The sequence below is a fragment of the Puntigrus tetrazona genome, chromosome 11 (assembly GCF_018831695.1).
Source record: "Puntigrus tetrazona isolate hp1 chromosome 11, ASM1883169v1, whole genome shotgun sequence".
Taxonomy (NCBI): Eukaryota; Metazoa; Chordata; class Actinopteri; order Cypriniformes; family Cyprinidae; genus Puntigrus; species Puntigrus tetrazona.
In genome coordinates, this window is record NC_056709.1 from 9,083,678 (window position 1) to 9,227,856 (window position 144,179).

General features: G+C 38.1%; 2 protein-coding genes across 3 annotated transcripts; one reads left to right on the top strand and one right to left on the bottom strand.

Moving 5' to 3' along the window:
* The first annotated feature begins 963 nt into the window (after positions 1 to 963).
* On the top strand, positions 964 to 58,252 carry sema3fb (sema domain, immunoglobulin domain (Ig), short basic domain, secreted, (semaphorin) 3Fb). 2 transcript variants are annotated; one of them, XM_043252459.1, is made up of 19 exons: positions 964 to 1,295; positions 3,778 to 3,932; positions 33,725 to 33,885; positions 34,622 to 34,684; positions 36,291 to 36,410; positions 38,574 to 38,663; positions 41,611 to 41,704; positions 43,751 to 43,870; positions 44,375 to 44,514; positions 47,035 to 47,149; positions 49,513 to 49,582; positions 49,776 to 49,920; positions 50,156 to 50,378; positions 52,082 to 52,170; positions 52,785 to 52,826; positions 53,385 to 53,542; positions 55,167 to 55,246; positions 55,651 to 55,784; positions 56,106 to 58,252. In XM_043252459.1, exons 2-19 carry the CDS (start codon positions 3,821 to 3,823, stop codon positions 56,523 to 56,525), a joined length of 2,376 nt encoding a protein of 791 aa, XP_043108394.1. In that variant the 5' UTR covers positions 964 to 1,295; positions 3,778 to 3,820; the 3' UTR covers positions 56,526 to 58,252. The 2 variants fall into 2 exon arrangements, with proteins under 2 accessions (XP_043108394.1, XP_043108395.1); XM_043252460.1 differs by having other exon boundaries at positions 55,179 to 55,246.
* Positions 58,253 to 61,406: 3,154 nt separating this feature from the next.
* camkvb (CaM kinase-like vesicle-associated b) lies at positions 61,407 to 104,617 on the bottom strand. Its single transcript, XM_043252610.1, has 11 exons — positions 104,380 to 104,617; positions 75,484 to 75,591; positions 74,887 to 75,018; positions 72,606 to 72,680; positions 70,446 to 70,584; positions 68,552 to 68,672; positions 68,257 to 68,332; positions 67,734 to 67,870; positions 67,567 to 67,645; positions 67,131 to 67,218; positions 61,407 to 64,938 (listed from the first exon to the last, which is right to left on the bottom strand). The coding sequence occupies exons 2-11, from the start codon at positions 75,576 to 75,578 to the stop codon at positions 64,591 to 64,593; spliced, it is 1,290 nt and encodes a 429-aa protein (XP_043108545.1). The 5' UTR covers positions 75,579 to 75,591; positions 104,380 to 104,617; the 3' UTR covers positions 61,407 to 64,590.
* Positions 104,618 to 144,179: the final 39,562 nt, after the last annotated feature.

Below are 144,179 nucleotides of genomic sequence, written 5' to 3' on the forward strand. Positions count from 1 at the left end.
CTGCCCTTGAAGGGAAATCACTGGAGTTAAAAATCTAAATTGCACAATGCTCTCATGTTCTGACCTGTAGACAAATAAAAATAGATTGATATACAATTGAATAGATATACAGTATGCTGCAATGAATATGCTTATATAGAAAGAGGTTATTTCTCTGAATTTATTTTTGATAGTTCCGTACTGACGCATACACTAACGTTTTGGCTTCAAAAGGCTATTGTATACTTTCACCAGTATTTTTTTATATTATATTAAGTTTTCACAAAAAAAAAAAAAAAAAAAAAAAAAAAAAAAAAAGTGGCCTAATATTTTTCTTAACATTTTAAAGAAAAAGTAAAAATAACAACAACATAAATATATAAAATAAAATAATGGAACAGCAAAAATATTAAAGACAAATAAAATATTTTTTGGCCAGAAAATATTGTGATAAAAGAAATAGATAATAGACCTATACATACACGTACACACACAAACCATGATAACTTGCCCCCAGCTTATTTCTATATATTCCTGTCTTTAGGAGAAAATTCAGCCTTTAGTTAAATCTGGTTTAGGTGTTTGATAGCGTGGTTTTATTGGGTTGCTCATTGTTTTTTACATCTAAGTGGGTTGTGAACTAGATATGTGCACCGTAGCTTACGCGATTACACTATATTGTAAAAAGAAAACGAAAAAACTGCACAAATATTGCGTTCCACATGGTGATTGCACGCATGTAAGTTCAAGTGAATGCCTACTGAGTTTACTCCACCTAATGCAACACGAATGTAATCGCATTCGCACTGTTCCCCAGAGGTCCGCTTGGCCGCAAACTACAGCGAGTTGAAGATAATCACAGCAGCTCGCGCGGGAGGGGGCGGAGCTGGAAGGTAAACTCCCCACCCAGTGGGCGTGTCTTATGCAAATGAGCGAAAACGCATCCACCTGCCAAGCTATTTGGAAAGCATTTGAGGCGAGCGAATGAGAGTGGGCAGAAGTGCGCTTGTGTTTGGAGATATTCAGACGGACAGCCACGGCGCTGAAGCAGTTCGCGGAGTTGTCAGGTGGCTTTACGTTTCTTTAGCGCTTCTTAGCTCGATATCAAACGGGATTTTACAACAGCCGTACCAGATGAACACTGTAACAGAAGAGAAGCAGTACACCGCGCTCAGGTGTTCAGAGAGATAAAGACTGCACCTCACTATACCTGCAGGACCTGGGACATACGAACATAAAGCAGAACTCACAGATATTTACTGGATTCATTCACTCTTTGAGTTGAGCTCAAAGTTCCTCCTGGACAGTTTAGACAGGTAAACACTGCGTGCTTTTCCATGCGTTAACACTTATTAAAATAATACTACGCATTTTATTAGTAGTAGTATTGTTTTATTGCTACTGATATTGTTGTTGTTTTTATAATGAGGCCAGGTTTAAACTTATTGCTATTTTCTGATTTATCAATTCAGTTGGCTTTGCAATGAATCCTTTCAGCTCCTCTAATAAATATTTCACTATATACTATATTCAGTGTTGGCAGCAATCTTTGTCTCTCCATTCTTAAAATGTAATTTCTTGAATTTATAGATGTAATTGTTGTTTGCTGTATATATGGGTAGTTGGCAACATGTCAAGCTTTTAGTTTAATATGTGCGTGTAGGTATGATTAACCACAAGTGAATGGTTATATAGGTCAGAATGATTTTTTTTTTTAAGGTACAAATATTCCACATGAGTGTAATATGGTCCTAAACACTGTATGGAATAAGTTTAGCAGTAAAGTCACACCACATGACTCAAAAAATTGCCTAAGATTTGATGCTAATGTTGTTTAGATTAAAAGCAACAAATTATCTGCACTTGCGTTACCCACAACAGTTCTATTATGACTATTCCCAGTATGCACGCTAAATAATTATTTGCATTATAGCTTATTTTTACCGCGAGACGAAGTTGCTTTACGTTTCTTTCTCTTTCCCAGGGTTTTTTTTGTCATAAGTTAACTATACACCGTGCAATCCGAGTGCTCCTGTATATATAACAGCACAATAGGCAGTTAAGAGAGTCAAAGTAGTTTATTTTGGTTGCTCTGCTGGGTGGCAGGAAAAAGAAACAAAATACAATGTCTCCTGTGGCCAGAGTGCATGTCTTTACAAAACAAACACTGCAACAATTTCACGAACTAACAATAAATAAACACAATAAATACAGGCATGGGCTGTACATATCGATGCTGTAGTGCCAAACAGGGTAGGAACTGCGTAAAAAAAAAAATAATTGAGAAGAGTCAACCTGTTGATCTGTCAGAAGACATTATGAATGTTGACAACCTGCACTTCCAGTAAGAAAATGGAATTGACGAGCCAAATTCGATTTTGTTGAGTTATGATTCACTGAACAGCCCATTCTATTCATTTGCTTTATTAAATGGAAAGCTGTTATTTTTAATTAATCATTTTGGAATTTATTTAATAAAAGTCAATGTGTTAATGTAGTAGATTTAGAAGTAGAATTATTTCACTACCCTTAGAAGTCTTTAAAAGTCGATAGGGTCCCTTAAGCAGGAGTTCTCTTTAAAACATGAATAAAAGAATGAGGTTTGAATGTTTCTTGCTATCCCACAGTTTTTCACATAATATTTTGACTGTTCTCATAAAAATGTCCTAAAAGCCATCAGTTTTATGTATTGATCCATTCTTTCAGTGTTTTTGTGAGGCTGTATCCGTAATTGCTTGCCTCCGACTGTGTCTGTGTGCACTTGTGTTCATATAATTGTTGTTTAATTTCACTGGCTTGCGTGAGGTAAAGAGGCAGAGAATTTAGATAAACAGCCGGACAGTTAACAAATTGCCTGCAAATAGCTGAGGTTTAAACAGCTGCTTCCACTCATAAACGCTCTGTGTCCAGGCAGCGTTTTTTTTTGTTTTTTTTTTTTGGACTGATCGTCCTCCCCTAGCACTACTTTTCTGTTTTTTGATATTGTTTGTTCCTACTTGAAAATGTACCGTCCATACATTTGTGAGCCGTGTCAAAAGCATGTGGCTTTGGGAGTGGTAATCGTTGATTGAGATATATCTGCACATATTCACTTTTTTAGGATTACGTGTCATGCCACCGCTGAGCAGCACGAGTGCAGCCCCTCTATGGGTGGCAGCCTTGTTCCTGTCCGTCTGAAAGAGATGGACTATATGGCAGCAGTGGGGTTTGTCAACATACTCCCATGGGGAATATCCTTTTGCTGTATGTTTCAAACAAATGTAACCAAACCCTTATTTTTTGGTGAAATGTTTACTGCGGAGGGCCTCCTAGCTTCTCTTGTTAAAGCAGGGAGCCCAGAGGTAAAACATATGGAACTTTAAAGTATCTGGTATACATGTGGGTGAACAACATTTCAGATACGACACTGGCGTTTGCTTAGATGTTAAGAGGATGCACTTAGCATTCCTTTTTTCTGCTATTGGTCTTTGTTTAATGGTATTGCAATAAAAAATGTACTATTAAAAATAGCGTGCCATTATAGGTCAAGGTTAGCAGCGGTGACTTTTGTGAAAAGGGTGCGAACAATAACGAACCTAATTTGCATAGAAAGTAGGCGTGTTTATGCTTTGAAGAATGATAGAACTTATTTTGAATACAATATACGTCTTCAACATATATTTTTTGTGCTGAAATATGCATAGGTGTTTGCTAAAATGTCGCGTTCACCCTGTAATGAGTAGCCCAAAGAAACAAACTTTTAAAAAGCAGTAAGTGACGTGATATTATTTACAATTTTTTTTTTTTTTTTTTTCCCAGTGACCCTCTGCAGTTGTGTCTTTCTGACTTCGACGGATGCACCATGCTGTTGGACAGTCGATGGTCTGTCCAGGTTCTCCTGGCTATATCAGTCCTGATATTGGGTTTGGACAGCGAACCTCAGAATGCCCCTCGGGTCTTCTTGTCTTTCAAAGGTAATAGAACATTTCTGATTGGCTTTCTGTTGATGCAATTCTGGTTTTCTTTCCATTTGTGTGGCCTGTGGTTTGGGGAACCGTGTGAGCATTCTGGAATCTACTTTTCTCAAGTGCTACCTTCTGGTTTTCATGACTGAATTTGATGAGTTGATAAATGTTATTCGGCGGGAAATTCACTGCGTAGACGGATTCTCTGGTCTAACCGCACGCCGAATGAGTGAAAACCGTCCGTGCGTTTCTAATGGCTTTCCCGTCAAACTTCTTAGATTTGTCTCAGCCAGCTGCGTCTACTTTCATTCAGTGTCAGAGTAATTAAAAACACAAACAAGAGTTGAAGAAACAATCATTTCGAAACTTCAACACAGTTCAGAGACATTTACAGAAAGCCGAACATGTCTTTTCAATTATTTCAGTAGTGTGTTTTTAAGCACATTTCTGAAATAATCGATAGCAGATGCAAAACAGGGGATGTGAGATGTAAGTGATGAAATAATGGCAGATGAGTCTACTGTTTTAGCACAGTGCCTGAACTCTTTTATTCCTTCAAATAAAAGAATTTATAGTCTCATTAAATGAGAGAACGGGAATTTGAGTCGATCAGTTCCATTCTGTTTTGAAAAACAAATAATGTACACACTTAAAAAATAAAGGTTCTTTACTAGCATCTTAACTCCACGGTGAACCTTTAACATCCACAAAAGCTTTTCATTCAGAAAAGGTTCATTACAGTGAAAAAGGGTTCTTTAAAGAACTGTTAACTGAGACACCTTTTTGGAATCCTTTTACTTGAAAAGGTTCAAAGAGTGAAGCTTGTACACAGAAAATAATTATTGCTGAACCTAATTTGCTTTTAAAAAAACCTTTATTTTAAGACTTCAATTGGCCAGGTTGCACCTGGGGGTGTAAAAAGCATGGAGTTTAATTGTCAAGATCAGCTATGCACATCAATGTCCTCCAGGTCCACACAGCCGGAGATCCGTCCTGCGATTTGCTCTTTGATAGAAGGGACCAAACAATTCCCCTGTTTGCCAAACGCCAGACCAGAACTGCACTGGTAGACTTAATTACAAAAGCAGGGCGGCACAGTTCGCTATTCAAGGCTTTTTTCCGCTTTAATCAAGATGGATTTAACACTCCACCGAGCGTGTTTGTAGGTCCTGTCGTTTCTGAAAGAATTTCAAATATTGCTTTCTCGGGAATCGCTTTACTTCATAAAGCGGTGCGATGCTAGAACCCCATCCCTTTACATGACCCACATTCTTTGATTAGCTCAGTGATGTCTAAATTGTTCATTTAATATACTGGGACCAGCAGGATGCAATGTGGTTATGGTTGAAAAGGTCATGAATTTGCCATTTTGTTCATTCTTCTAGGAAAAAGCTGAATCTTTGCTTACTGGCTTGCCCTTTCAAGCAGGGCGCAGCAGTATTTGGATTCTGCAGTTGCAGAGCTCTCGAGCCAAACTCGCATTTAGCGCTTTTAATTGGTTTTGGAGAGGGACTGCAAACCTCATCATAAGACAGCACCTGCCGTCCACCCCAAACTGCAGGCCTACTGTTTTCAGGCCCACAACGCCTCACAGCATGCACAGGAATTTGCTAATTATTGTCAAACCCATGCCCATTTTAAGACTTATAAACCTCCATTCTTATTTGAGTTCGGTTTGTGTGCGTTATATGATCACTGAAGCGTTTCTCTAAAACTTTCCTCGAATAGTTCTCAAAGCTTTGAAGATCTAAAACCCAACCCTTTGTGTTTAAGTTAGCTGTGTCAATACGTCAACCACTCTGAGATATGTTATCAGTTTTCTATTTTACAGTGCAATTATTTTTGGGTGCTTCCTGGCAGAAGTATACCAAGCCAAACTGAACAAGTTGAGGCTCATAAACTTAAACGTCCGTCTGTCTAAGATGCCTTTAAAATTGATTTGCTCTGTCAAGCCACTTTCGAAAGTCAGGAGTTGCGACCCACCCCCCCCTCGCACGAGAGCAGCTCACTTTTCTAGTAAAGCCGTTCCACCCCACTTGGAGAGTAAATCAGAAACATCTTAATTGTTCCTTGAGCTTTGCAACTTCCTTCCCTTTTGTGATGAACTTCCCCTTGGGAAAGTCTCCCATGATGCCAACAGTGAGGGTTCTTTAACAAGTGGCAGATGTGGTACCTTTTCCATATCAGTTTTAGGAGAAACCCAATCTTGTTTGGTCTGGTGTAGAAATGGATTGTCTTGGTAAATGGAGTGACACTGATTCAGTGATGATCAATCAAACCGTTGACCGCATCCAGACGTCATATTGTATGCATTTAAACCTGCGAGGTGTTATCGACCACAATCACAGCTCATTTAATGCAAATCGATGCTGTTTGAATGTGATTTAATTCTACGACTCGTCCCCACCGTTGAAAGGTGACCCAGCATGCACAATTGATTTAGAGCCGTAGGAGTCTGTGTCGCCAGCCTCCCTCCAGGGGGTTCTGACCCCCTTTGACTACACACACATATGGACACACACACCCCACTGGGTGTTTAGACTAGCGTTGGCTTAACTTGTCCCTCTCATGCTGAATTGATGTCAGGATTGCTGAATTTCTAAAAATGTCCGGCGCTAATAAGATGACTGTAAGTTAATGTGGCTCTGAATAAGCGTGAACGGATGACATACCTGCAAGTTTTGCTTGGAGGAGAATTCATAGGCGGCACCTTTGAGCTCGTTGCTGTTGTGATGCAATACTAGAGCTCAAAGTTGACTTCAAAGATTTTAATGACATGCACGTGAAATATGCCGTTTGTTCCGGTTTGGCTCAGGGTACTGTTATTGTCACCCTCTTTGGATCTGTTTATGCCATGCATCATACTAATTAGTTTTAAAGCAGCCAGTTTTAAGCCAGTTAGTAACTGGGTGGCACGGAGCTACTTAACACATACAGGAGAACAATTTGACCATTGTTTTTTATGTCCTGTTTTACTTGAATCATCAAACAAACAGTTGACATCAAGCAAACAGTTCTAAAATATTCCGCTGGATTTTTGTTTATGAGGGGAATAGTTTACTATAATATCCATACTTTTATACATTTAACATGCAAAGTGACACATTCAGAAGTTAGTTTGAAAAGTATTTTTTTGTGAATCGAACCTTGGAAACTGAATAAAACCATGGAGCCCCATACCAATCTCAGCTTATTTTTACTTATGTGGTTAACTGTATGCCAAACTTGTGGCATTCATAGTTGCCCGCAGATATCATTTTTAATTTCGTAAAATAACTACTGTTGGTTTTAAGGTGTCGGTTTTGGCCAGAGCGGTGGTGAGCATTACACGTCTCATTGACTATTACACCCAATACAGCAATAACAAATACAGCTATAATACACTATAATTAATGTGCTAAGGCCATTACGACAGTGGCTGCCAGCACTTATGCGATGAGAACACAACCGCAAATGGACAGGTTATGGGCAAGTGAAAATGGTAATGGGTTGGCAGCACACCCATATATCCTAGTAGCCTACATACAATTATTTTAGGTCTTTTTCTAGCTAATGCACATGAATATGCTCCAGTATTTTTTCTGTGTTCTAGCTCTTTAAATTAAAAGATGGCACTTCATTTCTGCAACTGCCTTATTGAGTATTCATTTTTATTTGAGTGGACCATGATCTCCTTCTTATAATGTCTCTGATGTCATCCAATCTCTATAAACAGTTCTGTGCTGTCATGTAAAATCAGGTCATTTAAAATGAAGTCAGTCGAGAGTGATTTGTTCTCCAGGCCTCTTAAGTATCCGCTTTTATAGGAGGAACACTGGACGTATTGTGTTAGAGCGGGTAATGATCATTCAAACCTGGCATTGCGACCACATGAGGATCTCAAGAGGAGATCTGATAAGGATGAATAGACAGATGGATGATAAGGGGAAAAGAGCCATTTGGAAGAGTCTCTCTTTCTTATTCTCTAGCTCCTTTTTCTTTCTTTCCATCTAAGCCATTTCCTCAGAGGCTGTTCGGATTTCAGGAAAACACTCTCTTGCGACACTGGAGGCTCCAATTCACTTCGAGGTCCTTTGGCATTCGAGACTGTGAGACCGTTAACCCTGTGAGGGTGTTCCTGCCCTCCATGCACAAAATGAGCCAGGTCATAGTCCTGTATTAAAATAGCTGCTCTGGGTAAAGATAAGTAGTGTGAACTTGATGGCCTCTAAACAGGAATTGTTTTAATCGCACAAAGGGCTCAACACTTCAAGTTTATCTAATTAATGATTTTTATTTATTTATTTTTTGCTTCAGAACTGGCTGGCTGATATGTGCTATGTTGTTTATGCACTTAATTTTAAGGATGGTAAGTTTCCTAATTCACACTTGTCTTGCAGTTTGTACATATTAAAATGTTTCAATTTAATTTTTAGAAAAACGATAGTAAAAATGACTTTAGAGAACTATAAATATAATAAAATATAACCTACTCAAAACTACTATCTGAATTAAACTGAACAATTGCTTTGAGCATAGATCAGATCTGTGCAGGTCAGAATCTACTCTAAAACTGTGAATATGACTAGCAATTTTGGTCGTTTGACACCATTGACCCACATTCATCCACCTTATCAGTGTATTTGAGTGCACAGGCAATGATATGATGATGTCTTTTGTACTCAGCATTCCCAACCACTGCTATAATCTGTGCAGCTGCATCGAAATGCGGCCCGTTTGCATCTCATCAGGACATAAGCAGCAGCTGGACCTAAAAAAAAAAAAAAAAAAAAAGCCCTCACAAACCGGAGCATGCACTGCGAGTGCTCAGAGTGAGGTCAGCGGATTATCGCGCCCTTTCACACCAGTTTCAGGTCAGCCGGTTCAGCATGAGTGTGTGGATAGAGGGAGTAGCTTCTGAGTGCTGTGATATGATGAATTTCTCTGCCAAAGGCATGACATCTCTAATAACATTTATATAGTTCTATAATTTATATGGGTTGGAAATATCATGGGGTGAGTAAATGATAATAGAATTTTTATTTTGGGAGGACTGTTCTTATGATTCAAGCACAAGCGACTTTAAACCCAACGGCCTGTGAAAGCACTGTAATTTAAACTCCAACAACGTGGAAAAAAATGGTCCACAATCTGATTCTATTCTATTTAAAAAGTATAAAAGAGGGTAATCCAAAGCACGTGAGGGAAAAGCACAAAGGGACCGAAGGTCAGTGAACTATTACTGTGAGAGAGATACTTCCTGTTTATTGATACCGAATGTTTCTGGTCATGTTATAAAGTCAGATGTAAAACTTCCAGAATGCTGGAGATTTAAATCGGAAGTCACATGGGTGGCCCTCGTTTCTCATTTTGGGACATGGATTCTGTGTGGGTCTGTTTGTGTGTTCCACGGGATTTACTGCTGGTCTGTCCGCAGATGCTGGAGATTGATGTTTATGTGGACACCTGGTGAAGATGAAGTGTCTCTTGCAGTTACGCTCACATGGACAACTCCATGTGGATTATCACTTGATGAAGTGTTTATTCATTTGAGAGGTCAGCAATGTTAGATGACTGTATGTTCACTATGTCAAACACGGCTCTTTGCAATATTTGATTTTGATTGGTCATTCGTGGCTTTCTGAGGTAAAACATTTTTGTAAATTGTCTCAGGCAACTAGTTCCTACACAGCTGTGCTAGGTTAAATGTCTTGTTTTGTTCTCACGTTATAAAATACTTGAAACTCGAACCAATATTTTGCATTTGGTTAGTATTTGATATTTCAGTCAGTTTGGTTTATTTGGTTAGTAGAAATAAGAGGGATTCTAGTCAACTGGTCATTAGCATAAAATAAACCCCTTCAGCGTGATACAAGTCATGTTTATTTGGCGATAATGACCATCTTACTTTACATTAGCTATGTATGTTTCTCTCACATTCTGGCTTGGTTTGCTCCTTTTGTCTGTTACTTTCTTTTTTCCCCATTCCCTTTTCTTTTCTCTTCTCTCCTCTGATCTGTCGACACGGGGGAATCTCAGTGAGGCCGAATACTCTGAATTCTTGGGGTGGCAGCAGTGTACACTTTTAGCTCTCACAGGAAGAGTGATGTTAGGTTTACCGTGGCCTCCCTTCTGGACTCTCACCTGTGCGCTACTGGGGGTTTTGGGTTTCGCCGTCTGTCAGAGCTCAGCTGTGATTAAAACTGGGATCTTTCCTCAGCAGGAACACTCAGAGATGACACCCCACGCTTCTTTATTTCATTCCATCTGTTGTATTTGCCACTCTTGAGAGTGACACAGGAAATCTCATTCATGTTTTACTTGTCCTAGTAGCTGATTGGATTATTTTTATTCATTTTAACCATGATATTATCTTGGGAATATCTGTAGGTTTCTGTCAAACAAAATCTTTAAAATTAATTTAAGATTTTGCAAGTACAATTAAACACCCCATTTCTCCATTTTGCAATGGGAGAAATTGATTGAAATTGAAAGTGATTGTAGTATTTATTGTATTGCATTAATGCAGAAAAAATAACAACTTTTTTAAATTTACTACAAATATATTAAAGTGCATTTTTTATATATATATATATATATATATATATATATATATATATGTATGTATATAATGTAGTACATAACATTTGTTAACATTAATGTATTAATTGGCATAAATGAACAATGAACACCACATTTAGTACACTCTTTAGTAATCTTTGTTAGATTGTTAGTTCACAGTGCATTAACTAATGTTAGCTTGTGATTTTAATAATGCATTTGTAATGTTAAATTAACATTAACTTAGATGAATAAATGTTGTAGAAGGATTGTTCATTCTTAGTTCATGTTAACTAATGAATGTTATTGCAAAGTGCTATATATATATATATATATATATATATATATATATATATATACACACACACACACACACACACACACACACACACACACACACACACACACACACACACACACACACACACACACACACACAGGCTGAAAAATGTTTTGTAGATTCATCTACAGATGCTTTCAAATGGGAAGTCCACAAAACCTCCACTGTCCACCAACGATAGCAAATTGCCAAATATTGAAAGTGTGAACTCGGTGACCTAGAAAACTTGACTCAAGCTTGTCTTTATGTACTGTGCCTCTAGCTCTGAATTCAGCCATAGATTTAAATGGGGTATATTTAGATCTAATGCTACCATTCTCAGATTAAAGTGTCAGATAGAATGATGGTCTAGTGGGATTAAGAGTGTGTGATTATTACTGACACGTGTTTGTTGCATGGTGAGTGGAATAGCAGTGGAAAATAAGACGAGACTGCACTGTGGGGGGTGAGAGGTGATTTTAGCAAGCCTTAATTAGGTCTTGACCAGGGGATTGTCTCTCATATCCAGTCTTAGCCAGAATTTGACCAGTGTCAGTGAGTTTGAGCGACTATGCTCTCATTGCCCAAAATAAAGTGTTCAATTGTGATTAACCAATGTAAACACAATTAGTCATTCATAGTGTAAGTTTTAGAGAACTTTTAAAGATTTTTATTAATTCATAAATCAATGAAGTCATTTTAGTGCACACATGGATTTTTATGAATGTCGCAAGATACAACATGTGCTGATATATCGTCTACAGTTCAGTATCATTCAGAGTTTGGTATACAGAATGTCTTTCTTTTGAAGTTTTACAGAAGCTCTGACCCCACTGTGGGATGGGGTCAAGGGCACGCTGTATTTAATGAGCTTGATGTCATTAATCAGCACACTGTCAGTCATTCACTAGATCTGCCCATCTCAAATACCTTCGAAATCAAGATTTAGATTCTAGAGATGATCTAGATTCACTTCAGTTTGCTCATTTGTAGTGTGAATGACTAAAATTAAGTCATTTTCATCTCACAGGATTAAACCATAAAAAAACTTGTTGACCATGTACGTCTTCAATGACCTTAGTGAAATAATTGGGTCAATAATAAAATTGAATAAGTTCTATAGAATATAGGTTATTTATTAAATGTCAACTCTTAAAACTTCTTCTGATTTTGCTCATATTTTCAGAAAAAAGATGTTTTCTACACCGTCCTGTTTTCTTTAATCTTCTCCTTCATCAGTCCTCCACCATTTCAACCAATAGTGAAGAGGACACAAAATTTGTGAAGTGTTGATCTCAGCGTCCGCCCCTGCATCAGGAGCCTTTGATGCCTTCATTGAGATGCTGATTCGCGTTCTTCAGTCACCCGACACTGCGTGCTTTTCGAGTGGGTGGCAATTGTCATGGAAGAAGATGAGCTCTCATCTCCTCTCATTGAAGCCATGCCAGGCCCTCCCTCTCCACCGTTGACCCTCCACCCACGATCCACCCCTCTTCCTGGTGGGAATTGTGTGGAGGCATGGCTTTGTGAGAAGATCAACTTTAAGTTCCCTGTGGATCACAGAATTGGCCAGGAGTTGTGGGCGTATTGCAGTCCTAAGAGGGATGGAATGAAAATGGGGTGGGGCATCATACATCCCTTGTTGTTGTTGATGTTTTTGTTGTTTCGTCTCGCCCCCGCATTCATCTATAAGAAGGGCGAGCAGGCGGGCGGGCGTGAGTGGTGAGAGGGCATTTGTGTGGGTTCATCGTTCCATTCACAGCAGTTCATTCACATTCTGGGAGATCTGGGGGTGGGCTTGTGACTGGCACTGGGCCTTTATTTTCCATCAATGAGTGCCTTGCACACTGTGCCACAGAGCAACACACACACTCACACTCACTCACTTACTCACACACACACACACACACACACACACACACACACACACTCACTATTCTAACTTATGAACTTTTTGATATATAGAAGGGCAACTGAATTTGTGTTAAAGAAAAACTTTGACATTAATGTTTGAACTACCATCAAGATCTTTGGGAAATAATTTATATTTAATTGATAATTATTTTATTCCTACAATGGCCACACTTTGTTAATATATGCTCTTTTTATTGATTTAATTAAGATGGTTGCTTCAACTCCAGATGTACTATATAACCAAAGAAGAGGAGAGCTTTCCAGGTTTTCTTTACAGTTTTGAAGTCATTTTTCCTCTAAACGCAGAAACTTCTTTATAACATAAAGCGTATTGCTATTGGCTTAGAGCAGAGTCCCTCAAAATGCAACACGATGGGCCTTTTCTCTTGTGTTTGTGTTTACCCACTCCTCTGACATCAAAGCGACGCCACTCAGTAGGTAAACGCACTTTATCCCGAATCCCATTCACACGAGCCCGTTTCCCTCCGGGCAAGGTGCACTGCTCCGCGAGACTCGTCAAAGGAGCTCTTTTGTTTTGTAAATATATAAGCCCAGGGGAGGTTTCACTGCATAAAGTCCCTGTTTAACTTCTTAACTTGACCACTTGTTGCCCGCTTAGCGTCTGAATGGTTGTTAATGAATACTTTATTGCCACTTTGCCGCATGCATCACGGCGACTTTGTTTAATTTCTCCATCCAGGCGCCCTGTGGCGTTTCCCAGAGAAGTGGGGAAACGGCACATTTGCATTTCCTTTCTCTGGAAAACACAAACGTGGGATGAGTACAAGTGAGGAAAAGACAGCAGTAGTCTTGCACACACAAAGGCAAGAGTAGAAAGAGACGGTGTGCACGGATGGAGGCCGGAGTTGAATTTGTTTTGGTGTTTGTGTGGTTGTCCGGGATGGGGATACAGTAGGATTCAGGTTTCCCCTCAGACCCTAAGGATGATGCCTCAGCGATCTTCCTGCCTCGCTGGTCCTGTTTGGACATGTTTAGAATTTATCTTCCGTGCGCACACATGTTAATATGAGCGTTGAGTAACAGTCTATATTCTGGCTGTTGAGTAAATGTGTGCTGGTGACTCTTGGGTGTCGTGAAGCAAGTGTATAATCAGGCTGCACTCCAGATGTGTGTGGAAGCCATCATTTTTACTCTCGCTGCCATTAAGAACATATCCTGACTCGGAGGGATTGCATTTGTGTGAACGCATAAGTGTGTGACCACTGCTGCGGGATTATGATTGTCATCACCCACTTCTCCTGGTTTATTTTCTGTAAGAAATGACTAATAACTCCATCAATTAGTTAGCAGAACAGCTGCGGTGATGATAGTGGACTATTTAAATATCCCAATGCATTTGCAAATTATGTTTTTTGGAAAGCTATTTTAATATTGCATCATATTTCTAACTTCGGACACCCATTGCAAACCAACTCGCCCAATAGTAATGACATAAAAAGATTGACATAGAACATTTGTGGCTTGATGCTTTTTCATGTTGCATCTTGTTAAAATGCAATGTTAGTGATTAGTTCAACACTAATGCTTTAATAATCTTCATCATACACAGAAGCAAAAAGAGCAGCGCTCGTCCCAGTGACGCAGAATTGAGCAACTTTAATTGATTGGAACTAATTAGCAGTGTAGAGATAACAAAGATGTGCTGAGATTCAGCAGCTTCTAATGACACTCCAGGGCAAAATAAATGTCAGAGGATCTCTTTAAAAGGCCAAGCAAAACGTACTCTCATGTGGGTTTTGGTTTACATCCCATTATCTGTTAAGGCCAAGTTCATAAAGTACTAGTATTTATAGGTTTCAGTAATAATTTAACATTGTTTTATTCAGTAAAAATAATATTAATAAATTAATAAGAAATAAACAGTAGTTGAATGTATAAACAAGTAACATTTAATATTATTGAAATATTTAGCTCATTAATAATAATAATAATAATAATAATAATAATAATAATAATAATAATAATAATAATTATTATTATTATTATTATTATTATTATTATTATTATTATTATTATTCAAAAGAGTGGGATAATTGTGTAAGAAACTCAACAAATGGATCATGTCATCAATTTGATTTATTGGAACCAGTTATTTAGTTACAGTTTAGTTGAAAAGTTTACATATCTGTTTGGAATACAGGTCAACGCAATTATGGGGGCATTTGTTTAGCTTGAACACGATGTAGTGTCAATATGATTATGTTAAAGTACAAAATGCGCTCCACCAGTGTTCTCTAAATGCTCTATATCAGGACACATTTGACCAGCGTCACTCCCTCGTGAGGTTTTGTGCCAGCTCGCAATGCTAAAGTGGTCCCAGTTCAGACTTGGAAAAAACTAACAAGTTAAAGTGCTGGCATCAGCCGACAATGTAAAAGAACCATGAGGCGATTTTTAACAGCCTTCATCTGTTTTGATTTATGGCATTTCATTAGAATGCGGGAATAAGCACTGATCTTGTGGCTGCTCCGCTGTAGCCAAGGTCTTCACCGCTCTTTACTCTGTGTGACAGAATTAATTGCTGGAAACTTCAAGTGCAGCTAGATGGACGACCTCTTCTATGATTCGCTTCTTAGTTTTGACAAGCCACGGTTAAGAGGGCACACAAGTCCAGTACTGTTTAATGGTCATCACATCACGAATGACTGTCAAACCAGCAGTCACGGAAACCGCTGGAAAATATGATGTGTTTAAAACTTGTCATCTTAGGCTCATACACTTCTCAACATAGACTTCGATTTGTTTCTCTCGCTACGTCTCTCTGTAGGTGATTGTATTATTTCCAGTTGTGCTTATAATGGCTGGGATCTTTGCAGAAATGGACGGTTGGTTTTGGACTAGAGATCTGTTCCCAGGTGGAGTCCAACTTGATCTAGAGTTCACACATTTATTATTTTGGTTTGAACAAGACCGTTTTCTCACATAGACAGTGTGAAGTCTCTGAATAGATGAGATTCATTTTCACTGCAAATATAACCAATAACCAAATAAGATAATGTGGGCTCATGAGAAGATGCTACAAAGGTTAAGAATATAGATACAGTATCTCACAGTTATTATTTTCCTAACATAACTATGAATGCAAAATGCAATTCATTGCTTGAATTAGTTTATTTTTTTAATTACTTGATTAGTAGCTATCAGGTTTTAATTGCATCTCCTCCTACAGCTCATTTAATTGGATTGAACTCTCCAATATTATTGTTTTGTTATAACGCTGTTTTATGTTAATTCATTATAGAAGCCATTGAAGCCATGGTAACATTTAGGCTAGAAATAATCGTCTGAAAAGTTATTGCATTTTGAGACTAATTAAGCACATTAAGACATGTAAATGATCACTTAATTTTTCATTCATGTTGTCTTAAAGAAAAGCTAGGAAAATATACATATCTTAAGTGTTTCATATTGTATGTAAGCTCAAGGAGAACTTGCTTCAGGGATGTACGATCCATAAGTCCGAGCTTGTAGTGAATCCATGGAGGATTGAATTACGACTTAATCCCTTTAATGAAATGCTTTGTGCTGTAATCTGCCGAACAAGATGTTAGAGACTGATACCATTCCCCTCACTCTAATGTACCACCCAGATTGTGTGTGTGTTTCTCGGATTTAACACGCATGCAAAGAGCACCAGTGCATGCAGCAGCTGGGATATCTTCATTAGCTGTTTGGTGGACGTCTCTGGACAGACGTTTATAAGCAGAAACATTACCGTTTAATATTTGAGCTCTTCTAGAGTAGCTGAACCTCTAGAAACTCTGTATTTAATGATGTTTTTCAATGATTGGCTGAATAGATTCAATTAAACTTTAGGTTCTTAAATTCATATGCTTGAATACACAAACACTGTAGGGTTACACGCATTTATACATGTTGTTTTTTTTTGTGAAAAACAACACACACTTTATCTGGTTTCTTTTAATTTCTTTATTTCTTGTATCTCTTAGAAAACTAAACACCACCTCCTCTCGCTGTCTGCTCGTTCCATTGAGGAACAGTATTGCCCGAGGAGGCAGATTAACGTCTTGCTGTGGGAATTTTCAGGCATGCTCGGTTTTTGACTCGTCTTGCTTAATTGCTAAAGCAATTAAAATGTTTTCTGCTAAACATCATGGGGTGGCACCTCGACGGTCTCTCTCGTTTACTCAATTTTAGCGTGCTGTTATCTCTGGATAAGCTGCAGAAGAAAAGCCTAGCGAAACACAACAAACAAGTAGGAAAACATCATTGGCTCTTTCCCAAATCAGATTAGCATATTACCCAGAGAAAGAGAAGCTTCCACTTTGAGCTCTGCTATCTTGACTGAAGGATGTAGCCGAGATGTTAACATGAAAAGAGTAAGATAGATTACATGCCAATGCTGCAGGTAGATTTGCTTGAGAGATTTGGGGTTTCATGTGCAAAAAGCGACTTCACAAACTGCGAATTTCAATTAAAATTTGGTTAGCTTTCAGTTGAAATAGATGGCCATTATTAGAAATGTATAAAAAATTGGATGTAGCTGAGATATTACGTTTTAAAAGAGCAAGACTACATGCCAACGCTGCAGGTAGCTTTGCTGATATTGCGATAGAAAATTACTTGGGAGATTTGGGGTTTTGCACGGTAAACATTAGTCCACAACTTGCTAATTTCAAGTCAGATTTGGTTAGCTTTCAGTTGCAGTAGATGGCCGTTATTAGAAACGTATTCAAATTTAGTCTAAAGGTAATCAGTTTGACAGTAATCAGAGAAATTACCTCGACGTGGCCTCTCGATATTGCCGTTGTGATGGAAATTTATGAGCTTTTATGAGGGTTTCGCCATTTTGTGGTAAAAATGAAGCCAACAATAACAAGCCATATTAATGGCTAACTCAGTGACGCTAGGTATTTGTTCGCTTTGGCACTGTGTGGGAATTTCATTAATCTCGTTCGCTGGACAAGGGGGCATTCTCAATGGAGCCGGTTACGCTGATTTTATGCTTAATTCGCAAAAACTTGGAGCCACAAAGGAGTGTGAGAAAAAGGGAGGTTCTTCTTCACTTGATCTTGCTCAACCGTGACCAGAGACCCAGATAGAGAGATCTTTGCCTCAAAGATTTAGGAACAACGCTCATTTTCCCCTTCACTGGAACTCAATGGGCTTTGGAGATTCTTAGCCATAGGTACTTCATTATATAGCAGAGTTCAGTTTTATTACAAAACCTCTGATTTGTTGTTTTTATTTTACCACATACTGACCTGTTTGTGATGGTGTTCCTTTTAAGACTCTCATCTAGGTGTAAAGTTGGCTTTGCTACTTAAAGGATGAAGCTAAGACCCTGAAGATGGTTAGCTTGATGGTTAGCTTTATGTTTATTTGTTAACCGAGACTGGAATATGTGAGGGAAAGACAGCAGTATCCCATGTCTTCATCTTACTGCTGTCTAGCAACCTGACTGCTAGAGGTGAGAGGTCAACCGTAAGGTCGTGGTTTAGGATGTCCTGCCTGCCAGTCAAGTGTGATTGGGTGTTTCATCTGTCAATCATATGTAACTGGAATGAGCCCTGACAGGTTGGAGACTTTGTGAGGGTTGAAGTGGCTGGTAGGGGAGAGATGGTAAAGATAAATGAGCTTCTTAGATGGCTGTTAATTTATTGGACTGTCACTCTTTCCCCTCGCTGTTTATCTTTCATCCCAAATGTGTGAGACCTGAGCCTCAGGGGCTGGAAGTTTATGAGTTGGGGGAGATATTTTGGGCTCGATATCTGACAGTCCCAGCTGTGGTTGGATTTTTCTGGAGGCAGAAAGTTAAATACAGTTGTTAAAATTTTTAAATATAGTTAAAATAAAATACGAATTAATTAATGAATGGTGTGAGTTTTATGAAATTAAAGAATGCAATTTATTAATGATACAGTTTAAATTGTTGGTTATTGGTCTGATTTGGCTAATATTAAGGTGATATTTAGATGTTTCTAATATTATAATGTTAGCACATAACATTCAGGCTTATATTTACCAGTTTAAACATTTGCTAAAAATTAAAAATGTATTCAAATGTATACAAATTAAACAAAGTTGATTTGATTTCTGTATGTTCGTGACACTGAAGACTAGAATAATCATGCAGAAAATTGCAGAAAATGAAATTACATTTTAATATACATTAAGTAAAAAAAAAAAAAACAGTTATTAAATATTGTAATATTATTCACAATGGTCACTCAAACAAATGCAGCGTTTGTCAACTTTTGATGCTCTTTAAAACATCTTACCAACTGTTTGGAGGTGCATAACCTATTTATTGGCTATATACTAATAATAATGTTTAGAGGTAATCTTTAAAAATGAATGTTGAATTGCTGTCATCTTCATTTGAGCTTGCACCATAGGCTTCCAGTATTGTGTTCCTGTAATGAGTCCAGGAAACTATTATTTCTATGCGGATACAATGTCCTCCTACGTGTTTCTTTCTGTCCTGTTTTTCATACAGTAACTACCATTCTATTCCCTTTGCACCTTGGGTGATAGATTAGATCTGCATGAAACTGCTTGTCTGTGCATGCACTTTAAGAAGGTGGTGTTGACTTATTCTTTTGTTATTAATTGGAAGTGTGAGGTCAACCCAAGGCTACTCCTAATGACTGATACGGAGAATGGATGGTTGGGATTCGGATGATAAAAGGCAGGGAGGGAAGGTTTACACCACTGTTCGACACTGGGAAGTTATGAGGCCTGGTTAATCCAGGCAAACCTCTGATGATGGATGAGAGCTCTCTCTTCTCAGCTTCCCTCTCCTGAGAACAGACCTGTAAGTGCACTTCTGTGGGAGGAATGGGGCTTGTTAGGTATCCAAATCTCACTGGAGCGTAAAAAAGACTATCATGTAAGACACAGAAATCTAGTGTAGAACAAAGTTGTTGTTTTTTTCCTTACATGGATGTGAAGAAACCATGAAGATAATTCTAGGTCAAATTTCGTTCTTCAGACATAAGAAATTCTTTTTACTGAATTTGTTATATAATGTTATTTATTTATCATTGCCATGTTTGCATAAATAAATAAAAATAATGGTAGTATTTTTCATAAAAATGTCCTATGTGTAAATTCATGTGGTTTATACTTTTATATATATGCTTCTGCAATTCTGACATTATTTTCAAGGGATTTTCTTTAGGCCAAATATATCTTGTTTAGATTTTGTGGTTAAATAGCCTGGACTTGTTTTGTGAGGTTCATCCAATGAGCTGCAGCAATTGTGGTTAAACTTCCTGAGAAAGCCTGAAATCCTCATTAAAAATTAAAATTAAATGAAAAAAACACATGCTATAATGTCGAGCCTTGAATTTTTTATGTATTTGGAGCATGTACTTTACATATCCAAACTTTTCTGGAAAACCACAAGATCTAAAAAATGTGAGAGGCGTACACGCAGAGAGATCAGGTTTTATGCTGGGATAATTTTTAGTCCAAGAAACAGGTCTTTGTTTTTTAGTTTAAAGATATAGTAAGCTAGATATGCTACCTAGCCAGAAGAGGTACCAGAAATGCTACCTCACAATTAAGAGCGTGTTTTTTTGCATTCACATTTTTTTGCATTTAATTTTAAGTGTGTGTGGTTTTTATATTTATTTATTTATTTATTCATTCATTTATTTTTACAATTGCATTTCAGCTTCAATATTGTTGACTCCAAGCTCCTATTTTAAAATATTAATATACTGAATGTGGCTAAGTTTGGGTTGCTGTCAAAATACAATCCTCAGCAAACAACAGCAATCCACTTATGTTTACTGGCCTGTGGAAATCAAGAGTATTGCCTTTTGCATTGCGTTTCTCTTTAGAAAATCAATAGCAACTGGCAAATCCTCTTTTGCATCAGACAGCTCATGCGAGAGTCCATTATGCCAATAGCAAAGTGTGTCAGAGATGAATTTGGTCAGTTTGGGGGGGGCCACCGAGGGCAACATAATACAATTTTAACATTGTGGTCTCATTGTAGTCCTCTCATTTTTCTCAGGCTTTGTTTGGCACTTGCATTGATAGCAGCACAGTTCATTCTGGCTGATGCAGTGTTATCTAGAGCTTAAGTTAAAGACGGAGCCTGTTTATCTGCGGCAGACAGTGGTGCTCGGTGATGAGTTTTAAGTGTGGGGTGTGCTATCACTGGACAAGGTTGGACAGCCTGTGACCCTGCCTTTCTACTGGATGTATGAATGCATTGCTATGATAACCCCATGACCTCCCTCCTGCTGGAAGCTAATCGGGATGCTTTGTGTATCTAAAGCACAACGAGAGACTTGCATGGAGTGTGTCGTTGCAGGAATTCATTTGAAGACTCTGTCTATTAGGACAAACATTTGTTCCCACGGCATTAACCTTGGTTAGCAAGATTAACCAGAAAGACTGTTGTGGTTAACTAACATTTTTAGCCATGGTCTACCTGATGGACCAGCATAAACCAGCATGGAAATTCATGTGGGTATTTTTAGCTGAAAAAGTATGCAGCATTGTGAAAAGTTTCCTAACCTCCACCATAGCTGGTACATTTACGACTTACCTGGCTGATTATAAGCGAGCTAAAGCTCTTATATTGATCATTTATATAAAAAAAAAGAAAAAAGAAAACATGGGTCCCCTAATTGATGGAATAGCACCATGATAGATCAATAACAATTCAGGGTTTCTAGGCGAGAACATAAAACAAGTTCAACAAGTCCAGTTTAAGCTCTGGGGAATTGATCGATAAATCAAAAATTGTCATGGACTTGTTCCTTACACATCATTGATCAAACCAGCTTTTAAAAACCTGGAATGACTCTTAAGCCACCCAGCTGGATTTAAAACAGGAAAGCTCCGTAATGACTTTCTGCAAATGCAGTTTGGCTGTTATTTAAACAAAGACAAATGAGTGTTCACCTTTTTGTGAATGAATCACCTGGATCGTTACGCCGTACAGCTGCTTACTGACATTACGTTCACTCAGCGACTTTTTATGAGTTTCAAATATTGTTTTATTTAAGTTTATAAACGTTAAATTGCTCATTACTCATTCCACCCTACATCGTGTACATTAGGAAATGATGGTAACCAGAAGATCTTTTCAAGATGTCATGCACTCGCTTTCCTTCAAACTCTAGATGAGCCAGCAAGCTCTCTTCCTGAGGGTGGAGCAACACATCATTTCTTATGCGAAGAAGTATTTGTTCAACATTGTGTCTTGAAGTTGGCAAGGCTTGGGTTGTAAATCATCTGACAGTTACCTTCCAAGCCAGGTCTGATTGCATGGTTACCTCATTCGCCTGCAGTACTGTAAACTATTCATAGGGCTGAATTTTTCCATACCTGTAATTTAACTGGTTCTCTTTTCGTTTCTTTCAGACTCTGGTCTGCTCTCCGTCAAAAAAAAAAACTGTGTTTAACGCAGGCTTGCTAATTATAATTGGGTTTTGGAGTTGGAAGGGGTTCAGCCGTCTTCTCTTGAGTGAGAGTGACAACCACTTGAACCACTTTGTGGAAGTATGTTTTATTTTCAATAATTCTGCACTTTTTGCTGTTTGAATTCCGTTCTGGGATGGATCTTGGGATCTTTTTTTTTTTTTGCCAATGTCATGGTTATGTTGTTGGTAATCTCTCTTTCAGCCGATTACAAGCAACCACAGAGTCTCTAAATCAGCTCAGCGAAACCCTTTAACCCCCTGATCTCAGGCTCCTTTTACTATCTGTTTTATCTTGCCCTGCTTCCTTCCTTTCAGTTTCTCCAGTCCAGTTCTCTTTTCAAAGTGGACAGGATCCTGGCATACATCCAGGTGTCAGAATATGCCAACATTTGAACATGTATAAGTAAATTAGCAATAAGTGCATTACATTTAGGTAAAAGAATGACAGTTAAAGACATGAAACTAAGTTATTAAAATTGAATGAGTTTGACAATATGCAAGTGCAGTGCATTCAGGATAACAGGATAACTTTCCCAGGCAGCTCATTCATTTTTTTTTTTTTTTTTTTTCATTATTTGAATATTTTTTTTACTCATTCGTTTTATTGAAATGTATTTATTATTTTATTTTAATGTTTATTTATTCATTAATTTTAATGCATTTATTTTTATTTTTGCTTTGTTTTGTAATTTTTTTAGCATCTTTTTCTATCAATTATTTTCACTAATACATTTTATAGTATGTAGTATAGAATGTAGAATATTTTAGCTTTTTTTTTTTACATTTACATTAACATTTTTTTTTTTTTTTTTTAGGTGAGCTAGGTATAATAGTATGACTATAAAAGATATGTATAGCATAAGCATGACCAATAAACATTTTTTTGATAATGCATCAGTCTGGCCCTTTTTTGAAGCAAGTCATTGACAATTCTTCGAGTATTTGAGCTGGTCATTTTACAAGGCTCATCAGCAGGAACCCCTCCGTGACACCTGTGCATCCAACTCTTCCTCAGAATAAGGTCCTTCCTGTGGTGACATAACCTGTCCTGAAAGGGTTAACCATCTGCCATTTTATTCCCACGGGAGAGTGCATGTAGGGTGCCGGGTGAGCGTGTGGCGTACCAAGCCTCAATGCTGTTTGTCTGCAGCTAATCGCCTCCCTCTCAGATGAGCGCTTGCGTAAACTGAGAAGAAGAGCTACTGGGTGAAATAGATGAACGTGTTGACTCAATCCTAATCCCGCTTCCTTCCTGTCTGGCCTGGGAAACGGAACATATGCAGCGCAGATCGCTTCCAAAGCGTCTGCCAAATTTAACACCGATGCTGGCTTTCTCTCATGCATTGGCTCTTATAGGATGCACGGTGTGAAAAGACTCACTTCTATATGTAATCTTTTCCATTTACAAAAGCGACAGTCATATAGACCCTTCAGGTCCCATAGGTTGGAGTGACAAGCACTGAGGCAGCGCTATAGAGACCCCACAGCGGGCGGTAAACCCAAGGATAGAGATCATTTACAATGGCTTCTGTCACTTTTAGCATTCCTTTCCGTCTGCCTCAGAGGAAACGGAGGAACAATTCCACGCCAAACCGTGACCTCTTCACCTCTGTTGGGATAGCCCAGCTTTCCGACGCTCTCACCAGGGTGTACGTAGGCTACTTCCCATCACCTCCAGAGCCACCAGAGATCACCTTCCTGGATGTCCGTGACTGTAAATTAGCGACGACATGTCACAGGATGCAGACAGGAACTCTTGGGGAAAACCTGCGAGTCTCAGTCATTCAGCGCTTTAAAAGTCCTTCTCTGTCGCTGACGAAGCGCTTCTCCTCCGTTCCCATTTCCCCAGGTCAGTTTTAGCTCTTCTGTTTATTTAAGGAGGGCATTGTTTTCGTTTTAAAGGATGATGTAGCAATTCTGCCTGTGGCGGCCGTTTTAGTACGGGACTGTGGTGCTGACATCTGTTCTTCTCACAAGTGCAAAACTTCCCTGGACTCTAATGCCACATTCAAAACTATATTAGTATGTCACGTTGGACACCTGAATGGAAAAAGTACGTCAAATGAAATCGAACCCTTTCCGCACGTTTTTGTTTTGAAAGCTTATTGGGACTCAACCCTTCCAGCGCCGTCTTCAAAACGCTGTTCTTTAATAATAACAAGCTTCAGCGAAGTGGAACATTTTCGCTGAATTTGAACTTTCTTCTGGTCCAGGCCAAGTCAAACATCTTCTTACTGATACGATGAAAGCCTATATGGGTTTTGGCAGTGCGTAAACGAAATAAGGGTGGCCTGTAGTCTCAGAAGACCAAAAAAAGGCAATTGAACTACTATGTTCATCGTGATTTGTTTCAAAGTAAGTCCATTTGCAGCCAGAATCTCAAATTGTCATCAGTTAAGAATATTATTTACTTAACTATTAGGCAAAGATGTAAAACAGCTGCTGAATTTGAAATAATGAATATTCTGTAAAAAAAAAAAACTAAGCGTGTATGTCTTTACATATTTGATTATATGGTCCACTACTGTTAAAAAGTTTGCGGTTAAAGATTTTTTGTTGTATGTAATGTTGTCAAAAGTAGCTTTTAATGCTCAACAAAATGTGATCTAAAATAAAGTGAAATATTATTGCTATTTTTTATTTTAATATATTTAAAAAAGTCATTTATTCGTGTGATGGTAAAGCTGGATTTTCAGCGTCATTTCTCCAGTCTTCAATGTTACATTTATTATAAGAATTTTCATTATCAATGTTTTTAAGCAAAAGAAAGTTTCAAAGAATTGCTTTTTATAAATACAAATGTTTTATAATATTAAATGTCTTTTTTTTTTTTCTTCTGAATACCAGGTTTTCTTTAAAAAGTCTTACTGACCCTTGCTGACCTCTAAATCTTACTGTATTTGAATGATGTAGTGTACTTTCCCTTTTTCGATTTCATTTTTCTCTTTGATTCCCATTGGGATTCCTTGCAGTAATGCCACTTTGTTTCTGCAATCCCTCCTTCCTGATTCTGCTCAGGTCGAGGCCAGTGACTCTGACCCCGGGGCTAATCCTGGATTAATCTAGAGCTCAAGCAGTCTTTGCTGCTGCCGCCTCACGACTTAAGCCCTGGCGCTGTGAGCCTGATGTATTTACATTGGCGGGAATGAGTATTTCTCTATGATTGAGAAAGACAGGAGAGTTCAACAGCTGTTCGGTTTCTTTCTGATTCACCCTTCTCAGACGAAATATCAAATGCCGCCCAATATTTCGAAAATCCAGCGATCCGTTCAGTCTGTTATGTGCAATATTGTGTCAATCATGAAAAAGTTCTCTTTCTAACATACGCTTGATCCCTGGACGGTCGAGGCGGCCCACCCTCCTGAGGTTAGGGCACTCGAGGGCAACGCGTGTGAGAGGCAGACGCCCCAGATTGATCGCTGTTGAGAGAACGCTTGTTAATAAAACATGTCTGTGGTGATAGAGAGCTGTGTTTTCACAGATGTGGCTAATTCAAAGCAAGCTGTCTCTCTTCCTCACAATTCAGGCTTCCTAACAGATACCGTGCGACGAGACATGAAACTATCTGTGGTTTATTGACATTCAGGCTCTTCCTGTAGGAAATGGATTTTCCATCAGATGTGTGGTTTTAAACACCAGTGATGCTTTTATTGATTTCACCTGTCATTCATTTCATCTTTAATATCAAACAGGAGGAGGAAGTGGTATAAATTTGGGTTATTATGCTTATGTTTTTGATATGCTTGTTTACAAATGCTTCTAGCCATGTAAGCTCAATTTCATGTGTTTTTGTATTGTATTATGAGTTTTGTTCGTGCTGTTGCCACATGGGATGGTGTAGTAGGTTTTAGATTGCTTTCCCTAGTCCGTTTATCGTTCAGGTCTAATACTCTGCAATATTTTGAAGGAAAGTTGGATAAAGACTGGCAATGAATTGCACACGTATTACCAGTAATGACATAATATTATAGTTTATTAATCATTTAAAATATTTTTTGTTTTTCATTTAAAATTTGTATTAAAATTTTGGTAATTTACTTTTTTTTTTTTACTGTTTTAGGTTTTTTAGTTTTTCTTATCTACATATGTTTTTCAGTTTTAGTTATTTTAAATTAATTCAAATGAAAAATGTCATAGAAACTGGCAAAAAAATTGTTATATTTTAAGTTAATATTTATTTATTTATTTACGCATTCCGCATATTTGCAAATCAAATATTTTTGATGTTTTAAAATATTTTTAATGTTTTTCTTTTAAGACAAATGGGTGCCTTTTTATTTGTTGCTCACACAGATGCCCACAGTCACAGGGCAATAATTATATCTTTGAGAATAGAAAAATGCAGATTCACGATGTTTGGGTTCGGATGTGGTTGCATGATGATTTTTAAATAGTCCTGGGTCGAAAGGCATCAGCAGATATGGTTTATTAGATGTGCTCATTACAGATGAAATCACCAGCGAAGAAACAGAGTGTACCTGAAAACACCTCAAAACATATGTGCACTTTAAAGTGAAAAAGAATTGCACACCTCCTAAATGCTGCAGATTTATAAGGTCACACAGATGTAAACTGGGGCTGTTTAGCCATAAAACCTCCATTATGACTGTGGCTGAATTATTTTATTTTATTTTAAAGTCTTACCTTTTTCTTTTTAAAGAGATTTAATTATTTAATTATTTGGTAACACTTTAGAATAGGTACGTTTCGATATTGGTTAGGAATAGGGATGTAGAATAAGGCATTAATATATGCTTAATTAGCACAAAAAAATCTATGCATGCTAATAAGCAACTAAGGTGTAACCGTAAAATAGTGTTACCAGTTATTATCTATATAGAGAGAAATGTTTAAACTAGAATGTTCTGCAACTTTCTCACATTCTTTGTTTAAACATTTCTGTTTTATTCCACTCCACACTTGTGTTCTATAATGGCCTTTCTGTTGCACTCAGCTGTGATTAAAACAGGTCCAAACTAAACAGCAAGAGTATGCTGGACCTGCTTTCCAGTAGTTTTAGAAGCATTCCTTCGCCGTTGTATCATCTTTTGATCACGGGGGCCAAGAAAAACTGCGTGTGTATGTGTGCGTGTGTGAACAAATGTGTATTAATTTATGACACAAAAAGATGGTGTCTTTTAACAGCATGAGTCACAGCGTCAAGATTAATGAAACTGTACTGTGAGCTGATAAAGATGCTGCTTACCTCATACACAGCCAGGCTTACAGAACTTTAGATATGAATCAGGTGCAACATCCGGCTGGAACATATTAGGGATAAATACAGCTTTCTGTCTTTGCTCTCTGTGAGCTCTTATCTGAGTCTTACAGGAAATCAGCATGTGTGAGCTGTCAGAACAATAACACAAGTGCAGTGCGGCATGCAGTGGGTTGGACTGCTTCCATCTGTGTGTGTGTGTGTGTGTGTGTGTGTGTGTGTGTGAGTGCTGCTCTGCCCACTTTACCACACGCAGACACAAGGCAAGCTGTTCTACATGGACAGGCATCGATGAGGGTCACATGATGATACAGTATACAGACTTTAAAGGCCTTGAAGGGATGGTCTAATGGAAAAAAGGGAAATTCAAGCATTGAATACTTTAGTCATATCATTCCAAATCTGAAGGACTGACTTCCTTTCTTCTCTGGAATGAAAAAGAAGATAATGGGAAGAATGTTAACATGCAAACAGTTTCGGTTCCTGTGAAGAAAACAGGAACCAAAACTGTTTAGTTAATAACATTTATAAAAATATAGTTTTATACAGGTTTGGAATGTGTGAGTGAGAATGATGACAAAATAGTGTCATTACTATTGTAATGTAAAAAACAAACAAATATATGTGTGTGTGTGTGTGTGTGTGTGTATGCTTCATCAGTTTTTTTTTCCAGTAGATTTTCTTTTTGGTGGGAAGTTGGGAAATGCTACCCTTACTTTCAAATAGCCTTGCTCCACGGACTTTCTCAAATAACCCTTATTTTATGCTCATAATTTACTAATTAGGCTCATGTTACACAATTTAAGTAGATATACAGTGTATATATATAGCAGGTGTTTGGTGGTTGTCAGGCTGTAGCAAAGAAAGCACAAGTTCACACCATAAATTTCAGAGCAAAGTGACATTTTGGGCAAAGCAAAGACGTTATTCAAAAAAAAAAAAAAAAAAAATGAATGTGTTAAAACTTACGAATTTTAATGGCTGCTAAGCAAGACTCTTAAACACAGCTGTCTACTCAGTGTACGAGCCAGTCCTATTAAAAAAAAAAAACAGTGACATTACTGCCAGACTTCTTGATTCATCTTTTACAAATGTAGCTGTTAGTCTTGGCTACCTTGCTGGTATTTTTTACACTTGCATAGGACAAGCTCACCCAAATACCACTTTAATTATTTTTTATACAGTCTTTAAGGTTGGTTATAGTTCAGTTAAGGGTATACGATGTCCTGGAAGATGTATATAGGTGGAAACTGTTACTTATATGGGAGTGCTTTCTGTGTGTCACCTGCACCTCTTAAACTGTAATTATCACTTCATGAGTCTAGTATGTCACTTCTGCTTGTGCGTGCGAGCGAGCAAGTATTACCCAGTCATACAGCATACGCTGCGGAGAGCAATGATGTGGGTTCTGGCTTTGTCCGCGGACCGCCTGCATACATGGTGACACGCTAATCCCAAACCGCCCTCATCTCTCTCTTCCTCCTCTCCTCAGGGCCAGGCCGAATTTCGTACAGCTTGGCAGCGGCTCTTTGACTTAACCAAATTTGAAACTGGAGAAATCTGCCCCAGGATGGATTGTCGGTTCGTGCTGTATAAAGACAATGGCAGTGCTAGCATGCTGGACTCCCAAATAGTGATGTTGTTGAATGATTGTTACTATTAAAGCAAATGTTTCCACTCTAACGTGTTTTTGACCTGAAGGAAAGTCAAAATGAAATCAAAATTCATCCTGTTACACGAGACCTGAGACACATTGATTGACATCTCTATATTTTCTTTTATGTCTCTCTTTTCTAGATGGCTATAATTTATCTTTATACATAATTTATACAAAATTCTATAACTTTTTGCAGTCATTTTTGATGTATTATATTATAGTTTTTTTGCCATTTTTTTCTAACCTTTTTGAAATGCACAGTATTATTAGTCATAGTTATAGTAATAGTAATGTTGTTTTTATAATAATAATAATAATAATAATATTTTTAATTTGAATAATTATTACTATAATTAATAATAATAATAATAATAATAACCATTTTATTTTTATTAATTTAATTAATTTATTAATTATTAATAATAGTTTTATTTTTACTTTTGCCATTTGTGCCTCCAAATGCAGATACTATTCTGGAGTTAATGACCCAGTGTATGTGTACATAGGCGTATATCAAAACATTCAAACTACGCAATGCTGGTCTATGTAGCACAAAATAACTCACAAATGCCCCTACGGAAAAAGCGTTAAGAATAATACAGGAAGACATTTTATGTAAAGTTTGAATTCCGAGATAAGTGTTCCTCTGACTTACGGTGGCGTCAACAAAAAACGATGAGACCTTTCGTAATATCTGCTCTTGCAGCCAAAATCAAGCATACTTGGCGGTGCAAAGTGAAGAGCTGACCAACAGATAAAGAAATGAGTCACTTACATGTTAATGTCGTTCACCAGCTGTTTTGTATTTCTAATACAAAAAAGCTTTAATCTTTGATTGTGAACTTTGGATGTCTCTTAGCTGTGGAAAGTGTGTTGGAAAACTAGTTTTCTTGATGGAGAATGAAGTTTAGCCATTGTTACAACAATATTGTATTTAGTTTTTCCCCCTTTCAAAGCCAAGGACACTTTCTGAAAGCAACTTATCCAGATGTACAATATTTGGACAGTCTTGGTAGCCCTATATTTAATACAGTGACCACTGCATTATAGGGGCCGCTGACTAAATTGTACTAAATGCAGCTAATGCTATGAGAAGTGTCTTTATACAGCAGCTTATGATCGTAAAGCTATGGGAACATGTACCTTTTGTGAGTTTTGAAGCCGAGTTGAGCCAACATGCATTGTTTTTGACCAACAACTAGAAAAGCCAGTCAGGAAAGAATGAGGTCAGGTCTGGAAATCTCGGTACCATCATGTATAGCAAGCATGGATTAGAGCTGATCTCACATACCCACAAAACCCCCACCAGGTCGCGTTACCTACCTTAGGGTTTACCAGAGCATACGGCGTGAAGGAAGCGAGAAGGTTTTCAGTTGATTGGAGAAACTCCGAGCATGTGAGAAGGTAGAAGAAGAGAAGGAGCAGAACACAGCAGCTGTATTTGGGAACGGATATCCCGCTCTCTTTTTGCTACACTGCTCATGCAAAGAAACTTAGTGGGCATGTATCCGTGAGAGTGGGAATTGTAAAAAAGGCTAAAAAGTGCAAGTAAGGGTCAGGTTACTTACTCGTTAGCAACACCAAGTTCTAGTTTTCCTCCAACAAGCCATTTCATGCTACAGAGGCGAAGCAGAGAGGGGCCTTTCTCCAGACAGAGTCTCCAGTGTGCGTGTAAAACAGACCCCCCAGTAGTCACCAACTAAGTTCCTCAAGGGCTTATCTGGTTCGACTTGACTGGATTTTCTCAGGTCTTTCACCTGAAGATTGAAAATCGATCTATCAAAGAATGCTGTGGTTTTGGTAGACGTTGGCCTTGCAGATCTAATTAAAACCAGTTTTGCGGTTAGTTTTGCAATATTTCAGCACCTTTATTGTTTTATTAGTCTGTCTGACCTGTCTTCAGCCAAATCAGACACCAGAGTAGTAGCTCAGTTACAAAACCTACTGTAGGCTGTGTCCAAAATCGCATACTCTTGGGGTAGGCAATTATTTTCAATACAATATGAATGTGCACGAATAATGTGGAAGTAGAGTTAGTTAGTGCATTGCTTCTTTCATTTACAAATTGTGAACTGAGGGCTAATGGGATATCAAAGTGACTATTGGAGGCACACTTTAGAACCTTGACAAAAGTTATTCAGGTGCTTTTTTAATGAATAATGTGAAATTGCACAAACAGTATCACTCGGTACAAATGAAGTTTACTGTATAGCGTGAAATGTCATCAATCAAAAAGTGATATAAATTGGTGTCTGTGAATATTGTTTTGCAAAAAGAAAAAAACCCAATATGAATTATGCATACATGTCTCTGTGAATAAAACTATATTTGAGGGAAAAAAAATATTTCATAGAGCCTTAAAATGTTTCATTTTTCATTTAATATAGTATAACAGCTTACAAAATTTAACATCAATATATTATTATAATAAATTGCATAAGTGTTATGATTTCCATTAAGTAGACATGCTTTTTGATTAATACTTTTAACTTAATTATTAAAAAAAAAAAAGATCTGCATCAAATACACAATAAAAAAAGAGTTTGGGGGGAAAAAACATATTTTCATAGGGTCAAGATGGCTATCATTTAAAGTTGAAGGAATTGTTGAACAGATATGTCATTTAGATTTAAAAGCTATAAAAAATGTATCTCATTACAGATGCACTCTTTTTCAACACTGTATTTGTGTGGACTATGTAAATGTTCCACTTGTCAGAGTATCATACTGTTAGCATTGCATTTTGGCGCTGCCTTTTATTGCTTCTAGGTAGAGTCGAGTCTGATATTGTCTAAAGGAAGCTGTTGGCTCATGTGTCCGGATGGATCCAAGATAGACGTGGAGCTGTTGGTATTGGAGTACATGGATCTTTAGACAGTTGGTCTTGTTTCCACAGGTGGCCCTCTGTCTTCTGAGAGAGAAAGAGATGGAATGAGAGAGTTTGGGGGTTGAAAGTCAAGGGAGAGAACGAGAGAAGAGCGAGATAAGGGTAACATTTAGTTTTTGGCATGCACAGTCTCCGCTCAGTATTTACTCTGGTTTCGTCAGACCCGACCATATGCCAAGCCTGAGAGCTGAAGCGAGCTTTGTGCATTCAGAGACACAGTGCATACTTGAATTCCTACAATAGTAAACTTACATTTCCCCTCCCAGTAAAACATTCCGGTCTTTAAACACCAGTGTTTTCTTTGAGGGCTTCAGGAGCTGGATTTGCTGCATCGCTCTGCAAAATGATTGAATACACGTGGAGAATGTCCTGTCAAAGTGTTATATTTAGGTTATGTGGTGGACAGAATGACTGTGCTCCCTTGATTTATTAGAGATGCTCGTTTGGGCAAAGATTTGAACCCACCGCTGGTCTTTCAGATAGATATCAATATTTAATGTCGCTCCATTTATTTGATGGTGATGTAGTGTGAGATTGAGTGAAGGCTTCACCTGTGTCTTAAGTGGAAACACACACGCTGGTGTGACCGAGGTCTGAGCCAGCAGATGGTCAGTCAGAAGGGCTGCTAAAACAAACAGATGTTTAGGAGATGCTGACAGATGTGCTGAAAAGGAGCTGGAATCTACTTTTCTTGCTTTCACTTCTTCACTCTTATTTTGTTTTTCTTAATCTTTTGCTCTTGATTTCTGTTCTTCATTCTTCCTTTTAATTCTGTCTTGCTTTATCCTTGGCTTAGACTTGTTCCTTCACTCTTTTCTGGTTCCTTTCTTTCTTGCTTTCTGTTCATGTCTGTCCACACATAGATTAAATGATGGATTCATTGTTCCGCCCTGAGCTGAAACACAAATAATCTCACAGACTGAGACACACACACACACACTCCGTTGTGACAGCTGTCAATCAAAGCCTTGATCTCAAAACACAACCTTCGCTCGTGGATATATTAAATGAAACTATGCAAACAGAGCAATGGTAATGTGATTAATCTGAGTGTTGTGCTTGTGAAGTCAGGGCCTGTGTTAGGCAGATAAACCGGTAATTCTTCATTGGATTTGTTTTGATAAATTACTAAGATTAGAATTTATTTTTAATTGTTATCTCTACTGGGTGAATCCTGACTTGTTGATTGACATCTGAGGAGTTGGTGTGTGTGTGTGTGTGTGTGTGTGTGTGTTCTTTGTCCTCTGTGACCTGTGTGCAACACTAGGTTAACTGCTGTCTGTTAACTGCTTTAAGCCCTCCATAAAGTTTCATATCCTAAAATTTATAATATTTACACAAAAATGATCATTTTTTTTAAACACCTTCTTTCATATTTTTTAAAAGAAAGGTGGAACTGTTTATAGTAGAAATCCAAGTGTATATATATTATTTTGTTTAATTTATTGATAACTTCCTTTTGCTTTGGAAATTCCCTCGCTTTCTCTCTCTCTTTCTTAGACCTCACTATGTCTCTAAGATAAGATTGGAAAAATCTGAGGACATAATTGCAGATTCGGTTGCCATGCTTTGTGCCTGTAATAACAAACCGTCTATTACCTCATAAGGTGAAATAGATTGAGTATTTTTTGTTGTGAACTGTGGCCAAAATTATTATGTTATTGTCAAGTTGCCATGTTTTTATAAAATGTATTTAAACAATTATGGAAATAGAATGAAACTGGGAGTGGATCACTCTTTCTGTCTGTGTAAATCTTTCTAAAACAAACAATGCCTGCAATAAATGGCTTGTCCGATTTTGCTGATTGACCTGAATTTTTTTTCCTCTCTTTCTGCAGATCTGAGGTCTACAGGTACAGCCCATCACTTCTCCTTCCTGTTGAACACATCAGACTATCGCATCTTGCGCATGGATGAGGATCACGACCGCATGTATGTGGGCAGCAAAGACTACATACTGTCCCTGGACCTCCACGACATCAACAGAGAACCCCTCATAGTAAGAACCAGCACTAATCACTCAGTCTGCCAAACAGGTGGATTGATACAAATGTTCAATTTAGTATTTCACATTTGTATTTGTTTAATTTGACACTTGACCACAAAATTTACTGAAGTATATTTGTAGCAATAGCCGAAAATAAATGATTTGGGTCAAAATTATAGTTTTTTTTTTAATGTCAAAAATCATTTTTTTTAGATCTTGTTAGATTAGATTTAGATTTTGTTTTTAGGCACCCTCAGGTTTCTCTGAGCCAAATATTGTCATATCCTAACAAATTATACATAAATGGAAAGCTTTTTTTTAAATTGTAAAACAAAAAAATTATTTTATTTTATTTTATTTTATTTTATTTTATTTTATTTTATTTTATTTTATTTTATTTTATTTTATTTTATTAAGCAAGATGTTTTGGGTTCACTTCCTGGACAAGCTACAAGACATAACCTAAATCACAGTAGGTTCCAAGGGTCACTCCTCTATCACTGTTACTTTTACTGATTAGCTCACAGCAGTGCAGGAAACTGACTATTAAATTCTATAAAACTAAAACCTGGATATGTGGGGAACCCTGGGGCCTTATAAAAATTCAGGGTGGACATTCCCTGGCTAGTTCAGCTCATTACAGAGAAAGGTTGTTGAGTTAAAGGGGATCGTTTCAGAGATAGTGTGTCATTGTTGTGACAAATGGGATTGACCTTTCTCTCTTTCTCTCTTATACGCTCTCTTTCAGATACACTGGCCTGTTTCCCCGCAGAGGAAGACGGAGTGTGTTTTAAGTGGCAAAGACACAAACGTGAGTGCCGTCTTTGCTTCTACTCGCGCACTCTGATCTAGAAGGCCATGAAAAACTGAGAACAGCATTCCTTAAAATCGCTCAGCAGATCAAATTAGAGAACTGGAGCTACATCTTATCTAATTCCTTCAAGAATGATTCCAGACAGTGTTATAACAATATACACAACCCATTTTTCAGTATACAGCATTCGCTCTCAAGATATCTTTGTTTAGACATCTCAACTCATCTCGATAATTCCAGCCAGCTCTCACTTATGAAACACAACAGTACGTCTATGTGACATCTGTTTGTGCTTTGGATTCTGAGCTGTAAATGTCATTTACAAATACACAATATATATAAAACCGCTTGGTCGGGGTCTACAGCCCTTTAAGCTAAAAAAAAATATGCTGATATAAATGAAGTGAAAGTGAGATATTCATGTTTAGGAGCAGCGCTGAGGTCAAATATATGTGTTACAAACCACACACAAAAACATATGCACTTGTAGATATTCAGAGAAGGAAAACAGATGCTAGATCCAGCGTGAGACCAACTCGAAACGGTCGAAATTCCTAGATTTGCGGACATATGGAATTGGATGTGGTTTAGTGGTCTGGTAAAGAAACTGTGTGCATCACCTGATCATCTGCACATCTGTGAGGTCCGTTTGGTTTGGGGTGTTTTGTTGTGCTCTGGTATGGTACTTAGTGTCAGTTTGGGGGTGGGATGTGATGGGCCTTAACCACAACTCATGAATTATTAATAATGCTGAATGCACTTGCTGTGAAATGAATCCTCATGTAGTTTCTTATGGGTACATGTCTGATTTGACTATTGAGCTATTGAACATTAAAGTTGCTCAAATAAATGCCAGTAAAAAAACTGTAAATAATTGAATGTTCATTTTCATGTGATTTCTCCTTTGTTATACTTTTTTTTTTTAAATGGGTGATTAGTTTTTAGTTTTTATTACAGCTAGACAAAAGCATGACTAACTGCCTATTGATACTCTATGAATACATGTTGTTGATGAAATCCTAAATTTCAGGGCAAGAAACTGATACTTATATTTAGCAAGGAATGGGTTAAATGATCAATAAATACATTTATACCTATAATGTAAAAGCATTATCATAAACTATCACAGCACACAGTCTTCTACAGCCACTTTTTTCTTTTGAGGTCAACTACAGCGAAAGTGGAGCAACAAAGTTTAAGTTTGAAATGATTTAAAATGCTGACATGTTTATAGCTAGCTACCCGTATACCTGATTGCATTGGTCAAACATTAGCATCTGTGTTTGCATACTAGCAAAGTACATTTCTGGCATTGTTACAGTTCTTGTTTTTGCATAAACAGTCTCTGAAAACTGCCATCAAAGTTTTGGTTTGTTTTCTCAGAAGTGTAGGACTAATTTTCAAATGTTTATTTTCTTAGCGTTTAGCGGTAGCATGTACCACATAATGCCAACACAACCTAAAATCTAACAGACTATAACTAAAAGCCGCGATTTCACCGTTTTTATTTTTAATGTCTGGTCTAATGGCTCTTTTGTTCAGTCTGCCACACACACACACACACGTGTGAAAATAATTACCGTGATTGTTTCTCCTCTCTCAGGGCGAGTGCGGTAATTTCATCCGTCTGATCGAGCCGTGGAACAGGACACACTTGTACGTGTGTGGGACGGGCGCCTACAACCCAGTGTGCACTTATGTCAACAGAGGACGCAAGCCTATGGTAAGAGTGGGGTAACAGGGCATGAGAGGTGTGTCTTACACACAGCGGGTACACCTGGATACCTGTGAGGCACAGGTGTTCTTACTGTATTTATAGATATTCTTTTTCCAGATTTCTCAACAAATCTATCCATTACTGACTTACAGTTCATCAAGTGTGATTTTTTTTTTTCACTCACCGTCCCCCGTGTCACCTCCTCCCCCGTTAAAAACCCTCCAGGTGTTGGCTGGCGTTCACCCTCACAGCTGCCTTCCCCAGCGCGCTATAACTCTCTCTCCTGTTTAGTCTTACTCTTTAATTGAAGAGCTTGAGTTTCTTCGCTCTAGCCAGGCATCACACTGTGGACCCTCTTTGCCTTTTTAGGACCCTTGCTTGTGCAGCTAGCACTTTCGTCTCTCCAAATACAACATTTGTTCTCTAATGACGGCCCAGGGACATTTAAAATGGAATTAATAGAAATCTGAAGTTGGGAAAAAATTTTTTTACAAACACACACACACACTTACTCACACTTAAACTAATGCTACTATTATTTTACCCAGATGGTTCACCCAGAAATTAAAATGTCATTTGTCTGCTATTGTTAATGCAAATGTATCATTCAAAACATTTAGCCAAGTACAGCTAAAAGTAAAACCATTAACCATTTTCAGGTAAAAACAATTTTCATAACTTCAGATAAAATTAACAAAAACTTGCTTTATTGGCTAGTTGTCAATGTAGCATTTTCAAAACGCAACAAAACGGAAATTTTAACTAATAAATTGAAAGTAAAACTAGAAAATATATATAAAACACATTATACTAAATAATACTTACAATAATAAATTATCCACGTAGTAGTGGTAGTAGTAGTAATTTGTAGTATTATTATAAACTATTATGACTATTATATTACATTAATATTATATTAATGACATGGTAAGTGGGTAAAAAGACTTGCATCAAATGCTGCCTAGAAAGTTGGGTTTAGAATAACACAAGTAAATTACAGAATTATTCCTGTATTTTCCTAGTTTTAAGTCCGTATTAGGGTGTTATTCTATGGGAGCTCTCATTATAGCCTCTCAGTATGGCTCTGGTGGTCTATAGCTCTCCATAATAATGAATTTCCTCAAATTTTCCCAGGACTGGCACACATCCTTTTTATGCCCTCCCCTTTTGAATGTTTCTATAAGAGCTGAGAGGTGATATCATACCCCCTTAACACCTAGCTCTTTTTAGACAGGAAACCTGGGTCACAGTCTGCATCCACAAAGCCCTCCAGTCAGGCAAACATCTTACCGTCTGTCCCAGTGAGCACGACACACATCACGTCTAACACATACGGACACACGTTAATCCAAAGACATCCAGATGTGGCCAACTGCAGCAGGTCTTTGGCGTGCTAACCCAGACTTTGCATTCAGACTCTACCCAAGACAGCATGTTGAAAGAAACACATGTGGCTGCAGCAGACGTGCTGACTCTCAATGTTGATTTTTGGGGTTTTCCGAGAGCCGTCTGTGCAACTCATCATGGTCAAACCATTCGACAGCATCTGCTACGATAAGCATCTGCCTGAACACATGACACCACAGTCCCAGACGAGTTTTGCTTTATACTTCAGCAGTATATCTGTAGGGCCAACACATTCTCAATCCCCCCGCTTGGACAGGACCCTTTGGTATCATTTTTGATGCACAAGGTACCCCTTTTAGCACCATTTTTTGACGTGTAGTTCCTCCGTGACTTTTAAGCAAGAAACCCTTGCCGTTAATATTCTGGCAAAAGATACTGGGAATTTTATCATCATGAGCAAATTATATATCGGTTAATGATATTGCCATTATTGCATATGTTGGGGCATGATTTTTAATTGTAAACAGTCATTCTAGGATTCTGGGATTGCCTGCGTTCACTGTGATGGATACTTGCAGTGATGCCTTTCATTTTTATTTCTTTCTTGCTTGTTTTTTTTTTTTTTAGGTTTTGGAAAAGAGCTGCTATTTGACTTGCAAAACATTCATAAAAACACATGCACGTAATAAATGTAATTTTTACCCGAGTGTTAAAGGTCACCTCAGTGCCTAGTTAAACTTGTTTTCTTTTATTTGTTGAAAGGGGCAACCGCGCTTGGTAAGTGAGTAACATCACAGACCATGTGACTATGTTTTGTTGTAGACCGCTATGCATCTCCAGATGCCCCAGACCAGAGGAAGAGCTAGTCGCGCAGCTGAACCTGAAACAGTGTTTGATGAGACAGGACTACAGGTGGGAAACGGATCTGGACGTCTGCAGAGAGCCTGTTGGCTCTCTTTGCGTCTAAACATGCATAACTCGCATGCCCTGTGGTACTCTGTGTTTTTCTTTTTCCACCTCATCTGTAGTTGATGTCTGAATGTTTTTTGTTAACTTTGTTTGTCTCGTCTTTCTAACATGTTTTCTTTTCAAGCTTTGTTCTGTCTCTCACATCTTGTTTTTTTATGTGTGTGTTTAAGTCTTCACCTTCAGTTAGTTTGAATACATGTCTTAACCTCTGTTGGCTGATATATGTGAAAGTTCTGTTCTTCTGTAATGTCTTAACATGTTGAATGTTTCTCTCTTTGTACAGTAGTTCAAAATGCTAAACTACCTTCTGAGTATAGTTAATTGTTAATTTGAAAGATTACTGCAGTTTCTTTATATATAACTAACTTGCAATACATAACATTCTTGGTATTATTTTGATCACCTACAACGATGTTTCAGCCCTGAAAGGAGTGAATGCTAAACTTTTAACCGGTTGATCCAGAGTAAACACAAGTCGGCTCTACCAAACACAAAGAAGCAGAGGAAATAATAGACCTACACAGCTAAACATTACTCAAATACTTCAGTCATCCTACATTTCACATCACAGGAAGAAGCGCTTCACCTTCTCATGACCTCGGCTCCCTCCAAATACAATACTGTTGCTTTGAGCATCAGAATGTAAAGACTAAAACCTTACAGTTCACCTTAGTTGACTAAACAATCTAACTGCATGATCACTGCCAAACAGTGTGTTTTATTTTTAGGTTTCAGCACCAGTTCTAAAACTTACTGATAGTAAAAAATTACAATATATACTTTTTATTTAAAAATTATTTTATATATAAATTTACATTAGCAGACGCCTTTATCGAAAGCAACTTACAATTGATGAATACAGCAAGAGTTTAAGCATAAAGAGGCAAATAAACGCATTAAGTACTGGTAATACAACATTTCAGGCATTCCTCAGACTAGTACAAGCTGGATGTAGGTAATAAGAAAAGACAAAGCAAAGTTTTTTGGGGTTTTTTCATGTTTATCATGAAGTGGAATGGTGACTATTGCTTAAATTGTCAGTGATTCAGCATTCCAGATGATGATGGAAAATCCTCTGTGCCTCTCTGTGATTGTATCACAAGGTGTTGCTCACTTATAGATTGCAGATTTCTAGAGGGGGATATAGATTCATAAGAGTGAGTAGAAGTAGTGGTGAGCCTGTGGCTCTTTCAGCTGATAGCCAGTGCTGGATGATGAAGATGTAAAGTGGAAGACCAGTTGTGCTGCTGCATCCTAAATCATTTGTAGAAGTTTGATTGTGTGTGATGGACGTTCAGTCAAAAGAGCATTGCTGTAGTCCAGGCTAGAAGTGACAAGGGCCTGGACAAACATTTGTTTTCATCTTTCTGATGTTATGCAGTGCAAACCTGCAAGATGGAGCACTTTTTGCAACGTGGTCTTAGAAAGTCAGCTGGTCATCAAAGATTACACCAAGATTTCTAAGTAAAATTTTCTTGATGAACCTAACTAGATGGTGAAATCATTCTGTAGGGGGAATGGAAGACAAGAAGCTCAGTCTTTGCAAGGTTGAGCTGCAGGTCACAGATACCATGTGTCTGTCCCAGTGTGTAGTGTAGTGCTTATGGAGAAGAGGAGGAGTCCAAGAACTTATCCCTGAGGAACACCAGTGACCAGCTGATTTTTTTGGATACCTTCCCTCCCCATACACTGAAAGACCTGTCTGCAAGATAAGATTCAAACCAGCGACGTAGAATCCTTGTGATATCCAGTGATGAGAGGGCAAACGGGAGTATTTGATGATTCACAGTGTCAAAAGCAACAGATACGTTCAGCAGGATAAGAACTGTTGATATGGAAACAACTTTTGCAATCCACAAGTCTTCAGCGACTGACAGTAGCACAGTCTCAGTCACAGTCTGAAACTTTAATGCTTAGTGTCCAGTTGTTTATTAGAAATGCAAATAACCACAAATAAATATTTATTTTTATATTTGAAAATAATTTTTTAAATCAGTTTATACAATTCCCTTATTAATAAAAATACTTGTATAAATACAACATAATGGTGGAGAGAAAAAAAAAAGTCTTTGGACAAACAGGCGCAACAAAATTTGCCATGAATTGATAGCAAGCCCAAACTTGCAAAAATGAGAAAAAGAAACTATCCATAATATCCACTCAATACCGCATGTCTACTTGTGTCAAACAAGAATATAGGGTGCCTGTTGCAAATTTTAAGTTTCTAATTTAAGGCAACCCCGTATGAGCTGCCAGTGTCGGTTTGTTTCTGCAGTGTTGATTTTAATAACGGGTGAAAGGGAATCTGTTCATGCTGGACAACTCTGAATATTTTGACAGTCGTTCTGCTCTCTTTTAAATGAATGTTGATAGATAAGATTAGAAATGTCCTGCACTCCTCCGTTTCCTCGTGTGTCTGTAGAGGAAAATTTCGGGTTAGAAAACTGTGGATCTGGCTCATGGCGAGTCTTCGGGGCATGTCAGTACACGCTCATGGCAGTTCCTAAATCGCACATCCAAATACCTGTCAGTCAGTGTTTCTACATCATGCCCGAGGGACTCTGGGATGGGCTGGTGTCAGTAAGCCATTCCGCCACGCTCATGATGCAGGATTAGACAGGTGTTAGCAGGCTACAGATGAGCAGAAAAGTTTGGATAGTGAAACTTTCTATCTGCACATTGTATTCAGAGGTCTGTCTTTGAGATTAATTTTGTTCTATTGCTTTTCTCTTTTCACCTGTGCATCATAGTCTTTGATGTCACGCCTAACATTGTTAACTATATCTGTGTCATGTTTTATAGGAGTTTGAGGACACATGCAAAGGGTTTCTACAGAATTATTGACTGTAGGACAAAGAGAGATAATCTTTCATTTCAATTTTTCTTTCAGGAATACGTGTTCCATCTGGAGCCCGGCAAGGAGGATTCTGGGAAGGGAAAGTGCCCATATGATCCAAAACTGAACAGCGTCTCTGCTTTGATTAGTAAGTCCTTTTAGCAATTCAATTTAAAACTGTGGAAACATATTTACACTTAGGTGAACCTGTTTTACCACCAAAAAATGCTTATCCACTTTAATGTCTTTAAAATGTTTTGCACAGTTATCGCCAAAAATAGCAACTGGCTTTTCATGCATGCCATAGAAACAACTTTTTTTTATGGGATGGTGAATTTTATTAAATTGAATTAAATGGAGAAATCACTGCATTATTTGCTGTGTGTATTGAAAAAAAAAGTCCAAACCATGAGTTATGAGGAATTCATAATGGAGAACTCAGATGGCAGTAAATGCCTTTTATATTGAAACATGCGAATCAACCAAGCATACATGTTTTAACAAGTGTTTTAGCAAGTCCTCTAATGATGCTCCTCACTGCGAGTCTTCATGCACCAGCAAACTCGAAGGTTTATACATCATTGGTAACGGGTCATTTCAGAACAGTGTTTGAGGCAAAAAAAAAATCTTTTTGCATTTAGAGAAGTCAACAATGTTAGCATTTTAGTTTTGCAACTGTGCTGTAAAATAGAATTGTTCAATTACATTTTTTTAATAAAATATTTTACAGTATTAATCTAGAAATACTTATATTGCTAACATTTAATAATAATAATAATTATTTTTATTTTTATTAAAATTCTTAAACGCGCCTGATTCAGCTCATCATCTCATTAGTAGAGATTCCAAGAGTGCAGTGTTGGGGGCCTCCAGGAACCGCTGCTCTAGACCGTTTTAAAACCATACTTTTGTTAGGATTTTTAAATCGACAGTATTTTACGACTGATTTGTTGTAAATGTGTTGTAGCTTTTTCCTGACTAAACAGTCCCCAAACTAGCATGTCATCGGCCGCGAGTCCAAAGAACAACACAAAGCCCCAATTTAGCAGGGCTTACACAGCAGGTAATTCAGCAAAACCCTTGACTAGGAAAACAACCGGCTGAACCATCTAATCAGCACAGCTTAGCACAGCCCACAACTAGCAAAACCACTTAGCTAAGCCAGTAAAACAATTTATCACAGTCTTACACGAAGTGCGACCTTAAAAGCCACAAACAAACACGACAAGGAAGCTTTTGCAAACGATTTGGCATGCTATTCGTCGAAAGAACGCTTTAGTGCTTGCCTGTCTGGTTGTATTTAACTACCACCTCATATATTAGAGCTGTTTGGTTGAATTTACAAGGCGTTCTGACAGGTTGGCACCTAGACTTCCCCTAAGAATCAACAGTTTTGATATGCCATCGGAAAAACCGCCGCCGGGCAGAACAAATAGACTGTCAACAAACTCATTCTACAGCATGTTTCCTCTGCAAACTCCTCTGATTGAACTCGTATCTACCACTGTACACAGAAGCAAGTGTGGGCAAAAACGGGCAGGCCCTGTGTTCTGGATTCCTCTGAGAGGGAATTAATCTTGAGAGCCGCTCATGACAGCGCTCCGCCTGGCCCTGGTTCTGCGGCCCCTCCTTAACAGCCGTGGCCTCTGCCAACTACATGCTGAGACACCTGCTCAAATGGCCTGCAACTGGGTTCTGCGCGCGCGCACACACACACACACACACTTGACCTCCACACTACTTAACAAGGAACAAATTCCTCCAGAGGCAATAATAACCCTTCACATGCACATGCATAATGACCAGCGCATATGGGACCCAGTGGGCATCAATCTTGTGCAGTGTGTAATGCAAGTTGGCAGTTGCCGCCAAACTTTATATCATTGTACACTGTTAGTGTCAGATTCTAAACTTATGCATAATTAAAGAATTATTGTTAAAAATAATTAGAATTTTTAATCAAATAAAAAACTAAATTAAATTAAATATACTCACAAAAAAACCTCTTAGTAATCTGATCGGTTAAACGTTCTTTTTATGTAGCTTGAGGATCTCCTCACAATAATTCATCGTCATGGCTGTTGTTTCATTTTGAAATAAAAAAGTTTAGGAATTGAATGTTTCATTCTTTCATATTTACAGATATTTACATTCTACCCTTCTCTTTGTATCTTTCTGTTTTTGTTACTCTTAGATGGAGAACTGTACGCAGGGGTGTATATTGACTTCATGGGAACAGACTCTGCTATTTTCCGAACTTTGGGGAAAAATGCAGTCATGCGCACTGACCAATACAACTCAAGATGGCTAAATGGTAAATACGTGCATATGGTGGTTAATTTTATTTTATTTAGTTTTAGTTTAGTTTATTTTTTGTTTGTTTTGTTTAGTTTGGGTTTCAAAATATTGGTTTTTGTGTATGTGTATATATATATATATATATATATATATATATATATATATATATATATATATATATATATATATATATATATATATATATATATATATATATATATATATATATATATATATATATATATATTAGTAACGTATAGTTGTACAGTAAGTAAATTAAGTGGTAAATTAAGTTACACTTTTGTACACATTTACAGATTGTCTAATGCTAATCAAAAGATACATTTATCTTTATTCAGTTCTGTGCATAGGGGAAGTTTTTTTAATTTTTCCATTTTCACCTTTATTCAGATCACTTAAATACTTAAAATATTTATTATAGTAATTATTAGTTTAATGGTTGTATAGTAATTATCCAAAATGAGCATTTTCTCTCCCTCTTTCCCTTTTTTTTCCTTAGACCCCTCATTTGTCCATGTGCACCTCATCCCTGACAGCAACGAAAAAAATGATGACAAACTCTACTTTTTCTTCCGCGAGAAGTCTTCTGAGATGGGCCAGAGCCCCAAATCGCAGTCACGCATCGGCCGAATCTGCCTGGTGAGCTAAAATCTCTGACCTGAAATACGAAGTGATAAATATGAACCAAAGTTTGAGACATTCCGTACCGTTCAGCATTTCTGAAAGAGATTCCAGCTACAGCCGAGAGCGAGCGAGTCGTGGTTTGCGGATACTTGACTGTGCCATTACTGTTTGCTTGCCGCTGACGTGCCGAAATCCACACATATTTGACCTCCCTGCTTACAATACGTCTCTCTATCCATGTGACCCCTGAACCTGTGACCTTTTGACCTGTCAGGTCAGCCATTCTGGGTATGACAGTGTTTCTTCACCAGAGCATGCAGTGGAAAGGATGGCTTATTCACTAGCACCGCAGCGATTTGTCCCGAGCGCAGAGCTTAACCACAAGTTCTTAATGAAAATAGTGCCAGACCACAACTGCAAATTGAGCAGGGTAATGAAAACAAACATGGAACGGCAGGCTTGAGCCACAGGGGTAAACTCCACAGGGTTTGTGGTGCATCTTCTTGGGCTCAGTGTTAGCTTGTGGGTGTGTTTGTGTTTAGCTGTACTTGGAGGGATCAATTCTGAAAAGTTCCATACTAACGTAGTCGAGCCATACAAAACCCACATAAATGGATAAAATCTTTTGTTAAAATTTTTTTCTAAAATGTAGCATGTATTTGTTTTGTTTTAAAGATATTTAATTTAATTTTCTTTTTCAATGTGAAGTTTCGAAATGGGCAGAAAACCATCATGGTTGGTCCATATTGTCCAATATTCTTCTTATTATTGTATTTTAAGTGATTGGTTTGAATTTAAATATATATTAATGACAAAGTAGAATTTCCAGCAGCCATTATCAGTATTAGTCAATATTTTTGCGAAAGCCATGCTGCATATTTTCAGTTTCTTTGATGAAGAGAAAAACAAAATAACAATTTTCAAAAAAAAAAAAAAAAAAAAAAAATGTGTGTGTGTGTTTTAATTTAATGCATTCTTACACATTAAAATAATTTTATTTAGAATATTACTATAAATATATATATTGCCCAAAAGCTATGTGTGTGCCTTCTTAAATGGGTTTGTGCTCGTGTATTTTTTGTAACATGCGTGTGTTCATTGAGCTGTTTCATATGTGGAACCACATGGTGGTTTCTGACGTTGCATGTGTGTTTGTGTGGGTGGCTGGTTTTTTGTGTTTATCCGCTTTCTGTTTTGTGTTTACGGGTGTGTTTATACGAGTGCGTGGTCTCTGTCGTGCAGCCCCCCCAGGTCTTTGTTTATGAGCCGGGGTCATATAGTGACCTGTCACGCAAACACACCCCTCAGCTCAGGGCTTTATGGATCACCCTCAGGAGAACCAGCCGTTCTGAATCTCACATCTGAACCCATCTGGTCACCATCCACCCTCTCTCACAAAGATATTTAGCTTCTATTAATAACAATGAGTCATGCGATCAAAGATGAAACGCGCTGAGAGAGCCTGGGGTATGATCATTCATATCATGTATACAGTTTGTCATATATTACTTATTTAGCTGCATCTGTTAAAGAGGTAATTCACCCGAAAATAGAATATTTCTTCATTTACTTCATGTCATTACCCAAAAAGTATGGCTTGCTTTCTTCTGGGGAGCACAAAGGGTGATTTTGAATTATTATCAGTCAGAGGACTGGGAATGTCAAGTTCCAAAATGGCATAAAGCATCAAATGAATTGTGGATTTTCCTTTATTTTTTCAATTATACTGCAAGTCTGCTGAAGTCATCAAAATGTAAGATGACAATGAATGTTAGTCCTAGCTCTGCTTTGCGTGGCCATGTGAAAGGCTAATCTAGTGTATGAATTAATTAATTTGTTTTAATCCAGCTCACAAAAATTGCTGTTCTTGTTTTCTATCTTAAAAGGAAATTGAGAATATTTTTATTCTTAAAGATAAAGCATAAAAGTTTAAATGGCAAAAAAATTGTTGTAAAAACCCCAAAAATAAGACGCCTTTATGTTTAGTTTAGTGTTCATTGATCAAGTATTATTTGTAATTGAATTTTTATTTATTTTTTATTTTTTTTACCTTTAGAAAGGATTCAATGATCCAGGTCAAAGCAGTTTTTATTTCCTTTTTTGAACTTTAAAAGCTCCACTTCCAATTTACTGTGTTACAGTATTACACTATATTTGTGTTCTATGGAAAAAAAGAAGCGAAGCCAGTTTGGAACAATAAAATGAAGAATAAGTAATTGCAGCTTTTTTTTTATTTTTGGGTGAACTTTCCCTTCATCCCTCCAAACGAGTAGGTTGTGATTGAAGTCAGATGATAAATCAGGATTCCTCAACCACCTCTCCCCGAAATTTGGCCGGCCATCAGACCAGACGAGTGTGTTTTGTGAATCAGATGAGACACTATTTGCCATCTTGTCTTCTCACAGCTAACTTTTCCTGACTGTTTGTTCCTCTCTCTCCCGCTGCGGAGGGGCTTGCCATGAATTAAATGCAGCTATTTCACCTCTCTTTGATTTCGACTCAAACCGACGGCTCTCGACGTGTGTGTGTTTACAGAACGATGACGGCGGTCACTGCTGCTTGGTCAACAAGTGGAGCACCTTCCTGAAAGCCCGTCTCATCTGCTCAGTCCCAGGAGCCGACGGAATTGAAACGCATTTCGACGAGCTCAGTAAGTCTTCGTTTCTGCCTCACTCTGTTCATCTCCAACAGATAAAGTCGTCAGTTGAAAGGCCCCATCTCGGCTCTTAAAGTGGTTTGCTTTGGCCCGAGGCCAGTCAGGGATCACTTTAGCTGTGTGTGAACGAGAAAGATCCTCTCCTGGTTAGTCAGGTTTCAGTGGTCCTGTCCAATGTCGCCCACACCCTACTACAAAACCACATGCAAACCCTCCGTCCACCCACAACATCCTGGATCCCTTAACGAGGGCCTCCAGGTCTGCATTTCCACCGGGCCAGGTGACGTACCTCGCCCTCCCTGCCATATGGCACAAGATTCCCTCCCTACGTCCATATGCTGAGATGTAGCCGTGTTACAGAAATACACCTACTTTTTCCGAACAAAAGGCTCTTTTGAGAAAGCTGAAGGTGCCACGGACCGTGGAGAGACTTGAAGGGAGTTCGGATGCCGTCCAGAGAGAAGGCCATGCCCTGTGGACAGATCAGGTGGCCCCGTAAGGAACGTCGGGTCCACTAAGGGTCTCTCTCTCTCTCTCGCACTTACAGTCATTTCTAGACTAATTGGCCCCAGTGATGTACAGTAGGGAAACGACAGACTTTGGTCAATCTGGAATTTATTGCTGTTGCTCGTATTAAAAAAACAGATTTGGGCTCCCTAGCACAGTCGCTCAAGACTTATAAATACGTTTGGCTCTTTATAAGTGGAGAGGATGTTTACACAGGCTCATGGAGGGGTGAGGTTGTAGTTGTGTGTGTTGAACGAGGGATGTCCAGGCATTTTTAATATGGCACTAAAGCTGTAGTCCGTTGTGGCGAGATACTAATGAACAGGATTAAGCTTTTAATATAATACAGATGGGAATTTAAGTACACTGTTTCACAGTAGTAGTCAGAATGATCATGATTACATATTTACATTATTTGGAAATTAGATCTCTCGATTTCAAAGTTTGGGATCAGTAAAAAGTCTTTTGAAGATAAAAACTGTAATATTGTGAAATATTGTTACAATTTAAAATAAAAACTGTTTAGGATAAATACCTTTACTGTCACTTTTGATCAACTTAATGCATCCCTGCTGTTTAAAAAAAAATTAAAAATTAGTAGTTTACTTTCTGAATAAATGATTCTTGTCAAATGATTCGTGAGCACACAATCGATATTATCCTAATTTCCACCACAATTGATTTTCTCTATTTTCTCTATATGTGTGGGGAAAAATATAATTAGTAGTTTTAGCTATCCATTGATGCATAACAATTCAAAAGCCTTTCTGTTGTAGATTGTTGCACTTTGAAGTAGTTCACATTAAGTTGTTAATTAATGCCGTTTTATATTTTTAATGAACTTTTCTGTCTTTTCTGCTCAGTGAAGAATGATTTTAACATAGATTCTATACAGCTGCTGTGCTCATGTGACTCTGGCTATGCATTTACGGGGATTCAGACAGTTGGAAAATGTTAAGAATTTGGCAAATTCATCCCAGATGGCCAAATGTTTGTTAAAAAAAAATGCTGTAAAGATGTGTCATTTTAAAAGTATGTGCGTTCATCCTTGTTGAAGATCCTTAGATATACATCATTAACTGCAGTTCTCTGGTTGTGAAGAAGAAAGGGGGAGGAAATTTGCCTCAGGTTGGCAAATGCGAGGCAAAATAGTCCTTAGTGTTATTAGTGCAGTTGAAAGCATAAGAAAAATAAGGGGAATTTGAACCTGCATCTGTTGCATTTTTCATTTACTGTATAAGATCATGACTTTCTAGCACTCTGAATGAGTTATGAATGAATTTGTCTTATAAGCCCATGTCTTTGATCCATAAAAACATGATGAGGCAATAGGAACCATATGCTTTGCCATCCTCATTCTTATTATCCTATGAATTCTCCCTAAGGAGCACTTCAGCCGCCTTTTAAACACACTCACTTATTCCCTTACACACACACAAACACTCATATTCACACACAAGTGTTTATGCAAGCCAGCTCAGCAAGTTTTATAAAAGTGATGACATGCAATGTCTTTTCACTGAACACTGACTGTCTCCTTCACATTATTTGCCGTCCAGTTTATTTCATTCTTATTTACCCAAGCATAATGTTTTTTTTTTTAAATGTTAAAAGCAGTTTGTGTGTTGTAGATTGCATCGTTGCTCAGTGATGCTTTTGTATATATAAACATAATTGTCTAAAAATTCTCATTGCTTCAGAGATGGTGAGAGAAATGCACTGAGAAACTCTGAGTCACAGGAAGTTCGTCCCAACATTCATTAAATGCGCTTGATTTATGCACCGTAAATATTAGCAAAGTGTTCTCTGGCTTTGTCACTGCAATGCTTCTCTGTGTTTGCGTCTTTTAGGGGATGTGTACATACAGCCCACGCAGGACACTAAAAATCCCGTCATCTATGGGGTCTTCTCTGTGTCTGGGTGAGTTTGAATGTACCAGACAAGGTCTTTCTCCTTCTGGAAGCTGTAGTAAACACTGCAAGTGCTTGTTTAGCATGGGCAGTTGTCCGCTGCGTTTGCATCCGCTTTTTTCCATGTGCACGTTTAAACATTTTATGTATTAATAGTTCTATATATGAGCTTTATAACAAAAACTGTCACATTTTCCCCCCAGCTCTGTATTTAAAGGCTCAGCGGTCTGCGTCTACTCCATGGCGGACATTCGAATGGTGTTCAATGGACCTTTTGCCCACAAAGAAGGTCCCAATTATCAGTGGGTGGCCTACACTGGAAAAATCCCCTACCCTCGTCCAGGAACAGTGAGTTTCATCTTATGCACAAGACTACCGATAAAAAGATGATTTATTGGCACACTGATACAGAAATATTAATCTAAACCTGCTGTTGAAGGTTAAAGAAACAGGCTTGAACTTAAGCAAGCCTCAAACCAAACTGAAAGTACAAATTATCAATTGGGTTTAGCGTTTAGAAGTTAGGCTTAATGCTAGGAGAATACACAGAGATAAGGTTGGTCCCCTGTGTCCTTTTTGCTAGTGTCCTGGTGGGACATTCACCCCTAACATGAAATCCACGAAAGACTACCCTGACGAGGTCATCAACTTCATGAGGAACCATCCCACCATGTACAACGCTGTGTATCCGGTGCACAAGCGCCCCCTGGTGGTCCGGACCAACGTGGACTATGAGTTCACCACCATCACCGTGGACCAGGTGACCGCAGCTGATGGCAACTATGAAGTGCTCTTCCTGGGCACAGGTGAGTTTGGAAACTAGACTGATTTTTACACATTTAAGTTTATCTTAACTCATGTTATAGGCAATTATATATGCATGTAAGTTTTTTTTTTTTATTTACATGTTTTTCAGTTTGGCATTTCAGTTTAATTTATTTATAGTTATATAAAAATAAATATTCAGATTTATTGTCAGGTTTAATTTTAGGTTTAGTATTTTTAAGGCTACTAGATTTAATAGAGCAATAACTGATGTAATTAAAAAATGTTGTTAATAACAGCATTAAATATCTCTGCCTAAAATGAAAAACAGGCCCCACTTTACATTAGGTGGTTTATAGTACTATGCACTTGCATTTAATTGAATCATTTAATACAGTGCACTTAATGTGTACATACAAAAAATGCATGTAATTACATCTGTAATTAATTTATATAGTTTATATAGTTACACTGCTGACCCATCCATTACACCTTAAACCAACCCATACCACCAAATCTGTGTCTAACCTTACCCGTATCCCTCCTCAATACCAGCAAAAGTGTTTCGGGTTGCACTTTATTTTAAGGTGTCTTTGTTACAATGTATTTATACATTTAAAGACTGAGTAATATATTAACTACACATACTTACTATATGGTTAGGGTTTGGCTTAGGGTTACATGTATGTTATATTCATATATATATTCATATTGTTATTATGTAATAGTATAAGGTGGGATAGATCATTTTTTTGTTATTTTTCTTTATAAATGCAACACTGGCATAGAAGTATATGTAAGGTTTTTTAGGTACAGTAACTGTTGTCTTACCTTGTCTTTAAACCTTTGTCAAAACACTGAAACCGCTGCAGGATACAGGAAAATAGTTTCGTTCTCAGTGTACCGTACATTTATCAGAAGAGGTTAAAGTATCTGACTCTACTTAGATGTTAAACACCAACAAAAGGTTTTATGTTTCCATCTTTCTATTCTTCACATAAAAGTGAATGCAGCACCTTAAGGATGTACCTTATAAGACTACATCAGCTGCCCAACTTTCCCAACTTTCTTTTAACCTTAAAGCGTGAAAATGGTCTCGTCATGCTATAGGTTATCCCTTTATGTCTTTTCTTGCTTTGTGAGTCTGAGAGTCTAATGGGCTTTTAAATCAACTCTGCGCGGCCCATTGCACCTACAAGCACTCACAGAAACGTTCCCTGGCTTTCAGCTGCCGGCACTCTCCTGCATTCAGAGCTCAGGTTAGATGTATTGCTCCGGTTGCAATAAATCTCCAGTGACGTGCACGGAGGAATGCGATGGCACAATTAAATCAAACAAGCATTTCGCTAGGACGCAGCCACTGAAATACCACAGCTTTCCAGTAGAGACGGAGCCTGACAGGGTACAGCCGAGATGAAAGATGAGTATGCCGTGAACAGCAAGGGAAAACAAAAGACAAAAGAGGGATTTTTAAAGAAAGGGATGGTGTGTGGAAAATGTGAAGGGTCCGCACGGTAGATGGCACGGAGAGAAAGAGTTCCTCAAGTGTTTCTGTACTCCGCGAAAGATAATAATCATGATTTTATCAGGGCATAAGCTGCAAAAAGAAAAAAGGCTTGGAAAATGGAAAAGATACAAAGTTGCCGGAGGAATATCATGGTGCTTTGAATTTTTGGGAACTTGTTGTAAGATGGAAGTGCACTTAGAGGCGGTTTAGTCTGACTGTCTCTCTTCTGGCCTGCAGACAGAGGTACAGTGCAGAAGGTGATTGTCCTGCCCAGAGATGACCTGCAGACAGAGGAACTGGTGCTGGAGGAAGTGGAGGTTTTTAAGGTGAGAGATGCACCCTGTTGTATACAAACTCATTAACGTTACACAGCTCTTTGAAATTCTTGATTCTGATTGGTCTCATCAGCTCATCAAGGCTGCATTTATTTGATTTAAAATACAGTAAAAACAGTGATATTAAGCATTATATATAATTGCAAAAGCTGTTTTCTATTTTAATATATATAAGAGTGTAATTTATTCCTGTGATGGTAAAACTGAATTTTCAGCATCATTACTCCAGTGTCCCATGATCCTTCAGAAATAATTCTAATATGCTCATTTACTGCTCAAAAAGTTTTATTATTATTAATAATATTATTAGTGTTGAAATCAGTGTTGTGCAGTTTAATATTTTTGTAAAGAAAACATTTGATAGAAAATAGAAAAAATAAAAATGGAGAGTTCAAAAGGATATCATTGAGTTTATTACAACATTATAAACATTGTTACTGTTACTTTCAATAAATTCAATGCATTTTTGCTAAATTAATTACTTTCAAAACAAATCTTAGGAAACTTTTGTGTGTGTGTGTGTGTGTGTGTGTGTGTGTGTGTGTGTGTGTGTGTGTGTGTGAGTATAAAGGCATGCACAATAAATGTACATCTTTCACTTTCAGGTCCCTACTTCTATCACAACTATGAAGATTTCTTCAAAGCGGGTAAGAATTTGCTGTACATTAAACCTGATGATGTGGTTCACAAACAGTGATGCTTTATATAAATACTGGAAGAATTGCTGAACCCATGAAGAGGACAACAATAAACCCACTTAAGCTAGACGTGCAGCTGCTATCTGTCTCTGTAATCCGTAAGCCGCTTTCATGTGAGGATAACAATTTTACAGATGCATGGAGATAAAATGTTAAATTTAATTTGTGTTTTATTCTTTCATCATGATTGGTATTGTTGGCAGATGTGGCATGACATCATTACTAGGCTGCAATTTCAACCCTAGTCCTCCCAGAAAAGCTGATTTAAAACAGCTGATCCTAAAAACAGAAATGTCAAGTGTCTAAATTCTGGAGGAAAAAAGCTCCATTATCCGAGCAGTCTTAAATTTGCGGTTCGAAAACCTGCACAAACCTGCACGGTCACGTTTGGTCTTCTTCTTCCCAAAGAGTTTTGAAAGTAGCAAATGATGTACCTTGAAGTTTTAGGATCAAATGATACACCCAAAAGCAGAGAGAAAAAGACGATATGTTTTCGTTTTGTTGCAGCAACAACTGTATGTGGCGTCTGAGGTTGGAGTGACTCATTTGGCCCTGCACAGGTGCGACGTCTACGGCGAGGCCTGCGCTGACTGCTGTTTGGCCCGGGACCCTTATTGTGCCTGGGACGGCAAGTCCTGCTCTCGGTACTCTGCCTCACAGAAGAGGTAAATACGCTAAAGCACTTCAAAATAAAAGACATTTACAAACAGTGATAGTCAGCACCTCTGGGTATTTACGGCTAACACAGTGAGAGCGTTTGGTTTTGAAAGAACAATAGCCCAGTGGTAAGTCAGTTAGACACACACACAGATTTTATTATTAAAGGCTTAGTTCACCCAAAAAGGAAAATTAGCATGTGTTTTACTTGCCCTCCTAGGTGTATCTGACTTTTTCTTTCAGGCGAATCCAGTTGGAGTAATATTAAAAATCATTCTGGCATTTCTTTTACATTGCAGTGGGTGGGTCGTTCACTTTAACAGCCCAAAACACGTTAAATTAAGTGCTCACAAATGTAATTAAAGATCCCTTACAGCTCCAGGTGGAGAATAAAGGCCTCCTGTAGGGAATCCATGCATTTTTGTCAGATAAACATCTATATTTTAAACGTAGCACACACTTTTTCTCTCACTTAGGAAATATAGGAGCAAAGGAAACAACGTTTTCTTACTTTAGCAAAAGAGAATTGGCTAAATATATCGCAATCCCTTTTTTCTTTTGTTTTATGCTTCTGATTCATGACCTGATTTTTCTAATTTTCACGTACCTGTGGAAAATAGTCTGGATGCTGCGGCCATGGTATAGCAGCAAACCTCCTTGATTATTACGCCGGAATAAGAGCATAGTTCCTTGTCATATCAGCCTAGAAAATTGCAGCTTTCATTTTAAGCTGGCCTTAGTACACAATATATCTACAGAAGAGTCAAGTTGTAAACAGGATATATATATAATTTTTGAATGCGATGCTACTGGTCTAATTGGATTCAATGATCTATGCTAAGATATGCTAAAAATGCCATAGCCAGACCAGGAGCTCGGTTGAATGGATTCAAAAACGGTAAAAACTCAGCTTATTAATTCTTGGGGAGTTGGAGAACGAGCTTATTTCTTTTTTAAGGGAAACAACACTACAATAATATAGCTCAGAAATTCAACTTAGATTGGATTGGTTTGAAAGAAGAAATGCTTGTACAATCAGGATGGCTTGAGGGTGAGCAAAACAGAATCATTTAGATTTTAGGGTGAACTCTTAAACATTGAGAGGAAATAATGAAGCACACGTCAATAAGGGCCACAACGTCACTAAACTAAAATAATTCCAAAAAGTCTCATTCATCAAAGATCATATTCCGTTCATGTGCGTTCATTTACAGTCACAGCCTGATAATTTCTGGAAATTTAGTTCATTAGATGTTGCAACTAAAGATGTTTTGCATTAGTCATATCGGGCAATTTCATGGGAAATTACAGTTCTCATTCAAAAGCGTCTGCTAAACACACATTTTAATTCATTTGATATAAACCGGTTTCCGTATGGAAGTTATTTAGTGAAGGGCGAGTATGGTTATTGTGAAACAGGATGGGACTCTCCCTAAAAATTGCAAAAAGATGAAATCCCAGAGAGACAGATTGATCTAGTCGTTCTCCACTGAACTTTACGCTTGCTCAAGCATTCATCCCTGCTGACCGTTATATCTTTAGCATGTTGAAACGGAGAATCTGTGTAATCTAATCAGATGTGCCGTCTACTGAATTTGAAGTAGTCAATAAATTTCTTATTTTGTCATATTGGCTTCCTTTCAGACGCAGTCGGCGACAGGATGTGAAATACGGGAATCCCATACGGCAGTGCAGAGGATACAATTCCAACCGTAAGCTAACTGTACTACATATTAGTAAATATATACACGATCTAAATACATGCATCTGATAAATATTTAGTTCGCACAGCTAATTCAGCGATAAATCATTCACGGCTCATTTGTTTTCATTGCATGACGCGTTTATTGGCATCATGAATTCAGTTTTATTAATTTTCACTGGTTTTGTAAAATTAGTTTATATAAATGTAGCATACGTGTAAAATACAGCCATGCCGCTAACAGAAAACATGCCTGTGCTCTGATCTGAACTGTTTATTTACATTACTGTATTTGACTGACACGACCCTTACGTTCTGCTGGCTCTGCTCTAGTAGTTTCGTGGCCAGCTCTCGTTCTCGCTCCAGTGCTGTGCTGATGTCTATGAGAAATGACATGTTGTTCTTGTTGTCCAGCCAATAAGAACACTCTGGAGACAGTGCAGTATGGGGTGGAGGGCAGCAGCACGTTTTTGGAGTGCCAGGCCAGATCGCCCCACGCCGCTATCAAGTGGCACCTCCACCGAGACAACAGCGACAGGAGGAGAGAGGTGAGGACGCTCTTTTGCATGCGTGTGGAAAGCTAATGGTATAAAAAAAACTAAAGTTCAAATATTTGTATGATTAAATTGTTTTACGTATAGCATAATTGACAGTTTACATTTAATATAGTATAATAGTATGTCATCAATGTTATCAATACATTCAGCACATTTTCTTTTAATCCACTTCTAGGTAAAAAGAATATAATAAAATATACAAATAATACCATAAAAATGATTGCTTAATGGTATCAAGCAACTATCATTTCTATATGCAACATTAATACACATTGCTTTATTCCTCACATCTGTTTTTGTGTGCTTCTTCAGGTCCGTACAGACGGGCGAGTGATGAAGACCGATCAAGGCTTGCTATTACGTTCCCTCCAGTCCTCCGACTCTGGCATCTACGTCTGCACAGCCACAGAGAAGAACTTCAAGCACACGCTAGTCAAACTCCAGCTGGTGGTCTTGACCAACCAAGCCGTCAACAACATCCTGGTGGAATCGGGCCGTCCGGCGACGTCTTCGCTCCAGTCCAGCCCCTGGACCCCGAGCGCCGGACAATACAAAGACCTTCTGACCATCCTCAGCCAGCCTGAGATGGGCCTCATAAACCAGTACTGCCAGGACTATTGGCAATATGGAGACCCGCTGACGGGGGTCATCAAGGCCAAAGACCTCAAAGAGCTGAAGGAACAGAAGAAACCGCGGAATCGCAGACATCACGGGGGCGAGGAGGAGACATGAGGGGTGTTTCTGTCACCCCCGGGCCTTATGGGAAAGACTTCTAAAAGAGGAAAACCTGGAGAAAAAAGAAAAAAAAAACAGAAAAACTTCCATCAAATGAAAGCGACAACGGAATTCCCTTTTAACTCCTAAAGATGATATCATACACAGTATTTATTGTAGGTTGTATATAGTACCATTCTGTGGATTTCTTTGTACTTAAATAGAAAAATGAATGCTCTTTGTGTATAAGTACCTAACGGGCAAATATTATTGTTATATTATTTTTATTGTCACAACTACAAAACGAAAGAAAAGAAATCTCCCATTTCCATCTTCCGGGCATTGACGACTCGTACATATTGACAAAAACTCATAGACTATGAACTATGTTGAACTTGAGATGGGTATGGAAAGAGCGAGCGGGGATGGATCTTTTCCCTTGGACTCTTCACACGGAAAGACATTCGGAAAAAAAGGCGGGGGCAGGAGACGCTGACATCATAATGCACCTCACCACTAGTCCCACCCCTAAGTGCATTCTGGTCCCTCATTGGTTACAATGATACACCAGCTCATATTGTCTTCCTAATGTCGCTCTGTATGCACAACGCATCTGTTTTCATTGCACAAATGTTTAAGGTGATCAAGTTCCATGGCACAATTTTTTTGTGACTGTTTTAACTAACGTAAAACAGCTGCTGAGGGCTCTTAGTAAGCTTTTATTGTTTTTTTATGCCACTTTTGAAAAGACTAAAAGCACAAACCAACTAGCAACGCGATGATGTCACGAATGCATCAATGCAAAAGCACGCCCAGGTCATATTTCACCCATTTAAAAAAAAATTGAATTAAGCCATTCTTTTCATTTTAAATCATTATTTTCATATGAGCAGATTTCCCAACTTTATGCTTTATTTGACTTTATTTTAAAATGTAATTGTTAGACAAAAATACACTGATTCTCTCATTATAGTGAAAATGCTATTTTTTTTAATGATGTTATAATAATTCGATTTGAAGAGGGAAATGTCACGATGCAAAACTTGTTGCAGGGGACTTATTTTTAAGCAGCAATTATATAAAATGTTTCTTTTAATTTTGGGGTGAAATATGATCCGGTACTGTTTTGTGAGATTAAGCTAATTATGCTAAATATGACTTTAAATAAACCGGTGAAGGCTACAATACTTATTAACTTCACATCCTGATATATGACAAAACCTACATTCATTTTCAAAATGTGTTCACACTGTATAGAGCGTTTTGTCACAGTTTTAAACTACTCGAGGTCTTGGGAAGCTGGCTTTTCATTGTGCATGATTTTATGTAGTGGTATTGTAGTTACAAAATTAAAGATAGCTACGTTGCAGTTCTTTCTGTTCATATATTTTTATGGTCAGGTCAGTGTTGGTTCTTTACTGTGCGGCTTATACAGGCAAAAACACAGGGCAACTATTAAAACGTTGACTAACTGTTTCCTCAACAGTTGATGGTATTGTTACTGTTCCTGCGAAGCACCACACAGTCCCAAATCCAGTATGAAGCGGCGTCTTACAGCGAGAGAGAATGGTTGTACAATTTCTTGGTATTTTTAAGATGTGTCTTTAGAAATGTTTGTGTTTTTATTTTGTCATCCGTTTGAGACTACATGCACAGGTGATGTTACTGTGATAATTGTGTAAATGATTTTCTTTTCCCTCTTGCCGTTGCTAACTAATAAATTAAAGCTCTATATTTTATAGTAATTCAGCCGTTCATTTTTTTTTTTTTGTCATGCTTTCATAAAGCACTATCATAGCTTTTGCATGCTGACACAGTGGTGGTATTTCTACAGCAAATCAGATTCATTAAGCAGCTTTATCCAAAAACATTAATAATAATAATAATAATACCATGAGGTAATTACTCTTAGCTAATTCCAAACCTATATGACTTTTCTTTTCTTAAATGCAAAATAAAAAATACATAAAAAAAATGAAGCATATACAGTGCCTTGTGAAAGTATTCATACCCCTTAATTTTTTTTTTTCACATTTTCTGATGATGCTGCCTTATGTTATACTGCTTTAAATTACTTTTTCCACACCAGTCTACACTCCATACACCATAATAGAAAGCAAAAAAAATCTTTGACTCCATTGCATAAGTATTCATACCCTTATCTTGTAGGGTTAAAATTTAGCTTAGGAGCGTACAAGTTGCTTGTAGATGTTGCTACACTTTGAGTGAAGTTAATCTATGGCAAATTCAGTTGAATGGGTTTGATTAGGAAAGGCACGTGAGTCTTAATAAAAGGTCTCATACAACATCTCATAATGCACATCAGATAATAAACCAAGACCTTCTGTTTCCCTTGCCCTGATAAACTCCTTGACCGAGCTGTGTGTTTTGGGTCATTGTCCATTATTTGTTAAATTATCAGTAAAGATGAGAGACTGCACGCCACCTCCACCACGCTTTACAGATGAGGTTGTATGCATTGGATCGCAGTTCCTTTTTACCTTCAGACAATTTGATAAAGGTTCATCTTAGTCTTATCAGACCTCTGACGGGGTACTTTCTGGGGTAACGGTGGTGGACTGCGACTTGGAAGAGAAGAATCGTTGAATCAAGTGATTTCTGTTTTTTTGCGCACAAAAAGCAGTTTCGTAAGCAGTAAAAAGTAGCTTCATAAAATCACTATTTTAACATCTGGGTCTGTGGATATTGTTACACTGTGCTCTGTTGATGTCAGGAAGCTCTCGGATTTGATTAAAAATATCTTAATTTGTGTTCTGAAGATGAAACAACACGAGACGGAATTAATGACAGAATTGTCATTTTTGAGTAAACTGTCCCTTTAACGGGTACAATATATGTGATGAATCGCCAGGGAATTGGTTTGGTTTTCTCAGCAGCTTTACTTTTGCCTGCAGTTGTTAAACACCATTTCCAGTGAAGACACACAGCAGCGCTTCTGCCTGCCACTGCATTGTCATTGCTTTCTGGGCACAGCGGGCATCATCACTAGCCTCTTTTGTCCCATTTGTGTCCCCCAACAGACAAACCTCTGTCTCTGCCTTATCTGATGGCTCCCATCATTCCCTGCGTCTGGTGTCTCAGTGCCAGCGGTGGGCACATTCGTAGCGCTGACTGGCTGTTCTCACCCACCGGGGTGATGGATGATTATCGGAGTGAATAGCTGAACACATTGAGGATAGAACGTCTCAGAAACCCACACGCTTATCTCCCCGAGCCATCTCGGAGGGGGGAAGGGGTGCCATCCTTTCAACATGCCATCATAAGCTGTCGTTATTATGGAAGAGGCCTCTATTCATGCTTTCAAAGTCTTTTGTTCGCTGTTTCAAAACCTCTTTATCGGTCTGACACGAAAGCTTCAGAATAACTTTTATCGATTATGTTTTGCCCAAGCAGATGTTTTCAGAAGCGTAGCGCTCTGGAAAGAAACGAATGCACGGAATAATACTTTTTAAGTAACCTGATCGGTCTTGATGGACATTAGGAGAGATGTTTGCTGGTATTATCAGGGTGTGAGATCAGGGACACAGACGAACGATTCCTGGCAATGCACTCACAGTGTACAGGACAAGACATTAGAAGAACAGCACGGACTCACTCACTCCGGTGTCATTAGAAACATCCTTTAAAGTGGTTTAGATGCTGCTGATAAATGTGGATTCATTCTTAGGCTTTGAGGTTAAGCGATGCATTGGGTAGAGGATAAAATGTTCTCACGTCTTATTAGAGAGAGAAGCCTTTGTGCTTGTTTTCTGGGAATGTTTACTAAATGATGTAATTGTATACGATGTATTAAATGATGTGAACCAGCAGAGGGCAAGCTTTACTAAGCCTCTAGGACGCCTGCTTTCCGATGCACTGCAAAGGAGTAGACCACTGCTATTATCAGGCTCTATGTTTTTTTGGGGGGGGGGTTTCTGGAGAGTGTATTTTTAGAATAAAAGCAGGGGGAATATTCATCTAAAATTCATTATTCCGTCGCCTTAGAATTATAAGATTCTATCTGCATTCTGAGCAGGTTTTGAGATACTGAGCTTCAAAGTTTTTGCAAAGACTAAATAAGATGTAGAATAAGAATGCGTGAATAACTCCATTTTAACAAAACCTTGTATTTCCAAGGCGATTATTAGACTGTATGATGAGTGAATGATGAAGTGTGTAATAAATGGCCATTTAAATTTGTGTCTGCTTCTTACAAACCCGTTACACTCAAGGCACTGAATATTCATATGAATTTTATTATTTTGTCCTTCAGCCTTGTGTTTTTCCCTCGGTTCTGTTCACTATCTTCTGAATAGTATCAAAATCCATCTATCTATTTATCTATCTATGACATACGTATCTATATAGACTATTTCAACAACGTGTTAACTGTCATATCAAATACATTTATTTAAATAGAAAAAAATTTAATTTAATTATCATTGAATACAGTTGTTTTAATCGGTTTCATTTTAACATTTTTTTAAATTATTGTCACACTTAAGAAGCAGACTCGCACAGTTTGGCACCGGTGCTTGCAATATATGGAACTGATTAATATTTTGCCATATTTCCGTTCTCCAACTCCAAGTCTAATGATATTTGTTCACTTCTTTTCACCTTCTCCCCCTCTTATACATCGCCCCCTCATAGGACATATACAGACATGGCCAATATTAACAGACGCTGATGTTGAGAAGAACATGAGGGTACATTCCTCCCATGCCAAATAATCTCTCTAAAAGCCCCGCGCAGATGCTGTTCCAAGACTGCTAACGCAAAAGCTTTTTAAAATAAGACATGCTCTTCTTTCAGATTTCTGACAACGTTTAATTCTCGATGTCTCACATTAAAATGATCAATGGAGCATGCGGCACACAAACGTATCACTACTAATGGTTGATCATTCAGGATGTGTTTATTTCGAAAGCATGAAAGTCAGTTGAAGAATACAGAGGTTAAAGTGGAGAGAGGCCAGTCCTCAGTGTATTCACAGGTTCACAGTCAACCACACTGAGAAGAACATCAGAGAGAATGAGGAAATCAACAGACATCCAACACCAAAGGCAATAGTGAAGCACTGTTAAAAAAAATTGCTTTGAATTGTGTAACACAGTATCTAGCTGCGGTTTCAGTACACACGAATGCTATAAAAATCGTTTTATTTTTTTTTTGTCTTGAAGACCCCGCGTGAAACATTACTTACCACTCTTTTTATTTTAGGTCTTAACGGTTTGAGCTTTCAGTATTTTTATACGAAATCAAAGACGAAGAAACGACACCTCAAAGTCTCTGAGTAGATAGAACGAATAAAGGTATGGGACAGATTTAAGAATATTTTAGAAGATAAAAGAAGTGAGAGTTACAAGACGACAGTGACACGTGTATCAAAGCTGACTTCGGTAGAAACCTGTGACAGCCCGTGCTGTGCATCATCTTCCAATCAATAAGACCGCTGACAGCATAATTGCATATCAAGGCCTTCTTCAGTCAAACCTCCACTGACTCCTGTGATGTTTAGAAAATTACAGCATGTCACCACTGAACAACAATTACAAATCGTTGGCCACTGGAGGGGAAACTTCCAGTCACTGTTTTTGTTCACCTGTATACGATAATTGTACAATAGGTGCACTGGCTTCATCTGTGCTGTGTAATCCTGAGCTTCTCAACCTTCACTGTCAACTTCAACGGAGGACGCGCCAATCAGAAATTGAGCGTTCACACGGACACCGGCATTGAGAGTAGCATCACAGTATCGCAGTTGTAGACTATTGCTCGTATTAAGAGGTCGACCGTTTCGTTTTGCTTTCGTGAGCTCTTTTAATCCTACATCACCTGCCATTTCTCTGCGCTAAAATGTAAATGTTATATGAAAACGACCCATACTCTGTATACTGAAAAACAAAACATCAATCTGTTCGTGTAAAAATCATGACGGCGCTAAATGGGTTCTAAATGTACCGCAGAACGCGTCGACTAAGAAACGCATTAGCGCCGCTATCGTGAGTAACAGACAGTACATTCCACACACTAGTGAAGCGTGAATGTTTAATGAGAAAGATCTGCGTCAAAGACGGGCTGTCTGTTGCTGACAGCAGACATTTCTATAAAATAAGGAGGACAAAAAAAGCCATCGGCTAAAATCTTAAATCGTTAAGGTTAATAGGGCTAGACTTTATTAGCTTCATTAGCGTTTAAGACTATTTGCTTTAGGCTGGAATATATCTGTCCGATGTAGAGAGCTGCACGGAGGACGTATTTCTGTAATTCAAGTCAGCATAACCCTGATTCCCTTGACGGACAGCCAATAGGATTTTAGTTGTAAGCTTTGTGACCAATGAGTTTATGATTCTTGCACATTTTGTTCAAGATAATCCCGAACGCAACATTTTTGAACTCTGAAAGCTAATTTAAAAATAAAACAAGGGTCACGCAGCGTCTCTGTCCTTAAAATCTACAAGTTGGAAAATTTGAGTCGGTCAGAATAGTCTAGAAGAAGTATAGTATAAACAGGATTTCCTGTTTGGCTTGATGTTGGTTTAGCCATTTAGATTGTTTGCCTTTTTTAAGAGACATAGGTTCTGTTTTACAGACAGGGTTTAGTCTATGCAAGGATTAGGCCGTAGTTCAATCAGGACATTTAAGTCATTTTTATAAAGACGCCTTAGAAAAAAAACAGCTGAAACAGCTCAGATCTACATTTTAGTTTAGGACTAGGTTTAAGCCTTATCTGTGAAATCGAGGAAATAAAGCTTAAATTCTTAACTTAAAACTCACTTTTAACCAAAATCCAATCATTTCAGATGAAAGAATTTATTGACGTGCAAAAATACTAATTTATTCCTATAGCGCATGAGAATTATTATTATTATTATAATTGGTAATCATTGTGGGGGGGGGTCAATTACTGTAAGTAATAGAATGCTTTAAAACAATCTGTATAATATTAAGTACTAAATAAATAAAAGTGACTACAGGAATAAGTAAATATCTGATCCCTGATACATATTTAGAATTTAAAAAAGATAAAATATATCATTTGTTTTATAATTTTATGTTTAAGTCTAATAAATTCAGCATCTCAGTACATATTCAAATGCATTATAGATTAGCAAAAGGAGAGACAATGAAAAGATAAATGAAAGGATTAATATATTGTCGGATCTCAAAGAAGTAGTACATCTATGCCTCTATGACGAAATTCTATTAAAAACAAAGATCACTGTGTGTGGCTATGCACTCTTAAAATGGAAAAGTATGTTATTACTCAATACATGTACAACGTATGCAAATGAGTATATAATACAATATAAGAACAAATCACATTTTCCATTGTTCATGTGGCTAGCTACCAAGCAGATATGAGGTATTTCTTATGTTTACCTACTCTGCTCCATTTATTGGGCCACTTGTCTCAACCATTAAAATGTCATTATGAGATGAATTTAGCCGCCTTAGTTGCTGTCGAAGTATTTTTCATATAAATCCACTTAAACTAAAGACAACATTTCATGAGCGTGTTCGATCAAGACACGAAATGTCCATGTAAAGCTGAAGCTGAATGTGGCAGTTATCTGGTGTCATACAGCAGATCTGAAAAAGCATGCTGTTCTTGGCTACGTCTAATCTACAGAGGTTAGTAAGCTATTTACAGAAACTATACATCGCACACGAAGCTGTGTATCAGTGCTCCTGCTCAAGATGGACGTTAACAAACTGCAATGCAATAAAATAATAATAAAAAAAAAAAACGCTTTTATAAAATGAGGCCTGCTTTGATCATCTATCCTAAAACATGTATGCAGATCAGTGCTAAAGTTTCCAATCTTGGCTTAATGTAAGCGGAAAACAGCTTTTTTCTTCTTTTGCGCAAAGTTAAAGTGGCCAGAGCCTTCGGTACACGTCGCACAGCTTTGTGATTCAATAGAAAACAGACGCTTGCTGGGAAATGTTTTAGCAGTCGGCTCACGATAGAGCGTGTTGAGATTAATGCTATGTGCTGCGGGATCAGTATTAGCATGCTTGCTGCTTATGTACAAGTGTGTGGGATCTAAACGCAGGTGGGAGAGAGGTAGCAAGATTAACCGCTCTGTTCCTCCCCTGTGTCTGATGGCAGGGGGGCTAAAGCCTCTCCGTTGCATCGCGATGTAGGATCAGGCTGTTCGGGAGCTGGAGCGTGAAGAACAGGCTCAGCTGGAGGCTGGGCGGCAGCGGCTGCTGCTTCCACGGCAGGGGCTTCTGTGCTCATCGAGTTGCTTTCGGCGGTACTCGATGGGGCTGTGGAGGCCTCGGATAGAGCTTGAGGGTTTTCCTGAGCCCCTGCTGCTGCAGGGTTGGGTGCACCAGGTTCTGCTGCTGCTGCCGGTGCCGCCGTCTGATGCTCTGGTGCCCTGAGACGCTTCATCATGGTCGTGACCCGTACCGCTTTCTACAGGAACGTGGTAAGCCAAAGTTAATTTGAACAAACTCGACTTCTTACAGGGATTTTTTTGTTTAAGTTTAAAATTTAAGTTTGATGTTTTATCTGCTTAACCCCAGGGCGTACAAGATGTGAGTGACTTTGTTTCTTCAGTAGAACACAAACTCAAACCGTTGCAGTCTGTCAGTCATATAATGGCAGTCAATGGGTACAGAATCTTGACTCAATTATGATTTTTTTCTTCCATGTGACACAGATCTGATATGACCAATGGAAGTGTAAGCAAGAAAAAAATCACATGGATTGCAATATACTTTCTGTTCGGTTTCAGGCCTCATTTATACGTGAAAAGAACAATAAATAAATAAATGAATAATCAAAAATTTCCCCAAAAAGGACTGATTGGCCATTAGCACTGTAAACACATGATGTCTGTTTCATTCATACGGGACGCCAGAGGGAGCACTTGCACAGAAAAAGCCATATATCCAGAGAAGCAGCTAAACTCTTAATTTATCAATTCTGAAGTCCCGGAAAAAAATGGGGTGACAGATCTGGCATGTGATTAGAAGAGCGAGAGGTAACGGAGCATTCACACAATCACATTTGTGGACCAGTTTAAATGATTAACAGCGTGTATCAGTTTCTTTTCTTAGGGATGGTAGGCCTAAATGAAAAACCTGGAAAAGCCATGGAATTTTGAAACAGCAATTTCCAGGCCTGGTAATTTTGGGGGGGGATTTTATATCACAAATCTTTGTAAGAGAGTTATTTAATCATGTCCACAATTTCTTTCAAATTTATAACGAGCGAAATTCCTGCGAACATATTCAATGTAGCATGTAGTAGAATGCATGAGTTAATAAATCCACACAATCTAGCAGATTAAATCAGTCACGTGAAAACAGCGTGAGTGATTCAGTTCAGCGTCTTCATTCAAACTCACATGCTACAGTCCTCACAGTGACATCCAAAGCCACCTCACAAGTACTGAGTTATTTCGACTCGACATGGAGGCACCAGCGCAATCACTTGCATTTTATTGCCTTCGCTGTCATTTTCTTGGATAATGATAAGAGTAATATATCGTTCGGACAGTAAAGAGTCTATTTTTATTTGTGTGCACTGACAATATCAACAAGATGTGATTTTATAAAATAATGAAATGCACTTAATTTCAAAAAATGAACTGAAACTCAGCGAAAAAGACATGATATATATAGAGAACGCTTTAAATTACCACTTTATGAAAGAAAAAAAAAGTAAAACTCTTTCATTATAACCATAATCCGTAAAGACGAGTCAGGAAATTCACACGGACTCAGACTTGATTATAAGTGAACAATTCAAATGTCTTCCTATTGTTTTCCCCAGACACATTCATGCTAATTATTTTTGCTGGGGCTTTGCAGCAAGACTTATACTTTCTCAACTCAGAGCCCTGGGGCCGACTTATTTACGACCATATAGGTCAAGCATGGCCAATTTTCAAGTCATAGCTCAGGCAGGGGCCATCTTCTGGCCCGTTTTAGGCTTCTCCTTATTATTTCTCCTTATGTTTATATTTATGCTTATTGTAGACATCCATCAATTAGTAATGAAAAAATGTGCATGGTGCTGGTGGATACGAGACCATGCACAAGACCGAGAGTGACTCGACTGTGTTCAGTGTCCTGCAGCAGAGAGCTGCTGTCAGCAGATGAAGAGCTCTGTGTTCAGATGCACGCAATATCTACGCATTCGATCTTGTGAGAGAAAAGCAATGGGTTTAAAAATGTGAATACAGATTATAGAAGTTTAGCTTTAGGCATTTTTAATTGAAGTATGTTTATCTTGGCAACTGCAAAGGAAGGGTATCTGCTACTTTCGAGCAAGTGTAATTACTGCATTCACGTGCTCCTCGGATGCTCCTATGTTCCAAGTTGTGTTTTTAAGAATGTGAAAACAACATGCACACTCGTGATAGTGCAGAGATTTGTTGGGTTGTTCAGGCATGGTACCGAAATGAATCACCGAAATTGCTGTTGTTGACTGGCATTGTGTGACTAACAGACTGCAACTGTTTTGAGTTAAAAATCATTGATGTGAAAAAAGTTACCTACATACTGGATACCCTGGGGGTAAGCAGATAAACATCACATTTTCATTTTTGGGTTACCTATCCCTTTAACACAAAAGCGTAAACTTCATCTAGAAATTACCTTCCACTTAGCTTTAGCGAAGTTCTTCTCAATTTGTGCACACACGTTTTCCTTGATGTTCTTGTCTGATGCAGCATTTCCAGATATCCTTTAACGGTACAAGAAAACATATTATATGGATTGGAAGCTTGTTTGTAGATGTTCAAATGCTTTCTTTATTTGAAGAAACACTTTTGTTCAGATACAGCATTAAGTTGATCGAGAATTACATTGTTACAAAAAGTCTTTCAGTAAGTTTGGAAGTTCTGCTCATAAAGTTAAAAGAAGAAAATAAAATAACAGGAACATTTAGTGTGCAGACTTTGATTTGGGTGATCCTTCACTATCAAGTGAGCTAAATATGTTTAATGTGAATCCTTGCTAAATATGCAGTTGTGTTATGTGTTGTTAGCGTGAATTGTACACTTGATGGAGCGGGGGTTGGTTCTGTAAGTACCATTCATGGTTGATGGCTTCTTGTGCAGTCAGTCTCTGATCCTGGTCCACCTCCATAAGACGTGAAACTAAGTTTTTAGCTGCGGATTGATAAAATGTAATATGTAAACACAACTAAACTGTCTACAAAGCATGTGAGATTTTATCAGTATTCTTCACTAAAAGTACCGGAATCTGAAATTTCATCCCAGTACGGTGAGTCGAACTCATAGTCTCCAGCAAGAATCTTCCGGAAGAGGTTCTTATCATGGTTTTCATAGTCATCATCATCTGTTTCATCATAGAATGGAGGATTTCCGGAGAGCCTGTACATGCGATGAAGAAAATCATTACAAACAGTGAGAAGGATCTGGGTAATGGTACTCTTGTGCCCACACAGCTCCCTGACATGCATTTTGCACATAAAATTAGCATAATATTGGCATCTTTTCATCATTTTACAGATTTTGTGGAGACTGCAGAAACGCTGTGTGAATTAGATGACTCTGATCTATTAATAAGGTATCATCGGTTTCGCATTTACTCCTAAGACAGCACATTCTAGTCAACGTGGGTGGTTTCTGGCCAGAATAAGGTACAATGTGGACCACTTTTAATCTGATAATCTGGCTGTGAAGGATTAGTTAAATGCTTTGAAGTAAATGAAGGTACTATGAGCTCCTGGTTTCAGTTAATGGGAGAATACACTCACAATATGTACATGATCACACCAAGGGCCCAGCAGTCCACAGGTCTCCCATATCTCTGTCTCCCAACAACTTCTGGGGCTGGTAAAAAAAAAAAAAAAAAAAAAAAAAGACAAATCACCGTAAACAAACATAATGTCTCTGATTACTATAGTTTTCTATTCTAACATTAACAAATGCTTGCCCATGTAAACAGAAATCATGAAAAAAAAATGTTGTTGTTCATCAATAAAGACCATCTGTTGCAACTGGCCCCATGAGTTTTAAAAGAGGTTTTTCCTGTTTTGAAGAGCTTCTTACCCAGATACTCTGGGGTTCCACAGGGCTCCTTGATGAGTCCATTCTCCAGTTTTGCCAGATGGAAATCACTGATGACTATTTTCGAATGTTTCAGTCGGTTGTAATACACCAGATTCTCAAGCTAGAGGGAATGAGAATGACAAGATGACATGATGCTTTGTGAGATTTCTTTTCTCAAAACAGACTTTTGTTTGCGTGTCAAGACAATTGATGTAAAACAAGTAACATTCTTTAGGAAAATTTAGGAACACTATTTACTGAACAATTCATTAGTAGGGCTTGAATTTACATATTATTACATTTAGAAAACCAGCAACCATTTTTACAAGCCACTCATATACTAGCCACATTTCGGAAATTTCCTTTATATAAGTTACAGCACACTACAATTTACTTTTTTTTTTTTTGCGTTCATTTTGATTGTTTAAAAGGGTATTTTTTATTAATACTTTATTTTTTTTATTAATATTATATTTATGTATAAAAGCACTATAGGGCTTTAATCTTTCCACTGCAAAATTATAACAGCATAAATAATTTTATAATTTAAATAATTTGTTTAATATGCAAATATACAATGTTGGAAAAAACGCAAAGATAAGAAACTGTAGCTACTAAAAAATATGAAGGAAAACCGCCAGTAGGTGGAAGCAAATGACTGTCTTAGAGACATGCTTTAAACTATTTGTTCAGACAGCTGATTCATTCAAGAATGAAGCAAGAGCCTGTCTTTGAATGGACCACTGAATCATTGACTCAAAAGAGTAATTCAAAAGTTCTGAATCATTCAGCAACCATACTGTAACAAAACACTGCTGTGCTTAGTTGTCCTTTCACTTGTCCCTTCAAAAACTCACTTGTCCCACAAAAGCATCAATGTCAAGCTCTGCTATTATAGGCTATATAAAATGTAACCTGGCAAAGTGGCTAGTGGGAGTGACCATATTACCTGCGACTGCTGAAATCCACCTGTAGTTGGCAGGTGTTAATATTAAGCACAATGATTAGCGAATGCATAAAACATATAGCAAAACATATAACTGATTGTTAAGTGTTAACAGCTGGTAAGCATGTGTTTGATTACTTTAACAGCTAAAAGTCCTGATACATGACCTTGAAACTTTTAAGTATTTTTTCCCTGATGATGAGCATCTTTTTCTTTGCCCACAGGCAAATTATTTACTTTCTGTATTATAGGCATAAACCTCAATATATGTGGGCAGATGAATGATTAAATCAATAAAGTACCAAAAAGCAAATAAAAATTAATAAAAACAAATGTAACTTAAAATCTAGTTTGCCTGAAAGGCAAACAACTTCAGCAAATATTTGATGCTTAACAAGAAGATGCTTTAATGTCTTACTGAAGAGCTTGCTAACAAAAAATATTTTTAAGATTGGAGGTCTCAAAAAAAAAGGTAGTTTTTTGATTACTTTTAACAACAATAAACAAACTCATTCGATAAAATTTCACAACAAATGAAACATTACATACATTTTAGATTAGAAAACAAAACAGAATTGTGTGTCTCGTGGAAGTGTCTAGTTCAGTGGTTCCCAACCTTTTCTTGTTTGAGGCACCCTTGGAAAGCCTTTCAAAAGTTCCCGGCACCCTTATAAGGAAATAGATATTTAAAATCTCCGTAGCTTTTTTATTATTATTTATTTATTTGTTTCATTTCGAGAGTTTGCATGCAACAACACCTAGATGATATGAGAATACTGTTTACACTGATTCTGCCTTAATAAAAAAATTTTGTTGAAATTTTGGCGGCACCCTCAAAAGATCTCACGGCACCCCTTAGTGCCGCGGCACACCGGTTGGGAACCACTGGTCTAGTTAATGGGTTTAATTAATTATGAATTGACCACCAGAGGGCGCTGTGTGGTGTACCTTTAGGTTTCTGTGAACAATCTTCAGGCTGTGCAGGTAAGCAACCGCCTCCATCACCTGTCTGATAACATTGCTGGTGTCCCTTTCAGAATAATAGCCTTGATCCAGAATCCAGTCAAATACCTCCCGACCTGTGGCTCTGCAAGAAAACATAACATGCTGAGCTGCTTTTTCTGTGCAATTATGAATAATTCACACCCTGCTTTAAACGTTGACACCTTCAGAAGCTTTACTTGATCACGCAAGTGTAGCAGACACAAATCATCCAGTCCACGCCACACGTACGGCGTACAACAGGGACGAGGCATTAAAATAATGAATGCAAATCCAAACAGACAGGTAGGTATGTGACAAGGACGAGGCGGTATAATCGTGCCAGGACAGTCTGAGTGCAGGGTTTATTTCTGTTACGTCTCAGGCAACAGTAGCAGAAGTTTTTGCCTCTTGAAGTCAGTATCAACATGATTAGAAGAGACCCTTTGTCTCCAAACAACCTTTGTCAGAGGAATTTGTTTTCTGCAGCTTTTGTCAGCGTTCTGCACCTTTGCACTGGTCTGAGAGACAGGCGGCAGCTTTCAAATGCTTGTTCAAAATGATTACATATTACTATGACACATTATTAGGACGTATGGAGTGACAACTGATATTTAAATGCCTTTTATGTAAGTAGTCTGCTAAACTATTATAGAGATAATTTTACTCACACGGATCTTAGAATCTCATTGTGTTCACTGAATATGATTAAACAGAAATATAATGTTAATAGCTGAATTCCATGACACAACTACTTAAGTGACGTTTTGAATAAGACTATAAACGCAATAAAACTATAATGCAACCAAGGTCAGATTATGTGAAATAGAAACTGTTTATTAATTGGTCACATTATGTGGCCTTAACTAAAAAAAATAAGTACAATTTACTTATTGTGTTCATATTATACAGAAATGACAGATGTAACTATATACATGTATTTGTAAAAATAGGCCACCTAATATAAAGTGTTTCATGCAGTCCTCCTAATCTGTATCGTTCACTTCCAGATAAACTGAAGCTACTTTATGCAGTCTGTACCGGAAACAGAAATGATTCGTTTATCTCTGGATTTTTCGGGTTTAAGTCATTTGTTCCCAGCCGTTATAACACTAAGAAGTCCCGGAAACAGAATTGATTTGTTTATCTCGAGTCTTTGGGTTTGAGTCGTTTGTTTTTACGTCAAATATAAACATTACAGTTAAGAAACGAATATTACATGTTGGTATCTTTGCTTTATCAGAGATTTTTATCACAATTTTCTCCTCATCATACAGATAAATTTGAAAGCCTCTTTAGTATTACGTTACGTTAACCGTCATGATTTACACTGATGTATAAACTGGGAGAAATACAACAATACAACAACAAAAAGCCACTGAGCAATTTGAGACCAGAAACACATCACGTAAATGTGTTTGTAAGGAAGCTTAAGGATTATTAACTAATTTTTGTATCCAATACTGCTGTCACATCACTTTAAAAGACTGAACAACTCATATCCGAAGACGTGAGAAGGGAACTAATCATTTCTCTACCCAGTACAGACTGCATAGCACCTGTGGAGCTTGTCTTGGGACGAGCGAGCAACTCGATTTGGGCTAATCATTTCTGTTTCCTGTATAACCAACAGGATGTTTTGCGTATGCTCATTCAACACAAAATGAACAAATCTCTTGCTGAGACAACTCATCGCTCCAGAGTCAGTCGAATTGAACAAATCGTTCATGAGCTAAGCATCACTAATTAAGATCTTAGTACGTTAAATTACAAACTATGTGAATTTCATCTCAATTTTCGCACCAAATTTATAAAATGTGTTTTTCCTTCCTTAAGTATCAGTTCCATATTCTCATTTTATCATATGGTATATGAGATTATACAAAAAACCTTGATGTAACAATTATAATACTCAATACAAAAACACAAATTCAGATTTTCAGTTTGCTTGATTTGAAAATATGTAAAGGCCGACTGCCTATTGACTTGTAATTAAAAATGTGCTTTTATACTATTTAAAAAGTTAAATATTCAGTATGCTGAAGAGTAAATTGAAACAGTAAATTCACTGGTATCGGTGTCAAGTACAGAAATCATTCCACTCTAACATAGAGAAACTGGACTTACAGCTCAAGGAACAGGTAATACTCTTTCCGGGTCTCATAGACATCGACCAGCTGGAGGATGTTGGGGTGTTTCACCCTAAGGAGAAGAGATGGACAATCAGCTAGGAGACAGTTTGTGACACACAGGAGGTTGATACACATGTATCTCTGTGCCCAGATTTATCCCGGCCTGCCATCAATCCCACACTCATGCCCCATCTGCCACTGCAGAGTCATCCAACGCCAGACACACGCCTGCGTCCATACTATTTGCATTTCACATGGGTTCCTTTATACGCTATAATCATGTTTAATTAAACAACAAATGTCTGCATTATCATTAATGCTCTGTGGCTGAATCACATCATTTCAAATCCACATTTATGTATATATTCTTTATGCAATTGCTTTCAAGTATATGCCAGCCCGAGGATGCAGCTTCCCATGGTTTCTTCTTCAGCTACTAAATCTGTTTTTTTGTTGTCATTGCAGCCATTGGCTAATCACTGGAGTGTATGTAACAAATTATTCTTAAAGTAACTTTTTAACAACATGTATTATGAAAAAGCCCTATTTAAATAAATTGAGATGAACCCGAATAGCGCATATAACAAAGTTTGCAAGAAACTTCCCTTAAAGCACAATACATTTTAATTCCAGCACGTATAATGGTATAATTTAATCCATTATGTAACACGGACACTATAAAGAAGTGTTTCAGAATTTTGTAAAGGTGGTTATGTCAGCCAACTTTTAAATTAAGAAATTAATACGCTGATTATGCTTTGAAGAAACTAATGTGCTCTTATGCCAGCAATAGAGAGGGGAACTAAAGGTGAACCCATAAAAAAACCCTCATTCTAAAAGTGATATTTCTTTTATGTGTTATTCATGAGCTGTTGTGATTTGAGAGCGGGAAGCAAATGCAGCGCTGCAGAATCAAAGTGACATCAGCGACTTTTAGATGCAGAATAATCATTTATAATCATACACTGTGCAAAACATTTATATCCAATATCTTAAAGGAACACTTCATTTTTTTGAAAATAGCTTCATTCTCCAACTCCTCCGGAGTTAAAAAGTTGACAGAGTTCGACGTGTTCCTTGGTCAACATGTTTTGTTGACCCTGGAACAACATTTTAATCAAAACATTTTGTCTTGACTATATCTCTACACCTAAACCTAACCTTACCCATAAGAAATGCCTCAAATCAGGGGAAATGATAGATGAATGACACTGATGCACAAGCACCGAATAATGATTTTAAGCCTAAACTTCACAAAAACTATAAAATGGTTCTTCAAATGTGCTAATCGTGTTGATCCAGGAACATGTCACACTCAGCAAAATCAGGTTCCAGGTCTGGCCACAGCAGGATATCATACAGCGCTCCCTGTGCAGGCAAGAGATTCTGGCTGTTTTCAGGTGCTGCGTGATATCAGTGATGCTGACGGCAGCCATGGTATTGCAGCAAACTTGATTACCGGAATGAGACTATAGATTCTAGTCATATCAGCCTAGCAACTTTTCATTTTCACCGTTCTTAGTACACTGTGTAACTACAGAAGAATATCAAGAATAAGTAAAAAAATATCAAAGCTCTTTGGTCATTTTTAAACAAGATGCTTCTGGTCCAATCAGAATGAATGATCTATGCTAAGCTAAGCTAAACATGCTATCACCAGACCCAGAGATCAGCTAAATGGATTCTGAACTGGTAAAACTCAACGTATTAACTCTGGGAGAGTTGGAGAATGCCTTTTTTTAAGTGGAGCGTTCTTTGCCTTGACATGTTTAATGTATTTAACAAAATGCAATGCACCATTAGGTGTTTCAAGTACTTTTCACTCTTCTGAGACGTTATGTGATATGTTGTTTTTGTGGTTTTGAAATGGAAACAAAACCTAAAATTCCATTGCCATTAAACTGGATATGTTATTCAAATCAAGTTTATGTAATACAGCTAGACATTTGCACTCACATATTTGCATTGGGCAAGTTTCATATCTTATGCAGTGAAAATGAATTATTAATAAAGTGTATCTAACACTTTGAGCATTGCAATTGATTTAAGAAAAAAAAAATCCTTTTTTTGGACTCACGGATGTGACAAGAAACTTACTCAAGCTTCTGCAGTACACAAATCACCTTAGAGAAGAACTATTATTCGTAAATGAAATAATTCTCATGAAACCAAATGAAATCAAAAGGGCAGATCTGAGGACATGAGAGGAAGCTTTATTCTATAAATGATAAATGATTGTTAAGAGTTTTGAAAAAGAAAACATGTACACAACTTACATCTTTAGGATGAGAATTTCATTTTTGGCAGCCTTCCGCACCTTTCTTCCATCTTTCTTCAGGAATTTTTTGCAGGTGTACATTTTCAGTGTGTTCTTATCCTTCGCCCTGAAGATTTCACAGAACTCCTCCCTTGAGAAGAAATCGATTTTATTGCAGTAATTAAAACAGAATCAGAGTGAAATTAAGGAATAGTACGCATAAAAATTACTTTCTGTGAATTACTGCACTGTCTTCAGATAGAATACTCTATTCTAACTGATCTGTCACGTTATTCTGTAAAACAAAATCTAACTTTCCTACAGTGTACTAGTCTCATTACACTTCACACACTCGCATAATCACATTAACTCAAATCAATATTTCATCTTTATTTATATATTTATGTACTAAGTAGCAGTATAATTAGAGGGATAACGCACAGTCTGTTGATTATCATCACAAAAGAAACCCCTTTTGGGATTATACAAGAGCCATTCTGGATATATTTTGTGATAATTGCTGGTTGATTGCACATTATGCCTTTAAAAAAAGCACCTTTGAGAGCAACTTTTGCAACTTAATAATAAATAATAATAATAAAAAATGTTAACTTACGATTTAACAATCTGGCCCAGGTCATATTTATCTGTGATTTCTGTTGGACTGTTGTAGTCCTTCTTCTCGCCAGGTTTTAAACAGCCGAATGGCATGGCCCACCCTGCCCTTGAAAGAAACAGAAAGATTGAGAGAGGTTACAGAGGTTAACTCCAGCTGACTGCAGTCAGAAATCATTGCACATTGTGTGAATATGTATTGTTCATCCACACCAGTCATTCTGGATTGATTAATTTATGCATGCAAACTTGCAGTAATATCACGTTCGGTGACATTTTTAATTCCGAAAGGAAATAACAACTGTGCATAAAGACCCCTCTTTGACTTTCGCAAACAAAACATATTTGCTGGACCCAAATGTTGAGCGCTGCTAAGGGATTTGTCTCTCTACCGATGTGATTTCAAGTGAAACAATATTCATGCATACGCAGAACTTGGCATCACAATGTTAGGAGGTTGCTATGGTTTTCTAAGTGAACTTAATTGGTTTCCTAAACTGTAAAAAAAAAATGACATTTAGGAAATTGACAGTAACATACTGGCTAAATTAATGACTTCCAAATAATTTTCAGCAAACAAAAAGATGCATAATAATAATAAACATAAACCACTGGTATGGTGAATTCATGCAAGCTCAAGGGAAGCCAAACTTTTTCTGGTCCCCATCTTAATTTTATATATTACCATTATTCTTATGTAATCAAAACAACCCAACTACAGTTAGTAGTTTAATTGATATTACTTGAAATATGCAATATAAAAATGTCATTTCTGGAAAAATAAAAATTGAGTTTTTTGCTAATTAATTATATATATACACATACATGTATTGTACTGTATTTGAGATTACTTCTTTGTTAACTCTTAACATTAGAGAGAATATTATCCTACTTGACAACACTGCTGCTGTGAATTATGCAGGACAAAAGAGCAGCTGAATGATTATGGGTAAAGGAAATGGGGTGATGAAGACAAATGAAAGGCCTTTGTGCTCTTTTTACCACACTTCAGACTTCACAGTCTAAATCACAGTGCTTCCCTTCTTCCAGGCGGGATAAATTAAATTAGACACCAGACCCTTTCTTTCTTTTCTTTTTTCTTTTTGCTGAAAAAAATGTTTATAGACAGCTTAATTGGAAGAGCATATTATATAGCTTTTTATCAAAAAATTGTATATTCAGACGAAATCAAGAAACTTTTGCTGACTAGAAATTCCCTTTGATTTAGTTGGATTAACACTGGATTAAGATACAAAACCAATACATGGATTTCATTGTGATGCTAGTCAACAGCTGTTAACACTTTTTTAACTGGAAGTAGTCTTGTACAGCCAGACCTTTAACTAAATGTCACAAAGATCAATTTGGATCAATTATGACTTTGTTCCTGGACAGAATGATTAAAGAACCTGTGTCCTTGTACTCTTGGAAGTTGCATAATGCCAGCCAATGAGATTTAAAGAGTCAATTCCAGCCAGTTCTTGCTAGTTTTGCATCAGATGGTCAGTGAATGGATTATGGGTGGTCGTGGGTGTGCAATCTGAGAAGAAACTAGGCTATAAGACACATTGCCCCACACTAAAAAATTACCTGTAAAGCTGATTTAATAAGTTTCATCATAAGATAACGAATGAACACTACAGGGTCTACAGAGTATATACTGAAGCAAAAAAAAAAACATAATGCGCACATAGTCAAGCAGAACAGGGACACTCTGATTTACAGTACAGTACACTGGCTTCTAAGACGCACTGATTGTGTCCTTAATTTCTCTCTCATTTAGCTTGTTCCTCGTTTCTCCTCTCTCGCTGTGCTCCTCTTTATCTTGTTCCTTCTCTCTTTGTTCATTTTTGTAAACCTACATATAATGCAAAGAAATGTGTTATGTAAGTGATGAAGCTCTCTGCGCTGTGATTAATTACACTACTGTTTGCTGCGTAAATTGCTTTTAGCTACTTAAAGACAAGGTTCACGGCATCCTGTACTCTTTCATGCTATTCCAAACCCGTACGATTTACCTTCATGCATGGAACTCAAAAGGAGGAATTTTGACGAAATTGCTGTTATTTATATATTACTTAATATTAAGAATATTAAGCAATTACTGGGTTTGGTGATTTGTGTCAATGAGCCACAAAAGGCCTTGCATCATAATTTACAAACAAAGTAATTGCATAAATAATTGCACAATGCATTAATTAAATAATTGTTAACATGATCATATGCAAATGCACTTTATTTTATTTGCTGACTGTTATTAATTTCCCAAGTTATGTTCCCCCTTGTTAAGGTGTGCATTTATAGCACACTCTCTCCGCATCCATTTGCATTGATATTACTAACACAGCATAATGGGCCATTTGGCATAATCACAGAACGTATATAAAGCATTATCATCAAAGAATCTGGCATGCAGGTTTATGGCAGAACGCAGATAAGGTGATCAATAATTTGAGATGTCTTTAAGCTGCATTTGTACTCTAGCCAATATCATCAGCTTCTATATCATCAGTGATTTTCTTTTGACAGAAAAAAAGGTTTAATCTGAGAGAAATTGTTTACACAACTATAGAAATGACATTACTCTCCCTCGGGACATCCAAGATGTCTTGTCACTTCATTCACAAATGATTTTGAGAAATGTAGCATTATATAATTTCCTCACAAAAGGATCTTCTGTAGTAAATGGGTGCCGTCAGAATCAGTGTCCAAACAGCTGATAAAACATCATAATAATCCACAACTATTGCAATGTCCTTTTCCCAAGATAACAGCTCTAGTCTCTTACAATAATGAATGTGTTTGGGGAACACCTGATAAGAGAATCATACAGAACCTCTTAAATTCTTTATCTGTAGGTATCTGTATCTGTAGGCAGGTATTTTCTAAAATCCTGAACAAGATGTCCAGGACCTCTGGTAAAAAATAAATAATCCCACAACATTAAAGATCCAGCAGTATATTTAACCGTGGGCATGGGGTACTAAAACTAGTGGGTATGCTGCCAAAAAGTTTTATCTGACCACAGAAGCCATTCCCGGTCATGTCTGATAACTGAATATGCTGGAGTTTGTTTTTGGATGGGCTAGGAGAATTGGTCTTGAAACCCTCCTGAACAACATGTGCTGATATAGGGGCTGTTTGAACTTTTTTTTAGGATTTCTGACCTCTATTACCTCAACTATTTTCTGCAGTTCTCTGGCTGTAGTCCTTGAAGAGTCTTCTCAAATTCTTCTCCTCACCCTCCAGGCAGATTATCAACATCTTTAGTTGAATGGAACATCTAAACTATTGGGAAAATTGTGATTTTCGATGCTTCAGCTCTTTTCTATTTTGTTAAGCTCAACAATCTGGTTCTGCACATCAGATCTGTTCTTTGGTCTTAAGCCTTGTGATGGACGATTAAGGGAATTTGCCTTTTATGTTCCTCATATTTAAGTCATGGCTAAACAATTTCATACTATTCACCCTGGTGTGCTAAAAATGCAAATATGAATGGTAATATGCTTTAGAGATATTTTACTTTTACTAATTTCTAGAATGGCAAAAATTTTCACATGCCTAATTTATTGAGCTGTTTTTTCCATTAATCTTTATACTCTTAAGATAATCCTCCCAAGTTTGAGCTTTCATATTTCTTCAAAGCTTCTTGCAGTTTTATTACATGCTAATGTATAAAAAGTGATGTAAAACAGTATAGAATCAATTCTATATTGCACATTTAAAAGATAATACATCCAAAACAAAACAAAACAAAAACAATTTGTCTTCATTTTGCTTGCCTGGTTTCATCTCTCCAATGATGCAATTACAATAAAGTAATTCATAACACAGTTTGTATAATTGCAAGACCAGCTCTTCTTCAAACGCACCAGGGTCCGCAGAGCATTCCTCTCTTTTCATGAAGTGTTCCTCTGCGCAACAAGCAAAGAACTTAATTGGCTGAAAACTCATGAGGTTTTTGGAGAAGCGAAGAGAGCAAGAGGAAGTAAGACAAATGAACTGTGTGAGCGACAGAGAGAGTGAGCAGGAAGAAGAATACAGCAGAGTAGAACTGTATTCTGCAACATCTTCCCCATCTCCTCATTACTGCCTCTTGAAAGAAATCAGGCGATCCCGAACTTAATTCGAAACAGGAAACTTCTAAGAAAAAGAAATGAAAGTTCCTTTGCTTTCCCAAGGGCACTCTGAATGCTAATTAAACCCAGTGGCTGGTACATTAGACTCTGTTTCAACCTTTCTGCAGACCGTAGAGAAATACAAAAAAAATAGATACTAGGGGAAAGGGAGAGATAATAATCTCATGAAGGGAATAAGCGAGGGAACGAGAGAGAGAAATAAGAGAGATAGTCTTGCTACGTACATCAATCATGAGTCGGGAGACCTGATAAAATGACAAGAGACAGAAAGACAAGACAATAGTATTCATTATTCACACATCAGCATCTGCGTCTCTCAGGAAGGGTGGTTTGCAGCTAGTAACTGAGCATCTTGAGTATCCTGCGGTATTGTGCTACCCGACCAGCTGAAACTTCACTCTCATAATTACACAATCTTCTCCAGTTTTTCAGAGCTGGCAAAAATCTGTGCCTCCCTCCATCACTCCCATCTGCCTTTAGTTTGTAAATACATTACATCAGTTTAGGCCACAGATAGGCAGAGACTGAGATCACTGAGCTTCTGATGGCCCACAGATTGGCTTACAGCAGGTGGGTTAAGACATCTGATCCAGAGACGCTTTGACTTCATACTGCACACTGAGCTGGTTCGAAATTAACTGGGGAGTTGGGCAAATGTTAAAATGTTGTCTACTAAGATCTGATGAATTGCATAATATTCCAGTGAATATGCAAGAATCAGAAATTGAGATTGTCACATCATGCAAGCACTAGGGTGTATATCTGAATAGCTTGACTGGTCTGACAACACAGGTGTATAAGAAGAGACAGAGTCGCATTCATTTATTAAGGCGACTGAGATCCTTTGGTGTATGTCAGGTACTGTTGAAGACCTTTATTATTCTGTTGTATCATCTGTGATCGCGTATGCTTTCACATGCTGGGGAGGGGGACTGCTGGAGAAGGAGAAGAACTCAATAAGCTGTTTAAAAAAAGCAGGTTCTGTGGTGGCTTGTGTGTTGCTCATTGTGACGGCCTGAGTGGTGGCCGCACACGAGTGGTAATATACCCGTATCACCTTTTTCACACACGACACATTTTGTAATTCATGTTTATTTATGGTTCAGTTTAACTTTCTTGTCAGTTGCATTTAATCACATAAGCATACATGATTTATAACTTTATTTTCCATAGGTTTCATTTATAACATACATTGTTACTGATTTGGAGTGCACACAAATTAGTTGCTTTGTATGTGTTATTTACCTTTTGTTTCTATTTTGAGTTAAGTTTACCGGCGACGTGTGGCGACGATTGTCAGGCCCAAGTACTTCAACTTCCTGGTGTGACGGAAATTAGAGTCCGGGTGGAAACTGGGAATTTAAAGGCAAACGGGTCTCCCTGGACGTACCATTCGGAGAGATGGTCGGGGGACGAGCAAGAAAGGAAAAATTGCTGATTTTATTAATTATATTTAGTTGTCTATTTGTTGTTTGGTTATGGGTTAGGTTCTTTGGGGATGATTTAGTGTTTCTTTGTGCTAGGTTTATCTTTTTGATTTGATTCATTTTGTTAAATGTGAAGTATTGTTGATTTCCCTCTTAATTTGTAATGGGCCCATCTTTCTCTTTATAAGCTGTTGTGTTGTCCATTTTTGGTGGCTTTTTGTTTTTTGGTCTGTTTCTGTCTGTCTGGTTTGTTGTGTAAAGTTACTTTCTTGAGTTTAATTAAAAGGGTTTTTTTCTGGTGACGGCTGGTGTTCCTTGTCTTTGACCTCTCGGTCCCTCACATATGGTGTCAGAAGTGGGATATTCCAGCCAGTCAAGGACACCAAGCTGTTTTATTTCTTTTTTTGTGCCCCACGTGGTAGTGTTTTGTTACTGTTATGAGCCGTGCTTCAAAGAAAGGTATACCTAAAGCACCTCCCCTGCAGCAAGAGGAAGAAAAAGGTGAGGAAGACCAGGATGTGGTGGAAGGAGTTGAAAGGGGCAAGGCAACTGGAGATCAGGATATCTCAGTGAATGAGTTGGCAAATTTACTTCGGGCCCATATGGCAAGGATGGATGGCCAGGAGGCCACAAGAAAGCAGGAGCAGGCAGCTCAGGAGCGACGCTTTAAGGCTTTGCAGCACCAGTTCAGTCTTTTGCAGTTGGAGGTCCAGGCACGAACCTCGCCTAATCCTTCCTCTCCAAATCTTCCCTTACCTGATACAGGCCAAGAGGGCCCTGATGTGGATTTGGCAGTTTCTGATGGACACTCTGAGGTGTCTGTTCCTCAGCGAAGTTGTAATCCAGTGGAGGGCAGTATAGGTCCACCATTGTCTCAGATACCTCGACTGGAGAAGCTGAGCGACACGGATGATGTAGAACATTTTTTAGTTACCTTCGAAAGAATTGCTATTGCCTGTAGGTGGACCAGAACTGATTGGGTTTGGCATTTAATCCCTCTACTGACTGGTAAAGCAAGAGCCGCTTATGTCAACATGGATCTGAATGAATCTATTGACTATGATAGAGTGAAGTGTGCTATCTTAAAGAAATATGATGTCAATGTTGAAACTTACAGACAAAAGTTCCGTTCCCTGACAGTAGATCCAACAGAGAGCCCAAAAGAGCTTTACAACCGGCTCAAAGAACTCTTTGGAAAGTGGATCCAGCCTAAAAGGAAAACAGTGGAGGAGGTGAGTGAAATAATCATTCTGGAGCAATATCTGAGAATGTTGTCTTCTGAACTCCAGGTGTGGGTTCGAGAAAGGGATCCCAGAACAGCACTGGAAGCAGCATCCTTGGCAGAGGTGTTTGTTGCTGCCAGAGGAAAAAATAAGCCGTGGGCTTGGAAACTGGTCAATGATCGCCGTTCTTCTGATGTGCCTCACTTCCAGCCAAGGAAGGTAGAGGGGTCTGGTAAGCCATATATGGGAAAAGTGCTGCCCCTAACTTAAATTTTGCTTCTAAACGACCTCCCATATGTTACCTGTGTGGCCAAGAAGGGCATACAAAGCCAAATTGTCCAAAGGTATCAGCTCAGTTTACACAGCTATGCCTAGTACCCGGGAGGAGGCAACAAAGACCCCAATTCCACTGAGAACTGTAAATGTAGAGATAAATGGTGAGAAATTGACTGCTTTGGTTGACACCGGCAGTGACAAGACTTTGGTGAGAAGAGAATTTATACCGCCCTCTTTAATTAGCACAGTGGGCAGATTACCTATTTGCTGTGTGCATGGGGACGAGAGATTGTTACCTACCGCCAGTGTTTATGTGAAGATAGGGGACCAGACCTATCTGGTGGAGGTGGGGGTGACTGATAACTTGTCTTTCCCTGTGATTCTGGGCGGGATATACCAGTATTGTTGGAGTTGTTGCGTACAGTACAGCAGTGCCAGATGGTGGTGACTCGAGCAAAGGCGAACCAGTCAGAGGAGATTGGGCACACACTAAGCACTTTGCCTTTTTTCAATGAGGAGATTGAGGCTGGAGTGCCAAAAGAGGAGAAAGACTAAAATGGAAAAGAGACAAGAAAAGGTAAAATATGCTGCTCGTACAGTACCTGAAAATACACTTTCTAACTTGCCTGTGAACTTTCAGATACCCACTAACATCATTCAGCTGCAGCAGGAAGACTGTAGTCTCACCGAGTGCTTTGCTAGAGCTGCAGGTGAAAGGGAAAGACCGCTAAAGGACGGTGCAGCCAGGTATGTGATAATGAAGGGGTTGCTCTATCGAGAAATCGGGGCCCAGAGACAATTGGTGGTTCCACAGTGTGTTCGAGAGAGGGTGTTACATCTTAGCCACTCTATTCCTTGGGCTGGCCACCTGGGGAAGAACAAGACAACTGCGAGAATCAAAAAGTATTTTTTCTGGCCTGGTTTGAATGTAGATGTGGCTAACTTTTGTAAAAGCTGTCCTGTCTGTCAGAAAGTTTCTCTCAAGCGTCCGTCAAAAGCACCATTACAACCGCTTCCCCTTATTGGTACTCCATTTGAAAGACTTGGAATGGATGTTGTTGGTCCGTGGAGATGAGTCGCTCTGGGAACCGCTTTATGTTGGTGATAACTGACTATGCCACCAGATACCCAGAGGTATTTCCATTAAAATCCGTGAAGGCAAAATCAGTAGCTACGTCCTTGGTTCAGTTATTTTCCAGGGTAGGATTTCCTGCAGAAATTCTAACTGACCAGGGCACAAACTTTATGTCTACCCTGTTGAAGCAGGTTTACCAGCTACTGGGAATCAAGAGTCTGCGTACTACCCCCTATCATCCTCAAACCGATGGGTTGACTGAACGATTCAATCAGACTTTGAAACAAATGTTACGCAAGTTTGTCAGTGAGACTGGTCGGGATTGGGACCAATGGTTGCCCTACCTGCTATTTGCATATCGGGAAGTCCCACAGGCTTCTACGGGGTTTTCACCTTTTGAATTGTTGTATGGCCATGACATCAGGGGCCCGTTGGCTTTGTTACAGGAGATGTGGGCGGGAGGTTCTGGAAAAGATCCCCCTAATGTGGTCTCCTACGTTATACAAATGAGGGAAAAGTTGCAGGACATGACTGCTTTGGCCCAGAATCATTTGGCAGAAGCCAAGGAACAGCAGAAAACCTGGTATGATCCTCTGGCTCGAGAAAGAAATCTGGAGGTCGGGGGAAAGGTACTTGTCATGTTGCCCAGTCAAGAGAGTAAACTGTTAGCCAAATGGCAGGGTCCTTATGAAATTAAGAAACGCCTGGGTCCTACAACATATGAAGTCCGAATACCTGGTCAGGATCGTTCCAGTCGTATTTTGCATGCATTAACCTATTGAAAGAGTGGGTTCCCGTTCTGAAAAAGCACAGTCCCTCATGATTCGCTCGGTGGTAGAGGAAGAATTAGAGGAGCAGTATCTCCCACAGCCAGTTCCTGGAAATCTTGGGCTAAATCATCTAACAGCTTCCCAGAAAACACAGGTACAATCTCTCTTTACTTCAAAAGTATTTTCAGAATACCCCGGCTTTACACGCCTAATTGAGCATGATGTAGTGCTGAAGCCTGGTGCTGTGGTGAAACGCCAGAGTTATAGAATTCCTGAACGGTTCCAGGCGACTTTGCAAGAGGAGGTGGACCTTATGCTCCGTCTGAACATTATTGAGCCGTCAAACAGTGAGTGGTGTCATCCCATAGTCCTTGTGCCAAAGAAGGATGGGAGCATTAGGTTCTGCATTGATTTTCGATATTTGAACTCTGTATCCCAGTTTGATTCCTATCCTACCCCTCGTATCAGTGACTTAATTGATCGCTTGGGTCAATCTATGTATCTGACGACAATGGACCTATCTAAGGGATATTGGCAGATCCCACTGTCTCAATCCTCTCGTCATCTGACTGCCTTCAGAACTCCAGGTGGGCTATTCCATTTTAAGGTACTACCCTTTGGCCTTCACGGGGCTGTGGCAACATTTCAGAGGTTAATAGACCAAGTATTACGTGGTTTACCATTTGCTGCTGCATATCTCGATGACATTGTTGTTTACAGTAACACCTGGGAGGAACATGTGCGGCATCTCCAGGAAGTGGTGCAGCGCCTTCAGAGGGCCGGCCTCACTGTCAACCCCAATAAATGTGCTATAGCTAAACAAGAGACCGAGTATCTGGGCTATGTCATTGGCCGGGGTGTTGTACGACCACAAGTTCAGAAAGTTCAAGCTTTGAAGAAGTGTGTGGTGCCTCAGACACGCAAGGACCTGCGATCCTTCTTGGGTATGGCTGGATTTTACCATCGGTTTGTCCCCAATTTCTCTAGCAGAGCAGCTCCTCTAACCGACATGGTGGGGCACGTTGTTCGAACCGGCTGCAGTGGACTGAGGAGCGGTTGAGAGCTTTCCAAGATGTTCAGGAGCTTTGACAACCGACAGTGTTTTGCATAACCCTGACTTTAGTAAGCCTTTTGTTGTACAGACAGATGCCTCTGAGAGGGAGTGGGAGCTGTTCTATTGCAGGGGCCTTCAGAGAGCCGTCGACCAGTGGCTTATATTAGTCGTAAACTGTTTCCAAGAGAGGTACGCTATTCAACAATAGAGAAGGAGTGCTTGGCCATAAAGTGGGCTTTGGATTCTTTGCGGTATTACCTACTGGGACGTGAATTTACCTTGGAGACTGATCACAAAGCTTTGCAGTGGTTGGAGAAAATGAAGGATTCTAATGGAAGAATTACAAGATGGTATCTTGGCCTACAGCCCTTCCGATTTAAGATTCAACATGTGCCTGGTAAAGCTAATGTTACTGCAGACTATCTCTCTCGCTGTAATGGCGAGATTTCTGAAGGAGGGGAAATGTGACGGCCTGAGTGGTGGCACGCACATGAGTGGTAATATACCCGTATCACCTTTTTCACACACGACACATTTTGTAATTCATGTTTATTTATGGTTTAGTTTAACTTTCTTGTCAGTTGCATTTAATCACATAAGCATACATGATTTATAACTTTATTTTCCATAGGTTTCATTTATAACATACATTGTTACTGATTTGGAGTGCACACAAATTAGTTGCTTTGTATGTGTTATTTACCTTTGTTTCTATTTTGAGTTAAGTTTACCGGCGACGTGTGGCGACGATTGTCAGGCCCAAGTACTTCAACTTCCTGGTGTGACGGAAATTAGAGTCCGGTGGAAACTGGGAATTTAAAGGCAAACGGGTCTCCTGGACGCGTACCATTCGGAGAGATGGTCGGGGGACGAGCAAGAAAGGAAAAATTGCTGATTTTATTAATTATATTTAGTTGTCTATTTGTTGTTTGGTTATGGGTTAGGTTCTTTGGGGATGATTTAGTGTTTCTTTGTGCTAGGTTTATCTTTTTGATTTGATTCATTTTGTTAAATGTGAAGTATTGTTGATTTCCCTCTTAATTTGTAATGGGCCCATCTTTCTCTTTATAAGCTGTTGTGTTGTCCATTTTTGGTGGCTTTTTGTTTTTTGGTCTGTTTCTGTCTGTCTGGTTTGTTGTGTAAAGTTACTTTCTTGAGTTTAATTAAAAGGGTTTTTTTTCTGGTGACGGCTGGTGTTCCTTGTCTTTGACCTCTCGGTCCCTCACACTCATTATTGATGTGATAACACAGGATAGAATGACTGGAAAATTGGTCAGTATAATGAATCAAGATTGTCATCCTCTTCACAAAACAGTTCAAGCCTGTGCAAGTTCTTTTAACTACAAGATTTATTCAGCTCCGGGATGTTATAAAGAACGATATAAAAAGCCATTTTTACCAACCGCTATTAGGTTATGTAATTAGTGTCAATAGAATTTTAAATGACGCTTTGTATAACATAGTGTAGAGTGTGCTTTAATGCTGGACACAATGGAGGCTCTATGAAATACAGTATTGTGCAGTATTTTATTTATTATTTATTTACTTTTTAATTTTTTATTTATCTATTCTGTTGTAAGCTTTGCTGTAACATGTGAATTTCCCTTTGGGATTAATAAAGTCAATCAAATCAAATTCTTTCTTAGCTGTAAGCTTAATGCCTCTGCTGACATTTAGCTGACCTGTAGCTGCCAGATATGTCTCAAATGTTTTGTTAATGTCAAATAGTTTTTCATTACAAATGAAATATAATTTGAAAATACTCTCAACAAAAAAACAAAACAGTGCTATGATTTTAGCTTAAAGTAGCTTACAGCAGTTATCACAATGTTGTAATGTAACAGCAGACAGCTGTATAACCTCACTCAGTGACTGGCCGGATATAAGCAGATAACTTTTAATAAGTAAATGAGGATTTTATTAAACCAATAAGTGTTCAAATTTAGTTTAATATATTAATATATTATGCACACTCTACAGATATACTTAAATGTTTGAAAGTGAAGAATTAAACACATAAATATTAGTATTGTAACTTACAGGGGGTACTTCCAAGTTAACAGTTTACTTCTAATGGGTTGGCTGAAAAAAACAAAAAAAAAAACGTTTGGGAACCCCTGGCATAGAGACTTAGGAGAAGGCTTTTTTGGGGCCAGAAAAAAAACTCTGGCAACCACCCTCACATAATGAAGTGGTTTTGAACCACTCACATTTTCTACAGATCTTATACATCTTAAAATGAATTATAATATGCTGAAATTGTTTGTTTTTTAAGATCAAAGCCACAACTGGTCAGACAATGAGATTGGATGGGATTCAAGTGAAGAATACATGGTGTTTGTGCCAGGCCTCTAGATGGCTCTTGAACAGAAATGTTGCTGAAGACTTTATCCAGCTTAGTTGTCCTCTGTTTTAGTCTTCAGTCAAAGTGACTCTCAGATCTCATCTCTAGACAGCTCCCCCTGGCACATTTCTTACTTTCAAATGTAAGTAAAAATGTGAGGACTGATAAAGGAGCATCTGCTGTCCATCCACAGTCATTTGGGCTTCACTTTTTCCTGTTTGGGCTGTTTGGAGTGTTTTTAAAGATTTTTGAGGCCAGTTTAAAAGCAAAGCTGCACCATCTCAAATGTACAATGAGGTGTTTGAGTCAGCCACAAAGAGAGTTGCTGCTTCTACGAAATGCTCCAAGCCTCATCGTGTTGTTGGACCAATGGAGAAACAACACACGATAACGAGCAGTGTGAAAGAGAGCGATGCTCTATCAATTATTTCTGTCTAGCGCTGCTCTCTGACAGTTCTCTCCAGCTCTGGAACGACTGCTCTTCTGAGTTATTCCCCGTGCATAGTTGAACCAAGGCTCCTCCAAATCCTCATTGTTATTCTTGTCCTCCACAAGGCTTTTTCTCCTTCTCTCTGTCTTTTTCTGTCCTCTGGCTGTCTGTTTTGCAGTGGTGTACTCCATTACTATTGATCATTTTGGTAAAAGATGAAAAATGCAATTCATGCATCATACAGCATACACACCTTTGTGATTGGCAGGGTGGATGCTTTGCTGTTATAACTTTTTATGAGACAAAGAAAAACCATGCATTAATCTTGTTCTGTGGAAGACTGAGAATTAAATAAATCTATGGTATGGCAGCAGAAGCTTTACCCTACTTTTATTGTGAGTCGACTACAGAAAGAATCTAATCACACCGCCATTGTTACATATTGTCCTCAATAAACCATTTTGGTCAGTAATTGAGTTTTCTCCTTTGATTTGCAACACAACATAAGGTGTCCTAAGATCTAAAAGCTCTGACAGGACTTTCTCTAATTATAACATTCAGTTTGGCTGTATGTTGCAATGCATGAGGACAGCAGATTGTAAAACATGCTTGAACTATGCAGCAGGGACTTGTGTAAATCCACATGCCTATATATATGCATATGTACATCAGCGTGCAGAGCTCCTTGGTGCAGCCTATAAATCAAGAGACAAATGTCTATAGCTACACTGTAAAAAACATTTCTGTAGAAATCACAGTATTACTTGCAGCTGTATAAATTACAGTATTACTTAGCCAATCAGTCTACTAGAAGGACTTCATAAGGACTGAGGTTCTGAAAATCATTCCTATTCATAATTCCATGATTATTTTTATTATTATTTAAATGAATGTCATACCACCATTATGTAGACTGCTCATGTAGACATCAGCACAAAGTGTGTGTGAAGTGACCATGTGACCGATTTAGAATTTGAAACACACTGCGTTTATATTCTGCAACAACATCAGACAGATTCATTTATGCTTACCAGAAGATCTGGCAACAAGCATAAACAGGGTGATGACAAGCCCAAAATACTAACACACTTTCCAGTATTTCCATGACAACAGCAGACTGCTCTCTTACCACCACAGAAAAAATATACACACTGAACAGCAATGAAACTAGCAAGGGATCATTTTTACGTGCATCGATGCATCATCAACCTCTGTCAGACTTTACACTTTCATTTGAGGGAGTTATGCATTTACTCAAATATTTTGCTACGAATAACACAGATGGCAATTCCGCTGCAGGACGGCCGAATGAATCTTCAAGACAGTGAGGAGTGACCTGTGCACATTTTCAGTGACTCTAGAGGACACTTTCCAAAATCGCTGCCATAAATATGTCTCTTCATTACAGAATGAAGAGTTTATGAGCACGCCATGTGCGCTCTCTAATCTCATTAGATGTCTATGCCTCAAATGCTGCTTCAGCTACGCACGTTTTAATTGGCTTGCATAAAATCGGCATTACGAGAAATATTTTAAGCTCGCACGGCAGATAAATAATAATGAAAGTCAGTATGAATGCAGGCCGTGCAGTAATTGAAGGTCCGTTCGGAATGCTGACTGCAGTAGTCAGGAGAGAAGAGACAAATTACGGGCTATCAATTCTAGTGGGCTTGGCATCCAATTGGATGCAGGGTGAGTGTGCTCAGATTCATCTGATCATTTGCAAATATCGTTTTAATGATAAAACCGCAGAATGTATATTTTTTGCTAGAATTACCTAATGCACTAAATGAGTACTCTTTTTCTAGATCATGCTTGCACCTGTCCTACCGCGCTCCTAAAAAAGCCTGTTCATTTATGACAGGTGCATGCGGGCCTGTTGGGAGCACTACAGTACACTGTGCTTCTTTCCCCCCATTGCCATCCTCAATATTGTAGTTGTACAGTCTGTCTCTCACATTCTAAATATAGCAGACGTGTCTTAAAGTGTCAGCTGGCAAAGACTGCGCCATCTGCATTACAACTGCATAGACAAATGCACAGAAGTTCACTTAGGTTTTATTCTGTTCTGGAATATCATCTCATATTCTGTTCCTATTCACTCCACTTCTGTAACCAGCTAAGATGTTTAGTTTAATAGCGTATAATGAGATGAAATGTGTTCATTTCCTGCTGAGCTTTCACTTGGAATTAAAGTCCCCATTTGTGCCATTATAAAAGGAAATCAATAAAAAGACTAATCAATGGCTACTGTACATTATTCAGGGGTAACTGCACTCTCGTTTGCCCCGCTCAGTATGCACCAATACTTTCCAGCCTATCAAGCATAAAGGGTCTTTTTGACTGAAACGGATCATTACAGAAATATAATTTTCATTAAGAGACGTTCTTACAAAAAGTGTCCAAAGACTGCATAGTAAACGAGAACAATATTGCTTGTTATCTTATACGCTCTCAGCCTCTCACAAAAGGCAAAGTTTATTTATCGCTCCAGGTTGAAACACATAATGACTTTTACTGAATACATTAGACTAATCTTATATTTGAATGCCTAAAAATTTCTTCCAGGGTTACCATGGTCGAGTGGGAAAGCCTATGAGAAGTCACTCTTAACCCTGGATGTCTGGACAAATATATTGTTGTTCATAAATATGTAGAATACTAATCTCTGGGGCAATGTATTTTGTGAAACTTGGTCTAATGTTATAAACATAATGCTTGACTTGTCTAGAAATTAAAATACAACAACACTAAATCATTTGATAAAATGTCTGAGATTTACAAAGCAAGATGATGTAATTTCAAGCTAATTTCGTAAAAAACACAGTGACTTACATAAAGTAAGAAAAAATTAAGTGAGGTTTGCTGAGAAAAAGGAGTCAGTAGGATGCTGAGCAATAGACAATACAAATCATCACGTGGCACAGAATGGAAAAGTAGATTATTAAATAATCTACAAATAACTCCAAGTTACCCACTGCAGACATGCATGCAGAAATTGCAACAAACACTGCCAACTGAGGCATATTAGCTTGTTTATTTCATAGACAGAATCACCACATGCTCTCAACAGATGTCATTTTGAACCCTATGAGGATATAGAATGACTTTCAGTACAAAACATGTTTTATTGGTTCAGGTTCAGCTTCTGAGTTCTCGTCTCAAGCTATTTAGTGTCTTAATATGACTAATTTCTGTATCCATCAGCTTTGGACTTGAGTGTCTGTCTGTCCATGCCTCTGAGTGTTCATCTTTGAACATCACAGAGTGCTGGAACATGCTGTAATTAGATTGGAAGCTACCCACAAACGCATTATGACTCGGAAAGAGAGCCAAAGTCTGAAATTTGCAAGAGTTGCTTGGGCCTTTATGTATTCTCATAGTCTGATTATTTCAGTGGTGTTATCACTGTGTACTGGCAAACCAATAGTTTTGTTACACTTCGTTGCCATTCAGACATGCTGTTGCTTAAATCTTTTTCAGCTTCAGATCTGACAGAGCTAAAGGGATGCTGATTCATAAGAAAATAGACAATAAGACTTATTTGATGTAGCAGAATTGACCACAGATGAATATGTGTGTTCAGTACGACCTCACTCACACAATTTTATATGATTGATCAACACAACACAACACATTAACTAATTGGCAATTTGTAAAATACATACGATTTAGTTGACATTTTAAATTCTGTTTTACTTTAATTTTTTTCTTTTTAATAATTTTATAGATTTACATTTTTGTGTGGTGTTGTCATTTTTATTAGTCTAGTTAATAGTTTAAATGGATTTAGCTTTCATTTCCAGTTTCCTACCCCATACCTAAACATATCTACTACAACTTCACTTTGCTTTACTTACTATGAATAAGCAGCGAATTGGGAGTTTATTAATGTTTAAAGTTAAAAAAAAAAGTTAAAAGTGAATGCATGTTCCCAATTCTAGGAACTGTTTTAATATTTCTTTAATTCTCAGTTCATGTTCATTTAATTTCAAGACAACCCTGACACACAAGCAAAAGTGTACTGATCTGTTTTGCATTTAAATGCATCCACACTACTACACACACTTACACAGTGCTTTGGGAACTGAAGCATGTCTCACACATGCTGTCTGCAAAAAATCTGTCCTGGACGCTCATAAGGGTGACTGCCAGCTCTTACCCAAGAACAGCAGGGCCTTCCCCTCTCTCTCTCTCTCTCTCTCTCTCTCTCTCTCTCTCTCTCCCTCCCTCTCTCTCTCCCATTCACTATTCAATCAAGTCTTGAGAAAACAGATCAAGCAACACAAGAAAATGAACCTGTACTTTCTATCACCATCAATCAAATCTTCATGTTCTGCTAAATCAAAGTCATACAATTAAATTAAAATGATAAAAACACAAAGGATGGGTCACAATATTGATCATGAAATGTCCAGAACAGCAATGAAGATGTAAATGTAATGTAAAGTGGTGGAAGAAACAGTAAAATTATTAAAAAAGCAGCTACAAATCGTGTCCTCACCCAAAGTGTCTGATGGAAAGCAATTTGTCCGTTTACAATGAACTGAAACTGATGCACAACATGACGCAATGAGATTTCACTGCTACCCAGGAAGATGCCAAAGGAATAAAAAGCAATCTGCAAAATGTCCCGTCTCTCCTTGTGTCTGGTTAGGAAAAAAACTCGTGAATTGTATTCATGTACAGTACATTTTGTATGCTTTTGCCCTAACTAAGACGTCGAGTAATGTGAAAATGCACATGCACTAAAGCTTTCGTCCGCTTTATTATAAGGTGCCATATTTAATAGCAAGACAGTTTAAGGCAGTCATAGCCAGAGTGAAAGATGAAAGAATGACTGCTGCTCTTATAAGCTTTCAGACCAGCATTGTGAGCCAACAAAACTGCCCTCTGCCGCATATGTTAATAGAGCTGAAAGCCGTTTCACTGCTCAAAACAGCCCCACCAGGCTTTACAAAGGATGAATTCCAGCATCCTCACACCCACATGGGTGAAAGAGCCCTCCTCGCTCGATTATCTCTCCCAGTCAATTGCGTGTAAGAGCTTTTTCTTTTCCCGCGGCCTAAATATAAATGGAGGTGCATTGCTGTAGTGTTGGTCTTAACTGGACAGTGACTAGTCAGTGTTTTTATGTCAGTACATAGTGTGATTGGAAAGAACAGCTCTGAAGAGAGAGAGAGAGAGAGAGATGAGTCACGGAACGGATGACAGAGGTCAGCATGGTGGGAGGATGAGGAGTGCTGAGTGATGAAGGTGAGAAACAGCTTGGTTAATAGAGGACTAACGCCCCCATTAATCGTGCCACGCTAATACCAGCAGAGATTGTGTGTGTGTGTGTGTGTATTTGTTTGACTGCGCTCCAGCTGACGAAGCTCGCTGTGTGCAATCTGACAGCATTTATTTTTTGCTTTTGCTGTTGCTATTGAAAAAAGCCTCCTTTGAAATGGTTGGTTAGCTTATTAGACTCACACTGCAGGAAGTCTGCCAAACCTGTCCAACACTTATCCAAACACCCCATCCAGAACACGTCGCGAACATTTCCAAGAGGAAAGAAAGTCACAGATGACACCTCTTTCACAGGTTCACACTTACATATAATTAAATCGAGTAAAGATTAAGCGTATTTGGGGTGCTGTCCAGAGAGAGGCCTCGGAGCTCAGCAACAGAGCGGCGGAGTCGGGGTGGTGGAGGGATGCTGAATCGAGAGGATGCCAGGGTAGGACATTATGGATCGTTTATAGGAGATTTCTCTTGTTCTGGTTGGATAACAATATAATCACTAATGCTGTACCAGCTGTGTAAATGATCTGTGTTCCTCCCAAATTATTAACATGACTTAATATTGCAGTTTATTAATAGAGATAGTAAAAGGGTTAAATAGTAGGGGTGCAACGATTCGCGTATCATACGATTCTTGGCCATTTTTTAAATCATCATAGTGATCATCCCCTTGTTAGTGGGGACTTTGGAGTGAGCAGAGCACGTGCGTGTCATTATTTATTCATTTGGAATGCACTTGTGAAAGGGAGCGATGTAATTCCCTCATTATCTTCAGTTGGGATGTTTCTGTGACAATGAATGCAGCAACGGTGTGCATCAGCAGGTTTGTTAAGAAATGGATGCATTGCATAAAATTACATTTTATACATATTAGTTTTTTAAATATAAGCATATTTAATAAAAAATGTATGTTTATTTGTAACAGGTATGCTAACAACAATAAAAAGACATTTATGACGTTAAAACGGCGACATCTGCTGACGTACACCGTGCTGCGTTCATTATCAGAGGAACATCCCAGCTGAAGATAATGAGGAAATTACATCACTTCCTTTGCCAAATGCATTCCAAACAACTAAATAATGACACACATGTGCTCTGCTCACTTCAAAGTCCCCACTAACAAGGGGGTGGGGATGATCACTATGATTTGGAAAATTATCATGAATTGTACGATACACAACATGCGAATCATTAAAACCCTATTAAATAGATATCAAATTGAGACTTTTGACCACAGAAATCTCACGTCTCTTAGAAGAGATCTCAACAATGTTATATAGGTTATACCATTTTAATATTGCACTACAAAGAATTCCAACACTAACGTTTTATGCTTCTTACTGCATGTCAACAACTATACAAATACTATACATAAAACCATTACTTCATTAAATCTCTCAAGCTTCGAAAAAACAACATCTAAGTAATCACGCTTTCCTCTTGGTTACAACATACCTAATTATCTACTACACATTATCAACAGCCTAAAGAGCTATTCACACAGGACACATCCCATTAAAATAAAACTCTGTTTCAAATGAATTTCTTTAACTACACATTGTCATAAAAACAACCAGCTGATAATTTGTTTAGAAATCTTAAGAAAATGTTGAAAACAATGGTGCCCTGCATTTCAGTGAGTCAAATTAAGTGAGTTAGGACTGATTCGGTGAGTTTAATCTGATAAAGGCTGATAACTTGTGAGTTATCTATGTGAAACTACTTTTCCTTTAGAGGACAACTTCGTTTGAAAGGCATACAGTATTTTCAGACTACAAGCTCAGATGACTTTTTCTGTGATGCTGTAGATTCAGTAATGGAAAATCCAGTTTAAAAATCCCTGGTACAAGACACTTAAACACATCTTTCGAACAGTGTGAAGCATCACAACAAAGATTTCCATCTATGTTCACATAGAAAGTGCATCCAACGTGAAACAAAGCAGTTGGTACAAAGCAGTGTCATTCATGTATTCAAAATAGTGTTTACAGCCATAGGAAAATGTTTTGTTGTAAAATAGCTCCACTGCAGGTAAGGTATGGCAATTGTTTCACAACACACACACACACATATATATACGTATATATATATATACAAAATGTACAGAAAAAAACCTCAAGTTTAAGCCCTTCACTCCTCATACGCTAATCTGACCATTCTGTACCGCTATTGTTTGTTGCCTTGGTTACAAAGTCCCTCAATGGCATTTCACTCTACAGTTCCAGTAAACCAGCAAATGAAAAAAAGAAAACGCACATGGTTTGGGAGCATGATGTTATACAAGGCTAAATTTAGGAGCCGCCTGTTCTCGCACTCATCGCTCAGAATTAGGAGGAAAAAAGGGAAATGTCTCGCTTTTTATCTAAGATCAGGCAGTTAAAATAGAACATTTACATGGACAGGAACATGGAGATGAGGTCTTTGTGTGGGTAAGTGGAAGCACAGTGAACCACGTGAATGAAAGCCTTCTGAATTAGAGCTTTCAAATACGCTTGGAAGTATTTGACGACATATCCCACGCACACTCAATTCATCTGTTGGATACGTTCTGCCTGACAAAGTCGACTACATCTCTGTAAATCAATGAAACTGCTCGTTCTCACTACATAGTCTGTCTCATCCTTCTCTGAATTAATCAACTGATATAAAACTACAGTATTGATAAATAATATTGTTCAATCTTCGGTCAAGAGCCATGTCATTATACTTACATCTCCCAGCATGCCTCTTGGTTCCCACCTGCACTTAGTCATTGACTTTTATTGTTATTTGCAATTCTCTGACTTCCACTATTTACAATAAACCATTGTTTTGGAAGTTACCATTGTGTCATAAGACCAGTCCACTTAACATAAGCTCTGCAGGGACCTTTATAGTTCAAGTTCAAAAGTCTGCTCCTCTCTTACATTCTGTTCTTGTCAATGTTCAATATTCTGCTTCAGACCAGAAGTCTGCTCAGAAGCCCATCCTACCTTTGGTACACCATCAAATATCCTCTCAATCCACAGAGAAACCTTTTATCACTTTGCTCCAGCCCCTCAGATACTTCAGTGTCGGTCTCAGGGCCAACGCAAGCTCAACTTCCAATCTAGGTAAAACACTGCTGTGCTACCCCCACTTCACACTTACAATTAGGGCCTGTTTACACTTGGTAACTTGCTCATAGGATATCTGGTTTGTTAAAACATTTCCATTTGACCACTTAAACGGTTATAAATTCCTATCTTCAATTTTCCCACTAAATTTAAATTTAACTAAGTTTGCAATGTTATTATAACAGTTTTGGAGGAAACATTTTTACATTTAGTTTTAACAACCAGATGCATTTACATTTGTGTGAAATTTGGCCCAGACCACCTCCTGAAGTGGTTTATCAAATCCATCCACCAGGGCGTTTAGTCTATGCCTGATCTTTTCATGATCAACAAAATGATTGATTTGTGACACAAACAGAAACAATCACTGTCTACATCCACCATGAAGCTCTTCCTGTGTGCTTCTGTGTGCAAATTCAAAAAATGTCAGCAGAAGAAGCCTGAAGTCAGCTTTGGTTGTGAAATATTACTGGCTCTTGTGTGTCTTGTGAATATTTGTGTGACGGGATAAGAGTATCTTTTTAATGAGATGTGAGTGCGTTAAAAATGACTCTAAAGAGGTACCTTGAACGTTAAAGCAATGTCAAGTGGTCGCGACCAAGCTTCAATATGTGGTGAGTTGGGAATGAAAATGTGTTGAGCCTACACTTGGTCCATCCGTGTCTCCACTGTTTTATCTCTCACACACACATGCAGTAGGCCTACACAACCGCTACACAGCATGAGCTTAACTTTCAGGAGCATGTATCATCTTTAAAACTTGTGTAGATGTTTTGCATGTAGACTATTGATGGTTTTATCTGCACGGTTGTGGTTGTCTCCTGCTCATCCAGCCTTCCAAGAGCTCTCAAGCCAGACAATCCTCCTGACAATCTCAAGCCAACCAACCCTGCTTTGGGTTAGCTTCGTCCGCTGAACTGTGGTGGTCAATATACCACTGTTTTGGAAGTTACCACTGTGTCTCCTTTACTGATGCGATAGCTAGTTACATTCATCTAAAGACCCCTCAACATAGCGTTTCCTCCATGATTGTATGCTTTGAATCTTCATTGTGTAAAATACTATTAAAAGCAACTATTGCACATCAGCCTCCAAAACACTGCATTTCTTGTCATTTTTTTCCTGTGCAGACTGGCTTTTGGTTTTGAAAAGGAGGCTTTTTCGCATCTATTCATATTTTGCACTTACCTTACTCAAGCTACATGTTCACACAGATTTTTTGGTGCATTTTTACTGAAGAGGTAGGCCTACATGAAGTTGCCTTTAACCTGTCGAGTGCAGAAGGCCTCCTTGAATATTTCCAAGAGTGCAACTCAGGCACTATATTCAGCTTTTACACACAAGGGTGGGCTGTAACTCCATCAACTGTGTACAAGTACGCTGCCTGTCAGAGCTCAAGGAGATTGCTCTTTATTGATCACTACGTAGACATTCATGTAAACACAGGCCAAATATTTGAGTCCTGGCAGTTCTAATGAAAATGGATTTTACCCCGTCCTTCACCTGAAAGTGTGACTCTTTCCACTGGATCATCCAGTGCTGTTACACAGAGTCCCTCTGCAAATGTAATTAAATCACCACATTTGTTGACAGCCAACTTAACAAAAACCGAATAAGGACAGGCAATAACTTACTGACAACTTTAATGTGTCACTCGCTGTCAGTCAAAGAATATTTCTTTTGGGGTAGAAACCAAGAAAGAGACACCTTGAGTGCAGTATAAATCTGTTGTCAAAAATGATGCAGAATAAAAAAACTGTGTGCCCTTGAGGTGGCATGAGGGGACCATCCAAAAAATAAGTGGTTTAAAAAGACTTTCTGTATCATAAAAACAACTGTTTGCATATCAAAAACATAACCATTATAGCTTGTCTTATCATGCATTTCATTTAATGTAGTTCTCAGACTTAAACTGACATTGATGGATAATGAAATGTTACACTGCACAATAAAAAAGTTTAAAAGGCATATGAGAAAAGATGTGATGCTCAGATGATGTCATGATTCATGGGAATAAAGTCATCATAATTCCTCAACGATTCAGAGAGATGAAAATGTCTTCAGTGGCAGCATGAATCAATGCGGAGGTGAAATATTAATCAATTTTTGATTTAAAATTCCCCTTCAAATTCGCTATTTATGGGTGCTATCAGCTGGAGTGGAGCTTTGAAGTTGCCTCATGCCACAAGTAACCCTTTCAGCAGAGAGATGAGCTTCAGCAACGTTTTACTATTCTTTTGTTTCTGAGATAGTATGCTATGTTTTACAGGAAAATAAAAGAACTCATTCCCTACAGTCAACTGAGTATGTAATGTAACTGCCTAGATGCATTTTTTTTTCTTTTTACTATTTGATAAATCAATGATCTGCCAACAGATGATTGACAAACTTGTGGTGATGGACCATTTTGGACACATAACTCTGCCTCCAGAAGCAGCAAAAAGCCTGCAGCATACAAAAAACATGTTCCAGCTGTGACATATTCAGAAGTATCAAATCTAACATCTCCCCAAAGGAGGTGCACAGCTGAACAGGATCACTCTCATAGTAAAACCATGTCTATACTGTACAATAATTTCTCAAAATAATTCTCTGACCTCTTATAATTTCTCCCCAAGAGACACAGTGCTGCCAGTAATGATAAAGATTAAGAAAACTGAAGCATCTAAACTCTATTAGTCACCGCACAACCAAGGATGGTGCACTTTGTTTCAGTGACTTTTATGTATGTGACTCAATGTAGCTTAAAGATTAGACCACTTTGTTACACCACAGCATTTTATGCTGATCAATCACTGCTTATGCTGATTACTATGAAGAAATTCACTAAATACCAGTTTTGTAAGAATCCCTGGGTTGTGCTAAAGCTAACATGTTTCTGGCCAACACAAGTTAATTTAAACACAATCATTCAGTGAGACAAAATATGGCTGCTTCCTCCAGTTTTGCTGATGGTGTGGCATTTTCAGCTTGTGTTTGTTTCTTTTTAGTAACTCCACCAGATCAATATATTCTTAGAGACACAGAAAGAGAGAAGCTCACCCTGCCTGTTATCTCTCAGGAAAGGTCAAAGGAATGCAAACACAGTGCCCTCGGGGTCAGTTACCTATTGACTAAGGTCTTCAATACTAATGACCTACAAAGACATATACAAATGATCATGCTGGTTTTTCCGTCAGAAGATACTGAAACAAATATTAGCTTGTAATGTATTATCTCATAGATTAGGAACTCTATATTAATTATCTAAGGGCATGTCCCAAAACACTTTTGCTAGTTTTCTAGTAGAAAAATGGTTAGCATGCCAGGTCCAAGGTCCAAAAGCGTTGTACCTATTTTCTGGTGTTTTGGGTGTAAATTTCAATAAACCAGTCAGATTCTCATCTCCCCGTTCTGTTAACTCTTTCCCTGCCATTGGCGAGATATCTTGTCATTTCGACACCCACCAGAGACAAGTTTTTGCGACATATCCCTGTTCTAGGTGTATTACGGTATGGGAGTGCACGTCCTGAATGGGGTCTACCGGGCTTGAAAAAATGTCATAAACGGAAGGATCAGAGACAATATAAATCATAACATAGACCATATAAGTATATATAGATTATGCATGTAGACCTTGTTTTGAGCATTTTGAATCTGAACGGGATAAAGTAGGTTAGTTATTGATGGAGATATGCCTTTACAGACACAAAAACAGACACAGAAATCTCATCGTGGATAGATCAATAACCTGACGATATGAATATAAATATGTATGTATGTGTGTGTGATCTATATATAAATATAGCATGTGTGTGTATATATATATATATACATATGTATGTACGTAGCCTAAACATATGTGTGTGTGTGTGTAAATATATGTATATGCATGTGTGTTTGTGTGTCTGTTTGTTCTGTTTACTGATTTCAATTATTCATATAATTATTTACAGGTAAAAAAATATGATATCTGAATGGATTTTGCTTTGATAAAAATGCTCTATTTTGATAACAAATGCATTTTTTTTTTTGGATAAAAACCTATCTGCATTCAAGTGATGATCAAACACATAAAGATAGAATTTTTTTTTTTTTTTTTTTTTTTATGCCACAACTCAAAAATTGTTTTCAGATCATTTGCATTTGCTATTTAAAAAACGTGGTGCTGGACATGAAAATGTTAACTGTGTCAGGATGAATCGTTGAAAAAACGTTGTACCTAGCGTCACATTGCACCGGGTGTATGATTAAAGCTGATGGCATCAAGACTGTCTTTTCTTTTTTCTGATTCGACTACAGCGCTAAAATTTACAGTTTAATATTTTATGTAAAGGATCAATGCCAAATAAATGCTGTACTAAAACCTCCACCTCAGAAGCTGTTCACAAAACTGTTCACAACACCGTTCAGAGTTCAGCTCCTCAACAGTGAAGAGCTGTGTAGCAGAATTAAATAGAATGATGACAAGCCAAACTTCTTTTATCCCAAAAATGCTGCATATAGCACATCCATATAGCATGTAAAACAAAAAAAAACAGTGCAGGCGGATGGCAGGCTCTTTGTGAACAGCCCTAGAGTAATGCAGCAACAGTGCAGTCTTTTGCAATTGTCACTGTCTATATTTAATTATTAATCAATTAAAGTTTCATATATTCACAATTTCAATTACATTTCTCTGAACAGCAATAGTCAGTCTATTTAAAGGAACTTACAAATACAGATCTTCATCTTAACACAAAAAATGTTCTAGGTCTTGATATTGTCCAATGTTTGTACTCACAGTATGTGTTAAAAATTAAGCAATAGTAAATAAGCATATTCTATGTGCATTTGAATTCCTTAGAGATGAAAAAGGCAGAGAACTTATGCAGAGAACCGTTTCATTAAGTTTTTGGGTGTTCTTGTTTTTTATAAAGCATCAGCATTTAAATGAATGCCAACTTTCCAAGTGAATGGAGAATAATAATAAAAGATTCCTAGCACAAATCCTTGCAAGCATTCACTATAATGGCCAAGTTGCTGTCCACTTTATTACATCCTTTGTCTGTATCTACTTACTGGAAGTCACCGCAAACAGACAGACCACAGACAGTCAGTCAGACCACAAAACTCACTCAGGAGCTGTGGCATAGCAGGCGACATGAATCTTGAAGCAATTCCAGATCCTATTCTCTTGCTCAATATGAATGTCATTAATATAAATAAACGTGAAGGCATGAAAGCAGTGTTCATAATATGTTAGCTATACAAAATCTTTAAAAACTGATTACATGACTGCAGAGTATTCACAGTCCAATAATTCAAATTACAATTCAGATTCCTTCAAAAGTGTGATCATATTTATGTCATGTCGCAAAAGTTATAATCCATCTTTTCAAATAATAGTGGAAGACGTTTTCCTAGTAGAAGACCTCTGCAAGAATCTGCAAGAAGAAGATATGGTACCTCACTTCATGAACAGTAGATAGACAGGAAAAGTTCATCCAAAAATGTTAAGAAAATCTTCTCAGACGTAGACCCTCAAAGATGAGTTTCTTCATTGGAAGAGATTTGGAAAAATTTAGTGAATCCTCTGCAGTGAATGGGTGCCGTAAGAATGAGACTTCAAACAACAATAAAAAGATCACAATAATTCACACCACTCCAGTGCACCAACATCTTGTGAAGTAAAAAAGCTGCATGTTTGTATGAAACAAATCCATCAGTGAGGCATTTTAACTTTAAACCGTTATTTCTTGCTAAATAAAATCCATAATCCACAATAACATTCACTCCCGTGAAAAAGTCTATTCCCTGTTGTTTACTCACGATAAAATCTACCAAGAATTTAATTTAAAACTTCGAAAGGCAATGTTATGAACAGAGAAACAGATTGTTAAAATCATATTAAATGACGTTCTACATTGCATTTGCTTTGTTAATTGAAGGACTGGAGTCATGTGGATTGCTTGAGGATTATTGTGAAGTTTTTATCAGCAATTTGTATTCTCATTCTGGTGGCACCCATGCACTGTAGACTATAAGTGAGCAAGCGATGCAGTGCCATCTTTCTACAAATCCGTTCAGGTGAAGAAACAAATTTTCATTTTTAATGAATTGAGGGTGAGTAAATGTTCGGCAAATTTTCATTTTGGGGTGACCTACTCCTTTAATAAATGTGCTCAGAGCCTGCAAAATACAATCCAAGGGTACATATAATTTATTTAAAACAACACACTGCTCATTATCCATGTCAAAGAACAATCATAAAAGGGCTCAAGAAAATCCCACAAGTCCATGCAAAACACCACCTGTGAGACAGAGATATACCCCACATGCTCTTAAGAGCTTAATGGACAGTTGTTCGTATTATGGACTTCGGTTCTCAGCTCATGGTCCAATGGTATGGAAGCACTCAGGTTTTTACCACTGAAGTAGTACTGTATTGTAAGATAGCTGCTTTTATGGTGCCAGCCATGTTTCAGCACCACGGACAGCAACACTATCTCCAGCCCACAAGAAGCACTTCATTTAAGTGCTGAAAAAACTTCAGGAAACAAGTTATAACCCAGTCCTACCTGGTTTCATTTATAAGCAGAAAAAAAGCGATGGTTCATCCCAAAGGACTACTTCAGGCAATCTGGAGTAATATATGTATATAAATTATTAAGTGACACTAATAGATTCACAATATGCAAAGTTAGAACAAAAAAAAAAATGAATATGCAAATAATGCTTTATCCTGTTTTCAACCAGCCTCAAAATACTTACATATACTTACATAAATGCATTGACATTAGACTCATTAAAATACTGAATAATTGTCGCAGACAGCGTATGTTCATGCAGCTAGAGTTGGTTAAGTAAAAATGCTTCCAACGCTATAAAATATATCTGCGTGAACAAACAATATTGTTTTATGTAACTGTTTGTTAAAAGCGACAAATCGGATTTGGGGAAGGGGTATTTTCGCGTTATCAACCGATCGCGCGGCACCAGACGGTCAACTTTTATACTTCATCTTCATAAAGACAAAAACGTGCTTACGGTCTTACCTCTGAAAACAAACGAAAATGAAAAGAAGCTCTTAAGTACAGATTGCTTGGGGTTTGTGTCTTTATTATGAATGAATGCGTGTGTCTATCATTCCCCAATGATGGCTCTCCTTTCAACAAGTAGCCCAACGTTTACCACTAACTATTTTGCATAATTTGTTAAACTAAAACCAGCAACCAGCGTCTGTATTAATCACATCAAAACGTCGAATAAAGCTAAAGACCCTCAGATTAAGCTACTAAAATATATCACATGACTTTTCAGTATCATTGTTATTTAATATAAATAGGTTATATTATAGTATTTATCATATATATATATATATATATATATATATATATATATATATATATATATATATATATATATATATATATAGGTTACAAGAAAACCATTTTGTTTTAAGCCGGTTTAGACGTGGCACATTATTAAGCTATCCGCAGAAGGCGTCTTTCATGCAGCTCGTCACATCAAATAAATATAAATATAAGTAAAGATTAACATATTTCTTAAATTTAGTGTCTATTTTGGTGTAAGTCCGTACATATGTTATTACACTGCGCTGCAACATTCATTGAACACTCCTGTAAAATCTGACCAAACCAGCGCACGCTGAATAACGTTTAGCGTCGACCTGCTTTTCAAAGTTACTGTTTGTCGAATACAGCTTACCGAAATAATTTCTTCGACGCGTTTTACGTACTTAGCCACTCCGCCGACTTAAGTTCTGTTCAACACGGTGTCGTTAATGCAAAACTTACTTTTTCTAGTCGTGAACAGACGTGAAATGTCCTCAAGTTCTCAGTCCAGAAGTCTTCTGGACAAACTGAACTTCTTTTCGGCGTCCGTTAAGTTTTGACGGCTAATCTCTGCTCGGTAACGGTCGCAAATTCCGCGGATGCCTTCCCATCTGTTTCGCGCCGGCGGGGTTTTTTTTTTTTCTCAGCAGCGAGAGGACGATGGAGATGCGCGCGCGAACGAGAGAGCGAGAGAGAGAGAGGGCGAGAGCGACGCGCGTGAGAGAAATAACGCGCGCTAATGTGACAGGCGTTTGTAGGGGCGTGGCCATCTAAAATCATAAGAGCGAATATTAAGAACGTAACGCGTTATTTTAACTTGTTCTGTTGCCGCTCGTGGTATTGATAATAATTGGTTAATAAGGCAAACCGCACTTTTACACAATCGGGCAAAGGACGAGAAACTTAATGAAAATAGGATGAAAGAAAAAAAACATCTTTTATATATTTTTTCAAATGCTTAAATTGTGTTATAGTGTTTTCAAAATATTATATTTGCAGCATATGGAATCCGGCATATAAAAGAAGGGTGAAGTACCTTTAAACCATAGGCTTGTATTTCACTGTAAACAGCTGATGGTGCATCACAGGAAAGACTTTTACACATCATCATAAGAAAAAGTGTGATTAAGGTCTGGCACTTTCAGCTTGAAACTAATTTATAAAGTAACTGCATGAAATCTCATAAGCACGCAAATGGTGTTTCTGACTGACTGGTTTCTTTATGAATGAATGCATAATCCCTTAATAATTGTTCTTCTTTTCAAGATGTTTACCCCGTCATCACTGGATAGAGATGCTCTTATTAGTATTTGGTCGAAGCAAACTGTTCTCCAACTCATTTCACTGTACGTTTTTGCAGAATCGAGTTTGAAGTGACGTATTTTGGACCACTACTGAGACTATTTCACGCGTCTTCATCCTCGGTGAAACCACTGAGCAGAAGGGGTCGAACTCAGCCGCCATGGGGAATTTGTTGATGCGAGCTACGTTCTTACTTGCGATAATAGTTTGCCCCCGAGGGTCTCGGTGTCTAAAAGAATTAGTTGAAGCACACGTGTGCAGTGCGCCTGCTTGAATGGCTGCTCGCGTTCGCCAAAATCCATCTCACATAGAAAATGCGAAGGCCGTCTTGAATGAATCTGTGATTGAATTCGTATCCATGCCATGCAAAGAATAAAAAAAAAAAGATCTAGTCTCTTACGACTAAAGAAGGCCATTGTGAGGCATGGGCAGAAGAGGATCTCTTGAAATAAATCTGAATGTTTGTACAATCCAGAAGCGATATGTGCATTGATTGAAGGAGCTCTTATCATTCAAATGTATTATATTTTGAGAGCCTTCTCTGTGATCGGAGGCAGCAACTAAATAGTGTTGACAAATACACAGCTTGCATAAATTGCCATTCTGCAGGGGACGTCCTCTGCCACCAGCCTCTGAAAACTGTCAGAGATCACACCAAAATCCACCAGAGACCACACTAATCTGCACATCCTCATACTCGTTTGACACATTTTAGTGCTACAGCACTGCAAACTCTAACAAGCACCCACTATCAGGTTCATACGACCGTTAACAAATAAATAAACGCAGTTTTTTTTTATTTAAATCATACTGTTTCAGTAGTTCTACTTTGACTTTTCTTTGTAATCGTTTGTGACTAGCAATGAGTCAAAACTGACTGCTTATTTTCGCAAAACAGAAATGGCTTTGTAATCAAAAGGGATCAAATAAAATGAACTGATTTTTTTTGGTTGTTGAATCACTGTTGCGTTGCCACTCTGTTTAAAAAAATCGCAACGTTCTGGCAGCATCTAAAATGTAAAAAACGTTCTGTGAACACAAGTAATCATAAATCCTCTGATGACTGGTTGAAACGGAAATTTACCAGAATTTTCATCACCGTTATCATCGCATCTAATTAAACGTGTTTATTTAACAAATTGACCACGTACACACCCTCGGGCCATTCAAGATCATTGAACTTTGTTTGTTTCTTCATCAGAACAGATTTAAAGAAATTCAGCATTACATCACTTGCTCCCCAATGGATCATCTACGGTGAATGGGTGCCGTCAGAATACAGTTGATAAAACAATAATCCACTCCAGCCCATCGATTAGTGTTTTGTGAAAAGCGTGTTTGTAATAATCATTCTGACAGTAACCGTTCTCTGTAGGGGATACATTGGTAATGCTAAATATACTCCAAATCTGTTCAAACTCATCTACACCTTCGATTATATGAGGGTGCGTACATTTTCAGTATTTTTGTATTTTTGAAAATATTGTCTTTAGAGCTATTCAAACATAAAAAGCATGATGTTTTAGATGCGTATGTATACCACCAGTATTTTGTGAAAATTGCAAGTCAGAAATGACCCATAAAACTCAAAAGGCCAGAGGATTTATTTATTTTTTATACTTTGTCTCTCCCCCCATGTTATAAATGCAAAACTGAACTAAGGCTACACTCTCTGTTTTTGAATATAGGGTAGTGCTCATCTGTGGTATCACAGTGCTCATGCACTGTTAACATCACCACATTACACAAGCCTGTGTTACTATGGTTACAGATTATCACAGGCAAATATGCACAGCATGGATATCATGACTGGTGAAATAGAAAGGGGGCGCAAAAAAGTGATGCTTTACATCTTCCAGATATACTGAGATGGTTGTAATCATCTATGAAATTTACTAAAAGATCAAAGCACATTCACCAACACTTTTTAAAACACATTCGCTTAGTGATCAAATCGTGGAATGGCTGTGCTTTTTAAAGAACGCTATGCAGTCAACTCAAATGATGCATTATGGCTTCAGAATGAGCATTTACATTATGCTGTGTTGAGCATTCATAAATTCCGAAGACCTAGACCTCCTGAGATGTGACCCACTGTTCTACAAATCCATATAAGATGTCCCTTGACATTTACAATTTATAACATACCCAGTAATGATTTTTTATTTAGGGCCACATTATGTATAGCAACTCAATATGTCAGAGGCTCCTACTAGAAGACTTAAGTAAGAAACAGGATCTGTGATGGGATTTATCAAAGAACCCTGGGGTTTGCAAGCTGATGTTGATCTGGTTGGATCTCCTTACACTACAACAGATCTCTCAGCTGAGTGTGTTTTTTTTTTCACTTAAAAAAGGGATTTTACATTATTTTTGCAGTGAAAATGTATGGATGTTAAAGATTATTCACAGAACCTTATATTCCAATAGAAACTTTTTTAGGCCAAGTACATGTTGACTTCATGTTGCAATCATCTTGAGTTCTAAGCAACCTGGTCTCATAAAAATCTGTATGTTTTGCCACAGTTTCAAAGAGAAATGTCCTAAAACACAGGTTCTACGTTAATGCCATGAGACCAGTTAGGTTCTAACATATATTGAAATCAACAAAATTATAGGCTGAAGTTAAGGTGCTAAACAATTGCCATTAGTGCGTCCATGCCACTTGAAAGCGCAGCTGCAAATGTTGCCCCGGGAGCTGCTCTGCCTTACCATGTGCGCAGCTCCTAAGCTATATTTCAGGTATGGACTGATTTCTCTGTACTTACATGCACAATGTGTGCCACGCAATAGCATTCCCTGAAGATTGCTGCGTGGAAACATTCTCCTCTATGGATCAAGAACGCCCTTAGAAAAGCATCTAGTCCATCTATTATAGTTTGCTGTTGTGACAACACGTTGCGATGCTTCCACTGAATGTGACACATAAGCACTCTACCAAATAACTTTATGACTGCAAGAAAGTGAAATAACCAGAGCATGCTGAAAGGCAGTTAGATAAAGCTAAGGGGAAAATATCTGTTGGGCCAATATATAAAATATAAATGAAGTTTCCCATCATATAGTCGGCACAGATGAAAATGACTGCTTCAGCTTGGCATCCACAGTTTTATGAAATAAGTCTAAAAGCGCTTTCACGTGATTTGCATCGGTTTTCTCACACTGAAAATGAAATGTTGATCCTAAAAAGGTGTGTTTACATTGAGGTCAAAGAGGATTTAAAATCACTGAGCCATAATTTGTTTCATATGTAGATGTAGATGTTTTCCGCCAGGACATTATCTTTTATCTATTGCCTTTAGGACCTTTTTTTCAAGTATAAGATACAGTTTTTACTGTGTAATATTTTTGTTACTGGATTAATATTAGATGTTATTACCACTCAACTCACGCTCCTTTATCATGAATTAACCTGAATACATCAATTAAACTAAATCGGTTGAAAATATCTTCTCAGCTACCATTTTTCTTAAAGCGTGCATGTTAAGAGTTGTGTAAGACACAATGTCTAAAGCATCTGATAACATTTAAAGAAAGAAATGCATTACAGTAAGTCGGTCTCAGTACATGCTAAATTGCCCTTCCATGGCACTGTTTGCTGTGCTCATGTGTGTTGAAGCTCTGACGCAAGTCATGTGAAAGGGACTTAACACTTCCCTAATTGTGTTTATGTCTCCAGAGCGAAGCTTTTAAACTGCTGTGTTTGAACGCTGCACTACAAAACAGAACAAATGAGAGCTGAGAGGTGACTGTGAGCTTTCTAAAGCATTTAAAATCAGTCCAAATGTCTTGCAATCCTCCCATTTTAGAAATCCTATCTCTGAAAACATTCTCCCTCTATCATTTCAGCCGCCGTATATCACTTCTGGGTCAGTCTATTGTTCCAAACTCTTACCTTAGTGTGGGCAAATCTTCATTTTCTTTGTCTCTGAGAGATCCGATCTGGAAATATAATTAAATTCCAAGAGATGCATTGTCTTCGCACATTTTCCTTTAACATTTTCACTGTACAATCTTTTCAGAAGGTGTAGTTTGTACATGGACACTGGGTAGGAATAAAAAAAACGATTAACCCGAAGATAACGGAATCAAAACAACGTCTTCGTTGCATTTTAAGGCTGAAGTGGGCCGTTTTTGCACCAATAGCATCCTAAAACAGACATTTAAAAAATAATGCATTCAGTTGCTTGGACAAACATATAGAGCTTAAACCTAACATCACTGGTTGAGCCAGGCTTGTTGAAGTGTTATATTATTCAGAAAATCAACCTTCCAATAATTTACAGTTCTCTCTGCATAATAAACTGAGAAAGGGTTTAAACATTAGAAAAAAAATAACGCACTTCACCTTCATAGGTGCTGGAAAAAAGGGTAAAATGATTATGTCCTGCAACAAACAGCACAGATTGACCATTATCATCACCCAAAGCCATTTTCCCAGATTATACCTCTGATTAGGCCTCAGGAAGAAAAAAGAGCCTTCATATCAGAGTCACCTTTTAAAGGTCTCATTCTCTGCTTCTTTTCTGAAAGGCTATAATTAGAGACATTTTGCACAGAAAGATGTTTAGAGGTACAGTTCAACAGTTCACTGATGGATGTGACCCAAGTCAGACTCTATGTAGGAATAATTGACAACGGGCCATTAAATTATTGAAACATAATGCCAACCTGAGGTGGTAATAAGGCTAAAACGTAAAACAGTGTGGCCGTTAACACCTTGGGTGTACGTTTTTTTTCAATAATTCAACAGCACGGAGTCAATTATTCCTTATATACCATGGTTACCCCTCAAGACATTTTTCAGATATTGTATTTCAAGACATTTGCTAAGTTTTTGCCCTTAAAATGCTCTTGTGTATAGACATTATTTCTTACACATCTCAACCCATGTCTCTGTTGCTATTTTAAAAACTTTTATATTTAGAAATTTTATAGCATACAACTGAGGCTTGAGCGATATGCAAACTAATACAGTTATTAGAGAGAGAAATGAAATGTGTTTAACATTCATTTGATTCATGAACAGCAACGTTAAAATCTCTATACTAAGAATTTTCATTAAGCTTTTAATTATGCACGTTTGTGTCTGTACTGTATTTGAGAGAGACAAAGTGGAAGGAAGACTAAACTAAACTCTCACTTTTCACTTTTTTAACATCCTGATAGTCTTTTGTGTTGTCACTTGAATTGTTATCCTACTCATTAGGTTATAATTAATGATGTTTAAGGCCTATTTTTCAGTTTGAGATTTCAGGTGCTACAGCAGAACAGGATTCTTCGAATTGTATTCACTATGTGCAAAAAGGTAACTTTGAAATATGTCAACAGTTAGATTTCCAGCGAGCAACAACAAAACCTCAAAGTCGAAATGGCTGACATTGATATGATCTTGTGAAAACTATGCTTGAAAGCTGTTCATGTTACAAAGCGCACTATGTTTACAAAACCTGAATATAAAAACTCGATTCTCAGAACCATACAACACCGAGAGTAAATACACTTCGTTCTTTCAGACAAGTGACACAACGTGTCAAAAAGACATCCATCTGCTAGGATTTCAAAATCGCACATGCTACTTTCATTTCTTTGAAATGGTAAAATACAGCGTAAAGACCGGCGAGAATAGAGAGACAGTGCATTGCGGCAGATTTGCAGAAGTTCTCTCCTGGCAGACTTTCTCAAGTTCCCAGCATCATTCCCGGTGATGCTGATTTACATTCTACAGATTTGCTTATTTGTCTCGGTCATAAAAATGATAAAGTTCACAAGGTTCAATCCTGACAACCTAGCGCAGCGCAATCCCTCACACAGAACATTTAAATACGTCAGCGTATATACGGCAGATCATCTCAGCTGTTTTAATCTCCTGCATATAAAATTAAGACACGCTTTAATTCTCCTGCATTGCAGTGCAAATTACTGCAAGCGGTGTGGAAGTTTAATAAATGTTATAATTATTAGCAGCGCTTGCCAAGTATCTCTATTACTATTGCTCAAACTTTTACTGTCTCTAAACAATGTTAATTCTGAAACACTAGAAATGTCATTCTACATTTCCTTCTCGTTAAGAAACCTCAGAATCCTTGAAGGCATTCTGCTCTTTTCCTGGAAGCAAAGCTTTGAAGGAGAGTAATCATGTGGACAGAGAACACACAGTGACTGAGTGGCAATGCTTTCTGCACACCAACATGTTGATGTTTTCTATCGGTGGTGAAAACAGAAGAACTATTGCACCAGAACGGTGACTGAAAGCCTTAATGATCTAACAGATATCCACAGCGTCACCGTCTATGACTGCAGGTGGTACGGTTAGTGCAAACTTTCCTCCCAACGGGCTCCGGTATATTTTTAATCTTGTTGGATCATTTGCTGAGTATGGCTCCTCACAAGCAGTGACTGAATCATCATAATTAAAACTGATACAAAGTAACGAACAGATACATTCTGTAAATGAAGGGCCACTTACAAAGGACAAATTCATGACGGAGATCTTAGCCTCATTAAAAGAGCGAGGGAAATGTGAGCAAAAAGGCACTTTTTTTTTACCCGCAGCCTGCCAACGCAACTCTCCAGAGAGACCCTGCAACTGCTAGAAAATCACAGCACTGTAATGAACCCCAGAGGAATACCCCCACTCTGATATAGACAGCTAAATAAAGCCTCAGAAATTTCGAACAAATCCCCATTCCTTGAATAGCCTGGAAAAAAGTAGTATCTATAGATTTGATTTATTACATATAAGATCAGCTAGTGGAAAAATAAAATATATATATATATATATATATATATATATATATATATATATGATAACACACACACTAGTGTCATGATCGGTGGACAAATAAAAATATTATCTCTTGATAGATTTGAAATATGATAATTTATGGAGTGTCACTTTTTGGGCATTTCTTATATTATGTAGTTACTTTTTATTACTTTTTATTCTTTTATTACTTTTATTATTTTCTTTATTTACGTTTATTTACTGTTACTAATATTTGTTGCTGTAATTATTTTATTCAATAAAATTAATACTTTTCGATTAGACTTCCTTTTCCGATCGTGTTTAATGTAGCAACATCGGGGTCGTAACATAATACTGTTTATACATAGTAATATTATAAATCCATTACACTGTATGGATAAATGTATTGGGACAACTGATCATTAACAGGGATCAAGTTCTTCCATACCAAACTCATCCAACCATGTCTTTATGGAGTTTGATCTGTGCACCAGGCACAATCATCTAGAAAAGAGCCTTCCCAAATTGTTCTCACAAAGTTGGAAGCATAGCATTGTCAAAAATGCCTTAAATGGAGTTAAATGATCTGTATCTGAATATTAGTAACTTTTCCACAAAGTCAAAAAGCGTTCTGCATTCTGCGTTCTGCAAGCGTTCAGTTATGTTGATGTCTCACACAGATGCGTGCTTCCTTCGCGGCATTAACATTTCATGTCACTTTGACAGCGTAAGTTAAGACGTCTGTCTCAAGGTACATCACTGTCAAAATGGAGAAATCATTTTCCTACAACCTCCCCGTAAAAAAGCAAACCAAATCTCAACAGAATGAACAAGTGCAGCAATATCCTACAGGGTTCAGTGAATCACTGCAGCACTGGGCCAAACAGGATATCCATTATTTATTGGAAGATCACTCGAGGAACAAACTAAGTTAAATAATCCATACTTCGATCATTTTTTGTAAGTATTAAGAGAACCCTGCGTTCTAAGTAAATGTTTGAATTCAGTTGCACGCTCCGTCAAACATATACAAAAGGTTCACAAGTCTGGGTAAAAGTGTAAGTGTGAAAGCATGTAGAAATCACAGATGCTCAGTCAGGACTTTAGCATTTTGGTGCATTTAACATCTAAACATCTTGCTGTGACACATTGAAACAAAGCTAAACAGTCTTATATCCAACCTAACACTCAGCATCCTAAACATACATCTTAAGCATCATACAGCAACAGCATTAAGCAAGTGGACACTACATTTGACTTTATATCCATCTACAGGTGTTATAGGGTTAACAACGATAACTATAAATCATAATTCATTCATGTGACTTCCTTCTTCCTCGTACCTATGGAACAATTAAAAGCATGGTTCGTCAAAAAATAAACTATGCATTGCTCACCAAAATGACTGGGAGCATTTTGAGCCACAATTAGTATCATATGACGTCAATCTTTGCACTTACACTATAAAGTATAGTCAAAACCAGTGACATCTTCTTGGGCAGCAGATCAGCATTTGCATAACCAAACAGCCACTTATCTGCCTTCTGTTGCTCAGGCAGGGGTCCAGAAAAACAGTTCGTTTGTCATCGATGCCATTCGGCCCCAGAGGAATAGCGTCATGGCTTCAGTACCAGACCTGGCCTTCCGTTACAGACGACACCAATTTATCAGCCAGATGACGTAAGGCGCAGGGATTTATTTTTTTATTTTGTGCATATGATTGCGTAGGATGAGGCACTGATGAGATTATCTAAAATGTATGGCTGCATTTATTACACTGATATTAGCTGGACAATCCGGTTCCTCTTAAGAAAGATATGAATTTGCATCTTCTTTCTGAAAGTTTTTGCATACACATCACATTTTCACAAATTTCATAGGAATCAAACCCTTTGCCAACACCATGCATTTTAAAGATTTATTATATATGCTCTCTGCACTTTCTGGACTCTTGTGAATTAAAATAAAATCATCATTAAATCACACCCAAACTATTTCTCAAGCCAGACACTAGTGCACATACTTGACACCCACAATGTACCTAGGATTTATTTTTAATATGGTCATTAGGTCATCGTAGATAGTGGAATATTAGCATTTCTGACGTGTGTACGTGCCTTTTTAAAAATAGCTTTTTAAAAAAAACTCATAATGTCAAAGTCACTGTACTTAAAACCGTCTTATTTTTCTCCTGAAAGAGTCTCTAGTGACAGCACTGCTACGTCTGCACAAAGATCTCTTGCCCAGAATGACGTTATTCAAAGCACAGCAGTTAATGCACCAGATCTCTGAAAACAAGCAATCCACATTAGTGCAACGCATGAATGAGATGACAGATTTCAGTTTAAACTCAAGAACACTTTAATCTCCTGACTGGTTTTTAGGATGCAAGGCTTCAGAATAGCACTACACTTAGATACAAGCGCTACCACTGTACACATTTGAATGCTAGTTATTGTTCACAGCTAATTAAATCTTACTCTGGTCATATTACAGCGAACTGCTCGCATTGTTTATTACATATTATTTGAAAGAGATTTTAAGGGCAAAGGATAGATGTCTAAATGAGATTTTAGCTCCCCTGGGGCTCCACTTTAAGCCTGTTGAGAGAATGCTGCAAAGAGATCTATCAGAATCATTTCCCTTTTTTTTCTATTCGTTACTTATCCATATGCAAAGCGCAGTTCAGTAATTCAGACTGTATTACAGAATTTGCCTCTGTCTCACAGGCTTCAATGGACTTTGAGCAGAATAGATTACGGTATGTTGGCTCATTTTTATGCAACCACCGGATTTGTTAGAGCACTGCTTTTGAACTGTTCACATTTTACTTTCAGATGCAATCAGCATTTTAATAAGTCACATGACAAAACATACAGGTTGCAAAGACTTTTTTTGTCAGCGTGAAAGAGACTATTCAGAAGGAATTTATCTTTCGTAACGTTTAGTGCAGGTTATGAATGCTAGGAACAACTTATAGCAGCCACCCACTTTTGCCTTATGTCTTATGTCTTAGAAATGATAACATAATGACACTTCTCTGTTTAAACATTGGTTATCTTCTCTATGTTCTATTGTGAATAGAATACTGCCTCATGTGACTTAAAAAACATCCCAACATTTCCAGATTTCGGGTTGTACGTGTCTCTTTAAAAATTTCTGCAAAACTGAAAAACGTACCTATGTCTATGAATCACTGCGGTTTCTAGCTGAAATTAACACTAGAGTCAGTAAAACTCTTATTCCCTTTCACACAAAGTATTACTCACAAGTACAGAGTTAATAAAGCATCCAATATCCCTCTCATGAATGATGCTTTTCAATGTTGCCATCACATGTACAGCTTATGTATGACATTACTCATGTAACTCATGCAATATAGCATTGCACTTGAGTGATGAAGAGCTCCGCTATGAACCCTGCGAAGCTACAGTTCAACAAAACAGGTCAAATTTGCATGCAGAGTTCTGTTTTATCGACTAGTCTTGCACGTCCCTTGTAATAACATAACATAAAAAAGCATTTCACATTTTCTTTGCAAAACCACTGCAATCATCCAGTTTTCATTAAGGCTGGAGGTGCAAATGGCTGTCTGCAGGCTTTCAGTACAGCCCAATCGGCATAAATTCAGCCCAGCTACTAATGACCCTCTTTATTGCAGTTCGTTTACTCTTCCTTTCACATTTATGCATGTGTCCCTCTTTCTTTTTTCTGTTCCCCGTAGTGTGTCCTTTTACATCAGTGGCTACTCAGTTATGTAGGGAAGTGTGAGCTCGTGAAAACGCATGACAGCTATAGGGGTGGCAGGGAAAGGTCCAATTAAGACTCTGCACTCCCAGAGGTCTGTGCTTTCAATGGTTTATATCCTCAGTAGGATCAGGAAGAGCACAGTGCGGGCAGAACTGCCGACCTCAGAGGGAGCCTGCAGAGGTGGCAAGAGTTGTGCACCATTCAGAATTTAATTGAGAATGTCTTTGAAATTGCAAATCAACTCCTGGAGCTAGAAAACTGCATGTTCAATTGTTATTTCGGTTTGAATTTTATGAAGTTTAAATAAAATGAATAAAAAAGAATGTCTATCAGAATAAATCACATAAATATGGAAGCTTGTTTTCTCTACTAACTTTTTACCTATTTATTTTACAATTGTAAGTTCTGACTTTGATGATTTAAACATGTAATTGTGAGCTATGACAGAATTGCATGATTTATACATGCAGTTGAGTTATAAAGTCAGAATTAAGAGAGATCAACGTTTTTTTGATTTTACGATTCACAGACGTTCTGAGGAAAAAAAGACGTGCTGCATCAGCCTACTTATACAATGCCCTAAAAGTATACTCTTTTTGTGAAGAAAAAGAACATAGCTACTTTTGAGTATGTAGCTATTTGGGACATCTTATTCATAACTGTATCTTTAAGGGACGCTTTGTTGTTTCGTTACATGAGGCATTTTGTCTGTTTAAACTGCACTGTCAATCATTTTATCACAGTTAACAAAATTCACATCTAGTTAAATTTAATTTCTTATGGTACTGGAGAGAAATAAGAAGGCAAGTTGATCTGCCAGTCGTGGATCTAACTATCTTCATATGTTTGCTTAATGATGCATTTAAAAGTTAATGACTAAACGTATTGTTATAAAAGTTCACAGTGTTGCTGCAGATGAAATATAACTCAAATAATGTTAAAGAAATATTTTTTTTTAAATCAGGTTAGACATTGATTATTTATCACTCAAATGCTTGACCACATTTTTTAAGCACTTTTTATGTTCTAACCGAATCCACATCCGCCGCACAATTTGTTGTGGGCAATATTAGCCGTTACAGTGTGCATTAATCTGCACTTTGAATTTTAATCACAAGCAGCAGACCGTCTAAGAATCTGTTGCATGCTTTTTTCAACATACTAATTCCATTTTCAATTACTATTTAGGACAGATAATTGAGATGCAGCAACTGACATTATTTCGGGGAACTGTGAGCTTATTTTATAATGCAGTTTTGTATTACTATCTGGTAGGTTTAGGGTTGGATTTAGTGTAGGAGCATTAACTTTTGGCGACAGTCTAAAGATTAAATAACCCCCGCAATACATATCTATGTCAACTTACTAAAATGTGCCAGGGTTCATGAATGGAACCTGTATTTTAGAGCCACTCTTTGAAACTGTGACGAACCGTGCAGCAAGGCACATAAAAACTGCGTTGCACAAAAAGTGTACAGAAGTACATGTTTTTATGAGACCAGGTCGTTTAGCCTGTTTACACTGAAACGCAACATTTTTAAAAGTGTCTGTTTTTTAAGGGATGGAAGACGACGAGTAGTGTTAACAATAGGTGTAACCACAGCAAAAGTTGTGAGTTAAAAAAAAAAAAACATGGCCTAGCGTAATCAGCTTGTTCCTAGACGTGAACAGCGGGAGACATAGAAAACAGAGGCAGACTAGAGGCCTTATTGCAAAGCAATCCCCTCACACTCCAGTCATTTTGCTCCTTAGCTCCTTTATGAAGTCATAAAACAAATCCATCATCCCCTCTTTTCCCCACTGAGTTAAGAAATCCGTGATCCCAATTTCTCCAAGTGGAAGACGAGCTATGAATATTTGAGATGCAGGTGATTACTGAGAGCTGCAGGCGCTCCGGTGACAGAGAGATAGAACAAGCTGCTTCAGCACTTCCTGACACATCCTTAACTGCTATCATCTGGAAGCAGCACGGCGGTCCCACCTTGGATTGAGCGGCATCAACACCCACGTACTCCGTCTTACAAAGCAGTTTAACTGAGTCAGAACTAAGCTGACATTTTGAAATGAAAGCACAGAAATATGTTTAGCGTGCTGTATTTTCACTTAGATTCCAATTCAACTTTATGCCAACAACCGAGTCGAAAGGGCGTAGGTGAGGAATATGTTTTTAGTTTAGCGAGCACTCAGCGAGAAACATTTATTAAAGATGGAATGGCGTGAGAATTCATTTAAGCCGACTGTGCCGTTGACTGCACATTTATTCGCTGGGTTTCTGTGGAAATTGCAGGTATAGGAATCAGCTAGTGCTTCAGACTGCATCTGATAACGTGTTTATTCAATTCCATGCATGCATTTCCATAGACTATTCTACAGATTGAGCCTGTGGAGGATATGTTAAGTCCTTTGAACTTTCAAAATTAATGTGCATGCCTGATATCAAACGACTGATATTGTTCTATTAAAACTCTCAGTCTTGGAAGAAAGTTTTTGATTTCATTGGAGAGATATAAATTCTGCATAAACAAGGCAGGCAGGATTAAATAGCAGTAGACAGGTAAAGTCATATATATATATATATATATATATATATATATATATATATATATATATATATATATATATTTATATATATACTATATATATATATATATATATATATATATATATATATATATATATATATATATATATATATATATATATATATATATATATATATTTATATAATATATTTTTTTGACTATTGGTGGTAAATAAGTATCTGTGAAAGCAACATTCATGGGCTCTTTAAATCAACCTTTAGACCTAACTACTTAGCATTGATCTAAACACCTGATCTTAAAGTTTTTTGACACCAGGGAAAACATTAGCTTTAGCTAAAAGCCTTTTACATTTAATTAAAGCATAGCCTGCCAAACCAAAGTCTAGAGAAGTTTGCGGTTTTGTAACAAGGTTGCCTTATAACAACCCTTATGGTTGTTGCTGGCGATTGCTTACTGACCCAGATCAAAACACCCCATTCACAGTCCTATATGATATTATGACCCCTCGTGTATTTTCATAAGAAATTATGGTTATTTTGCTAGTTTGTTATCCGATTAATTTGGCTTTTAACTCACTAGGCCATAATCAATGTACTCTACAGGCTTCAATAAATGTGCTGCTGCATCCTCTACAAAATCTCTTTATGTGGAAAGAATGAAAATATTGTTAACTTAATATATTTCACCTTGTAATGCTATAACACAGCAAATTCCTAGAGGAAATAATGGTTAATATATAACTTAGCCATATAAGTATGAAAATGCATGGACAGCTCCTTGAAATTTTCCATGCAATCCTTTGATAAATTGCTCTAATATAAGCAAAGAGTGTGAGTCAATCTCCCAGGCATTTTAGCACACTCACTTGTGGAGATGCTCTGGAGGAGCACAGAAACACTTAGCCTTGAGAGGAAGTGATGTATGCCTGATAACAGTACCTGGGACCAGAGGGAGCGACACTCTGGGACTTTCATAGGTTTGCTGGCATCCATTTAAAGTCCTTGGAGAAATTGTTCATTTGCCTTTATCCAAGAGAGGTGAGAACAGCACGTACAGCCCAAGCTCTAAGAGCCATATGAAAAGGGTTGGAGAAGAAAAGAACGGGACAGGGATGCATGTAGTTACAAAGGACATTGTATATGTGCAGGACAAAAGAGGTTTACGAGCATCTAGACTAAAATCAGGTTCAATGATTTTTTGAAAAAAGTAACCAATGGCTACAAGAATATGTAGATGCATTTGGTTCATTTTGAGATATCTGCCATATTGCATCTGTATATGTATACATTTTTATGTATATATATATATATATATATATATATATATATATATATATATATATATATATATATATATATATATATGTTGCTGAACTACCTTTCTTTGCAGTTAGTATTTAGGATTCCATAACTGTCCTTGTGTAGCATGCAGGTTCAGGGCTGTTTATTGGCCGCCATTTTCTTTGCACTGGCATGGCTTCAAGTCTGAGGTTTACTGTATGTTCAGATAAGTCAGCCATAAACTCAGCACTACATCATTCATAATGCAATGCTGTTCAGATCAAAGGTGAGAAGTTAGCTCACACACTTAAGAACTGCATCATCCATCATCTGGTCCTCTCTTTATTTTTCACTGCCACTATCATTCTGCACTTTCTGCACGCTTTGGTTAGAAAACAGCTTCAGCTGTTACTAAAAATCTTTTCTCAGAAAGATTCCAGTTTCAGTTTCCTTCTTAAACCTGGCACTTCAGCATCACGGATATCTCAATGCACTTAAATTGCCCTATTCATCACTGTGATTACAGTCAACATGGTTTCAAAATGTATCTTTACTTTCATACTGCACGCTCTGTGCGTGTATGTCTTCTTCCATTAAGTGTATATAATCTTTAATCAATGTAATAACTTGCTCCACCTGAAATTACTTTCTGAGTTGATGTTGCAAAGCCCTAGTGTTTTTCAGCCTCCTCAAACATGTTATATAGAGACTTTTTTTTTTACAATACAATCAGTTTTTGAGTCAATTCAGTGTCACATAAAACTGAGTAATAGTGCTGAAAAATTAAGTTTTACCATCACAGGAATAAGTTACATATTAAAACATATTAAAATAGAGCAGTTCTTTTAAATCATATGTTTGTGTTTTTACTGTATTTCAGATCAGATCAGAATACATTATTGTTACAATGAATATCCCATAACAGCCTCAATAAACCCGAATCTATGATTTTCTCAATGAATATTACAAACATTCACGTTGTTTTGCCTCTAGCCACCCAGCTGCAGTTAGTGTGCAAATGTGAAACATTGATATGTTCATAAACTCAAATGGGATACCAACAAAATATTTGTGACATTGAAGGATGACCTACCATTTCCGACTAAAGAATTTTACACTGCAATGCCTCTGCAGTGCCAAAGAAAGGTATATGTCTGTTTTACAGAAAGTCTTTCCTTTTCATCTCGCACAGGAAAACAAGACAACAACTACACTCTTACAAACGGTCACAGCTTACCAGGGCTGGTATTAAAATGGGTGATTATATGTAGTAAGATCAGCCGAGAGACACCCACGATAGATGCATTACATTAATCATTCAGAACGATGATGCTTCTCACTCGATTCAGCCTGGGTAGATAATAAGGCAGCATTAAAAAAGCAGGTAGAGCTATATTTGCATCATTTTACCATGGGTGCAGACTTCAAGCAATCTCTGCGGGTCTGTTGCAGTGCATGACCATGTTTTAAATTGGCAGCGTAGCGAGAAACTATACCAACATGCAGAGGCAGGCCATGAAATTTTAATGTTCTACAGACATCTGTAGATACTAAACCTCTGCATTCAACTGAATAAGAAAAAGAGTTTGAATGCCCCAAAGTGTTTCTAAAATGCTTATGCATGTAGGGTTGGTACTAATGCAAGCTTTAATTGCTGATTTAATATGAATAAGGCCTCAACGCATGTACATTCCTCTACATAATTATAGAAATCGTTTAGCCAAAAACCAATATTCTGTCATTTGCTCATCATGTCGTGTTCTGAAACACGAAAGAAGTGATATTTAGAAGAACCATTTTCATTTATCTCGTTAAAGTCACCGCTAGCTGTCAGTGTAAATCAAAAACCACTGATGCAACTGGAGTCCAAAAAATAATGAGTGCACTTTTAAACTAGGATAGTAAGTGTAATGTATTTAGCATTAAAAAAAAAACATTACCAAGATACCGAGGTTCAATCCTGTAGGCCTTTGTACAATTTTACTGGCAGCAACACAATCTAATTTCATCCACTGATACTGTCAGGAAAATAATAAGCTTTATGACAATGTGGAAAGCTGCTTGGGGTTATGTTTTACAAGATGAATGGCTTAGCAACACAAGGCTGAAGCGAATGATTAGCCTGCATACATAACTCATTCACTGCAGCTGGATTACAGGAGGGACGCAGACCCATTTAATCACACACTGATAAGATTAATCTGAAATAAAACCAAAAGAACGGTTGCGTTTATTCTGTTTATGCCTCTCCTATAAATAGAGCATTGGTATTTCTTAACGTCTCTCTTATAATCTGTCAAAACAAATTCCTGCCTAAATAGCTCCGCTTTTCAGCTTTAACAAACATGGAATGGCATCTATGTGTGACAGGGGCTAGAACCACCCACAATTCACGGGGTACACAGAGAGATTTCTCTACAACTCCAGGTCTCCTTCAGTCAAATGAAGGAATAAACAGAGGTGTGCAATCAATTTATTTAAATGGACACTTTAAATATAAAGACAGGTAAAATTACAAAATACATCACATCACCAATTTAATACAATTGTTTTCATAAAATAGTTATACAGTGACCACCAATCATAGGACGACCCAACAATCGGGAGGAAAAGCAAAACCCCAAAACCAAAATTCAATATAAATGAACCCCACCCACAAGCCTGCATACAAACTCATTCACTGCAGCTGGATTGACAGGAGATAACAATTATTACTCACAATTCAACCAACACCCATTTAATCACTCCACACTCGTAATCACATAAATAATTAGTCCCTGTACAACACGTCACACTCGACGCAATCTGAAAGCAAAAACCTAGAACGCGAAATGTCGCGGTACAGCAGCGCCGTTCACAGCAGCAAAACAGCAGCGAGCAACTTTCGGCAGCACAGCTAACGGACTTATTCTGTTTAATCCACCACTCCTCCTATAAATAGAGCATTGGTAGTTGCGTTTGCTACGGCTCATCTCTCTTATAATCTGTCAAAACAAATTCCTGCCTAAATAGCTCCGCTTTTCAGCTTTAACAAACATGGAATGGCATCTATGGCTGATTCTTGTACAGAGTTGGAAGAGGTAGATGATGGTGTCTTAGCAGATCTGCGCTCTCGTCCTCAGCTTGCCTGGTCGGGATTGTAAATCACGAGGGGAAATGTTGCCAGTTCCTTCAGGTGTAGCATCATTAGATTTCTTCACCTCCCACGACCACTGGGACCTCAGATGTGCGTCAAACAGTAAATGTTAAGACCTTCAGGCCTCCAGCTTCACTGCTCCAAATGGTGAAAGCAGGGAAGGGCTAATGTAATAAAAATTCATTGTATATGTATACATATGACAAAAACATATCACAGATTCCGCAAAATAATAATCAGGACAACTTTCAGCAAATCGACATATTAAAATGACACTGAACACTTGGGTAATGGCTGCTGAAAATTCAGCAATAATTGTGCATTGTAGTGAAATAAAAAAAAGTAATAATACTTCACATTTAAAAAAATACATAAATAAAATAACAGTCTCTGAATGATAGCGTACATTTGTCCTGAACAGAAATGTCATACCATTTCTTGCTTCAAAAATTGCCAGTCCACCTTTTTATGAATCTGGAAACTCGCATTTCAAAAGTGTCAGTAATCGATCGAAAGCCTGTCATTTTATGGCCACTGCTGCAGTAACAATGCAACATCTTCACATTTTTGAAATCGTCAAGATGAAAAACTGCAACCCTTTCTCCAGTACGGTAGCAAATCACTGCTTGAAGCACATGTCAAAGGTCATGCATTGTCATGAATAATAAATTATGAGACTGTGCATCCTCATGGGACGACAAAAATGAGACTCTTCTTACATAGATGGAAACTACAGGGCACATACATCACATTCAGTGACACTGAAGAATCTGGAAAAACAAAACACTTTTGTAAACATGCGGAAATATGTGACAGGCAATCAGAAGGACTGATGAAAATTTTGATTAGATTGCCACAAAGATTTTTTTTTTCATTGTGTGTGGAACATGCTGAGCCTGTAAAGACTTTAAAGGTTAAATATTCAAAGATGAATAAGAATATCTCAATTGACAGTCGAAAAACTGTCCCAGTGTACAGTTTTTAGCCCTTATATGTTGGTACTGTGGTTCTTCAAAGTGGACTAAGGACTCCCTCAGAAGCAATGCCTGCTATCATAAGGCTCACTTTATCATGTTCAGATAGAGAGGGGAAAGAAGCCACAGGCTTACATTTTCCAGGAACTCTTTTTTTTTTTTTTTTTTTTTGGATTGCACAAAAGTGTTTCACAATTTACATTCATCTCATAGTGATACACAGTTGTCATAAGATACCTTGGCCAAGCAATAAACCAAGCAAGACCGCAAGAACAATACTGATAACATTAAGTATGGATACACAAAACGTTTGCTTTATCAGATTATGTTATGGTAACTCATAATTTGCTAAAGTCATTTAGCAGATTTACTGAAAATATGTCTAGCCTGTGCTTAAAATCTCTATTCCATCAAAGATGCACATGGAGCTGATATATAATATAGTCTGCCAAAATATGATTAAATCATCTTGCCATGTTTTCTCACATAGAATACTGCTGCAATAGTTACCACACAGTTGCATGTGTTACATTACATTTAAATCCAAATGCTGCAATAACTCACGGTTTGCTATTGAAAACTTGTATATGTAGAGCTGCGCTCTATCCAGCTCTTCGTAAACACGAAAACACGGGCAATGTGCAAAACGCATTGATTCGGGTGCGTGCTTCCCAAAAGCACTGCTGGCAATCAATTGTAGCAACTTCTTCCATTTTCGACCGAACTATCCCTTTAAAACCAATTAGCCTAACAACTACCGCGATCTTGAAAATATGCCGTTTTGCACATCACTAATAATTAACCAGCCTGCCGCAGACACCAGCATCCCATGCTGAGGAGCAGCGTCTAAATCACAGCATAAGCTCATGACCAGCTACGCAGAGTCACACTTTTTTCTTACATGCTGAGTAATGAGCATGCATGAAATGCGACCAACCGAGAGCAACATGTAGATAAACTTGGATAGATCAGCGGTGTGTAGAAACAGAGTAAGGAATAGTACACTACAGACTTCCAAGCATGTACGCTTCCCTCTTCTCCCACACACACTGTCTGCATTACAAACAGCTGGTAGGTGGTGAGGTGCCGTTGACGTCTACTCGTGGGTTGCTCGTCTGCACGGCGTTTTTAACCTCTCTCTTTTTTCTTTCTCTCTCACTGTCCATTGACGGGGAAAACGCTAAGATGAAGAAATGGTCTGTATCTTTATGATGCCAAAAGTCAGCTTTCGATATCTGTTTGTTTTGATGCTTTTTTTTTTTTTTTACTATAGTCCCAGATATCCAACTCATCGGGGTTGCCATAGTTATGGAGAGGCAATGGAAAAATACAGCAGTGGGGGAAGTGAAAATCATCTCACACAGGACAGGAGAAAAGATCAGTGCAGTTGTTTAGAACGCAGCAATGAGAGATAAACCGAATACACTCATTTAAGTGTCAAGATGTGCTGTGTTATTTTGAGAAGCTGAGATGCGTTTCTTTGGAAGGCGGTATATGGTAGTGAAAACTGCCTAACTAGCCAGGAATTAAGTCGTGAGACGTGAGAACTGGTGTTTCAATCCAGTATGTATCTCTTTTGTGGAACACAAAATGAGAATTTTTGGTAAATGTCCTGGCTGTTCCTTTCCATTTAATGAAAGCGAATGAGAACCTAAGCTAAGAAGAAACCTTGCCTAGTCAGTTTCCTCTTTGCTCTATGATGTATTTTTTAATTGAATATGAACATGATGTGTGGCGCGAGGGCGCAGTGACTTGTCAAGCATTTCAACAGTAATTAAGGAGGCAGGACTATGTGAAGGGTGAATTGTTGAACAAAGTCATTATTTTTGTTTCCTGTGAGCGCAAAAAATATTCTCGTAGATGTCATATAAACTATTTTAACAATGTCCTTTGTAACAACCAGTACACTGAGGAGAGTGCAGTGATGAACCCGAGTGCAGCTTTATTTAACAAAGTGAAATCCAAAATACAAACACAATCCAAACTGAGACATGACTTGACATGAACAGACTTGACTCAAACAGACATGAATCAAATTACAAAATAAAAGACATGAAGACAAGAACATGAAACAGAACGCAAACCTTTCTGGGCCTTGAACATGGTAGCTATGTTGCTCTGTATGCAAGGCCTGAAAGGTTTTGGATTTCGTCAAAAATATCTTTTTTTGTGTTCCAAAGATAGGTCTTATGGGTTTGGAGCGACATGAGGGTGAGGGACTAATGGCAGGATCTGAAAGCACCGATAACACGTTTTCTGTACAAGCTTTGTATAATCGATATTTTCATTTTGTGTTGATAATAATAACTCTTTTTAAACAACATGATGGTTTTTACAGTGATACACCTTTTTCAACAAATGTCTTTGTATGGATTCTTTGCAGTCCTATAGTGTATTTATGGTCTGAAAAAAGCCTGCGCTCTGAAGAATGTCCCTTCGGTTCAACACAGCTCTTAAGTTGATTTCTGTTTAATGAAGTGTCTACTGCATGGACTCAAGAGTTCAGGGCTCTTATAACCTGTGAAGATGACAGTGATGAAAGGCCAGAGCATTCATCTCCACAACAAATCACCATGGGAACTGCATCACACATCCATCGACACAGCAACTGCTGATGCGTATGGGGTCCTCCGTGCTCGAGGAAGCAGGAGTGGTTTGGATGGAGGAGTGATGGATGGATAGTGTTGAGAGCTAAGAGAGCGCTTCATCGCTCTCCCATCGTTTTGATGATCCTCCTGTCTGATTACTCATTCAGCCAATAAAACTGATTATATAACAATATACTTTGCACTTATGTATATCTATAAATTTGTTGTGTGTGTGTTTTTTTTAACATCAAACTTCAAGCTTTGGTGTAAAGCATGCTTTGACCGTGTCCATATATACTGTCAGTAAGATAAAAAAAATAATAAATAAAATATTATTAAAAGTATCCGATGCTTAGAAAGACTTTTTTTGATACGGTAAAAACTTACCTGGTCTCATGGCATAAACACACCTGGGTGTACTTTTAAGTGAGACATGAGAGATTTGAAAACTGATGCTTGTGAATGTTAGCATCACACATATCCAGCTTCATATCTGTGTGTTTTCATAGATGGTAGGTTTGTTCAGTAGCTCACGGAGTGGAGGGGAGCTCCGGTTAAAATCTGCATAAAAGGTGAAAGGCTGAAATGGCAAATTTTTGTAGCAATTTTGCATTTGTTAACACTGACAGGTAGGTTTAGGGTTGGATTTGGTGTAGGACATGTTTTCAACATGGTAGAGCATGAACTTTTAACGACAGTAACAACATAATAAAAACACAGTATGAAAACGAGCCAGGGTTCACGTATTGAACCTGTGTTTTAGCGCTACTCAGTAGACATTTCTCTTCGAAACTGAGGCGAATCATGCAGTAAGGCACCTAAAATCTGTGTTTTTTTATGATCGGGTTGCTGAAAACAGTATTATTTTAAAATATGATTTATTTCAATAAGAAATTTTGAAGTGGAAAAGCTGACGCGTTATTTCCTTGCAAAACACCTGAATAATATTTGTTTAGCTAATAAGTTATTCGTTTTCAGCCTCAAGTCAGTAACTGAAATTTGTGAAATGATTATTTCGTTTTTTAGCTCTACTTTTATTAACACAGTTTTCAACACCAATTCAAAATATTATCTTCAAACGCTTTTCCAAAACATCCACTGACCCAAGGACATTTCACCTCTAACAAGCCACAACCGTCAGCCTCTAAAGGAGGACCTCTTCTTCTACAGGCCTTGTACAAAACTTTCCATCAGGAAGAGAGGGTGGGGATTTTCCCAGGTACGGGAGACGCAGGTCGATGTGTGATCTTTAATTAAAACGCACTGCTGGACAGGAAGCTGCAATTATATCGCCCCCTCTGATGAGTGAACCGTAGGGGAAGGAGGGGTCCCTCTTCAACATGAATCACTCACCCGGCCAGGGGAGGGATGAATAATTCACAGGCCTTACTGGGATCCATTGGCTGTATAATCACTATCATCCAATCCAAATAACATAACATTCTCAGCCATGATTATTATTCACTGGAAACGCACAGGGTCGGTCTTTAGTCTCGCAGGAGGAAATACACTTACAGGCAGTGAACCAAAAAAAAAACCTTCCTTTCAAACCTTTATTTCAAATGTGAATATATTTTAAAAAACATTGGGAACCAAAAAACATTGTATGGCTAAAATAAAAAAGAGAGAAACCGATTTTAAACCTATTTGAAATTGTAGAGTTGGTAAATATATCTCGATGTGAATGATTAATAATGTCACGCTCAAACTGACATAATCAGAGAAGACCCATTAGTTTAGAGTGGAGGAGTGTTTTCAGATTTGGATTAAAGATTTTGAAGGCAAACTATTATTATTTTGTTTTTGTATGGATTGGCACACGGCACAGGTGACACAACATAAAAAGAAATATGAGCTAACAAAATAAATAAAGTTCATTTTGATTCCACTTTTGACTGTAAATCTCAGGAAAGGTACTGAATTAAAACATTGTTTTAATTAAGAATTATAATGTTTTTTCTAAAAACGTATTTTAAATGATCAAATATTTCACTTCTCGAATAATCCTTATTATTTGCAAAGAAGTTTGTGCATTTCTTAAAACAATTCGTGCAAACGTCACCACACAATGGATTTCCTGCAAAAGCCTGTAACTTATATAAAAATCTTACGTTCATCGTTCGAAGGTAAGTACTTATGTCATCGAATGCCGTCAGAATGAAAAGTCCTTGTGTCATTGTTCACGATCAAGATAGTCAAAATGTTCAAAATGTTTTGTTGTCAGTATAACACTGCACTCCGTTAGTGATACCTGATGTAAGCTATGACAACAGTTTGAAGGACAGTTACTGTAATGAAAGGCAGAAGGCTCCGCTTCTTATATTTGTCATATATCCTTTTCAAAAGTACAAATTTACTCATTCCATATCTATGGGTTTTCATATATGGTAGGTTTGTTCGGTATCTCACAGAATACAGAGGCGGGGAGCTCTAAGGTTTGACAAAACTGTTCAAATCTGTATAAAAGGAAGGTGAAATGATGCGGTTGCCTTTTTTTAATGCCTTTTCATATCAGTTTTGCATTCGTTAAAACTATCGGGTATGTTTCGGGGTGTATTTGATGCAAGGCGTATTTCCAACTTGATAGAGCATTGACTTTTAGCAGCTGCCCCCGGATATTTGAATAATGAACTGCCTCAATATATACCTATATCATCGTAATAAAAACACTGCAGTATGTACCTACATCTATGTAATAAAAATGTGCCAGGGTTCACATATTGAACCTGTGTTTTTAGCACCATCAGTGGACATCGTTGAAACTGTGGCAAAACGTGCATTAAGGTACATAAAAACGGTTTCGCAAATAAAAAAAAAAAGTATTTTTATGAGACGAGGTTGGGAAAATGGGCCTCTGATGACCACTTTAGTCCCAACCTCCAATAGCAAACCACTTCCAGTCAGTTTGGAAACTGTGGTTGAGATGCAATACTTGTGGAATATCCCAGCAAACATGCATGCTTGTACTCATACTCATTTTGCATATTCATCCATCATCCATCCTGTTTGGACCTTGCTGGATCAAGTTCTGAGAAATTTCTCACTTTCTCAAGTTCTCAGACTAGACTCACTGCTTGCCAATGTCTATTATATTGCTCTGACCACACCATTCAGATACACACACACACACACACACACACACACACACACACACTGCACACAGTCAGACGAGGCAAAAAAATCCAGTGAGAGCATCACGCCTCCTTATAGTGCCTCTATCTACCCTTTATGTATTTGTTCTATTTCTGAAAAAAAAACATAAGCTTCATGACCCAACAAATCTTATATAATATAAACATTTCAGGAAAAAAAGGTACACTTTTGCCTGGAGTTCAGATTGTTCAAGTATACAGACATATTTTGCTCTTCATGCTGAACTTAATCCATTATTCACTACATCTACAGCCTTCAAAGAAGCACAAGCAAGGCCATTTGATGTGGTTTGGAGGTGTTTCGCAAACACTGCTCCAGTTTTACGCTCCACGGCAGCGAAATGTAGGGAGCTTAAGAAAGAGAGCCGTATTTTGTAAAACAGTTGTGAATAATTCAATTTTTTATAAAAGTCAGTCAAAAAATCTACAAATGCATGTGTAAAGCAAATGCAGACCTGTTAATCTATAAACCAAAATTCTGGCTTTGCCTCTGGCAACCTACACATCCTCATTGTCAAAAAATCTGTTACCTAGGCAACAGGATCACGACAATAAGGCCATGCTAGGGTAGAAACAAACGTAGTGATAGCAGAGAGTGGAGGCTGAATCGGTGAGACACATTTACGTAATCACAAACGCTTCTACTGTACTGATCCTCAGTGCCATCTCCACGGAAACACTCTGAAAAGCGCAGCTGCAGTTGCTTCTGTCCACAGCCGTGTACAAATCACATATGGAACATTTGGAATTTTCTGTTGTCCCTGAACATGGAACCACACAGATTTTGTAGTTCTCAAAATAGACATTGCACGCTAGCTGCTATTTATGGTAATCAACAAGGCATCTGACGCAGTAAACATCTTTGCATGCTTTCAGTATTATCAGTTAATGTACAGACTCCAAACTTTATTTTGCTGATCATTTCAGCATCACGCCACTTTCTATCCAGGCAGAGAACAAGATGCAAGCAACTCCGTCTGAAGCATTTCTGGTGCAAAATATGCACCACATAGGTGTACGTGAAGCATAAGTTCTTATTGGTTCTATTATTAGAATGTTCAGCATTATGGTCATCATTAACTAAAACTAAAATTATGATAAAACTATTTTCACTACTATAAAAGGGGATAGTATTACTTTTTTGTTTTTTGTTTTTTTGTTTTGTTTTTCGTTTTTTTTTTTCAAAAACACATCAAAAACTATAATATAAAATTAAAATCCTATTATTAAAAATATTAACAATAATCACAATGATGCTAAAATAACGGCGGTTTCAACAAAAGATGTATTTTCAAATTCATGTTCGCCTCTAAACTGCACTTTAATGCAGGAAAATAAAATGAAAGCAACAAAACACGAGTTGATACAATTTAATAATTTATTTCTACAGAATTAGTAGTTGTCTAAACCAGTCAGACATGATCTTTTATTATTATTCCTTGTGTCTACCGGTGGTGTAACCTGGAAATGATATTAAATATTAAATACTTCAACCTTTTACGAAGGTTAGATCAAAATATTTGTACATTTTTCAAAAAATTTCTATAATGGATATTTTAATTAAAAAATACTTTATCCCTGACAGCAGCAAGAAAAAAAAACTCAGAAATCAAACATTTCAGATTCTTTCAAGATCAAATAACCAGTTATGCTTTACGGTTATAGCTCAATATGATTACTGTTTTATCTATTTTTGTTTCACCTAAGGAATTTTAGAAGGATCATCTGTGACAAAGCTGATACTTAAATGATGCGTAACTGAGAACTCCATTAAGAGCTTTGCGCCTCTGAGTATCAGAAAAAATCTTCCTCTGGGTATAACGATGCCGTTCTAGTGCGACTGTAGTACTGAAGTGTTTAGAGAGATGTTTATGTAAGTAGCAATAGTCAGTCAGTTTTCATAAAAATCTTCACAGGACCTGCAGTGTTGTCTCTGAGCAACCTTCCAATCTCAACACAGTCGAGCTGGAGAGACGGCGTAAACAGGACCGGTTCAAATCCTTTCCTCAACAGGGTGAGACTTTTGTGGTCGACCTACATTTCTCATGCCTAGAGGACAGCTTCCATCCAAAATCCAATTACAAGCGAACACTCCGATCATCCAGAGAGGACAGTGTATCGCAAACATACATTTCACGGATCTGAGCCTATTGTGGATGTCATATGCGGATATATCTGTTTAAAAATCAAAACGCAAGATTTTAAAGACATGGTCATGAAGTGTAGCGAAGTCCCTTTGAGGGGAAGTCAGTTTGCTCAGTGACCGCAATGATAACCCAACATGGGTAGCTATAAAATATGAAGGTGACCGAGAGTCATGGTTAAGTTGCGATTCAATAATACATACAGTATATTCTGAGAAATGTTTGCAGCATGTAAGCAATAAATATTTCAATATACTAGATTAAGCAGCTAAGCAACTGCCAGTGAGATGAATAAGCATGCTAATGGATAATGAATAATTTCTCCAAACATTTTAATCATTTTGATCAAATCTAAGACCAAAATGTTTACCTTCCCCCTATTAATTTGCTAATTAGTTTCTATTTATGTAACATTTCTGAAACCAGCATGCGCTTTCTTAGATTACTGCCAGCTGGAATCGGTTAATGTACGGACTCCAAACTTTATTTTGCTGATAATTTCAGCATCACGCCACTTTCTATCCAGGCAGACAGCAAGATACAAGCAACTCCGTCTGAAGCATTTCTGGTGCAAAATATGCACCACATAGGTGTACGTGAAGCATAAGTTCTTATTGGTTCTATTAATAGAACGATCAGCATTTTGGTCACAGACTCCAGCGCTTATATAAAAATGTAAAAAGTTGTGGTCTATTTCAGCCTTAAAGAAATAGTTCAGCCAAAAATGAACGAGCATATGGATGTTGTGATGCGAGTTATAATTTTAAAAATAGAAATCTTTTTGTTACAAAAACTGCTTTGATTCGCTTCAGAAGACATGTGTTAACCCCCTGCAGGTGTATAAATTCATTTTACAACAGATATACGCGATTTACAAAAATTCTAAATAATGCCGACTATCCACCATCATTACCAAGCTTGGAAGTGCCAGGTTAAGTTTTTTAAAAACTCTGACTGCGTTCGTCTGAAAGAAGAAAGTCATAAACACCTAGGATGGCTTGGGAATGAGTCATTTGTGGGCTAATTTTCATTTTTGGCCGAACTAAGTAAGCTATTTCTTTAAGCTTACTGAAATCTTCAACAATATGCTTCTGCTCCTCTGCAGTTTCCTTCTGGAAATGCAAATCTATCAACATAAATGAAATTTGTTCAGCAGTGTCAGAAAGATTGCGCGTGGCAGTTAGTTTTTTCCAGAACAACAACAAAACATCCTCTGAAGAGCTTTGGGCTCTCTGTGGTGAGTGGGGTCGTGGCTTGGAGTCAAGAGTGAGTGTTGCGTCGGGTTATTTTGGCGTTTATAGCGTTTCATAAAGCCCTGGTGTGTAATTATTACAGAGGGCAGTGTGAGTTATACATTACAGTTGTGAATTTCAAATTTCTGTTATCGTCTTTTATGTGCGTTTTTAATTACCTTTCGGCCTCTTTTTCTCTAGCCCTTGTTCGCTTTCGTTCGGCGCCTCTCCAGATCACTCATCGAATAAAAACTTTTACGTCAGAAACTTTCCGTCTCACAGTCAGCTAAAGTTTCCAGCATCAGACAGCCTCAGCACTGTATGGAACTCAATATTGGATTGAACATTCGGCTCTGAGAAGCAGACCGTATACCTCAAAAATAATGATCGCCATTTCATTTTTAATAGTTCTTTGACAACCTCTAGACGGATGAGAAGACTCCATCATTGATTTAAACAAGCACTCTGTCTCTGTATGGGTGTGGATAACTGTAGCTAAGTATAAAATGGCTTTCTGCACGGCTGGCTAATGGCTTTACAAGCCTAAAATATTGGGCCATATTTCAAATGGAGAGTAATTTCTGATGTTATTGCGTGTAATTGGGAGAGGTGGTGGCTGGAGTCAGCACTAATACATTTGTTCCATCAATAGACGCATTATGTTGCTGACGAGGAGATCCACACTTTTAAAGGAGCTTCTGTACACAGTATGTATGAAGTTCACAGGTCAGAACATGGAAATCTATTCTTAACTGCTAGAAGGTTCATGGTATAAGAGGACAATTTTCTCTTTTTACTTACTCCTAAACAGTGCATCTTAGTATTCGGAATCGATCAAGCTTCATAATTGAACGTTTGCAACACCGACACAGTTACTAAATCCAACTGAAGAATGACAGTATTATCTTATAGATAAAATAAATGCATAGTGTTAAAAAAAAACATTGCAACATTGTTGGTCTCATTGAAAAAAACTACATACTGATGTAGGAGCAGATCCCTCCTTAGACATATCACTTCAATAATGTGCCAGAAAATGCTATGAACTTGCGAGCTTGTTTACAGCACAGTCCCGTTTATGGAAGGTGTACAATCAGATATAGAGAGACAGAAACCGAGCAACATACGGCGTGATGGTGTCTATCTAGAAGATATGATAAGTTCCAGCAGCTCTCCATGTGAGTGTCACACTGGATTTCTCATGAGTCCGTGTCTGCCTCATAGATTTCGACACCAACAGCCTCTATTCCGCATACATCCTGATTCCCATCAGCCACAGCAGGAGTCTGGCCTCTGTTCATCATAAATTGTAAATAAAAAGTGTTCCACATGTAATGTTCATGAACCTAAAGAACCGGGTGAGAGGTGTGACGAACAGAATGTCTTCTGCTGTTCAGCCCTGTTTGTGTATAGTATGTCGGCATCATTATACTGTATGCAACTACATACTGTGTGGTGCCTCCGGGTCCTTTCCATCCAAATATGAGGATTGCACAGGTAGCACACACATGAGTGTTGGCATCTGCTGGAGGTGCACATATGATCGCGGTGCGTATACAATGACACTAGTCTGAATTCAAAATACAGCAAAATCTATTAATTTAAATATATTTAGCAACACATTTGGTCTGCAATTGTTCTAGACAAAAAAACAAAACAATGTGCAATTAGCAATGTGCTTGATTCAATGTATTGTCATTTTTTGTAATGATCTCTCACATTTCAAAGAAATTTTTAAGTAAATCAGAGTAAATAAGTAAATCTTAAACCATCTGCTGTGCATATATTGTAAAATATAACTTGGAAAGAGTTTATTAACAGTATACAAAAACTTGTAGTAATTTTTCTTTAATTAAATATTATAAAACATGTTAAACACCAAAATAAATACTGAATTAGTAAGTAAAATTTGATGGAAAATATTATGGATAATTATAATTGTTAAAAAAAACTGTATTGGTCATTTACTGTAATATAAGTGTGGATTTTTAAATAACAATAAAAAGAAACAATAAACTATTCTTTTTAAATACACTCTTAAAAGTAATGGATGCCATAGTAGAACCTTTATGTCTAAATGGTTCCATAAAGAACATCCGAAGAACATTTCTGTTTCAAAAACGGTTCTTTGTGACAAAAAAAAGGTTCAGATGGTTCTTTAAAGAACCTTTGACTGCATGGTTCTATGTGGTAGTTTATTCTGTGGCATCGCTGTGAAGAAACTGTTTAAACTGTTTTTGTTTTAGCTGATTTATTACTTACATATTGTGAAAAATGCATGTACCTCTTTCCTTTGATATCACAGATGCCAAAAGCCTTCATGTCCAGACTTTATGATGATTTATTCATTCTTTAAAAAAACTGGTTGTGTAAACACTGTAGATCATAGTAACAGCAATACTGCTGTTTCCTTACTAAAAGTACCACCCAATATGCATATTCATAGACTGACTTTGTTTATAGACAGATTCCTTTCAGTAAGTGCCATATACCCACCAGCCAGGCTCTGAACTGGCAGCATAACAAACCAAATAAATCAGAGGCAATGGAAGAGGTGGGGGATGACCAAGGGCACTTTGTAATGACTTCAACCAAAGCAAGAGGACTGATGACAGTTAGTGGCATGCTTCCTCACATTTCAGGGGTTTATATACGGAGAGGGTGACAGATACTGAAGGGATTCTCAGAGGGCAAAGGACTATTCAAGCCAGGATGAGATCTGCTGTCTTAATCCCATATGAAAGTTAGAAACAGTGTGACAGCCAAAATTTATATTTCCAGCTCACATCAGTTCATTTTCAGTGATGAAATCTGTATTTCGAAATATTCTTTTCCAAAAAAGACTTTGCAGTCTGGCGACTGACCTACATTTTGAGCGATTCGAACAATGTGAACATAGCTGCAGTTTCTGAAAAAGAATCATTTACTGATAACTTTAATCACTGCTTTTAACATTTTTTGTTTCTATTTTAAACTTGGCACGATAAAGCAAAACACTCTGTATTTGAATAGTAACTCAGGCACCGTAGGATCTGCCCCGAGATGAACCCTGAATTCAGGCCAAAACTCAGCACTTCGACAACAATTTCCTCTGATAATTGGTTTACTAACAATGCTAACATGAGGAGAATACGTGTTAAAGTGGATGGCTTACAAATGCGCTCTCTGTTTCATGATTAATAGTGTTAAATGAATGAGTCTGAAATAAATAAAAGCCAGTTAAAATCATTAACATAAATATCAAAGGGAATGTTCTGCTATTCACATTGTTTGGAGATTAATTTAATATTAATGTTAAAATGACTGTTAAAGGAAAATATGTGCTTGATTGCAAAAATGTGCCTTAAATATTTCCTGAGGTGAAACTTTTAGGCTTCGGCAGAGCTATGAAATGTATTTAATCCTAGCTATTTGTTTTATGAATTCGTGAAAGCAAAAGTTTTAAAAGAATAGTTCACGCAAAAATGAAATCCTGACTCGTATTTTAGCTGGAAATATCATGATAGACCGTCTTTATGATTTTGTTTCTTAGAAACATGCAGCTTTTCACTCCGCAAGATGTTATTTAATGGACTGAATGTGGATTACTGTGATGTTTATCATTCTGACGGCACCCATTCACTGTAGAGGACCTATTGGTGAACAAGTGATATAATGCAAAATTTCTCCAAATCTGTCCTAAGATGAAAAAAACAAACGCATCCATCCATCTTGGATAGCTTGCGGATGAGTACATTTTCAGTTAACACAATTTATTTAAAATTATCCATAAATCCAGACTAGATTGCAATGAGTCAACTGTATCAAAACCGAGCACTCAAAGCATACCTGCAAATTAAATAGTTGGGGCGTTTGCATAATTCCTTTAGTGGATTGCGTGCTAAAATAACGCAGACATTGCAGAGAATTAACAACACTATCATCAGCACAATTCATTCTTAATGAATTCCCCATTTTGTGTCTTGTGCATTTTAATATTTTGCTTTGTAAACCCATTGCGTAACATCATTTCGCTCATGTCAGCAAGACATAGAGATATTACGAGCTACATTACCAAGTTATCGTTCAACAAACCTGCAGGGATTCAGGTTCGAAACTCTGATATGAACGCCAGTGGTTTTTTTCAGAACCTATCATTATATGCATGACTCAACAGACTTCTAATGAGCGACCAGAGTAACCACTGGAACAAAAGGACCCATACTCGCACTGACAGTACATTATCCCCTTGGCATTATTTTTAAATGAACACAAGAGGAAGGTAATGTCAGAGCACAGGATGGCATATGAGAAAGCAGCGATTTTATTTGCATGACATACGGCTAATCAGAACACCGCGACATTTTGCTGCTGTCTGCATTTTGCCGCAGGATAGGTAAACTGCTCACTTCCAGGATGATCCGAGTCCTTGTTAGGGTGTGCAAATGTGCATATTCTACTCGGATTATCTGTAGATGTTTTCTGTGTTTACCTGACCTTCATCTCATTCTCATTCATTTCTCAGGAATCATTTCAATATTCATGTCGAGTCATTTTGATCCACAGGACAAACGTTTTATGAGTGTGACAAATCAATTAATAAAACAAAACACTGCAGGATGCTTCCAATCCATTGCTCATATAGGTTTGCGCTGTTGTTTTCCCTCTAAAGTGATGTCACTTCCTGGATGATGACGTCATTAAGGCTTTTGTCTATTTTAAGGCTTTTTTAAATTTGTGACAATGTGATAAAATATAAAAGATACTACAACGATCTTTAAAAATGGTGAGGTTTTTTTTATCTAGTATATGGTGACATGCATGATCAGAACAAGAAAATGTGCTGCACAGTAGGAATGACTACAGTATTACAGAGCCTTTCTGAAATGAGAACCTGCATTGATTTTACCATGCAAATCAATAACAACTATTGATTTGCAAAGCGCAGTCTCTGAAGTCACCCATCAATGTTAGACAGCTTCAGGCAGTCAAATGCAGAATGTGTTGGTTTATCTTTAGATTTAATAACCTATGTTAAACATTATCTTGAATAATAAGACATTCTGTTTAACATCTGCAGCAATTTTGAAAGTTGATGCCATTATGCATCACCAATGGTATATTAATGGTATGATGAGGCTAGTTAAATAATTCATGTTTTTTTATTTATTCAGACTCATTCACAAAATAACATTCACTTTTTACAAATTCTTAAGTGATGGGATTGGAGATGAATGTGAAAGCTCATTTTAGTCATTTTCGCAATGCTCGTAATTTACCTATCGTTACCTATTTCTAGTATTTATAAGCTGACTTTCACACTGTATATTAATAAACTGTGGGCAACGTTATTTGCCTTGTCCAAATACCCACACTTGTGGTCCTGGTCACTTGAGAGCGCATGTATGAGACAAGAACTAGGTGGACAAGACTGTCCCAGGTCTTCACCCAAAAATGAAACCCCAAAATAATCACTCACCCCTATGTTGTTCTGTAAGTCCATTTTCACACTAGGCATCTTTTCTGACAAGAAAACGTTGACAAGAGTGCTTTTTTTAAAAACCAAAACACTGGGCAGCGCCTTACAAAAACCTGCTGAGAGCGTCTTTTGTTGCTATAGCAACAGCTGCAACAGTAGCCTAGAGCGATGTGCTACAGAAATGTCAAGAAAACATAAAACCTTGGCCCCCTGCGTTGACTTTTGAAATTAACGGCCATTTTATCTATCGGCAGCTTCTCCATTTTTTTTTGTTGTTACAGAAACGACCGATCTCACTACTCGCTTGGTCATTGGTCGACTGTCAAAAGGGTGCTTGACGTAAGGTTTTTTTTTTTAAGTTTAACTTTAACTCAAAAAAGATGCCGGTGGTGACATTTTAAAAAGCGCCGACGTTGACAGCTTCACAAACGATGCCAAGTGTGAACACAGCCTAAGACGTCTGTTCATCAGATATTTTTGAGCTTTTTTAACTTTTGCGCATAAAAAATATTCCGGTAACTTCGTAAATATTACAGTTGAACCCAATTTGTATTCTGAATATGAATGGAGGATCTATGGGTTTGGATAGACATGAGGGTCAGCAATTCATGACAGAATTTTAATTTTGGGGTGAATTAACCCTTTAAAAAATGACGTGCCATGCCCTTAAATCATATTAAATTCATTTAATATTGAATACCGCTCTGTGATGCTATTCAAGGCTTAGCGTATCCCATCATGCATCTTGATAATTTGTGAGATTTTTTGCCAAGATCTTGCAAGAGGTCATGGACACCTTTAAGATAAATATTAATATAAACACTTTTAGGTAAACCATGTTTACAACACTCTAAGTGTGTCCAACCATGTAATGAAAAGTTCTGCACACACTTGTGGTTTTCATCCTGATTCAGACACTGAGACACTAAATAGTCAAGGGGTCAAGTGCAAAGACCGCAAGGTGATTGTTTGCATATTTGCAGTGTTTGTGTCACTGATTTGATGTATGCAGAACGTGACTTGTTTACATAAAGGCTCTAGGATCGCTCTGACTTATATTTATTACAGACTGTACCATATTTTTTTCCTTAATTAACATTTTAATGGACTTTAGGTAAGATAAGTTTAAACCGCTTAAGTCCCAGGCGACAATCTAAGACAGAATTGCTTCATTTCATTTTAACACTGCTTGTAAAGTTAGGATAGGTACTAGGTACTTTCTGAGCTAACAGAACTACAAAAATAAAACATGTTTATAAACCACCTTTGCCCACGCCCCTTTCACACATCGCTCCTCCCCCAACCCTAACATCACAAACACAGCTACAAAAGTCACATAATGGTTAGGCCACTTTTAATAACAAGTCCTACATACTAAGAATACTTTTCATTTGAGGTTTAGCTAACCTAACCTTAACCATGACTAATGCCTAAAATCAGAGGAAATTATAGGTTAATGATACTGATGCAAAAGCACCAAACACTGACTGTAAGCCTAAACTTTACAAAACTGGTTATAAACTGGTTCTTCAAATCTGATCTGGTCAATCACAATGTTTTTCCAAAGTCATCAAAGATGTCCAGGAACACATCGAATTCTGCCAGAATTCGGGTTTTGTGTTCAGGGGCAATGTGAAACGTCATCTTACAGTATGATTACTCAATATTAATTGTTAACCCATAGTGGCAAATAATGAGCAGTGTGAAACGTGATGCAATATAAACCCTAGCTATTCCGTTTGTATGGGGTTAACTATTTCATGTGTGCATGGCTTGGGAATGCAGCAAAATATCACTAAGTTTATATTTTCTCTCTTTCCTCCACTGCTCATAAGAGACCACTTCAATCGAAACATATCCTCTCCAGCATCTGATACGTAAGTGAATTACAGAGCTAAAAGATAAACTATGTGAGATTATGTTTTTAAAAAGTACACAGCTTGTTCGTTTTACCTATGTTCCTGGGAACAGAAATCTATAAAGTGAGCCTATATTAAAAAAAACACAAAATGACGTCATTACTCAACTCATTGTATTCATGGTATAAAGGTATTCATGCTTATGAGAAACATGCTGCCAGGATTATGTAATATAATTCTTGACTGGTACAGAACCAATAGTACCCATGCAACTCTTTCAGCTTCAGTTTGATGCCCACAAGAGCCCTTATCTCCCTCTGCAAACCCACAGGGGTCAGGTGTGTGTGTGTGTGTGTGTGTGTGTGTGTGTGTGAGGGGCACTTGACAGGTGGCAGCGCAGCCAGCTCCCCATATTAAATATGGATGTGAATGTGAAGAGCGAACTTGTTGGTGTGATATTGCAGCAAACCCATCACATAGGCAAGAGTACCGCTGTTGTTTTCCCAGCAGTCATAGACCATGCCAGTGGGGTCGAGAGAGAACATTGGTTATATGGGCTTAAAAACAGCATGGGCTGTTTGCGGAAGAAGCAGCACTGATTTATTTTTAAAAGGATTAGAGCACACAGCAAACATCATGCTACACAAAATCACATGTTTTTATGAGTGAGAGTAGCTTCTTTAGATATGCACAAACAAACTCCATTTGGAAGAAAAATAAATGGCTATCTCTGTGTTTAACAAGTTAACAGTTTTAACAAAGCTTAAATTTGTGAATTACATGGTGTAGGAGCTTTATGGAACCATTTTATGATACTTCTGTACGGAGCTTTTATGTTTGTAAAGCTTCAAATCTTTAGTCCCCTTCCATTGCCTGGAATTTAGACATGAATTTTCACATTTCGTCTTTTGTGTTCTGTGTTCTTGTGTTTTGAAATTTCTTTCAAATCTCAAATTCAAATTCAAATTTTATTTGTCACATACACATACATACATGGTACGACATGCAGTGAAATGTTCTTTACAACCGACCAGCATCAAAATAGAAACAAATTTAAATGTATATATAAATATAAAATATAAGAAATATATATAAAAAGAAGTGTGCAAAGTAGAATATAAAAAAATAAAATAAAATAGAATATAAATATAAAGTATAAGATATAAAGTGTAAAGTGTAAGTGTAAAGTGGCTGTGCAATGTCCAGTGCAAAGTGGCTAGTGCAATTGTAATTGTCCAAATGTAAGTGGCGAGTATCTGGGGAAAGAGGGGTGAACATGGGAATTCGGTATTTAGGTGCTGGGTGTTCTCTGGTTCAGACTCGAATGGCTCATGGAAGAAGCTCCTCCTCATTCTCTCTGTGTTTGCCTTCAGGGAACCTAAAGCGCTTTCCTGAACGCAGCAGAGAAAAGAGTCCATTGTTGGGATGGCTGAGGTCTTCCACGATCTTCCTGGCCCTGGTACAGCACCGCTTGTTGTAGATGTGCTGCAGCACAGGGAGCTCAGTGCGGATGGTGCGCTCAGCTGACCGCACCACCTTCTGGAGAGCTCGCCTGTCCTGCATGGTGCTGTTTCCAAACCAGGAGGTGATGTTTCCCGTCAGGACACTCTCGATGGTGCAGGTGTAAAAGTTCCTGACCACCTGAGATGGGAGTCTGAAGTCCCTTAAGCGCCTCAGATGGTATAGACGCTGCCGGGCCTTCTTCACCAGGGTGTTGATGTGACAGGACCAAGACAGGTCCTGCGTGATGTGAACACCCAGGTACGGAAACTGTCCACTCTCTCCACTGGGGTCCCGTCGATCTTGATGGGATGGTAAGAGCGCACCTGCTTCGTGCTGAAGTCCACTATTAACTCCTTTGTTTTGCTGACGTTCAGGAGAAGATTGTTCTCCTGACACCATCTCTCCACGTTGTTGATCTCCTGAAGGTAGGCCATCTCATCGTTGTTGGAGATCAGGCCCACCACGACAGTGTCATCAGCAAATTTAATGATGGTGGTGGAGTTTGTAGTGGCCACACAGTCATGTGTGTACAGCGAGTACAGCAGGGGGCTCAGAACACAACCCTGAGGGGCTCCAGTGCTGAGGGTGAGGGAGGATGAGGTGTGTTTTCCCATCCGTACGGCTTGTGGTCTGTCGGTCAGGAAGTTGGTGATCCAGTGACGCAGTGACCAGGACCTCCAACTTCGAGGTGAGCGTGGAGGGAACTATGGTGTTGAACGCTGAACTATAGTCCACGAACAGCATTTTCACATAGTTCCCTTTCCTAAAATCCAGGTGGCTTGTGGTTGTGTGGAGGAGGTGTGTGATGGCATCCTCCGTGGGACCGGTTTTGGCGGTAAGCAAACTGTAGTGGGTCGAGTGTGTCCGGTAGTGATGCGGTGATGAAGTCTCTGACGAGTCTCTCGAAGCACTTCATCACTACAGACGTCAGAGCTACAGGGCGGTAATCATTAAGGCAAGATGGTTGAGGTTTCTTGGCACAGGAACAATGATGGACTCTTTGAAACACGAGGGGACTACAGACTGTTTCAGGAGAGATTAAATATCTCAGTGAACACCGGTGCTAGCTGGTCAGCACAGGCTCTCAGAACCCGACCTGTGATGCCGTCAGGTCCTGCTGCCTTCCTGGTGTTCACTCTCCTGAATGCCCTCCTTACGTCGTGCTCCGAAATGGTGAACGCGATTTCCTCTCCGGCTCTCTCGGCGTGCGTGCTGTTCATCATGCGCTAGCGGCGCTAAGCGTGATTAGCGTGATTAGCTGCAGCCTCGAAACGAGCATAAAGGTGTTTAGCTCGTCTGCCAGAGAAGCATCCGCGCTCTCCACTCTGGAGGTTGGCGTTTTATAGTCCGTGATGTTTCTCAGTCCCTGCCAAAGGCTCCTAGAGTCACTGTGTTGAAACTGTGACTCAAGTTTCCTCCCGTAGCGCCTCTTTGCCTCCTTTACCGCTCTGCGCACGCCGTATGACGCAGCCTTGTATTCAGACATATCCCCGTTGACAATCCCCGTATTATAGGCTGCGGAGCGGGATCTCAGAGAGTCGCGGATAGTTTTGTCTACCCACGGCTTCTGGTTGGGAAACGTCCTGATGACGGTTTTTCTACCGTGTCATCCGCTAGTTTCCCGATGAATCCCACCACCGCCTTGCGTGAACACGTTGACGTCCTCGGAGCTACACCTGAACATGGCCCAGTCTGGCGTCATCCAAAGCGTCCTGCAGAGCGGCCACCGAATGGTCAGACCAGCGTGACACCTCCTCTGTACCGGGCTTCCTGTTTCAGCCTCTGTTTGTAAACAGGTACGAGGAAAATGGCGGCATGGTCCGATTACCAAACGGTGGGCATGATTTTGCCTTGTAGCTGTCTCTGAAGGGTGTGTAACAGTGATCCAGTGTCCTTTCGCCCCTGGTGGGGCAGGTGATGTGCTGGTGAAAGTTCGGCAGTGCGCTTGAGGTTTGCACTGTTAAAATCCCCCAGCACAATGAGTGCGGCGTCCCGGTGTTGTGACTGGTGTGTTGTGAGGTGGTCGTGTAAATCCCATATTGCAGCGTCCGTGTCCGCTTGAGGTGGAATATAAAGGGCGCTGACTATGACCGAGCTGAATTCCCGTGGAAGATAGAAAAGGCGACATTTGATGGTCAGAAGTTCCAGGTTTGGTGTGCAGGAGCGTGAGAGAAGAACAACGCTCGCGCTGTCGCACCAGCGGTTGTTCACCATCAGACACACTCCACCTCCCCGTGTCTTCCCCGACTCCATTGTTCTGTCCATGCGGTAAACGGAGAAAAACTCGGCCGGTTGTATGGCGTGGTCCGGTACCGCTGGGTTCAGCCATGTCTCGGTGAAGCAGAGGAGGTTGCAGTCCCGAATGTCTCTCTGGAACTTGATCCTTGCCCTGAGGTCATCGAGCTTGTTTTCCAGAGACTGGACGTTGGCTAACAGGACACTAGGTAGGGGAGCGCGGTGTGAGCGTGCCCTCAACCTGTTCCTGACGCCGGCTCGTTTCCCTCGTGGACGCCGGTGCGGGTCGCGTCCTTTTGTCTGATTGTTTGGACTCTCATTCTGACGGCACCCATTCACTCCAAAGGATACATGGGTG

Excerpts from the sequence above, each read along its gene's own strand:
- sema3fb (XM_043252459.1), top strand. The coding sequence starts at position 3,821 with ATGCTGTTGGACAGTCGATGGTCTGTCCAGGTTCTCCTGGCTATATCA. Across the intron at positions 33,886-34,621 it reads TCAACAGAGAACCCCTCATA|ATACACTGGCCTGTTTCCCC; the intron begins GTAAGAACCAGC and ends GCTCTCTTTCAG. Across the intron at positions 52,827-53,384 it reads TGAAGATTTCTTCAAAGCGG|CAACAACTGTATGTGGCGTC; the intron begins GTAAGAATTTGC and ends GTTTTGTTGCAG.
- camkvb (XM_043252610.1), bottom strand. The coding sequence starts at position 75,578 with ATGCCATTCGGCTGTTTAAAACCTGGCGAGAAGAAGGACTACAACAGT. Across the intron at positions 68,673-70,445 it reads TTGTTCACAGAAACCTAAAG|CTTGAGAATCTGGTGTATTA; the intron begins GTACACCACACA and ends CATTCCCTCTAG. Across the intron at positions 67,219-67,566 it reads GAAGCCATCAACCATGAATG|GATATCTGGAAATGCTGCAT; the intron begins GTACTTACAGAA and ends GTACCGTTAAAG.